Below are 144179 nucleotides of genomic sequence, written 5' to 3'. Positions count from 1 at the left end.
TTGTTTGAGCAAGAAATACATTGAATATGTACCTTTTCATTAGGACATTCACCTGGAATATAGCAGATCTGTGTTCATGTTTCATGTCATACATGTTTTATACTGGAAGCCTGTTTTCCTGTGCCTCAGGACTATGGGACATCGGCCAGGCTCTTGATCTCTGCAGTTTTTGTCTAACTGTAATAAAGCCTGAAATCTCTTCTTGACTCTGTGAAGCTTTCCAAAAGTAATTCCTTCCAAACCTCCCCTTTTCTATAAAAAGTTAGTTTTTGAACATTAGTATTTTCAAATGAAAATCCATGTAGTCAAAAATTCCTGATCAGTTCTACTGCAGTTAATTTTTTTCCCTCCAATTCTCATAAAAAGCACTTCTTGGAGAATTATAAAATATAGCTAGCCAGTTTTTAATCTAATCTGGCTTGGCTTTCAGTATCTAAATAGTACAAAGTCTGACATTGTGTGTTTCTGAAAGAATTATGAACTGCGGTTTTCCCTAACTAAGTGAAAGGATGTCTTCCTCAATTTAGATTTCCCTGGCATACCCAGCAAACAATGATTCATGAAAACCCTATTTTAAATTCTTCTTTACAGAAACCTTTTTCTTTGGTCTGTACACAGGGATAAAATTGACCACAAGCTTGTCTGCTGCAGAAGTGGTTTCCTCATCACATAACTCTTCCAGCAGAGGACAATGCCTTTTTCATCCCAGTAAGAGGTAGGTTAACCAGAGAGGAAAGTGTGTCCAAAACTGATTAAAAAAAAAAAAAGAAAAAGAAAAAAAGAAAGCTTCTGAAACGATCAGGAAACAACCTTGCACATAACACATTTAGTAATTTGGTGAGAACTGTTGTAGATTTTTCATCTTCTTAATATGGGCCAGCTTCCTAGCTACTATAAGCTGGGTATCAGGACGGATATCAGAAGAGTTACAAAAGAATTTTAACACTTTAAAAGTAATTTCTAGTTTCAGAAAAAAAAAGGTTTTATAGAGAAGGGTCTAAAATAATTCATCGTATGTCACACCATTCATGTCAATGAACATAATTACAAAAAATGAGGCATACAGGCTGCACCTATCCAGTCATTGCTTCATGTTAGTTCTTCCAAGAATGGTGCAGAATAAAATGCTAATCTAAAACAGTGCATGAAGAGGCAGGAAAAAAGTAGAAATTACAAGTGCAATGTAGATTTTAAAGTGGTGTCCCCTTATGTACCTTGTGATGTTTGGACTAGATGACCTTTAAAGGTCCCTTCCAACCCAAACCATTCTGTGTAAACTCTCCAGGTGTGAAGAGGTATCTTCTGTTTACCTTTCTGTTCACAACATTTCTTACAGTTTTAAAAAGTCAGATATGTGGCACTTGGATAGTGAGTTTTGGTGAATTCAGGCACCCAGAAACCTAGCTCAAGCCTAATTAAAAAGGAATCTTAACCATTTAAAAATTCTTATTCCCAAAATGGATTCATTTTGGGGATCTCTGAATGTGAGATTTTTTAGGTTGTCTATGAAACAACTATAGCTTTCTATCCATATTCATAAGAATTATATATACATGCACCAATATAATGGAGTTTTTATAACCAGACTTTGCCTTCAAATTCATCCCCATACATTCAATTGAATCTAAAGGGAGCTGCAAAGAAAAATTTGACCCCCTAATTTGAATTATTTCCTGGTGATTTGGATGAGCTTCCAAAGAGAGGTCATAAACATGAAATAACACCCACAGCATATGTGAATTAATTCTGCAATATTTTTTATTGTGTTTGCTGACCTTAACTCTGCATTTTCATTCCGTACTTCAAAAATGATTGTAAAACTGTAATATCTGTCGGGAGCTGGATTTCCTGATTTCAAGGTGCACAGCCGATTTAGAGGAAGTAAATTCCACATACATTTCCACCTTCTCTCTTGTCTATGTCTTTTCTTCATGTCCAGTTTATGGTGTTCACGTCCCCTGCTCCAGCTTTCATTTGGAGATGACTGCAAAATCTCTTTGCCTTAGCATTTGAAAGCACTTTTTCGGTGTATTTGGGAGAACAATTAAAAAGCATAATCTGCTGGGGTGTATTAATGCTGAAATCAGTCGAGGTCTCAGATTAGCCATAGAGATTGACACAGAGGCCTTGGCATATAAGATCTATGTCCTATAAATTTGCATAAGTCTAAAGCTACTATATGCTAGAGCAGGAGCAACGTCAGGTTTGCATCAGAAAGTATTCACCAAGCCAAATCATGGGGTTTTCAGCTATTGGTTGAAGAATAAATCTGAACAGGGGAAAAAAAAAAAAAAGTCTTTTCGAAACCAAACAAATATTTTGAGGTTTTTATGCAAACAAATATAGTTCATGTGACCCAAAACTAAACATTTCATTTAATTTTAGGGTTATTTAGCCCAATTGTTCAACATGAGCTCTCTTTAATTTAGGTCACTTCTTCTAAAGAGTAATCCTTAATATTATTTTTAAAATCCCTCTTACCTCTCCCTTTTGTTTCCATGATTATTCCCTGAATTTTACTCCGATTCTTAAGTAGATTTGATACTCCTTAAACTCAGTTTTGGGGGGGAACTTGGTATTTTTTTAATTTTCTCTGATGAAGTTCTGGATTTAACTGACTCCTGAAGCTAAACTGATCCTGTGAGTAGTTTCCCTGAGTAAGTGTAACAGTCTGTTATCTTTCACTACTGCCAGCTTTCACTAAAGAAGCAGCAGGACATTTCAATTATATATATAAAGTGTCCAATTTTCCTCTTGTTTACAAAAGCTTTTTATTGAATTTTGTGAAATTCTACATTCTACATGGAAAAATCATGTTGTTTAATATAACAGTTACTATGCATGGATACTAATGTTCCTACAAATTTTGGTATTGTTGTTATACCGATTCAGATTCAGCTATAGAAAGCACGTTATAATATGTTCACTATTCACAATTTTTTAAAAAAAGAAGCTTAATGCTGTTTGAAGCAGCTTAAGAAATACTAGTAATCTTTACACCAAATCACTCATGATCTACAGACAACTCTTATCTGTGGAAGAAAAATCTTATTCTCCTCAAGGATGAGGATAAGTCCGAGTCATCTGGTCTAGTTGGCACCAAAGAAGAGGCATTGAAAAGATTATCAGCCTATAATTAGGGATTTATAATTACCTAATTAAAAGACAAATCCTCTCAGGCCCAGTCCAAGAGTTTCCATTCAAACAAGTAACAGCTCTGAGTAACGTGCACTAATTGGAGGGTCCGGCTGATGATGGCTGTAATCTGGAATGGCTTCTTCTGGTCACTCTTAATGAGGTTCTGCGCAATGTGAGGTTACTTTGCCCATTGCTTCAGTGTCATGGCAGCTACTAAGAGTGACAGAGTAGTCCTTGTCTTACCGTACTGCTCTTGGAGGTCTAAATCACTTGATATTGTACCTGCTAAATTGGACAGGTTACATTTGAGATGGGGTAGAAGAGAGTTCCATAGGTCATTGTAAGTCTACAGGGTTTGAATTCCAGCAGTGTTGAGTGGATTACACCAATCAAATCTAGGTTTAGGACTGTAGAGAAAGCCATCTGTTGTTTGTGTTTTGAATCTGAATGCATAAAATGTAGGGCAAATCAATCATCTGCCTAAAACATTGACTTTCTAGCTAAGAGTGAATAGCTTCCTCAGCGAAAAGGAGGCTTTTTGGTGGGAGGAAAATCCAGCTATTGATTTATGTGGCAAAATGTCAACTGATTAATCCTATCAGAGAACTTTAATTAGATACATGTTCATTTGCTATCCTTGTCCCAGGGCTACTACTGTGTATAGTGTTGGCTGGCATTTGGACTTGCTGGTGTCAGCACTGCACAGACAGTTTGAAACAATGCAATGTCATCACTTACAGAAATACTGCAATTGTGCCAAAAAAGCTATTTAAGCCTAAATAAATTGATTTCTACTAAAGCTTAAAATTAAAAAAAAAATTAAAAATGAATAATTATAGTTGTACTCTGCGGTCTTTAAAAGCATTTTGCTACACAAACCCACAAATAAAGGACAGACAGGTATAATACATAGACATTCAAGGCCTGTATTAGAAAATCCAATCATGGTTCTCAGTGGAATTTCTCTGAATGAAACGTAGATTTGCTGGAGTGATAGCTAAGGTAGCTGAAATCTATCCATACAGTTTGAAACAGAGCTGTACACCTCTTTCCTTTCAAAATGCAACCCCCTCAGAGCCAAAACCCAAACAGTTGTCAAATATGGAAATCAGGTCAGTCGAGCAGATGTGAAATTCATATACAAAAGAAAAGTATTTCCTCTCAAAAAGAAGAGGTGCCCTTTCCATCTCTGCTTTACAGAGGAGTTTGACCTATTGCATGTAGGAATTCCACTGGATTTTCAAATGCCTCAAAAGAAACTCAAATATTGATAAATGAAGTCTGATCACCTCACTGCCTCACACTGCTTTTTAATATCCCGCCTACTGGTCCTCTTCCTTGACTTTTATAAATAAGTTTAAACAGTGTCTTTCTCTACTTATTCAAACAATGATGAGAGACAAGTTTGCAAACTCAGCATCACATCAGATGTAGCTTAAAGGGTATTATTTGCTGAAATGCTGATCATAGAAGTGTTTCTTTCAATTGAAGTTTTGAACAAGAATCGGTTAATATGTATATCAGTTGCTATTAAGGCTTATATTCTGACAGACTTATCTAGGGATGTCCTAGGTGGAGTAAGCTTTTCATAGCAGCAAGAACACCACTAGTGTGGTTTTGCCCTACTCTGGATCAGAGGTAGGAAAGCAGTTCATTCTCAGAGGACGCCAAGTCTTTTTTGTTCCTCTCTTGAGCTTGCCAGTAAAGGCAGTCTAAAATATTGAAAGACGAGGTTGTCAATAAATGAACGGAGAGGTGAAGCCTGAGGCATAAACGTGGACAAGTTGCTTCAAAAGGGAAAAAAAAAAATTAGACTTTGCATTTTAAAGCAGAGAAGATGGAAAGCTTTTGCTTTGAAAGGTGAGCACTGAAAATCCAGGGATAGATTTGACTCTTGGAGATGATGCAAAATCATTTAGTAGCAAGCCAAATAGACTTTTTTCAGACTAACCCATTCATGTGTCTGTGGTGTTTGAGCACGTTCAAACAAAGGGACCTCGAAAACACTTCACAGACAGAGAAACTGAAGGGGCTGCAGTAGTTCAGGCCATAAAGAAGGCAAATAAATTAGAGGGGGAATAATAAAATAATATGAAAATTAAGAAAGGAATTACAAAAGCTTTATTAATATTTCAGATTCCCTGCCTTTCTCCCAAAGAGTGGTTGTCTCTTCCTTGTCCGTTCATTACAGATGCTGTCCCAGTCCTCTCAACCCCCTCACTCCTTCACCATCCTTCTTGGTCCCCTGTCATGTATCCAGCCTCTTCACATCCTGGCTTTGGGATGCACCTGCATGTGTCAGTTACATTCCAGGTCTGGCAGCTGCTCCCAGATCTGGGAGCATTTACATTGGATGTGTGCCAGCTCATTTCTCCTGTCTTTTGCCGAAATGACCCAACCAGCTTTCTCCAGAGGAAACCCAGGTACAAGTGACAGAGCAGTGCACAGCAAAGCATGTTCCAGCCAGATAATATGAACATTAATTATGCCAGGTTTAGCTTCCTCTGCACAAGACAATCCTCATCTCTGCAGGCCTTGCCCTCTCTAATGCCACCCAGTGCCATGTCTTAGCATACGAAACACACATTCTCACAGGGATGCTATAAAAACATCGTTCTGGCAAACTCTCACATTATTTCATGCTCTCACCCAAAACTAATTACTAGGACTTAAAGCCACCTGGAGTCCAGAGAAGAATCATGCCAAGTGTTATGCATAGTGAGTACATAGTCTTGAGGCCAAGTCTAAGAACATGAATGCAAGCCACCTTGCTCCTTAGGCTTGAAGGCCACAGATGATAGCCTACTGGGCCAAAAGTCTTCTTAGCAGTGCATAGGCAGAAGTACAGTAACTAAAGTTCTGTAGCGCATTTCCCAGTTTAATCTGAAAGGAATCTACGATGTGTGTTGTAACATGAACCAGAACACAGTAGCAGGGACCACCAGGAGATTTCTTTCAAAAGTACACTCTTGATCCAGTGCTAAATTAGTTGCCAGTGCTAATATCCAAACTAAAATACTCAGATGCATCCTTTTCCTCCCACAACAACCTTCAGCCCCAGGCCTCTTGCTTAGCCATTAGCAGACTCCTCCAAAACAGTCATTATTCCTAGCCCTGTCAAGCTACTTTTGCCGCTTGTTATCCTAGCACCGGTCTTGGCGCCCCATCTGATTTGCTTCTCTCTTCCCTCAACCACTGATACCCAGTCACATTCTCCAGTCTCCATCTTCCATGTTTATATTGAGTTCACCTATCTCATTCTTTCAGTTTTTGTCCAACATATCACATGATACCCTACGATTATTGCTAGCACTCACATCTGACCCAGCTCAGGGATCCCAAAACGCAGGATTATGAGCATTGCAGAGGAAGGACTGCCAGAATGTTGCATGAGACCAAGAGAATACATTTGCCTGGCCAAAGTTTGGACCATGTTAGGTGAAATTTTCCAGAAATAAAAGAGTGGTTGTATAAAGAGAGCTAACATGGGACATCCCACACCAAATGAAGTTTGGTCAAATGATAAAGCAAAGCAGGGTCTAAAAGACAATGTCAGACAACTTTATCAATTAGGGGTGTCACTGAAGTCCTGCTGTATATTAAGAATGGTTTGAGGACGTAAGATTGAAGGACTTTGTTCTCAGTAATAGCAAACAAACAAAGATGCATTTTGTGAAATAAAGCATAATACTCATCAATTGTAGGAATTATTTTCAGAAAATACTATTCAGACATAGTGTGGTGGGTTCACCTTGGTGCTGCCAGATGCCCACCAAGCTGCTCTGTCACTCCTCTCCTCAACAGGACAGGAGGAAAAAATACAGTGGAAAAGCTCATGGGTCAAGATAAGGACAGGCAGATCATTTAGCAATTACCATCACGGGCAAAACAGACTCGACTTAGGGAAATTTATTTAATTTATTGCCAATTAATAACAGAGTAGGATAATGAGAAATAAGAACAAAACTAAAAACACCTTCTCTCCACCCCTCCCTTCTTCCCAGACTCAACTTCCCTCCTAACCCTTCTACCTCCTCCCCCCGAGCAGCCATAATGCTTCATCTCAGCTGCTCCTTCCTCCTCACACTCTTCCCGAGCATGGGGTCCCTCCCATGGGGTACAGTCCTTCATGAACTTCTCCAACGTGAGTCCTTCCCATGGGCTGCAGTTCTTAAAGAACTGCTCCAGCATGGGTCCTTTCCACAGGGTACAGTCTTTCAGAAACAGATAACTCCAGCCCCATGGGCCACAGGTCCTGCCAGAAAACCTGCTCTTTCGTGGGCTTCTCTCCATGGGCTGCAGCTCCTACCAGGAGCCTGCTCCAGCATGGGGTCCTCCACGGGCTGCAGTGTGGATATCTGCTCTGGCATGGCCCTACACGGGCTGCAGAGGGACAACCTGCTTCACCACAGTCTTCTCCAAGGGCTGCAGGGGAATCTCTGCACCTGGAGCACCTCCTCCCCCTCCTTCTTCACTGACCTTGGTGTCTGCACAGTTGTTTCTCTCACATTTTCTCACTCCTCTTACAACTGCTGTGCAGCTTTTTTTACCCTTTCTTAAATATGTTAGCACAGAGGCGCTACCAAAATCACTGATGGGCTCAGCTTTGGGCAGCAGCCGGTCCGTCTTGGAGCTGGCTGGAACTGGTTCCGTCTGACATGCGGTAGCTTCTGGTGTCTTCTTTGAGAAGACATCACTGCAGCCATCCCCCCACTACCAAAACCTTAGCACCTAGACCCAATACAAATAGTATATGTTGATATGTGAAAAAAACAACGTTAATCCAGCTGGCTAACCAGCATCAGATGTTCACAAAAAAAGCATGACAATTTTAAAGCAGTTTTAATATTTTCACAGCTAATTTTAAAATTTCCAATTTTAAATGGGAAAAAACAGATTTTTTTTTGTTTTGTAAATTGTTGCTAGTACATGTAAAAATAATTTTTAACACCATTACCATATAAATTAAATAAGAGGATTCTTTCTATACAGCTCAGATTTTTCTTCCTGATTCTTAGGAGTGGTAATCAGTTAACAGAGATTAGAATTCAGTTTGAGATTATGTATTTTCCCACTAAATATAATGATCCTTCAGTTCTTCATATACTTTTAAATTTTGTTTAAATGTTCTGGTTTGTTTTTCCATTATGTCTTGACTGTTGGGTTTTAGTTAATTTCCTTTTGTTTAATAATAATTAATGATAATTAATTTTTAAAATGATCTCATTTCTATTTGCTTTTCTAGTTCAGATAGTTCTAATAACTGACAATGCTGTGATGTATGCAATATATCAGTACTGAGTAATTGCAAAATCTCTAGCTTAATTACAGTTGTAGAAATAATCCAAATAAATGTTCCATTTTGCAAACATTCAAATAAAAAATTAATCAGATAAATCTGTTTGAAAACACAGTTTCATTTGAATTTCTGATTGATCTTACTGGATCTAGAACCTAACATTAATAAAAACCTGATGTATACAGAAATAGATCTTTTGAACTAATCTGTTATGAAAACTTTACTTGAAAACATTACCTCACAAAAATTCTGACAATGGGGGAAAGGCAGACCCTCTGTGCATAAAAGTATTTGTTGTTGTGTTCATAGTAGTGACTGATAATTAAATTGGGTTTGCAACAGATGGGAGGAATGTAAGTCACTTTGTGGCAGAAGGCAGACATGCTAGCTAATGAGAAATCACAAAAGTATATGGCAAACAGTTGACTGAGGTGGGTTAGTGAGCTGCATCTGTTATACAAACTGTATTTCAGTTGAAGCTGTGAATATTTTAACAGGAGAATTAACAGTACCCTTCAGTTATTCAGGCATAATGGTATGTATAACTATTATGCACATTTCTAATGTCCTCCAATATATCTCAAAGGAACCAAAGGAATCTGCTCAAGAAAAGTGATTAAAAAGAAAAAAAACTATACTCTGGCCAGGTAGTAACTAACAAAAAAATGTGATATCTGGTCTGCAAGAACTGACTTAAAAACTAAGTATATATAAATAAACTTTGTAATATTTTTGCCAGAATGTGAACTGATGATGGAATTAGTCACTGATATTTGAACAATTTCTATCAGGACTATATTTGACTGTAAAAAGTAATGCTTGTTCTATGGAAACAATGAGCCCATTTCCTGAAATGCTGATTAAATTGTATGTATTTGACCAGTGGTAGACAGTTCTATAGTTCATAAATAACCGGATAATGTAAATATCAAGGAAGTGAAGAGCTATTTCTATATCTACATGGAGATAAAACTGGAGCAATTCAAGAGGGTGGTATCAAGAAAAACTCCTTGACAATGAGACGTATTTGATGAATTCCCTGATTATGTGGCAATTGTCCTACTTTCATAGCAAGTTTTTGTGGAACAATGCATGGAAGAAGTCTGAGAATGAAAGTTAAAGCACTTGAAAGTCAGAGCCATCTTCAGCTCAAGACTGGGACACATCAGTCTGCAGCCTGATTTATTGTAGGGACTAATGGTATGTTAGCCTCTTACCACTCCTGCTAGATGAAATATATTTGTTCAAGATAAATACTTGATGCACCACTCAAAATAATGGCTCTGATTAGATTGTCTGACATTCAGAAACCACAGAGGTAGTCATCGCACACATTCTGGTGGCAGTTGCCAGGCCTGTTGAAAGCACAAAATGTAGTCACCCTGTGGATCACTGGTCAATGATGTGCTGTGTTTTGTGAAGTCAAGCTTGCCGAGCTCAAATGTACAACAGATGTTGCAAATGCTCAACAAGGTGGGCTCATCACGTCTGTGATGTACACAGATGTCCTGTGTACAGTCTGTCTGAGGTTGTCTCCAAATGAGGTCCCTCATCATGTTACAAGTTTACAACTGTTTTCAGATCCCATTTTTGAATCAGGTTCGCTTCTGATCTACACTTCAGCTGTAAAGAAATCTTTTAAAAACTAGAGATTCAGAAGGTCTACTAGATCCACATCTTTCTAACTGTCTTTTACAGTGTGAAGCCCTCTGGTCAATTCTGCTATTGATTCTTCTATTTTATCATAAGATCTGAATAAAAAGAAAATATCCACATAGAGAATGACAGTACGATAGCGCAGCTCTCACCTGGGGCCTGGCACAGATTGAATTGATAGTTCTTCATTTTTGCTGTTTCCTATGTGTATGTGGGTTGTTCACTGAAGTGTCTCATATGTATCCTTTTGAATTTCTACAATAATGTAATTTCCACAATCATACAGTTCTGTATGATTCTAACAAAATATAAAAAGGGTTGGGAAAATCATTTTTCCAAATGAAAAGGACAGTGATTGTGATAAGTTTGATACATTTTAAGTTGGAAAATTCAAAAGAGAACAAAGATCAAAACAACTGCATTTTGGTATCTGGGTTGTTCAAAGAGAGGACAAGAATATAGAACAAATGACAGTAGAAAACATTTTGATTCTGCACCTCCAATTTCCTTAGGAGATTTGCTGCTAAAACTACCTAAACTTTACTATCACTCACAGAGTAAAAACATACATATTTTAAAGATAACTTATTATTCAGTTGCTTTATCAGACATATTCATCAGCTATGTGGATGTGAAACGTCTTTTTTCCATACGAGTTTTCTCTTGGCAAAGAACAATCTATGAACTTGCCAATGTAAATTTAACTGCAGGGTTCTAAGAAAATTAGTAATAACTAGGAAAATTTTAAACTATTTAGGTTAACAAAGGTCTCCTATACCTAGATCTAATACAACTTGAAATAGCAGTTGACTTTATATTTATGAGACAGACTGTAGACAAAGGGACCATTGCTTACCAATACCATAAAGAAAAATATATAAGCATTTGATTATAAAATTCAACTACATGTTTAAAATACAAGTTGAGTGGAGGCAGAAGCATACATGAATCATCTAGTGTGGCTGATTTCCCCCACTCCATTTTATTTAAGCAGCTTTACTGTGCCATTGAGATGGGAAAATACCAGGAATGTGCATAAATTCCAGACTTAGACTCATGTCTCTCAAAATCTATGGAACTATTGAACCATTATCCAAGCCATTATCTTTCAGGCTTGTCTTCATAGAGCCTTTTTTAATACAGAACTGGTTTAAGAATACAGGATTTAAAGGCAGCATTGTTAAACCAGATGACCAAAGTTCTACTGATCAGCTTTACTGCTTTTCACATTACCATCGGGCGGTCATCTGATTTGTGCGGGGAAGGTGGCCAGCAGTGGTTGTGTATGGCACAGAGACTACCATCATACTGTGTGAGTCCAGCTCCAGGAACTTCTCTCCCTCCTAAAGTGCAAGATAGTTTATACAAGGCAATGAAGGATGTGGAAAAGAAAGTAACCATCTGAAAGTCAAGTCCTTCATTTACTAAAGTCTTATAAATAAGTACACATAGCACTACTCTCAGTCCTCCTTCAAATGAGTTAAAAACATTTTTCAGACATGTATTTTTCCAATTAGTCTTCCTGAATGTTTTTAATGTTTGTATTTAAATAATATAAGAAACAGGAGAAGATGTTGCATGTATTACAATAACAGATTCAGAACAGAACAGCAGACTCTGAAGCAGAGATTTTTTTTGATGCTTCACCCAAAGAATATTAATACATACACATTTTGGATGTTTTATAAAGACTAAATGGTTAGTATTAAAGAATCTTAAAAAAAACCCAGCAAGGAATCTGTCTAGACTTTGTCTGATCCCCATCTCAAGTGTGTGCCTTGGCCTTGCTGAAACGTGATTGCTCTTCCCTCCCGTCCTTGGTTTCCACACAAAGAAAACACAGATATGCCGCTCCAGACAGGTTTGAATGACCTGAGCATCATATGGATGAACATAGGACCACGATGAGGGGGTAAGGGTGCAATATAAATTCTGACAAGGTGCTGCAAAGACATGTGAGCTGCTTTTCTTAGTAAGGGGGATTTTACTTGGTTTGGTTTGGGTTTTTTTTTAGTATAAAGACTTGTAGTAGTTACATTCCCTCAGAAATGTCTATCTGCCCCTCTTGTGCTGAGTTCCACTTTCTTTAGCTGTGTGCTGGTAGAAAAAGGCAGTTTTAGAGAACTGCTTTTTATGCTTTTATCTAGTAACAGGAATGCAATAAAGCAGATGAGAGTGAGTCCTTTACATCACAGAGCATGTTCTTCATTCTGGGGGAATAAGTAAAAAAAGGGCTATACCAGTTTTTCTTTCTTTCTGGGGATACTCTGGGAAATGGGTTCACAGCACACTTACCAGCTTTGACCTTTCAAGCAGTATGGACATCTGGAGGGTGTCAAAACCCAGGGGGTGTGTTGCCTTCCAGGGTAGCAGGTGTTGGGATGTTTTGGGTGAAGCAGGTGAGCATCTAGGTCCCCCTTACGACTATAGTCCTCAAGGCCCTTATGTACATTCATTCAATTCAATGGGTCTCCATCTGAGATGAGAGCTATCTGTCTCTTGAAGATCAGAGGACTGATAAGATTCTAGGTCTAAATACAATTATCTTCTTTTACACCCTAGTCCACATTTTTCCAAGAGATACAAACAAAATATATGCCTTTATGCTCCCAGGTAGCACTATCAGGAAAAGAGCTCTCAGACTTACTCAGGCAGGATAATTTTGATTACTCTGTCAAGAAAAGTGTTTTTGTCAGGTCAGCTCTGTATTTCTTTGTGAAGAATAAAAGGCTTGAGAAAAGACATATAAGAAAGAAATGGGGACATATCTCTTTTGAAGTACAAAACCAGTGTGTTTTGAAAGTTATGTTTGAGGCTGTTATTATGGCTGCTTGTGTACCTCCACAAATGAAGCTAGAATGCAGAGGAGTCAGCATTAAAAATTGTTTTCAGAACCCATTGTACTGAAGTGTTTCATTGTAGAAGAAAATGAAAGGAATCTGCTGTACCTAAAGCAGCAACATATAATTTTTTTTTAATTTCAGAATCAGATCACAAGTTTTTAATGTAAAACACTGCAATAATTAATCCAATTTGAAGGCAATGTGTTGCTATAAAAATTAAGCATGTTCACAGCTATGCAAATGCTCTTTTTAAAATCAGACCCCGGGACCAATCTGCTGGCAAATAATGTTCTGTGTCGCAGGTAGCTCTCTAACAGTTTGTAATCTTCCTTCTAGACTTGACTGTAGCACTGTTCAACACTACTTTGAAATAACAATACTAGCAGTGAGCAAAGCCAGCATGTTAACCATTCAAGCATCTCTTTTGTTCAAATTCTGTAGCTTGTAATTATATTTTATTTTTTATGAGCTTTTATCACAATTGTTGTACTTTTCAAATGTTGAATGTTCTTCTATTTTTAAGTACCCTTTTTTTCAATGTGTTTCTTCCATTATGATGAATATCCCCTATATATTTAGGTTTTCTGCATTGTTTTCTTTCCTTCTCCCTGCTTTCCCACTGTGAAATATTTTTATATTCCTCTGCATTTAATGTCTTTGGATGGTTAGTTTACAACAATTGTAAAACTCCAAGTGGTGCTTTCTGAGAACATCATCTCTATTAACGAGGTAGAAAACAGCAGTACTTCGGAGGGGCTGCTTTCAGTACAGTGCGGTATTAAATAAAAACATTTCCACTGATGCAACTGGAAGGATTTAAGTTTACTTTAAAAGTGAGAAGTGCAAAATTAAGCAAGACCTCATTTTCTGTGAAGGAGGAAAAAGTAAAAGCAAAGCAAGCTCACTGGTAGCATCCTGAGAGGAAAGCACACGTAAAACCGGCACATTAACATTTTCCCAGCCAGAGCAGCTGCTTTGGTAAAACATTTGTAAGTGTGTCAGTGCAAGAGATAGAGTTCCCTCGGAATTGACCCAAAGTGGGAAATAAATTCCCACGGGAACAGAGAGTTACAACAAACCTCACCACCTCCTGCTGCAAAAGCAATCTGCACATCTTTGACCTTACCTTGACTGGTGTAAGTATATAGGGTGTATTCTAAATACTCCATTGGTCATTGCACATGATTATTGCCTGGGAAGGAGAGGAATAAACAAATATATAATAGATGTTAGTCATGTCCTAGTGCGTCCTGGCAGAGATTTAGATGCGGCAGGGGTAAGTCTGATTACTGAACGTACAGTAGAAAAGGGGTTGTGACTGCTTCGTTTTTACAAGCTTAATCACAAATAGCGTTTCCCATACAATATGAAACGGTCTGGCCAAATTCTTTATTAGCTTACAGCAGTTTGACATGAAGGTAGTTCCTTTGATGTCAGGGGAATTGTTATGATTTTGGATGGGCTTGACCAAAATGAGAGTCAGTCCCTGTTTTTTACAAATACAGAAGTAGAATAATGATGCTATTTATTCATTTATTTTTAGTAAATGCCATTATCTTGAGGGTTGTGTGAAACTGAATTAATTCCATAAAGAAAGAGCTGCCATAAGGAGTCATGAAATGCCTTTGTGAAACTGGTAGCTGAAAAGCAGCTGTTGCATGTGAGACTCCAGGCGTGAATTAGAATGTACAGTTTGGAGTTTAACAAAGGTTTGCATCTAAGTGCTCTTTGTTGCTTGATATAGTTGTGCGAATGTGTGTGCACACATGTGCCCTCATGAGAGGGAAGAGAGGAAGAAATCCAAACAGCAAAACATTATATATAGCAGAACATTGAGAAAGTAAGATGGAAGTCAAAATTCCACCAGGCCTTGCAGCATGATCCCAAAGAAAAAATAAGAATAGTGCTTTGGGGAATGTTTTGGAAATGTGAACAAAGAAAACTCCTCACTCCATCCTCCATTTCTCCCTCAAATCCTCCCTGCAAGAACCCAAATATTAGCTAACTGCCTTAAACAAAAATCAAGTGCAATGGTATAAATGTGGTCTATGTGGTGGCTACTGTATTTCCCTTATCAAAAATCAGACAGGATAATAAGAATCTGTTCAAAACTCATTGCTGAACACTAGGTTATTCACCTTCTTGTTCTGTGTGGAAACATTTGCAAAAGAATATTTAAGACAGGAACAACCCTAGTCCATTAATAAAAATGCTGGCAAGATATGAAAAGGCTTAAAGATTATGTGACTGCTCTGGTTAGGTGAGCTAAACAAGCACTGGTTTAAGTAATTGCTTTGTATATAGAAAAACTCTTCTGAAAGAACAAGCATTAGTCCATTAAAAAATTAAATATGCTACACCTAAGTGAATGCTCATAAGGTCTATAGCATTGCAAATAAAGACAAGCTGTACGGGTCCAATAGTTCTTACAGAGATGCATGTTAAATATACATTACCCTGAAATTTACAGATCATTCAAATGTAATTAAACTGATGAAATTGAGGCTATAGATTTTGAAGTTAATCTTTTGGTGAACAAATCCAATAGGTGCATAGCTCCCCATATGACTGATATTCTTACGAGCTCTCTGGGTAGAACACTAACTCACTGGCACTGCTGGTAGTGTTAAAGTTCCTGCATGGTTTCCATTATAGACTCCTTTTCATCCAAGCACTATTTTCAACTCGACCATCAAAATTCACTACAGAGTTGCAATCAGCCAAGAATAAGTTATTCATTCTGTATGTCTGTGTTTCTTAAACTGTCTGTTATTTTTAGAAAGAAACAGAATAATTTTCTGAACTGGGTGTTTTCCCTCAACAGTAATAGTGAAATCTACCCCCAAGCAAAGGGTGTGTATCTGAGTCTCACTTCAGCCCCACTTGGAAACAGATCCTACAAATGAATATTTAAGACATATATTTTCTAAATGTAAGTAATGTCAATGAGGTGGATAGGTTTACTGATGCAGATAAATTGTGTTTTCAGGGTCAGGCCATTGGTTTGAGCCATTTTTATAGTCTTGAATTTTAATACCAAAATAAAACTAGCTATCCTCAGTTATCTGAGGAAAAAAAATCCTGAAAATAAAACAATATGAAATTTCCATTTTTAATTTTTTGAAATTTTCCATTGCTATCTAAATAATGTGTCAGGTTTTGCATTTTTTTTGTTATTTTTCAACCTGGGAGAAAACTTTTCTCAGCTCCTCTGTCATTTGAAGAGGAGAGGATGAGCTGATGTAAGGCCGGAGGTCTGAAACAATTTTAGAGACCTTTTTTTTCTGTTTTATTAAGAAAATGGAATTAAACAAAACAGCGGCTCATTCAGACCCTGCCTTTGACAGAAGAGTACATGCAGTCAATGAATAATCATGTGCTTTCATCCATCACAATCACACAAGGTTCAAGCAGTGTTCAGCCCATTGAAGAGCACCAACAGCAGCAAGACACTGCAAATGTACATTCAGTTCTCTTGCCCCTCTTCATTTCAGTGCTCATGCCTCTTTTCCCTCCTGTCCTGTATAGAAAAGGCACGACGGAATCCTGGAAAGAAAATGCTCTTTACATGTTATGTGAATGAAAATATTTTGATGGTTTGGGTGCAGTCACAGGTTTGTATCAGATTATTTTTCTTCTGAATTCAGTTTTTCATCTCTCATCATAATAACCAATATTTTTAACCTCAATTAATTGGATACTTTGTTCGCCAGCCTGGAAAGCGTATGTTGTTGGGGAGACGCAGGAATGTATAGAGGCATTCAGTTAGGACGTTAGGCTCCATATGCTTCCTCTACAGTCCGAGGAGAGCAATAAACACCTCAGGAAGGCAATTCAAAGCATCAAAGTTAAAGTAGACCCTTTAGTCAGCTGAATCACTCTCTAGACCTACAGGCTTTATGGACCGTATCTTCACTGACTACAGGAAGAGTTTAAACGCTTAGCTCATATATAGGCACACATATATACACCCACAAGCATAAGTGTCTCAGTGAACCTCCTGCTGAATGAGTGAGGTTAAGAGGCATACCTCTTAGATCCCTCAAAACTCTCAGTGTATTGACATTAGGAAGGATTTTTCCCAGTTTTAGGAAAAAATTAATCTACATTCTGTCAATTCTGTAATCTACTGCATTTATTGTAATTCTTCATTACATATAGATTGCAGATTTAGGGCTCAAGCAAATCTTTCAAAGCAAAAAAAATTAAAAAGTGGGGAGAGAGATCAGTATACGAGCTCATTTTCTCTTGACTACAAACCTGACTGAGAGGCAAAGATGCCCTTATTCATTAATCTGCAGTGTAAATGAATGAAAAGTTTTATGATGTGACGCGTGCAGGAAAAGCTTTTATCGGGGGAGATTAACCTTTCTTCTTTATTTCTCATCTAATACATCACAAGGCATTTTCTTTGGAAAACAACTTTTCTTGTTATTGTTCAAAATCTGCTTGTCAACGTTTCTTAGGTGTAATCCCTTTGGCTTCTCTGTGGAAGACAGCGATGCAACTCCTCATTGTATACTTGGTGCTTAAACGATGGGGCTGTGAACTGACTGGAAATCCTCAGGGCTTGTATACAGACACACGGAGTGAAGCCGTTCTGCCATGTATTTAAATGTGGATAACCTCCAGCCCAGATGCCATATAACCAATATTAGGGCAACCTGGTGTTTGAAATATTAAATCTTGCTGAGAGCTATGGTATGTTAGAATGAGCACAGCATGGCACAAACATGGCTATATGATTTCTGCAGGGGTTATTAACTCAAATGTAGCATTTCACTAAAGCAGCTACTTGCTTCCCAACAGGAGCTTGCCCTCAGATTAATAAATAGGTATAATCTGTATGTGTCACTGGTTTCACTGGACAGTCTGCCTGTGCAGACTACAAGATAAACTCTGCTGTGGACAAAGAATCTTTAGTGAGTGTTAAATGTGCTCAAAAGATTCTTTTTTTTCTATCTATAATTTATTCAAAATAGAAAATTACACTACTGCGTGCTTGATGTACAAAGAACAATAAAGAGAATTTTTAATGATCTTCAGGAGCTTTCCAAACTTGTCCACAATCCTTCAGATCGGAGATAAAAGACAGTCTGTACCTGCTGGTTCCACTAATAAATGATCTTCCATGTTGTAAACTCAGATTGTTTTGAGGCATTCTACCCTTACACAGAAAATGTTAAATCTCGTACTTAATGACATTGGCCTTGTTTTCAGTGTCAGATTCTTAGCTAGTATCAGCTGATGCTGGGTTCATTAGCTTCTTTGAATGGCTTAAATTTACACCAGCTGAGGATCTGGCTCCTATTCTTGAAAATACAAGCCAACGCAAAAGGACTTTCCTCTCTGCTTCTTATAGGTCTTTCCAGTATTACAGCTACTAATCCCAGATGTAGCTTGTGCTGCTGACAGATGTCCTCAATAATTATATTGTTGGGTCTTCTGCTTACTATGTTTAGCATGATACTGACATATGGCAATGCTGCGACGATACTGGGGCACTGAGCCAATGTTGTCATTTCCTATTTACTAAGTAATATGTTTGGGAACCAACATGAATTCAAATAGGAAGGAGCTTTCTGATGAGGGCCCTGCAGTCAGTGCTGGTTAGTGGGAGGCATAATATGTAAATGGAGAGATTAAGTGCTTTATTTTAATTAATCAATTACTTAATTAAAGGGGCAGGGCTGACAGCTGCATAATCAGGGTTGGATCTTTGGAGGTTGAAACATTTTCTTTCTCTTTTCAGGCTCTCAACCTTCATGTCACCTTTCATTTCTTTCACCCCTTTTTCCACCCTAATGTCCTGCTGCTTCTTTCTCTACAATACTTAAAAAATTAGTCTCTTCCTCATCATCCCTGCTGCCCAGGCATATTGCCTGTTTGGCATAAGTTCTCTTCTAGACTACCACAAACCTCCCTTATTCCCTTATTTTCCACATAATTTCATATACAGCTGCAGACATTTTCTGCCTGTCCTCCCACTGCCTCAGTGGCTTTCCTGCTCTTTCATTGTTCTGTTTCCCAGTGCTAGAATTTTCCACAGGGATAATTCTGATATATCCTTTTCTGTTTAATGCTCAAAGATTTTGTGTCTCTTCTCAATTCACTTCCATAATGGACTTTCTACAGTGCCTCCTTTAACCTTCCTGGTTAGCAAAACAAATGAGCCTTGAAGCTTGTTTCAGTTTGGAGGAGATATGAGTGCTAAAATCAGGTGTTTCAGCAGTCTCTTTTATTTACAAAGACTATACAAAGCCCTGTTTAACTGAACTTAGGAGGAGGCAAACAAGAGGAGACTTCTTCCTGTTAGAACAGTTTCATGCCTCTTTCAGCCAGCACTTTACCCCAAAAAATCATTCTTGATAAACTCTGTTTGTTTCTTTGTTTTAAGGGTCAGGCTCTCAATACTTGTTTGGAGAGTGACTAGTGTTTCTTTCCTCAGTGTTGTTTTTCCCACCTCGGTGCCCTATGCACACATACATCTCTCCTAAGGCAGAATTCCCCCAAATCCTTTGTCAACATGAACATCACAAGAGCATTGGTTTTGATGCACGTACTTTGCAGGAGGTTTTCTACAGATTTGGCCACATGGTTGCGAAGTGTTTAACTTCATATTATCTAACAGATCTTATAGGCTGCTGGTTTTAAGTGAGGTTCAACTCAGACCATAATTCTGAAACAAAATGGTCAAAGGCAAAGACTCAAGTAAGAGAAGTCTTAGAGAAGGACCCCTTATAATCAGTTACCCATTATAACGGGTTGGTCACTCACAACTACTAAGAGTATAGACATTTTTGTGGAACAGAAAATTCTTTCCTAGTATCATATATGCGGTTTTATCTCCAACTCAGGTTTAAAGACAGAGACAGTACAGAAGGTTGTAGGCCTTCTGGACCTCGTCTGATATTATCTTGAGAAAGCAACACAGAACTTCACACCAGCTGTTCATAAAAATGGAGCTGCTCAGATTGAGACAGATGCATGGTTTGATTCAGAGGTTCTGCAGCCCACGAGCCACTTGCAACCTGTGTTTTGTCTGCAGAGAGACAGATTAATTCAACCACTTTTGACAGAATAAACCAACTATGAAGGCTGTAACCAATACATATCTTTTCCAGTTGTGCTGGGCCCAGTATGAATAACAGAGCACTTAGGGCCTGAAGTTGTCAGCCAATTAGATGATGGAGCAGTCCGTCTTGCTGAGTTATTAACTAAGCTCCCTGGCTTTAGTCCAGAAAATCCTACATACCAGACTCCAGCTGCTTCTCTGGAATCCTGTCTCATTCCAGCAGCAGATCTGCTCCAAGAGTACCATGCCTAGATCAAAGAGTCTGTGTTTCATCCATTTATTTTTCAGGTCAAGCAACCATACCAGTTGAAACTGGACCATTAGAAGTCTGAGTCTACCCTGGAGAGCACAGGTAGGATAGATCCTTCAGTGACAACCACAGAGCAAGAGAGGATTCCCCATGTGCCATTCAGATTTGGGTCCAGGCAGGTTGGGCAAGCCTAGCTGTGTTACTGGGACTAGGGAAAGTCGGTGTTTTTGCAGCTAGCAAGAGAGAGAACACCTACATTGAGATAAATTTACAGACCTGAAGATGTGAAAAGAGATGCTTTCTGTCACATCCACAGAGTCAAAAATACAGTGAGTAAAGGACTTGGCACAGGAAGGAGAGATGGAGGGGCAGTGAGAAACACCACATGGTTTGGGCTGCAACAAGCAGCTGCATCAGACTGAACTGTAGCAAATCTGAGGACCGAGTGCTGCTCACAGAACTGGGGGCATGTAGAGAGCAAACCAACATGCGTGAATGAAATATGGCTCATTTCGGCAAAGATTCACCACTGTCAGTCTACTGAATTGCCAGTCCTCCCAAAAATTAACAGTTCTCTTCTGGAGTTCATACATTTGTGAAGAAACGTACCCCTTGAATACTGTGTGTGTGTTCAGGCTGAGAACACAGCTGAAAATGGTGCTTTGACTCCATTTTTCAAAATGAAACAACTTTGGAATCAAAACAGTCTCAAAACTTTGGCAGTGAAAGTCAGGTGTTCCCTTCCCACTCAAACATGAATTCAGCAATGACAGTGATCTTTACCTTATTTGAAATTTTGTATTATGGCAGGTATTTCCAACTGCATCTGTTGAACACACAATACTGATTTCAACACACAGTATCTACATTGCTATAGATACTACTCTCGTTACACCAATGTCCTACCAGCCATTGTCCATGGATTAAAGACTGAAGATTTAAGTGAACAAAAAACTATAATTGGATGAATCATTGAGGTGAAAGCCCCAGTCTGAGGTGCATTCAATGTTAGGCAGAAAATCAAGAATATCTCAATGAGTACTTTGACGTCAGCTCATTACTTAAGTTCGTAATTGTGAAGAAACCACATGCTATGAATAAGAAACTTTGTTAGCTTGTTCTTCATGAAAGTGTATTATAAACTGAACTGTGAGGAATAAATTTTTGTTTTGGGACCTTCTTTTCTCCTTGCTCAAGAGAGCAGCGAAGATCTTTCTGATCATAGTTCCCAATTTTGTGATCCTGGCTCCCCCCATGCCCTTCATTCTTATGCCCTCTTACTTTGTGGATCTAAAGTCTACAGTGTCTTTAAAGTTCCTCTTTGACAGAAAGAGCATGTTGCCTGGTGAAACTTCTGCTCTCTGATGGAGGCAAACTCCCCTCTGTAGGCTGCACAAGGACAAACTGCTTAGGAAGAGCTAGAATCCTCTTCTCCAATGGTGTAACTCCCTTGACTTCAGTGAGAGCAAAGAATTTGGGCTACAGAATCATTTTGTGTAGTGTAGTTGTTAAAATCCTTGTTGCAGTTATTATCATAAAGAAATCAGTTAAAAGCACTTTGATTCTTTGGCAAAGCCCTGAGCACTCTGGATCTGATATTTCTAGGGCTTAGTATGTGGGCTGGTTACCATACAAGTGGAATTTTTTGTTTGTTTTGGAAATACAAGATTTCTTTTTTCAGTGCATGGATTGGATGAAATTGCCAAATGCAATAAAGAAAATCTGAAACAATAAACAAAAAATTATCCCTGCATATAATTTCCTTTTATGAGCTTGAAATTACTGATCTATTTCTCTTTATCTAACTGTTAAGGGATGTGCATGTTTTAAAAAAAGGAAGCTATTCAAAGAAAAAAAAAAAAAAACAAACCCAAAATAAAACAACAACCCTACACCATAATATAAAATAGAAAATGAAAAGAAAGGTGAAATAAAGGTATAAAATGGAAAACATCTGTGCACACTGCTGCCCTAGGAGAATCTCCCTACTTTTACCTCCTCTCCAGAAAGCATGAATTAATAGAATAAGTTTCCTGTTATTCTAACATCTTAAATATCTTTGCTTTCAGAAACTGGTATGTTCATAAAAAGTCCAATGTTACTGTCTAACAAAACATTGACAGTGAGCTGTTACTTCTTCACCTAGAATATATTATTAAGGCAATCATTGAAATGTTAACACATCATACACATGAAATAAATATGGTAGGTAATACATCTTGATGACCTCTGTGTAGAACCCCATTCAAAGAAAGACATATGTCGCAACAGACAGTAATGTGCCACCTAAAATCTAGACTCCTTGGAGTAGGGGTGGAAAACACATCAGCAGCTCACACATGGGAGAGAAGGGCGCCAACAGCAGCCGGCTCGTTCTTCCAGCTGGAGACAGAAATGTATCTGAAACTGTGTCTCTCTCTCTGTCTTGAGCTTTGACATCCAATGTATATGTAGTTGATGTTTGCTCCTCAGTTAAGCCAGAATGCAGACCCTTGCTATCGCTGTTGATTTGTGAGCAGGTACAAAATGAGGTGCTTTGCTGCCGATAACTGGAACAGAAGAAAGCCCTTAGCTTAAGGGAGCTAAACTCAGATCTCCTCTACTCTAAGAGGATAACCATAAGCTTATAGGTACATTCACCACTCCTCAAGCAGTTCGCATAGTAACCACGGTCCAGCTAACAAGTGTGGGACCAAAAATACAGAAAGTAGGACACGGTGTAACAACATTTTCTGTTCTGCTGCTGTGGATTACTTCTGTATTTCAATTTAAACAGACAAACACACATAAAAGAAAATTATGTACAGAACCATTTCTGCCATCTCCCAACTGTGGTTAAATCACTGGGCTACAAAATTATGCTTTCTCTTACCTGTTCTTTCTCTGGTCTCATGGCTCTTAAATCCTCTGCTGCAGAGTTGCCCATTTTCAACACTAAGGGGAAAAAATAGAATTGCATTTTCAGTATGAAATTTTAAGTTATATTTAAATATAATATTTATATGCATATTCTATTTCCTGTGCAAAATCTTTAATGAATAAACTTCTCTGGCACCTCTTGTTGTTGTGTTTCATTGTGACATATTTTATTCTGAACTCTGTGCTCTCAGAATATGTTAAGTCTGACTTAAGGGGTACAACATACTGAAGAGACTTTCAATGTCTAAGCAGATTCAGGGCTTTAGATTAGACTGCTGTCCTGAATTTAGAGGTCTATATTCTATTTCAGAAACATAAGTTGTATTTTGGATCTTTCCCTCATTTTCAAACTGTGACTTATACGTATGAAACTACATGTTATTTATGGCCTTAAATATACTATCCTGGTTTTGGCAGAGCTGCGGATCTTCTCTTCTCCTGGGTGTCATTAGAATTTTCAGTCACATTGCACCTCAGAAAAATACTTTTTTTTTCATTTAGTTCTTAATTGAAAATTTAGGATTTTTAATGATTGGAATACAAAATGGACATTTTGGCCTCAAAACCCTTCATGCCCAAATGCTTAGCTAGTGTAAATGATGATTTACACCAGCTGACATTCTGGTTCCAGATAGCCAGCCCATCACTTTGGGAATTTAAAGTGACCATTTAAGCATTTAACCTTAGATATACAACTTTGCAATTCAGGTCTTAACTGCTTGGTACTCATCTCCATAAGAGAAACACCTCCCTTAGGAAGATTTCACATGTTATCAGGTCTGTTTTTCATTTAATCAACAAGTAGCATAGCAACTGCCTTGTCTCTTATTAGCTGTGAGAGCCTAAGTAGATACTTCAAAGCCCCTCTTGAAATTATAATGAAAAACAATTTCTAGCTGAGAACAGTAGAATCATTTGCTTTATGTTCCCACGGCACGAGAGAAGAGAGAAAAGCACAATGAAGCTGAAAAGTAATGTGTTGACAGAGAGGCTGAAGGCTATAAAGGCATGTAAAACAATGAACATTGTATGTCATGCCATCAAAATATTTCAGAGGGCAAAGCAGTTCAGGAAAACAGTCTGCTTTTGCAGCCTTACGGGTTTTTTTTCTGTTTCAGATTCTACTTATTACAGTAAAATTACACTGGATGCCCCTTAACTTTCCATTGTAGGGAACAGCCAGCAATCAAGCTGTATTGTTACCCCAAAGGCTACCAGAAATGGTTATTTAAATATTGAAAAGTACTTTTGCAAAAGAGCCTTTGTCACTGCAGGTGTTTGAGTTCTTTCACTTTACTTACTCATTCATTTTTTATGCATCCTGCAAGAATTGCTTTGTTTCTGGATGTGCTCAAAATTTTCATATTTCCTTCTCCTTTTTCCTGTCTACTTCTATTGTGGTATTGCAGAAACCCAGAGGGAGAAGACTGCCTAAAGCCAAGCTAGTGAGTCCCTCTCTCTAAAGCTGAGTCTACTCTAAATGCAGGGAGGAGAGGAGAATATGGTCCCAAATAGGTAATCCAACTTCTTCCTCTGCTGCCCTGGATACGTGGCTTTGCCTGTTGTGTCATTACAGATGAAGCAGGTTTATGCTCAGTCCTCTAACTAGGACTCACTGGGTACCAGACCAGGCCATGGCAGAGGTGACTGCAGCACTTAAGGCAGAAAATGCTGTCATAACTTCAGGAGAAGCTGGGGTGACAGAAAAGAAGGCCTGAAGACACTAATGTGGCCCCCAAAAGGCTGGGGAAAGCATCATCCAGGATCCATTTACTGAGCACATCAATGCTGCAGGTTACTACTGAATGAAGCCCTGAAGATGTAGTAATGGCCAACCCACATTCATGAGACATCTACTGCAGCACCTTCCACTCACTGAGGAAACTGAGGTTTAGTCCTTCCTGTGCCAACAGAACTGGCATATTCTACCTTTCATATATTCCTGGCATATTCTGCCTTTCAGCTTTACTCATTCATGAGTCTACACTCCACTTTTCTCCTGGGTTCTTCACTTCTCAAAATAGCAGGGAAACTTTCTGCATTATTGTACTTCTCAAAATTTTATTTTTCAGTGACTCAGGCAATGGAGGAGAACAAGAGCTTCCACACATTTTTACATAACTTATAAGGATTTACATACTGTGTGTAGAAATAAGCAAGACTATATGCCTTTTCTGTCAGTCTTTGAGCACACAATCCATGGGCTGATGCTCCACCTCTATTCACTGGCTAATTACTCCTCCCCTGAGGAACTAATTTGCTTAGACACATCACAAACTGATGCAATTATACAGCTGCAAACTGAGGCAACCCCTCTGCATGGGCTGCACAGTCCCCAAGTGGATATGCCACCTTATTCAGATTTAGAATGAGACTCTGCATTTCCCAAATAAACAGATCCAAACAGGCCACCAATTAATCAGCAAGTATATTTAATAATGACTAACACTCATTTTAGTATCCTTGATGATGTAAGTCTGGAAAGTTTATTAATTTTTCATCTCTAGGACGATGAATTTATGTGGGCCTTATTATTTATTTATTTAATGACTGCTACTTTCTAAATTCTTAACTTTAGCACTTTCCAAATCCAGCCAAAATTTTTTCTCCCCTCCCAGGTCCTACCACTTTTGATGCATTATTTCATTATTTCTATATTCCACTCACAAAATTCTATATAAAACCTCATTAGCACATTTTTTTCTTCCTTCTCTATTTCACATGCTCAGTTGCTGAAGCATTCATTTCTGGGCTGATAACCGGGCAAGCTGTTCCCACGTCTGGAGCCAATCTGTAGGTCAGTCAGTTGGAGCAGTGACAGAAACACTGAACTGTGTATCATCCCCCAGAGGCCAGCAGCTCTCCTCTCAAAATGTGTTAATTCTTTTCTCATGTTCTGCTGGCCAATGGCCTCCTACTTGATGTCCAGTCCTTCTTCTTCTGAGCTGGCAGTTATCTTTTGGCTTCGCAATGGTTGTGCCCGAGTACCAAAGCCCTAAGCCTATACTAAAAATACAGATGTTCTATGACAAGATCTTACTACTGTGCTTACATTTATGCTTAATAAATATTAAGTGAATCAACAACATAACTTTTAGTAAAGTTTAAACATTCAGGACTGTTGAAGTCTGCAGATGTAAGAAAACTCACAGCTGAAGCCTCTTATCTTTTTACTTGAGCATTACACCAAAGGGACCTCATAAGTTCAAAGACTTCTATAAAGCTAAGTGCGATACAGACAGTTGGAGCAATAGAGGAGAAGCTGTCATTCTGCAGTTTCAACACCTTTGGCTTTTAATGGTTCAAGTTAAAAATTCAGGGTTAATTCTTGCCTCAGGCAAGAAAGACAGCAGCATAGCATACAGTGTTGTATTCAGCACAGTATGGCTACAATTCAAGGCAATGAAGAAGTGTCAGTATAGAGATGTTTAGATGAGGTTTGCTAGTGTAGACACAAGAATATGCTGACATTGTGCACTCGTGTAACTGAATCTGTATGTGAGTTTTTGCTAGAATAACTCCTCAGAAAGTTATAGCAACATAAACTTGTGCTTATAGTAAAACATGAGCAGTGTTCCAACAGAATTATTAAGGAATGTATTTTGGGCAACCTCTGTGAAGAGGAGCAGAGCGCTAAATTCAATCCACACTGCAGAGGACTGAGAAATACATTTACTGAACACATCCTGAGTCAGCTTAAAGGCTTCCCTTCAGGGCCTGCCATTGATGAGCCAACAGAGTTTTCTTAAAGCAAAGAGTAATTTAATCTCCACGTAAGTAACACAGTGTAACAAGGGAAAGGGTTAATATAACATAAGTCTACAAGAATGCTTCTATCTTCTACACGAGATCTTTTGCATATTCCTCTTTTGATATATTAGGCTCGAGGTTTTGCTTTACTTGAGCAAAAGCAATGCATCTCTCCCTTCAGAGAGACTATTTAAATTCCTCTCCTCCATCTTTATTAATTTGATCTCCTCCACCTGTGTTTATTATCCTGGGGAAGACAGTCTGGTGAGCCCACAGTTGCTGGGGAGTGGCTATTTCGGCTGTTGTCCATCCTCCTGATCATCCAGCTATGGAATTTGGATAGCAAATGCATAACCTTCTTAACATTTCTCATCAAGCAGTGCCCATAGATTATTACAAACTGCTTCCAGCTTGTCACCACAGAGTTGTTTATTGAACACCATTAGTGTGGTTGGCACTGCAAAGCAAACGATAGGACATGTGGACATTATCCCAAAGGGAGAATGCTTGTGATGTCCATTAGAGAAAGCACGATGGAGACACAAGCTGCTGCTGTACTGCTCTTGGTCTTGGGAGAAAATGATGCCATCTACATGAGCTGAGTTTGAACAGTGATTTGCATGCTGTATGTTAACTGTTAAAGCTAGATTCTCACCTTATGTATAAATAGCTAATGGAAAGACAAGTGATCCAGCATTCCCGTGGCAATTCCCACGCATCTCATTGTTTGTGCTGCATCTGTTGGTTTCTGCTACCTCCTGTCTTTCACTTTAGACTTGTCTTCTAAGATCCTTAAAACTGGGTCAGGCACAATCTTCTCATTGTGATGTGTTTGCATCACACACAGCCCAAGGAGAGTGTCCACAAAGCACCGTGATGTCTGCACCACTTGATGGAGCAGTTCAAGATCAAGCCTGGGCCTGAGCCAACCGTGCCTATACCAGATGTATGGTTAGAGCTCCTAAAGCCAGGGCCCCTGCCCGGAGACCTGCTCCATTTGCTCAGGACAAGAGCCAGGCCATCACGGAGTTTGGGCTCCAGTGCAGACTAACCTGACAAGAGAGACTTCAGGTGAGGTTTCACAGCTGCTTTGAGCTAATCTACACTTGTGCTGATGGGCTAATCCTGCTCTCCCTCTCTACAACGACTTCTTCTTCCCACCGAATCCCTCATGCCAGTGCAAGTGCCCTTATGATAATAAATGTAAAATGTAAAAAAGTCATTTCAATTTCTTAATCTTTGCCAATTCAAACCCATGGAGCCAAATACATTATTCTCAGCTGACACCGCTATGGTTCATAGCGAGTGGAAGCAGAAAGGACCTATGGTATTACTATTTTTAGGTCAGGTCTTGCTTATTGAAATTGATCTAATGTGGTCAAATTTTACATTTCTTTAGCTTGTGTAATTTCAGAGTCTTTGGCTGGGATTTGTAAGATATAATTTGAGTAGACTGTGTAAATCATTGTCTTACACAAGTAACAGTTCAGACATTTCCCAAAGCAGCTGTATCAGAACTCTTTTAATTCTTACATTATTTTATCTAGAAAGATGGAGGATATCTCTTCCAATATTTCTTGTATTCAACTTTGAAAATCATTAATGGGAGAGCATTAGTCTACATCCCAAAATAATTCATAATGGAAAATGAACACTGCCTGTGGCATGCTCCCCTAGTTAGCCCAATTTAAGGCAATATTCCCTAAATGAAATTGTACTGAAGATGTATAGACTACAAACATACACCAACTAAAAAATACTGAAACAGGTGGGATTTTTAACGTCATTTTACCAAGAAAATATTTCAATATCACTCTTTAATTGCAAACTACTGTGGTTTTCCAAATCAATAACCTTTAAATTAAAGAGCCTTAAGTATACTATCACCAGATAGGATAAGTGATTCTACGGAACTGGAGTTCTAAAGGTTTATTGTTTCAGCAGTGGACAGAAGGAGGGTTATAGGCAGGTTAGGGTACTGACTACAGAATCCTCCTATAAATCCAAATTTAAAAGAGCATATTCCCAAATAAGGAGCCTTGTCTATGCTGAGAAGTTCAGTCACTTGTAATTGATCTCATTGTTCTGCTGCTCTTGAAATACAACCTGTTCAGCACTTCCACACTAGCCGGGCTGAATCAGGGTCAGAACGCTCTTTAATCCTTGACCCAGACTAGCTTACAAGCACACAGATTTAGTTGCAACGCCTTCTGGTTTTGTAGTCTGCAGTCTCTGAGAAAACAGCACATTTGGGGAATTTTAAGGATTCTTCTGGAAAGGTCATGCATTCACAAGCTGTATGAGAAGCTGCTGTTACTTCTCTGAGATGCCTGGGTTAGGAGGGAGTTCAGTTGGATTAGAAGCCATTTACGTTGTTGTAGCAAGGACATTTTTTATACCTGTGAGCTTAACATTACTGGCATTTCATTTTTCTCTTAATCAGCTTTCAGTGGAGTTGATCTTAACTTAAGATAGGGGATGACCTCTCAAGGTCATACCCTTTCTGTCATCTGAAAAGCATTAACTGTGGGCCATTCTAGGACTTTTTTTTTCAACCGGGAGGCTTGTTGCCTGAGAGTACAGTTTCAGATTTGACTTGTTAGTACTTTCTATTATGAACTTTCTTTTGCTTTACAAATTCTTCTGTACCAATTATTTTCTTCTGTCCATGAGTATGAGATTTCAACTTCTTTAGTCTAAAATCAGTGTTAGCAAGCTTATAATTCTGAGCAACAAACAAAAATTGCTACCAGGTCACTGTTCTTAAAAGCAATAATGAGAAAGTTATACAGTGTTTTTCACCCAGGTCTCATGGAAATTGCCACCCCCTTTCACAAAATTATATGCTTCCAAAGGCACAGTCATGACCAAAGCTGGTCATGATAATTTCTTCCAGTGATGTGCATATACTAACTATAATACATTTTAACTCAAATGTGCATGTCTTTAACTTCCAGCCATTGGTTCTTTTTACTTCCTTCCTCCTAGATTGAAGGGTTATTTAATACCCATTACATTCTCCCTGTGAAAGTACTGTGATTGTGATCAAGGGCAAAACTACATCATGCTGGCAGAGGCATCCAAGGAATCTGAGCTGTCTCAGTTTATACTAACCAGCAGAAGAGGAAGCATAGAGAGGTGCAGTACAGAGACACCAGAGCTGATTGCATGCTGAAGAGGCTGAATCCAGAAAACAGTGTCGTTGCATTTGCAGGCAGGCTACAATTAGAGCTAATTATCAGCACTTTTACCATGCTGAGACCTCACATCAGGTTGCTCCTTCACTTTGATCCCTAGGTCTTTTTCAGAGTCCTGTTTATGAAAAGATCCAGATCATCCTGCCTCATTGCCTTATCCTTATTTACTATTTTACCAAGGCCTTTCTCCCCCCCCCCCCCCTTTTAATTACAAATGTTATCATAAGTGCTTTATTATTTACTTTCAAAAATAATCAGTGAAGTCGTTGAATGGTATCAGGTCTGCTACTGATCCCCATGAAACTCCATTATAAGTATATTCAGCTGTTGATAATTTCCTGGAGACAATCTCTTTTTAAGATCTATCACTTAACCAGTTCTTAATTCATAAAACATTTGCTTTATTAATAGTATAGGATGCCAATGTTTAAATCAGAACATCCTGTGCTGCTAAATTCAAATATTTTACAAAAATCAGATTACTCAAACAAGCTTGCAATTTCATCAAAGAATAAAGTGAGATTTCTTTGACATGATCTGCTTTTCATAAAACCACGTTGTCTGGAATTAATCTTATTTCTATCCTTTAATTATTTCTCAGCTGATTCTCTTCCCAGCTTTTCTGTTATAGTTTCTGGAACAGATGTCAGACTAATTGACCTACACTTACTCCAGTCGTCTTGTCATACCTTTTGGAATATTGGCATCCCATAAGTTCACTTTCAGTCTTCTGGAATTTTCCTGGTATTCCAGAATTTGTTAAAAATGAGGATTAAAGATTTCCTAGAGCAATTTGTGTGCAAACCATCTGTGTCCACTGAATTAAAAGTGTTTCATTCTACTTAAAGTTGCTTTATATTTCCCTCAAACCATGACGAGACATAAGGAAATTTGCTGTTCTTATATGGTAGTAGTACATCATCTGCATTTTGTTTCTAGGAATCCAGCTATTTTATGAATTTTAACTATTCTATGTCTCCTAATAAGAATTTGATGGTTTATTTCCAACATCAGGACAATTCTATGTTAAGGCATACTTTTCTTCCAATATACATTAAAAAAACTACGTTTTATCATGCTAACATTTTACCTCAATATTTTTAGCTTCTCATATCCTCTTATTGTTTTTTTTTTTAACCTCCGAAGTACATGCATAGGTATTTCTACATATTGTATATAATTGTGTGGTTTTTTCCTAACTGTCGCCTTACTTCTTAATGTAACCAGACTTTTTTTTTATAAACAATTTAGAGACGTGGAGGTATTGTAGCGAATATACATTAAAGCAAAACCCATTATCAGCCTAAATTTCCTGTCCAATCCCTCTCTCCAAAATGTTTTTGCTTTAGTAAATTGAACCCTTTTGAAGACACTTTGAAGTAATTAATAAATAAAAAATAATTAATATTTGAGTTATACCTTCTGTTTTCCCACCTTAAATATAGACAAATTGCAATCAATGGTCTTTAAGCAGCATGTTTCCAGTCTAACACCACTCTTACCTTTATCCATCACTTAACCCATCCTGTTACACTGCTGTAGAAGCTTGAAAGCATGGAAAGGAGCTCCACTTGTTCCTGAAGAAATTTATCAGCAAAGCTGACTTTTATGATCACAGCATTCTCTGTCCTGAAGAATAAAATGAAGTTGTCCCCACTTCAGTGGAAGTGTCCCTCCTAGTTTCTCTACTAACTGTTGTAAAAATGAAATCGCTTTGCAAACATGTTTGCCATGACTGACTATACAGCAAAAAAAGGGCCAATTTGGAAAAGGTATAGCAACTTCACATGTAAAGAACCATTGAACGAGTGACACCAGGGAAAGAAAAACCTGATTCCTCATCGAAAACACCAGCTTGCATGCAAAGGCAGGCTTTCCACTGAGCATCCTTCCGGTTTCAGCCGAAGCCAATTAGTAGGGTAATTTGCAAAATATTACAGTGGTTCATAAGATGTTTAAATGAACTCATCACCTCTTATCGGAGCATGTCTTTGCATAAGCTTTGCAACACTCCTGCAAGACAGAATTGTTTCTGTATTTTACTGTAGTTTTTAGCTAATGGGAAACTGAGGTTCATACACAAAATGTGCAGCAGAGCAGGGATTTGAACACTGTTCTCCAAAAGCTTAGTGACATTAACTTGTGGACTGAGCTCCCTTTTTGTAACAGCTACAGCTGTTCTTTGACTGAACAAGGAATTTACTTCCTGTGCAGTCAATTCACCCCCCAGCAGCTCTCAGATTTACTTTCTTCCAGTTCTGTTATACAGTTTATCTGTTTCTAAATCTGAACAGCAGACAGAGAAATGGGCAGCTCTGGAATGAAGCTTGTGAAAAAATGAATTAGAATAGTGCCAGATAGCCCACTAAAACGTTATCAGTCTACAATGACAATAAGCTTACAAGAATCTATATTCCCGTCTTCATCTTTCATTGTTCCAGTTAGGTTGTTTGTTTAAGTCTTTTAACCTAATTACTGAAATCCATTGTTCTCATTAGTGCCATTTGTTACCAAAAAAGAAAAAAAAAGGTTTTCCTGCCAGAGTTGGAAAACTCCCAAAGTATGCGGTTGGCTCCAGCACTTCTCTCATTCTCGCAAGCTTAGGCCAGCACAGAACATCTTTGTTTTGCAGTTGTCAAGGCTCTAAGCAGTTGTTGGGGTCTCTGCACACTGCACATTTGCCATCAGTTATGGACAATATAAAATATATTGACAGCAACATCAGTATAATTCCCAGATGAGATTACTAAAGGTAATTTTTCAGGAAATGGAAGTGCTGCGAATTGATGCTAGCATAAGGATTTACAGGAAGAGAACACAAAAAAACCAGACTTACCTGTGGCAAATATCATTATTTTCTTGTGATAAACTTATAAGTAGATACTGCTAAAGGAGTTTGCAGGAGTTACAGTTTGCATTCCTGGCCATCTCATTCCAGTTCATTGGCCAGACTCCTTTTCCCACAGTGCATCTATATTCATGACTGCCTTTTGTACAAAATTAAGTTCATCCGAGAAGCTCATCCTCTACTTAATTGAAAATATGGAAAAAGTGAGGATCTGTGTTAGCATTTCTTCAATACCATCCTCAGGCCCTAGTGTTTGACTTTTCAGCAGCAAGCCAACTTTTGCTACAGAATGTGGACATGGTCAGATAAAATTTCAGTTGGAAGTGCAATTTTTATTTGCATAACAGGTGCACTGAAAATATGTGGTGTAAACCCTTGCAAATGAGATTGGAGTGTGCGTCATTTTTTGTGTGTGACGACTGAAAAAATGTGTACTTGTATACACTTTGAGAACTTCCTTGTAAAAAAAATCTGATCTTTCAGGACTATATCAAAGTTTTCTAACCTTGCTGAATTTCAAGAGCTTTAAGACACATGCATTTAGGCATCCAAACCATATGTGAAAACCTGTTTCTAAAATACAGAGTTGCTATGTCCCCTGTGTTTGTGTACGCAAATGACCTGGCATCTCCATTTAACAAGTCTGTATTCTTTAAGTTATTTTTCTGAAGCTACGCTTTGTCCTCTTAGCTTTGTCCATATATTAATGAACACATTGCATCTTATACACAAGCAGAAATAACTACTTAAAATAAATTATCTACATAAAAGCATATCATGGTTGATTCAAAGCTTATTTTATTAGGTTTAGGGAATCAGTTTTGATAGGAAGTAATTTTCTAAGTAAAAACTTCACCTTAAGCCAATAGGGAGGCAAGAAATGGGAAAGAGGAGGGCAAAGAGAGATACAGAAGTTTGTTACAATTTCTGTTTCATTTTACACTTCTGCCTGTTATCACTGAACAAGCAGGGCATGGGATTAAGAGTCAGAAAACCAGGTTTAATCCCTAGTCCTGCCAACCTGCTATTGTCTGCCCATAGGCAAGTTACTTCAGCTTCAGCTGTTTCTTCTTTTGTTATTTTTCCACTTAAGTTACGGACACTACTCTCTTCGGCAGTGTTTGACACAGAATTAGTGCTGAGTCGCACTCAATAGCATCATGACATCCAGTGGGTCATCTACATGTTGTTTAATGTTCAGTATGTAAAATTACACCATGACCCTGCCCGAAAAAGGAAAGGTGCTTGTGCCAGTTATTCCACACTGATAGATTGTACCTAAAATACAATTTCTCATGAGATGTCCCCATCAAACCATCTAGCAATGTAAATATGCACTAAAAACATGCAGCAAATGACCCTCCTCTTCCTCCCTTCCCTCCACTTCACCTTGAGCTTAGTAGTGGAAACAGTCTCTTACTTTCTACTCCTCAAACCTTTCCACTTTTCTTCAGATCATAGGTCATAAACACACATTTCATTCCTGACGTTTTTTTCTTCTGTTATAGTGAATAACCCGACCAGTTCTAACAGGGGCATTCCCTCCTGACACCACGATGACTCACAAGTCGCTTAGATACAAATGAGACTGAGTCAATTTAGGAGGCAGAATCCAGAGAACCTAATAGTTTATTTAATTTTGTAAAGAAGGTCAGCCCTTTTAACATTTTAATAAAATATATTAGAAAAATCAATTAGTAACCAGTTTTGATTAAGTGTAGCTGTAGAATGTGCTTTTATTTCCTTTGTGGGGAAAAAGAAGTATTGAGTACATTGCCACTGAAGTATGTTGCTGAACTACTGTTATTTCAAAGAGTTAAAGTTGAGACATATGAAGGTAGATCTCTTCAATATTGTGGACTGAAATCCTAACTTCATTAGATCAAGGGGATGGTGGCAGTTATTTCAATGGCACCGAGATTTCACCTTCTGTAGCAAACTCAGCAATTCTCTTTGCTTGCAAAGTGCTTGGATCAGGCCCCTAGGACATTGCAAAGACCAAAGAATTTTCCTCTTCAGAAGCTTTTCAGAAGGCCCTAGAAATAAAAGCTACCTTTTGATTTGGATGTGTCTGTAGGGTGGATTCCACCAGGGCAGGAAGGTCACCCCTTCCTTCCCGGAGCTCAGGGGGAATGCAAAAAAGAGGATCCCCTGAGCACATGCAAGCCTCCTTCAGTAATGAACCACATGCTTTTTGCTAAGTAAGCGTAATAATTATATTATATCCATGTGCAGCTTTTTATATCTGAATTAACTGAATAGTATTAACACATTATTCGATTAATTTTGCAGTGTGTGTATATATATATGAAATTTCAATTTCTTGGGCTAGACTTCCTGAGTTCCAGTATTTTGTGTTGAAGAGTTATTTGTTGCAACACGGAAACAATGTCTGCACCAGTAAATTAAATGTGGCCCCTATTGCTCCCTGTCACTGAGGTCAAATGGCACAGTAAAACCTGCCTTGAAAACATTGCACTCAGTGTGAATGCTCAAATGGAGGACATTCACCCAAAGTGCCTACTGGAAATGGTATTTACCCCGTGATAGCTTCTGAACCATTTCTGAGGCATTTGGGATAGGGAGGCTGGCCCCAGCTAAAGATGTGTCAGGGATCTTCCTAACAATTTAACAGCACAAATGATGAAGCTCCGGTCCCCAGGGATGTTCAGTGGAGCTATTCAATGTACAGTAATATACGACACAGTTGAACAGCTGCAGGATGGACCCAGAGCACACCCCCAGTGAGGCCATCCAGCAATACCCTTACCTATGTTCTCTGCCATCACCTGCAGGATTTGAAGGTGCTAGCACATGTGGAGGAGGATAGTAGAGTACTTATGATAGATGCACCACTAAAGCCAGTCAAATGACTAATTTAAGTGGTTCTATGAATGAATAAGAAGTTGACAGCTGATATCTGACTGTAGGATGGGATGCGTGTATTTAGCACTTGGAGCTAATTTCATAGTTGAATGAAGCAGGTGCAAATCCTCTGCAGTTCTCTCTTCTGAGCTAATTCCCTGACACTTGGTTAGCAGTAGTTGGTGGCAATTAGACAAGCTTAGAGCATCAACACAAACTGAAAATGTATTCTATCTCAAATCATGTGAATCATCATCTTCTCTACAACATTTCCTGCCTTTTATGAGTACCGGTATTTAGCTTACCATAGTGACTTCAGAGTGTCAGTATATTTCACAATTCAATTAGTCATTCCCAAGTGAAGTATTGTAATTGATTCTTTTTTGGTCTCCACTGGTGATAAAGGTAATGGATGTTTTTGTCAAGCAAATGGACTTCCTTTAAATATCTGCTTCTCCATGTCACTGCCTCTGAAGTAAATGGTGAGGTGTATTTCTATAAATAGACAAGTAGCTGGCAAGATGGAAAAAAAAAAAGACAGGGAAAAAAGAGGGGAGAACCATATATTTCCTGACATGGCAACTTTCATGATGGTTTAATTACCACAAATGCACATTCTTGAACCACTCATCTTAGGGAGCATTGCAGGAAGCAGAGAATAATTTGGATGTTAACAGATACTTCTTAAAATACAAAAGGAAAATGAACCAAATGCCCCCATACAGTGTCAGTGGTTTCAGTTTGGGGGAACTGATGTTCTCAGAAAAGGCTGAAGTAGCACCTCGGTACTAAAAGCTGTGACTTACAGCAAGAATTGATATACCAATTTCCAGCAGCTGGTCTGCACTTGAAAAACAGAGCAAGCAAAGCCTGAGAAAAGCAATCAGCTGCATTTGTCAAAACTCTATGAAGTCCCCAGTTATGGATATCATTAACTGAATACAGTTTCCCTGCATGCAGTGAGGGGCAACACGCCAAAAGCAGGGGTAGAGTTGCCTTGAAAAACACCCTGAATGCCAGGTTTTAGGGCCTTCCTCTTTGTAATGCTTCCTTTCACCACCTAGAAAAGACTCACTGACCTAAGAAACATCCTGGATCACATTAAAATCCCATAACATCCAAACTCTCTGGGAAGAATTTTTTCCTCACAGAAACCAAAACTGCTGATTCCTTGGCTTTTTGCCAGTGCTGAGATGTAACAGAACAGAAACACCTGGCATTTTGCCAAGACCGTGCACATGATTTTGGGAGGTACTGGAGTAGCCATTGGAGGTAGAAAAATATTATCATTTATCTGTCAGTAGTGGTCCTTTCCTTCTTGACATTCACATGAAGATGTTAAAAGGAGAAATTCTGGTATTCTGAGATTTTCTGAAAATTAAAAGATAAGAGGTTGTGCTGGTTTTGGCTGGGATAGAGTTAATTTTCTTCATAGTAGCTAGTATGGGGCTATGTTTTGGATTTGTGCTGAGAACAGTGTTGATAACACAGGGATGTTTTAGTTGCTGCTGAGCAGGGCTGACACAGAGTCAAGGCCTTTTCTGCTTCTCACCCCACCCCACCAGCGAGTAGGCTGGGGGTGCACAAGAAGTTGGGAGGGGACACAGCTGGGACAGCTGACCCCAACTGACCAAAGGGATATTCCATAGCATATGACGTCATGCTCAGCAATATAAAGCTGGGGGAAGAAGAAGGAAGGGGGGGACATTCAGAGTTATGGTGTTTGTCTTCCCAAGTCACCGTTACGCCTGATGGAGCCCTGCTTTCCTGGGGATGGCTGAACACCTGCCTGCTGATGGGAAGGAGTGAATGAATTCCTTGGTTTGCTTTGCTTGTGTGCACGGCTTTTGCTTTACCTGTTAAACTGTCTTCATCTCAACCCACGAGTTTTCTCACTTTTCCCCTTCCGATTCTCTCCCCCATCCCACCGTGGGGGAGTGAGCGAGCGGCCGTGTGGTGCTTAATTGCCTGCCAGGTTAAACCATAACAGATGTATATCCCTGGATAGCTCATGAAGGATTCCTGGTAGGCTACTGTGGTAGCTCTTGTTCCACCTTTCCATTTAGCTGAATTTATGAAAGAAGAGCATGCATCACACATGATAGAATATGTTCCACCATATTCACCAATTCTTTCAGATCCATAAATTAAATCAAGGACTTCTAGAACTGTACCTAGAGGAGAAATCTTTCAGAAAAGTCTGATGATGCTTTCCCTAAATTGTGTGAAAGCCCTCCATGCTCTTACCCTTGGGTGATCGTATAAAAATGTGACTGAGGCCTTTGCACATCCCAAGGCACATTTTCAAAAGCAAAAGGATATTAGTCTGCAGCCAGAATTGTTTGGGAATAGACAGTCTGAAATTTATTGGCAATCTCAGTATGTTATAGTTTTTCTCCTATAGTCTGTCTCCCAATCTAGAGTGGTACTGTCATGCACTTGTAAAATACTGCAGAATTTTATATTGAAGATGGATAAGGAGGTCCTAACATAGAATTTTTGTAATGATTACGAAAGTAATCTGAATCAAAAGCCTTATATGCTATTATAAAATAGGATTTATTATAATTAGAGATGTAAAGGATTGATTAGATTAAGTTGTCCCATGATCCCATAAGGGTAAGATATAACTTCCAGAAAACATTAACTCTTGTGTTTCCCTTTCCTTGTAACTTACGTTAAGTGCCTGAGCATTCAGAGGCTTTTAAAAACCTTCTAGTTAAAGTAGCAGATCTGATTTGAACCTAAGGATGACAGCTTACAGGCTTCCCTTCTTCCACAGGTAGAGAGCACTACAAATTAAATGTGAAGAGCCAGCTAACATCTCTGTGAGCCACGGTCATCATGTGGGACTGTATCTTATTGCCCACTCTTGGCACAGTGAATGCAGAGTTCCCATCCGAGGTGGAAACAGGCTGACTTCACTGGCCTCTTGCCCATTTGAGTTGGTGTTAGAACCGCCCTTAATTGACAAAATAGATTTTCTCTTTAGAATTTTTTTTTTCTTCTCTAGTATGCTAAGCTTCACAAGACTTTTGTGTGTCAGCATTCCTTCCCCCGCTGGTAGAGGAGATTGGCATAGAGAAAGTATGGCAGCTTGCTTGGCTCTTCTCAAGAGCACAACTGCCTCCCTAGCATTTTCTATTTAGTGAAAATAAAATAATGTTATTTTAAGTCCACATCCTTAGCTGGTGTTTCATTAACATGATCTTATTGATGTTGACGGCTGCTGATGCCATTTTATTCCAAATGAGGATTGGGCTGTCATCAAAAAATCACTTAACTTCCAAATCTCCTTTCTCAGTTGGATATTATGTTCTGCTTTATGTTATGTTCATGATAGGCTATAGACCATATATTTTGTATAAGATTTTGTAACATGTTTTCAACCATGTTCAAGTTTAGATATCTTATCTAATCTAATCTACTTATCTAGACCCCCCCTGTATCAGTAAAACATATAGGCACTGCCAAAGAGTGCCTATAAAATGTCCTAAAAAATAGCTGGCATGAACGTCTCTCTTCAGAGATGCCTGCCTTTCTCTGTAGAGGGTGACCCTCTAGGCAATTCACAAAGACAGGAAAAATCTGGGTTTTATAAAGGCAGGAAAGCCACTTTACTGATAAAAGGAGGTTGTACCAAGCTTGTTCAGATGACTGGAGTTAATTTAGGGATGAAATGCATTTGTTCCAAAACCAACTCACTGGCTCCATTAGCCAACATCATTGGGAAACTGGAGGTGGTCTTTTTGGAAAAAGGTGATAAATACAGGAGTTGCAGACATTTTTTTCCCCTCATAAATGTAACAGGGCTCTCTGTGAAGCCTTCACTGATCCACAGCTGCATTGTGATAGCTCAAGACACTCAGAGATTGGAAAGGGAGTGGATGTGGAGGAATGGCGCAGCACAGCACTAGCACTGAAATGGCACAAGATGAGTTCACCAAGCAGCAGTCAGGGACCTCATACATCTGTTTCTCAGAGCTCAGCAGGCCAGCTGCGATGGAGAGAGATTAGCTCAAATGAAATGGAAGATTAAAAGTCTGGTGAAATTGCCACAAATAAGGTAAAGAGTGGTTCCTGAAGAGACAAGCAGCTCCATGTGCAGCAGAGCTAATGAAGCTTGGTTTTTTTTATGGATTTGTGTCCTGTGGTTGGATTCTCTAGTGTGAGTACCAATTAAAACTTTTCCTGTGATTGGGGTAGCCATAATAGCTGTCTTCTGTGTAAATTGTCCAGTGGGTGGAGAGCATGCTGCAACCTTGTGCTCAGAGAAGGTCTGACTCGATTAGACCACTAATGATATCTTTCTTTCCTGCTCAGCCACCTATTCCTACACAACTGGATATTTAATTCCTGCTAAATTCTGTTATACTGGGTTGAAAGTTAAGTGATTCAGAAGTTATTGGGATGTAGATGGAAATGATGGGCAGACCTATGTGCACAGATTCCTGCATGTGCACAAATGCAGTGTAATCTCATAGACCTCACTCTGCAGGGAGCATCATATGCTGCGAGGGCGCTCACAAGGCATCATACACGAGGACCTATGATATTATCTCTTGGGTAATGTTGGCTTGTGAGTTAAATAATAAAAGCTGAAACGTGCCTTCTGTCAAGGTGATGATGTTTACTAAGATGACAGTGAGTACAGAAGTGTTCTTGAAGACACATGCCTTCTGGTTTAATAAGACTCCATACAGGCTAGTGGGAAGATCACTCTGTGGGACAAAGGCAATGTGAAATCTAACTTTATGAGGTAATTTTGAGAAAGCAACTTCCCCTACAACTTTTCCTGTTTGTAAGAGGAAAATAGTGATCCCTTCCATCCACATTGTTATCCTCTTCATTAATTTCACATCACATTTTCATGGACTGATACCCCTTAAGCTGGGGAATGCGCACCTTTTACAATGATGATGGCGATGACTGCCGATTGTTGGGTATCCCACTTGTGTGACCAGGGAGCAGCTATTTCAGGTGACAGCACTTTCATTTTTGGGAAGCAGAAGTCACCTTCAAGAAGGCTCTCCAATGTGACGCCCATCTCCAAGAAGGGCCGGAAGGAGGATCCGGGGAACTACAGGCCTGTCAGCCTGACCTCGGTGCCGGGGAAGATTATGGAGCGGTTCATCTTAAGGGTGCTCACAAGGCATGTGCGGGACAACCAGGGGATCAGGCCCAGCCAGCACGGGTTCATGAGAGGCAGGTCCTGCTTGACCAACCTGATCTCCTTCTACGACCAGGTGACCCGCCTAGTGGAAAGGCTGTGGATGTGGTCTACCTGGACTTCAGTAAGGCCTTTGACACTGTCTCCCACAGCATTCTCCTCGAGAAGCTGGCGGCTCACGGCTTAGACAGGTGTACTCTGCACTGGGTCAAAAACTGGCTGGTCGGCCAGGCCCAGAGAGTTGTGGTGAATGGAGATACATCCAGTTGGCGGCTGGTCATGAGCGGTGTTCCCCAGGGCTCAGTTTTGGGGCCGGTCTTGTTCTTTATCGATGATCTGGACGAGGGGATCGAGTGCACCCTCAGTAAGTTTGCAGACGACACCAAGTTGGGCGGGAGTGTTGATCTGCTCGAGGGTAGGAAGGCTCTGCAGAGGGACCTGGACAGGCTGGATCGATGGGCCGAGGCCAACTGTATGAGGTTCAACAAGGCCAAGTGCTGGGTCCTGCACTTCGGCCACAACAACCCCATGCAACGCCACAGGCTTGGGGAAGAGTGGCTGGAAAGCTGCCTGGCAGAAAAGGACCTGGGGGTGCTGGTTGACAGCTGGCTGAACATGAGCCAGCAGTGTGCCCAGGCGGCCAAGAAGGCCCATGGCATCCTGGCCTGTACCAGAAATAGTGTGGCCAGCAGGAGTAGGGAAGTGATCGTGCCCCTGTACTCGGCCCTGGTGAGGCCGCACCTCGAATCCTGTGTTCAGTTTTGGGCCCCTCACTACAAGAAGGACGTTGAGGTGTTAGAGCGTGTCCAGAGAAGGGCAATGAGGCTGGTGAGGGGTCTGGAGAACAAGTCTTCTGAGGAGTGACTGAGGGAACTGGGGTTGTTTAGCCTGCAGAAAAGGAGGCTGAGGGGAGACCTCATCGCTCTCTACAACTACCTGAAAGGAGGTTGTAGCGAGGTGGGTGTGGGCCTCTTCTCCCAAGGAACTAGCGATAGGACGAGAGGAAATGGCCTCAAGTTGCGGCAGGGGAGGTTTAGATTGGATGTGAGGAAAAATGTCTTTACTGAAAGAGTGGTTAAACATTGGAAGAAGCTGCCCAGGGAAGTGGTGGAGTCCCCATCCCTGGAAGTATTTAAAAGACGTGTAGATGAGGCACTTAGGGACATGGTTTAGTGGGTGGTGGTGTTGGGTTTATGGTTGGACTCAATGATCTTAGAGGTCTCTTCCAACCTTAATGATTCTATGATTCTAAGAAAAAGTCCACAGCTCTGAAGTGAAGATCTGTGAAATTTGAATGAATTTTCTTGACAGTTCTTCTTGGCACTGGAACAAGTGGACCAATTCTCTGAGCTTCTTACTTAACTCCTATTTTTAGAATCATAGAATCATTAAGGTTGGAAGAGACCTCTAAGATCATCGAGTCCAACCATTTTAGTATACTTTAAGAGTGACAATAAAATAGGAAAGATGGTCTTATATTTGGAACTACCCTGGCTTCATTTCCTGGCTTGGTCACAGCCTTTCTGTGTGACTTGAAATCTTGTACCATTTTTCACACTGTAAAATTCTTCACTAACAGATTCATTGTAAACTACTACTCCTTTCTCTTTTTAGGTATAAAGGTGCTAAAGCATAAAAGTCTATATATATCCATATAAATGTTACGTTAAGATTAATACAGTTCTGGAGCTACTTAGTAACTCACAGGGATAGGATAAACAACTGAATTCAGAAAAAAGGCTAACGCTTTATAGACTACAGAAAACTATTTGCAGAATTCTTATTTTGTTCCATAATTTTAACAAAAAAACCCCCCAAACTTCTTTTTTTTTCCAAAATCTTCCCCCAGCTAGAGATTTAAACACTAAACAGAACACTTTTGTTAAGGCAATTATTCCACATTGTGTCCAATGATTATATTAATTATAATGCATTGCTCCAGAACTGTTGGCCCAGACTCATTGCTGTGAATTTTGGTGTAATAGAACTCTCAGAATAAGACCATTTCTATAATCCAGTCAAAATGGTGATCCCATCTGCTTGTTGTCAGAGCTGGAACATAGACTAAAACCAACTCTTCCCAGATGTCAGCAGAAAATTGCCATATATTTGTGGATGTTATTCTTGAGAAATGTTATGCCAAGAACACCCCCACCTGGTCAAGGAAAGAAATGGAGTCAGAGAAAGATTACCACATCTGAAATATATTGCACAAAACCCTACTACTCTGTGTTTATTTTTGGAAAACTGCTGTCCATGAATGTCAGTATGAATGAAAGTCTACAGGTCATGGAGGGAGAAAAAAAAGTTATAAATGACAATTTTTAATGTTTTGGTATTGTTCATTGAAAATTTGTCACACAATCCATGTATTTCAGTTTGTAGTGTAAACACCCAAGCTAGCTTGCCTGGCATCAGGCCTCTGCACCACCAGCCTAAGCACAAACTAATTTCATTTGTTAGTACTGAAATGCACCAGTTTTCTTAAATAATAATCCCATTCTAGATATGGAATTCCTGTGCTTACAGGAACTATACCATATTGTACACATTTATTATTGAATTCTGTACATATGGCTGTTTTTGTTGCCATTTTAAAATTCACAATGAAATCTTATTTTCCAGAATCTAACGAAACCCACAATATACATAAACTGTTTCAATCCTCACTGAAATTCCCTATGAGTTTTTCAGTGTTACTTTGGTGATGCTTGGACTGTGGCTTGGTCGGATCCCACTGGGAACTTAAAGCCAACAGCCTGTTATAGAATTCATAGAACTGAAAAAGTAATGGGAATGAAGCGTAAGACCAAACTTGCAATCTCATGCAGGATTCATATAATAATTTTTCTATCACTCCTTTCAAAAGAATTTTGAAGTTACAGCTGGGTAAAGCACTGGTGTTTCTACCCTGTCTCCTGAGAAATGAGCCCAGGCACATTCACTGAAAGAATTTTGTGAATTTTAGCACATGGGTATCTTTTTATTTGTTTCTTTTTTTTTCTTTTTATCAAGAAGATTTGTACAGTGTTGAACACTCACAAAGGTGGCACTCAAAGAGCAGCCACCTACATACAGCAGTGCACAAAACACAATATCAACACAAAGGTTTTTTCTGCAGTCACTCTCAACTTTCCAAGAAGAGCAGAAAAGAAAATGCAGAAGGCCTATTTTTTTTACTGTAGACATCAACTTATAATCATCCCTAATTAGGCTTCCAACAAGATGTTTGGTTCCAGTCCAGAAGTTCTTAATTAGTCTATATGGCCATCGATTTCAAGGGGAGTTTTATCTGAGTCAGGATTTTGAATGAGGTCATGAGGAGCGAGCCTCGAGGAAGCAAATGGAGCCTCACCCTTGTGCAGGTGTGTGGGTGAAGTTGCAAGGAGCTTCTCCAGTCTCTGTGATCTTTTTGGTCCCCTGTAGGGAAAAGGCTGTATTTTCAGTGTGGTACTACAGGAATTTAGAAGCATCTAGACAGGGTTAAACATGCTTAAAAAGGAAAAGATCCCAGTAAAAGCAAGAAAATAATGCAGGGAAAAGGAATTCACAGTGAAGTTCAGAACAGCAAAGCTTTAGAAATATGAAATGAGGGGTTGAACTTGACATGGGGTTTTTTGGAGCAGGGGGAGGCATATAGCAGGACACTGGGAGGAATATGTAAGCAGGATGTGAAGAGCAGTGCCTGCGAGGAGCTGAGGCTGGATGGAGAATCAGAGGTCAAACCAGCCGCCTGGGAGGGGGCTTTGAGAGGTCTCTGGCCAGACCTCCTGCTCAGGCACAAAAAAGAAACTTGGCCTGAGAACTGGTGGGTCTGTAAAAGTGCAGACAATGAAATGAGAAAAAGGAATTACTTTACAGAGAGAATGGGGTGACATGTTGTTCCGCTGTGGGAAGATGAGGGCTGAGATGCTGTAAAAGGCACAATCCCTCCCTGCCAAATTTAAAGCCCCATGGCATGTGGGTAATTGGATTATTTAAAGTAAATCACCTCTGTAACATGAACAAAATCATATATTTTTCTAAAAAGTGATGTATTAGTTTTCTGAAACAGCTGAAGAATCTTCGACAAAATTTTCTACGCATATGCACAGAATTGCACACAAAGCAGATGCTTGGCTTAAAAAATAATAGCCCAGAAAATAAGGGAAATTCTAAACAACTGAAAATAGATTCCTGTACGCAGCAATGCCTTTAACCTTAATAAGATACAGGTCCCTCTCTAAGATTTTAAATTATGAATTGAAAGATTTAGCAGACTGTGTGCGTGTAACAGTAGGTAGATGATGAAGTCCAGTAAATGTAATTGTAGCAATCAATAGGTATGTATTGGCTTTGTAATTACTTTCCTATTAAAGATAAATTAGCTAAGGTATATTTCAGGCATTTGTTATAATTTAAAGGATTGCCGATAATTCTTATCTTATTGAAAAAAAGATTACTCCTTATTGGGAAGGCCATAAAGCAAACCTGAAAATCTTTATCCATGGAGTTTTTCTCACAGCCCATGGTGTCATCAATAAAACACCTCATGGACTGCTCACTGCTGCTGCGCAGAACTGAGGACTATTAAAAGTAGTAGGTATTGATCATTTTCTGTCCTGACACATCCTAACACATGTTTTAATGTTGGCATTGCCCTTGGATCATGTCTCACTCCTTCAGGACATGTCAGTCCAGCATCCAGCTGACCTATCCAGCATTTCTGGCATACTTTCAGTCAAGCCTCACGAGCTGATATCCATAAAAAGCCACTTTAGCTGACAGAAAGGGTACAATACCCTGGTTTTAAATGCCTACTTTTTAGAATCTGCTTCGTAAAACTTATTTTTGCCTGGGCCACCCAGCTCTGTTGCTCTTTTATGCTGCAAGGAGCAGCTTGCATCTTCCCCCCCCCGCCATTTCCAAACAGTCTGAGGGGCGAGAAGGCAGTGGTTAAATCTCTCACAAACCAAATGTTAACTCTCATAAATCACCTATGGGGGGAAGAGTCTGCCTTTGCACATGTCCCTCTTATGTATTCTGTGCATGTTACAGTTCCTCTCCTATGCAGCCCAGGCAGTTTTCTCAGGATTATGTGATTTACATTCTCCATAGGTCTATGTGGATCCATACCTCTCAGCTGGAGTAATTTTTACAGATTTACTGTACCAGACAGAGGCCAGGGTAGGATTTGAATTTTTTTCTTACTTAGATGTGATTCACAACAGAGTCTCAAGGGCAGAACATCCCCCAGCTGCTACAGGCTTAAACTCCTGGGAGAATCATACCTGTCCAAGGTGGAAGGTCCTTCCCAAGGCATAATCCCTGCCTAAGAATTTTTAAAGGAGCTAAAGAAAACTGAGGGCTCTGACACATGATCAAGTTAATGAATATTAATAAGTTACCATGCATCAGCTGAACCACAGCACCTTACCGCATGCTTAATCGTAGCCCATTGCTACCGCCAAGGATAACATAAAAGTATTACCTTTTTCACTGAGGTCTGGTGTGACTCATTTTATCTACATTTGCTACAAACTAAAAGCACACACACGGAGCCAGCTACTGCCACTCAGCTGACATGCGGTAACTCATGAAACTACAGTCACAGGGGATAGAGGGAAATCAGTAGTCAGGTTCATCAAAGTTGCTCATGCACTTCTGAAATGCCATGTCAAATGTCAGTACGGTAGGAAAAGCACTAGCAAATATCTCCTGACTTAAAAAAGACATCCGTCAACTGTCAGAACAGCCGCAGTGATATGCTGAGCACTACCTTGACTTTGCCTATACAGTGGCTCTGTTCCTAAACTCTCCCTCCACCCTAGGAGCTTGTACCTCACCCCAAAAGAGCTTGTTTCTTGCCAGAACTCCTTTGCATGGCCACCATGCTCTTGACGAGAGGATGAAGAGATCATTTGCAGACCAGCGCAGCCCCATCTCAGTAAGATGTCTCAATCTGGTTCTCTCCTATTCAGTATGCAGCACAGCTTAGCTTTTAAATAATATTTTTTTAAGTTTATGCACGCAAACAAGGCTTTGTAGGTTGTTGAGAAAAGTGGCCTTTCTGGATTTTGGAGGTGGTTTTGTTTTGTTGGAGTTTTTTTTTTGCTACTGCAGAAAATGGCACATGGGGTCTATCCACAAGAAATGTTTTGCTTTTAGATAATACCAGCCAGTTGGGGCGGGGCGTAAGAACACTAGTAGGCAGTTGGTATTTTGGGTGATGTCAGGGGGAGAAGCCACTGAACACTCTTAAAATAGTACTCCTAAGGAAATCAGGTAAATACTCTATGCTACAGTGATCATTGAAATCTTATGAACACAAATGCTAGGCCAGGAGAAGTTTCTATGGGCCACCACGTGTTGCAGTGTAAGACACGCTGGATCATTGCTTTTAAAATTCCTTTCCTGAAATATATGCTTCAAGTGTGGCACTTCAACATGACTTAGAGTTGTTTATATTTGTTCCTATTGGATATTGTGCAGCTTATTTAATGCAATTCAGCCTCAGTATTCTACGGGAATTGAGTATTCTTATGGGCCTGCACCCAAGAGAGGTAAAATCTCATCTTGAGCTTAATTCAAGCTAGCAGCATGCAAATACAACAGTACAGTGCATGTATGTCTGTGACGTCTGTGCATCTAGACCTCCTGTGCACTAATCCCAAAAAACTCCTTTGGTAGGGTTAGTTTGCGCTGAGATAACTCGCAGTGTAGAAATCTCTTTGCAAGTCCATTCTTTCCTACTTTGTGTAAAAACTGATTAAAAAATAATCATATTCCCTTATTATATATGCATTACTAACATTGTCAACCTTATTGATGGTTTCCCATTAAAATCTGAATTTTCCAAGAGCTTCTAAATGGACATTCTATGGTGGGATTTCAAAAAGCATGTCATTAAGTGAATTTTGCACAAACCAAAGTCACTGGAAAAACTTCAGAAAGAGTAGAGTTATGGCAAAGCTAGCAGATTTTCAGAACAAAACAAATCAAAAAAAATCAACCCAAAGAATCACTAAGCAAGAGCTCCTTTGCCATTGTTACTGCAAAATGACTTCACTAAGTGAGACAGGACCACTCTGTTTTGACTGGTGAAGAAATAATATTGAAAAGCTATCGTCAATATGAAAAATACATTTGCTTCTTTTCATACTATTTAAATTCCAGTTCTGTTACCATACCATACTGATGTTATGCAGGAGTAATATCTATTGAAAACATGATTTGATTTGATTTGATTTGATTTCCAGAACTCTTAGCCCTCTGAGAATTTTATGGCTTTCCATTTCAGATAGTTCAAGACCTTATATGAAGGCATGATTTTTGCAAATAGCCTTCACTTTTTGTACATTGCTATATCAAAGGACTTTTTGCAGCCTCACTTTCTGTCCCCTGCTCATGCACGTTTCTTGGAGCCATGGATCCCAGGAGCACAAAGGAGCCCCGCAATGGTCGTGCCATGGTCACGCCTGACAGACAGTTTTGAGGACCTGTCTCTAGTGGCTGCTTCCAGGCAGAAACACCGGCCGTCCCCACAGCACATGGTGTCATGCCCACCGCCCTTACATCTCGTCAGGGATGTCTAGCTCCCTCCGGGAACTACATATGGAATAGAAATGCATGGTTTTCTTTAGACCAAAGGGCCTAAAATCCTGTTGCCCTCCCCCCCTTTTTTTTTCTCTTTTGCACTAGAGGGTGTCTATACTTAGAAATTAAACCACGCCAAAGCCTGTTCCTTGGGATCCCAGGTCAACTGGCATGAGCTGATGATGTCCACATTACTAAGCTCTTAGAATCATAGAATCATAGAATAGTTTGGGTTGGAAGGGACCTCTAAAGGTCATTGTCCTGGTTTCAGCAGGGATAGAGTTAATTTCCTTCCTAGTAGCTGGTACAGTGCTGTGGTTTGGATTTAGGGTGAGAACAAAGTTGATAACACACTGATGTTTTAGTTGTTGCTAAGTAGTGCTTACACTAGTCAGGGACTTTTCAGCTTCCCATGCTCTACCGACTGAGAAGGCTGGAGGTGCACAAGAAGCTGGGAGGGGACACAGCCAGGACAGCTGACCCCAACTGACCAAAGGGACATTCCATACCATATGATGTCATGCTCAGCATATAAAGCTGGGGGAAGAAGAAGGAAGGGGGGACGTTCGGAGTTTGTCTTCCCAAGCAACCGTTAAGCGTGATGGAGCCCTGCTTTCCTGGAGATGGCTGAACACCTGCCTGCCGATGGGAAGTAGTGAATGAATTCCTTGTTTTGCTTTGCTTGCGTGCGTGGCTTTTGCTTTACCTATTAAACTGTCTTTATCTCAACCCATGAGTTTTCTCACTTTTACCCTTCTGATTCTCTCCCCCATCCCACCGGGGGCGGGGTGGGGGGGAGGAAGGAGTGAGCGAGCGGCTGTGTGGTACTCAGTTGCCAACTGAGGTTAAACCACAACAGTCATCTAGTCCAACCTTCCTGCCGTGGGCAGGGACATCTTCAACTAGATCAGGTTGCTCAGAGCCCCCTCCAACCTGACCTTGAAGGTTTCCAGGGATGGGGCATCCACCACCTCTCAGGGCAACCTGTGCCAGTGTTTCACCACCCTCAGCATAAAAAATGTCTTCCTTAGATCTAGTCTGAATCTACCCCCCTTCAGTTTAAAACCATTCCCCCTTGTCCTGTCGCAACAGGCCCTACTAAAAAGTCTGTCCCCATCTTTCTTATAAGCCCCCTTGAAGTACTGAGAGGCTGCAATAAGGTCTCTTCAGAGCCTTCTCTTCTCCAGGTTGAACAACCCCAACACTCTCAGCCTTTCTTCAGAGGAGAGGTGTTCCATCCCCCTGGTCATTTTTGTGACCCTCCTCTGGACCCGCTCCAACAGGTCCGTGTCTTTCCTGTGCTGAGGGCTCCAGAGCTGGACGCAGGACTCCAGGTGGGGTCTCACCAGAGCAGAGAAGAAGGGCAGAATCACCTCCCTCGACCTGCTGGCCACGCTGCTTTGGATGCAGCCCAGGATACGGTTGGCCTTCTGGGCTGTGAGCGCACATTGCTGGCTCATGTCCAGCTTTTCATCCACCAGTACCCCCAGGTCCTTCTCGGCAGGGCTGCTCTCAATCCCTTCATCCCCCAGCCTGTATTGATACCGGGGGTTGCCCTGACCCAGGTGCAGGACCTTGCACTTGGCCTTGTTAAACCTCATGAGGTTCACACGGGCCCACTTCTCCAGCTTGTCCAGGTCCCTCTGGATGGCATCCCGTCCCTCTGGCGTGTCAACTTTACCACTCAGCTTGGTGTCGTTTTTTTGCCAAGGGTGCACTCGATCCCACTGTCTATGTCATTGATATATGTCATTGAAGATATTAAATAGTATCGGTCCCAGTACGGACCCCTGAGGGACACCACTCGTCACCACTCTTGGTGCTTCCAAAACAGGTTGCCTGTTCAAATTGCAACTGAGGCAAGATGTTCCTGCAGAATCAAAGATGCCTCTGACAGACTCAGGTCTAATTGAACTTCAGTGTTCAGATACAACTCCTGACACTTTACTAGTATATGCCAAATAGATCATTTTTCAAGTTTATTATCTGCTTGACAGGTAACAAAAATCTGGCATATTGGTATTTATCTGTAATGTAGCTATGGTAAATGTCTTCATCTGCTAAGAAGTTAAGAGACAAGAAAAAGCCGTAAACTGGTTACCAAGACAGAGGTTAGCATTCATGTAACTACAGCTTCTCCATAACACTGAGCTTTGATTCTCCAAGGTTGAGAGATTATTTCTATTTTTTAATTAAGATTCGCAAGATAAAGATAAAGTTGCCAAGCTTTTAGTGTTAAACATCAGGTAAGGAGGGAAATTGCATGCCCTAGGAAAAAAAGATGCTGTAAGGCAGAGTGGGTTTTTCGTTTTTTAAGTAAGCATGATAAAAGTGTTTAGTAAGAGTTGTAAATGTAAAGAGGAAAATAAGAAATGTAAAGAGGGAAACGACATGGGTCATGTAGCGAGGACATGACATTCATTTCTCAGCTATGCCTGCTCAGAGAGGGACCATTTGCTGTACGTTTAGAGACTTAAAAGTTGCCCCCTCTTAACCTTGCAGGAAGTTATGCGTAGCTTTTCACAGTCCATAATTTCAACGATCCCAGAGGGGGGTGAAGGGCTGCGGGCGCTTGTGAGCGAGTCCCCGGAGCCCCGTCGCTGATGGGAAAAAGATTAGCGCGGCTTGCAAAGACACTGAGCAACACGATAGGGATGATAACTCAGCGGAGCGTCTACCCCAAAATGATTTTTTACTGAATTGCCGGCGTGTTGGCCTGACAGCCCCCCCGGTTCACTGGGATTAACATCAAGGCTCCGGCGCGGGAACGGTTCCAGAGTGACCGGCGAGAGAGACAATAGACAAAGCTGGGCTCTTTCATCTCGGGGCTGCTGGAGCACAGCCCTGACAGGTGATGGATGAGCAGAAACCGACGCGACTTCCCCACGTCCTCCCCAACACTGCGCGGTTTATGGCCCGACACACTGCGCCCATTATCCCGCCCCTCGCCCCCGGCTCTCCCCGGCCCTCCTCTCCCCCGGGGCCGCCGCGCCCTCCGCCCGCCCCCCGGGCCCCCGCCGCCCCCTCGCCAGCGATGGGGCGGGGGAGCCGGGAGGCGCCGGGCGGGGGCTGCGCGCTGCCCTGCGCGGCGCCGCTGCGCGCCCGCGGCCGCCGGTGCTGCGGCAGCACCCGCAGCCGGGAGCGGAGGGACGCGCCCGCGTAAGGCAGCGCCCGGCGCCGGCTGGACCGCGTGGAGGGGACAGACAGACACCCACCGAGTGCTGCAGCCTGAGCTGTGACGCGGCCGGGCGGGGAGCGGGCAGGCGGTGGGTGTATGTGGGTGGGTGGCACTGCTGTGTGGGTGTTGCACCGCTGCGTGCGTATTGCATTGCTGCTTACCACGTTGCTGCTGTGCGTGCGTGGCACTGCTGTGTGGGTGTGACATTGCTGTCTGGCTGTCACACTGCTCTCTGGGTGTGTGTGGCGAGGGCACCCGCGCCTGCGGACCTTTCCCTGATCCGTGTTCCTGGGTGTCGGCTGCCATCACCCCCATCACGCTTTTAGCCACCGAAGGCACTGAACGCCCTGTTCAGTCCTCTGTCATTTTAGGTACTCTGTGCTTTGTGGTCATAATTGCCATCGGATGTGACCGTGGCACAAATGTTACGGAATATATCCCTCAAGGTTCCCGGAGGGAGACATTTAGAGAGGAACAGGAGCACAAGAGGTGGATTCCTCCTGCTCCATCCTTCACTGGACAGCTGAATTCAGCCCTTCACAAGTCTCAGCCCAGGAGGATTTTAGCCTGTGCATGTGGTGTTTGTCCAAAAAGATAAAAACTATCATCTAACCCGCTTGGCAGGTCAAGACTTTTCAGTCTAGTTGCTTCTGTATGAGGAACTATCCATTAAGCACCTTTACAAACATGTAACACTCTGATTCAATCACTTCCCTCAAAATTGTCTAAAGTCTAAGATGCTCTAAAGTATCTAAAGTCCTCTTGAATATGTGCTTCAAACACATACTTACTAATGAAGGAAAAAAAGCTTTAAAACTTCTGGTAGCACAGCAGTAGTGCCACTTTGTAAGCTAAAAGAAGATCTCTGATTAGAAAGCAGGAAATTCCCTGCAGTTTAAGCTGGATTTTTTCACTTACTTTCTATTATATTTCAGATAATGAGACAAGAAGGATCATGAAGGATTAAGTACAAATATTATAGAAGAGATAATAGTGTAATTAATTGGGCTTGGGAGGGGGTAAGAACTGAATGAAGAATGAGTGATCTTTAAAAAGAACTGAATTTAATGGAGCATTATGTGTACAAAATTTAGAATATTTATATCTGTCATTGTTAAGACAGGTATAGAAATATCACATCCATGGCCTTTTTTATGCATCAGCATAAGGGTGTGCTTTCCCTGCAAACACAGTTACTGAGCATAGGTAATTTTGGGGTTTTTTTTGTGCTTCAGGGATAAATCACAGAGAGAATGAAATGTTTGTCTTTGATGTGCGCGTATGGTGGAGTCGTTGCACCTGTAGATGGTGATTCAGAGCCATAAAAAGAAGCTTGGGGAAGCAATGAGAAACCGTCTGAGTTTGCTCCTGGTAGACCTTGATTGATGTGCCCAGTATTCCCTATGTTACTAGTCAATACACAAAAACTAACACTTCAGCGAAACACAGCAAAACTGATTAATATAGAGGCCTTTGAGTCCACAGTGTTATACAGCTGACAGCTTTATAAATTCAGACTTCAGGTGAGCAATGAAGAATGCATGCCATTAAGCTGAATAATAATACTATGAGGCTGAACAAGAAAGCATTAATATAAATGATAGCTAGATGGACTGGAAAAGCAACAAGACAGAAAGTTGAGGTGAACTGCTGTGGCTTTTAAAGGTAAAAAGGTAAACCTGATTATCAGCTTTCAGATTGTTTTGCTTCTTAAGACTGGCAATTTCCTGACTTCACAAAACACACAGAGCTGTTCTTACTAATTTCATGAAGCACTTCGTATTGCTGATGAACAGATTTTATTTAGATTTTGTCAGCACATAAACAGGTCATTTAAAAAGCAGTGCAGTAAAGCCATTTTAGGCAGTGATGCTACTATTTTAAATTACAAAACTTTGGATTTGATGCAATGTTAGACCTTAAAAAAATTCAAGCTCTGGTTGGCATTGCATACCAAATGTTACCCTTCTCATTGAATAATCCAGCTGCAAGCCATATGGATTTATCTAAAAAACAAAACAAAACAAAAACCAATTCCTTTATTTCTATAACTTGCAATAGATGACTTCAGATTGCCAGTAAGGTTTTTGCCCGTTCTCAAACCATTGCTGGCATTTCCACCATGCTGTTAGATGAATTTGGTTGATGCAAACACTCTCTTCTGCTCAGTTTAAGGCATGAACTGGTGGTGTTTATGCAAATTTTTCTGTGATACTTTGCAGAAAGCAGAAGTAGTTCTAATTAATCAATAAATGTTTTAAACATTTTGTATTTTACTGCGACTAGCGAATAGGGATTGTTTTGAGACCCAGGTGAAGTTCTCTAACTGTTACCTTACAGGTTCCTTCCCGCACCCCCCTTTAACTTGCTCATTTTCTGGTGCTGTGATTTCTGCATTCCTGAGACCAGCTTTAATAAGGCTGTAGGGGTGGTGGAGCACAATTGTTTGCAAGCACATAAGTTTTGCTTTGAAATCACAGGTGATCTTGACATTTCTAGCAGGCGGAACTTCCACTTGTGTAAAGCTGCTGGATTCAGTCCAGACAATTTGGCTTGGATGAGTGAATAAAGCTGAACAGAAATCTTGGGAATACCTCTCTTCACTATGACTCAGAGAGGCACTGCTGGGCATAGTCAAAACCTTAAATTAAAATTAAAAACCTGCTTGCTTTGTCATACATGTGTTTCTGATTATTTTAATGAAACTATTCACATAGGGGAATTGTGCAACATTTATCCCATTTTCCGAGGAACGCTACCATATTATATAACATCATGCCATTAATGTTCAGCTATCTGCACTGATAAAAGTTAGCTGTGTCACAATATTTATTTTAAATTGCCCTGATAATATGTTTCCATAAATTACAGTACCTGATCTTTCCATATACAGTCCCTGTCCGTGTGTTGAAACTTCAACTCACTTGTTCCCTACTGTTCTTACTAATGAAAAACATTCCTATGAGCAATTTCCTATACACATATATTAATTTTGGATTACTGAGGTTGCCTAATGAGATTATAATTCTCTGTTAAATATTTCTGACAGAGAAGATCCAGAACAGAATTTGGAAAACATCTTTATCTCATGATGAAACCAATTTCCAGCAGGTTTTGTCAGAAATATTCCCAAGAAAGCCTTCACAGTTCTGCAAGAAATTATCCTGCATAATGCTAATAAAGCAGAATTAGTTCAGGTTGCTGCTGACAGCAAAAAACTTCTCAATTATTTCACCCTATCAGGCTCCCATGCTTGGAAATTATTACAAGTAACTGCTAGGAACAAGAAGATGAACACGGGAAAAAGTGGAGAGAGAATTTTCTTTCCTCCAATTACTCTTGGCACCTTGGGATGATCATCCTAAACTGGATCCCAAATCCCAACTCACTTATATGGGTGAAATTGCCTGCAAAGGAAGCACCTCTCAACACAAAAATTTGTTCAGTTTTCTATGAATTCTAATTTTTACGGGACTTCTGGATTATGTTTTATTATGCAACACTGGAACAGTAGGGTTTTAAAAGGGAGGATTATTTTTCTCAAATTATTTTTGAAGATGCTGCACACCAGTGTGCTTTACTAACTGAGGCTCGCAGGCAGAAGTTCAGTTGGTTGGAGGGAAGGTGGTCCTTGCTAGTTTTTGGTTTAGTTTTCTGGGAGGCTTTTTTTTTTGCTGGTTCCTGTTTGAGATGCTGCAGCTCTGGCCAGCTTGATACAAATGTTTTCTTAAGGTGAATATTGATGCAAGTTACATCTTCCTATGATTGCTGGGAAATCAGGGAAGATGCTGAGCCTTTTACCACCATGTCCTGCTGATTGTGGTAAATAGCATTGCAATAAAGAAGTGTATACTAAAGCTCTGCCTAGCATTAAATAACAATGAATTTGGCCCTTTCCTAGTTATAATGTCTGTACTAAACAGCCAAAGCATGAAGTAAAAAAATGTTAACTGGTCATCCTTGGGTTATGTAAAATTTAAGAAGTTGTGTGGCCCAAGAGAAATGGATCTGTAGAGCAAAACTCTTGGTGCTGAGGACATGATGCCCGCTGTATACATATTTTGGAGGTTTTACCTAAGTCCAGATCTATTCCGGTGTTGTGGACTGAACGTTCATGAGAGCTGTGAAGTGAACTCCTGGAGCACATCTCCTGGTTTGGTATCGGGGGAGAGGAGTTGCTTCGTGTGCTCCAAGACAGCTCCACCACATGGGCGAGAGAGTTGCTTCAAAAACTCCATTCCCCTGATCTAAATTAAAAAATTAATGCAGACACACCCAAATACATTGCTTAATCATTACCATGGGACTTGCTGTATATGGATCCAAACTCTGCCATGTCACTCGCCCTCATCTTAGATCCAGCCACGGGCTATTGTGTTTGCAAAAAGCCACAATCGTCCAGCCCCCACCACACACACGTCTCATTTGCAAGAGGTGGTAAATGCAACTCACATTTCCTCAACTTAACCTGCAGACTGGATATTAAGGAAGTAGGAAATATGTGTCTGATGACCTCAGGCTATGTCTATGCTTGAAAATAAAACATGCCAGCCAAAGATCATAGCTTGGCTCACATCCATACACGTAAGCTCTCTTCCCTCCAAAACCAGGGTCTCCTCAGGTAAAAGCCTTGCTTTCTTGTAGTGAAGTTGCACATCTCTCTCATCCACTTCCTGCTTTTTTTTGTTTACTCTAATGTTTTTCATTTGAGAATTGAATAAAAAATTCCATTGGAGCCAGATAAATCCTCTCTCTTCAGAAGAGTGGCACTATCGTGCTACTAAAGCTCTTTTTCATGGGAATGACAAGACTTCCCGAATTTGTTGTACACCCTGGCAAAGACTGGTGGAATAGGACATGATGATGAAATGATATTCCTGTTTGGGAACTTGGTGCAGTGTACCCATCCCTTACTTTGCCATTCTTACTCTGAGGATCAGACCACAGAGCGTGCGAGCACACCTTAAGTCTGTAGCAGCTAACACTTAACCTCAGAGACCAACACATCTAAAACCCTCCACGCTTTGCACAAAACTAGTACAACTAAAACCCATCCTGCAGATTCTGTATAATTTGCAAATTGCTTTGCTTTCCTGGCACTGATGAAGATGCTGCTGATGCCCAGGGGTCCCAGTCATCATTGCTTCTAGTGTTGGCAGTTCTGTAGGTGCTGTGGCCTCTCTGTTAGGTAAAAATTGCCTTTTATCCTCAGCTCACACTGAAATCTTCCCTGTCTTCTACTGTTTTTGCCTTTTTTTTTTAGTTTTATAACTGAACATCAAAAATAGGAGCCTATATTTCTACAGACAATGTAGTTAAATAGGGTTCAAGTGTAAATAGCCAGTATTTTGCCTCAGAATGCAGTGCTTGGTAAGGCTGCATTCTCTACTTGGATAAATTAGAGTTGCTCATTAAATAGAGCTATTCTGATTTGTGCCAATTCAGGAGATGGTTTGATATGATGTGAAGAAAAAGTTCCTAAAAATTAGACACAGCATCCTTGAAAACTGATGAAGGAATATTTTCCTCTTCTTTGGTACAGAGAATTTCTTGATTTAAAATCTCTGCATCTATAAAACTCCTGTCCATGGACACTCTAAAACTGCACATCCTATACTTGTCCATGTCAGGAGCATTAACTCTAGATAGGAGTGAAGGCTTAAGAATTACCTCTCTACTCTAACGTCTGGATATTCAAGGGGAAGTATTTATTTGAAATTCATTCATCTAGTAGAGGTGTCACAGACTACCAATTTAGGATGAACATGGTTGTATAGACAAACCTGTCTATAAAAATGAAAGGAAAAAAAAAAACAAAACCAAACAGGTTAATCCAAAATAATTCACTTAAATGAACCTTATACCGGAGAAACATACTTAGAGTCATCAGTAGTTCATTGCGAGAAGGAAGGTATGTATCAAAAGAAGATTTGCGAAGGCCTGTCCTAATGCCCAGTGTTCTTCAATATACTTACAAAAGTCAAGGACAATGGGCTAGATAATACCTTCATTACATTTGTAGATAATACCAATGTGGGAAGGACTGAGAGTGCAACAAAAAGACTCAGCTACAGCTTGCTACTGAAAAATGGTCCCATTTTCTTCAGGCCACTCTTTTCCTCAGACACAATCATTCATGTAGTGGTTGGAACTAATCAGACCAAACCCCCCCAAAACAATTAGTTTTCAACTGCATATTGTAGACTGCAAAGTGACATGGCACCTGGCTCAGAACAAGGAATAGGGTGGGAATGCATGAACAGAGCTGGGGGCAGGTGGGGGAGATGCCCTTTTCAGCCACAGACATTGAAAAGGGACCCTGCAATTGAACCCCAATAATACACTGAAGGCCAGAAATAAGAGTTCAAAATAATCTTGACAAATGGGAAATTCACCGAAAATAGGATTAAATAGGATAGGAGCAAAGTACTGTACTTAAGTAATATAAATGGCCATTGTAGGTGGATTACAAGATTGCAGTTCTCCGTTTGAAGTTTATTTTATTTCCACGCTGACTTCTGAGTGCACCATCTTGATCCTGTGCCTCTGTGCTACCTATGCAAATTTTGGGTTGCCTTTCCAGTTTGGTTATGATTAAGTATTAGGGCAACCCAGAGAGAAGGCAGTTCTACAAGTTGGTGAGCCAATACTCAACCTGCTGCCAATGCTTACTGCAGGTAATATCCGTAGTAATCCTTGTGTCCTACAATCATTTCACCTACAGCCTCCAGTTTCTGCCTTTTCAAACAAGGAAGGAGACAAACAAAAAATCTGCTCTCACAAGCGAAAATCACAACCTAAATAATATGGTTAGAAGGCTTCATGTCTCTCATGTTGTATATCCACAGTTAAACCCAACACTGAGGTCTTTCCTCAGTCTTCAAATAGTCCTTACTGGGGTGGAAACTTTGTGGAAGGGTTCAGCTCACCAGAGATCTCAACTGCCTTCTCTAGGTATCATTCTCTCTTATATTTAGGCTTTATATTTGCTTTTATAGACAGGCACCCCAAAGATGTACCTGTGCCCTTCTATACTTCAACAGGGTACAAGGCCTATATAGTTTCCTATATTGCCCTTGTTACCTTCCCACTATGAATGGAGCAATATTATGTATAGCTAACGTGAGATTTCTTTTCTTAGGGTTTTACCAGAAGGATAGTAATTTCCTAGCATTTAGATTAAAGGAAAGCCTTTTTTTTTTTTTTTTTTTTTAAGAATTACCTTCTGATGTTATTTAAACCAATGGAATTACACTAGAATATAAACAATATGCAAAAGAAGAGACTCGGGCTCCTAAGCCATGTTTACATAGGCATCTGAGTGAGGAAGCCCTTTTTCTGAGCTGCACACACATCATTCTCCATGGAGCGTGGTTTGTATAAAGCTGTATTGTTCCCTCTTCCAACTCACTCAGAGGGCTTTTTGTGGTTTTGCTGCCTTATTTTCCCCCCAGTCCTATACACAGCCCATTTTTCTCTTTGTATTCTTACTGCTGCTGTGTCCTGCTTCCTTCTTTGGCCTCTTTGCAGGATGTAGCAGAGCTTGGACTCCCACCTCTCAGCACACGAACAGTCTCTCTCTCTCTTAAACCAGCCTGCAGTCCGCAGGAACGCACTGTTACATCAGCCCCGGCCAGGGACCGGGAGCTTCTCTGAACAGATCCTGAGACCCTCGGCTTCTGGCAGCAAAGTGAACCACAGGGTGGGGAGGTCCATGGCTCAGCATTTAGCCTATGTCAGCAGTAACACACACCTCTGGTTTTACTCTACAGGCATGTCGTGGTTTAACCTCAGCCAGCAACTAAGCACCACGCAGCCGCTCACTCACTCCCCCACGGTGGGATGGGGGAGAGAACTGGAAGGGGAAAAGTGAGAAAACTCGTGGGTTGAGATAGACAGTTTAATAGGTAAAGCAAAAGCCGTGCACGCAAGCAAAGCAAAACAAGGAATTCATCCACCGCTTCCCATCGGCAGGCAGGTGTTCAGCCATCTCCAGGAAAACAGGGCTCCATCAGGCGTAACGGTTGCTTGCGAAGACAAACTCCGAACGTCCCCCCTTCCTTCTTCTTCCCCCAGCTTTATATGCTGAGCATGACATCCCATGGTATGGAATGTCCCTTTGGCCAGTTGGGGTCAGCTGTCCTGGCTGTGCCCCCTCCCAGCTCCTTGTGCACCTCCAGCCTTCTCAGTCGGTAGAGCATGGGAAGCTGAAAAGTCCTTGACTAGTGTAAGCACTGCCTATCAACAACTAAAACATCGGTGTGTTATCAACATTGTTCTCACCCTAAATCCAAAACACAGCACTGTACCAGCTACTAGGAAGGAAATCAAATCTATCCCTGCCGAAACCAGGACAAGGCATATAAAAAAAAAACCCAAAGAAAACACAAAACATGTAATACTGGATTTAAGTTTGCTTCCAAAACATTGTGCTCAACAGCTTATGCTGAAAAGAGAGAGGGTCTTTCCTTCCCCAGGTAAGATCAAGGAGTGATGGAACTGAGATAAAGACTGGTTCGCAAAATTCAGCTGTTGTTTGGCACCCATGGTTATTAAATCCATCATTATAACTATTAGATTTTCTTTTGTTCTTTTCTTACTTATTGTGACTATCTGCTGATAATAATTATACAGCAGGAATAAGAGAGTGAGAGTAACATTCTACCCATATTCAATTATGCTACACTTTAACTTTTTCAGATTATATTAATTAGAATTCATGGCTTTAGCAAACCACTCATAGTTAAAGGGCACTCAAATAAGGAGGAAAAACAAATGTAACCTCTGACTCCAGTGTACTCATGCAAGCCCTGTTAACTCACTGATTAAATGATCTAGCCTTGCATAATTACCTGTTATATGAACTGGTAAACAAAGGCAAAAAGGTGGCTTTCCTAGTGAGAGCCAGCGCAAGGATATCTTACCCATTAATTTCCATTGAAGCTTTAAAAATACTATTGTTAGAATGTTAGTATTTTGCTTTAATGTTCACAAACTTCAATCAGGATAAATTCTTACATTTGAAATCAATTACGGTGTTTCAGCAGGGGATGAGAGATGACATGTAAGTCCTTCATATTTTAGACTGCATGGCAGAGTTTGTATTTCATCAGTTGGCTATAGTTTTATACAATACCACTTAATAAAATTCAACGTTTTCCTTAACACAAATGAACATACTTTAGTGTTTGTTTAAAGGAATAACTACACAAAAGGTATAATGTAATACAAAACATGTCTGATGAACCATTTTTTTTCCCCACCCAACATCTCTGTCTTCTTGAACCACAGTTATCTGGAGTAAGATTCAACGTGCCTACCTACATAAAAAGGCTACATCGCTACTTGTAAATTGAACAGGTCTAGTCTCTGGCCGGTGGCATGACTGGCATGATCTGGCTACAACCATACCCTTATTCCTTCTCTGCCTCCAAAATAGCATTGTCACAACTGATGGAGTAAAGCCTCGAGCTGTAGGTGGACCTTCTCGGGTGCTGGGGTATGAGGGGGGACTGAAGCATGCCAGGTACCCAGAGACTCTCAGTGCTCACACCCGTGCCCTGGCCCCATACGGTTGTACAGCTGAAGTGTCTGCGTTCAAGAAAGGGCTTTTATTTACCCTGCAACAGATTTATCTAGACCACGTTTCTTTAGCTATTTACAGGCAATCAGCGTGGGGTAGTATCAAAAGCCTCACAGAGGGAAATGACTCGATATTGCTGCTTCTCCTCTGCTACTTCTTCCTCTCTGTTAAGGAAACTATACTGCTTTGACATGGTCTGACATGGCCCGTTAACTAACTCGGCTCTTATTTTCACGCCTCTTCCTGATTTTTAAGGGTAGGCAGTTGCCTCACCTCCCCTTTAGAAGTAACCACATATAACTACAGTCTGTGCTAAGCCAGTTCACCAAATACCTTATGATGAAGTTCATCAGGCCCAACCTACTCCAAAATATTGAATTTAGCTAAGGCTGGGGCACTGAAGCATAAACTCAATATTTAAGGATATTACTTGCAGCATATCTACTACTTGCTATGGGATAATGGTGAAAAAACACTAGCTCACAGACTGATCAGCAAGTAACACTGCAAAGCTTTTCCGTTACTAGGGTTGTGTTTTCTCGTATCGGTGTTGTCAGTGCTATCTGCCATTGGAAGCATCATTCCTTTCTTTTTCAGTCCATTTTAATGCTTCCACATCTTTACTATTTTATGCTGAGAAAGATTCTTTCCCTGCAAATATCTCCACTAATAGCAGTCTAGAGTAGAGTAACTCCACTAAGTCGGTGCAGCAGTACCTATAAAAGACAATTTCTGTTTTTAAGTATTCCGAAGAGCTGAATTGCTTTGCAATACCTCTTGATTTCAGTGCCTAGTTCCAGAGGCTTTTTGTGGATCCTAAACATTTCCAGGTCCCCCTGTCCCTAGTTGTTTGTATTCGCCTCTCACGTTCTGATTTCACTGTTTAAAGGGCAAGGAAAGTTTACTGAATGGAAAGACCTTGGAGTCTACAATATCAAACAGCAGAGTGACCTCAAAGGAAAACATATTTCATTAAAAAGAAAAAAGAGTTTCCTTGCAAATCCAGCTTGTTTTACCCACCCAGATCTGTCTTATTGCTGCCTCTGTGGTAACACATGTTTTATATGAATCTATATTAAGATGAATTTTAACCTACAAATAACTAGATACAGCTATGCAGTAGGAGGGAATTCCTACAAGATGATGTAAAGTTTTTTAAGCAGTAAAATTAAAAATAGCACATAAAACCTGACCAGTAGATTTGGATCTGAACCAAGGCAACACATTTGGGAAACATTATCAAGTTTATCAGGGGTAACATATCACAGAAAATCTGCTTCTGTTTATACGCCATTTATTATTCATTTTTGACATTTCCCTTTTTTCTTCAACCTTTTTTACCCCTAAGCAAATATATGTTAGACTTAACTGAAATGTGAGATAACAGACTGGCCTTTTTATTTTCTTTCCCTGTAAGACAAAAGCAGATCTGACTAGAAGTAAAAAAAAAATGCTATGAAATGTAAGTACAGGAAAAAAAAGTTACCAGAGTAGCACTAGTAATAAAGGAGAAATCTGCCTTGCAATGAAAACCAAGAAAAATTAAAATGCCTAACAAGATTAAACTAAGGGCCAAATTCTGTCCTTCCCTATGCTGTCTTGCATTTGGTGATGTATAAATAGCACATTACAGACTGCTGCCATATCTGTGATAAAAAGCTATTTTTTATGTCTAGGACACCTATATTAATAGGGTTATGCTGGCAGAGACTTTTTTGCCCATGGTATTGAGAATGTTTGCAGGTCAAAACAGTTTATAGTAACCAAGTCTAACTCAGGGAAAAGTACAAACCATGAAAGCAAATTCAATCTTGGTAAATGACCCAGTCCCTCAACTTTACTTGGAAAAATTCTCTCGTATCATCGCAATAAACTTTAAATGAGAAAAAGCTATAATTTTACTTGCTTTTGATCTGTCTTCGAAATAAAGGTAATCATTAAAAGTCAGTTTAAACCTGATCCCAAGTCAGCCAAGATTCATGCAGTCTTTCTACTGAATGCAGTTCAAGTTGGAGCTCAACTTAAATTTGAATTCTTTTGTTAGTTGTTTGCCCATCAGTAGGTTGTAATTTTCTTCAATGGATTCAAATGCAAAATATCAACGTCTTTGAAAGCTGTTTTTGAACAGTGGTTTGTTCTGATGCTGAGATCTCCGGCTGAGGTGAATGTTTATTATTCTTTGTTTGGATGAGCAAAGTTTTTGGAGTGGTTTCAGGAGCAGATCTTTCCTTTGTGTGCTCTAGAATACACACACCCTATCAGCAAACACTCCTCGTATCTCAAAGAAAAAAACATTAATGGGTGTAAAATGGTGGAGACATTTATTTTAAAATGCAAGCAAACCCCCAGAATATGATAATATAAATATATGTTATTTAGGGTTTATTTATTCTTAGATTTTATTTTAGCAAATGCTGCAGTTTTGAAAGTAGAGACTTTTTTAGAACGTATGTGATAAAACAGCTCTGTGATTTTATTAGTTGTTGCATACTGTTGCTGAAGTAAATGTTTTCTTTAAGTATCTATTGAATATTTCCAACTGAACAGTTATTTATGGTAATAAAAGGTAACTGTGAAGATTTTTGTAATTACAATGTACAATGAGTTTGCAGATTCACACCCAGACGTTACTAAAGAAATTTTGGGTAACTCCACTACTGTGGCAGAGCATGAAACACAAATTTTTGGCAAATGTAAGGTAACATGTCTTAAAACATGGTATTTAGAGGACGTTTATTCAAAGTGGATACAGATGGAAGAGACCAGAGAGAGTGAGTCAAAAGGAGTTCCTAGTAACCCAGTAAGGTTGAACTGCTGAACCCTGTTGTGGAAATTAGCATCGCTGGTGATGCTGTCAGGTAGCTGAGTGCTGCTAGACAGAAAAGATGATTTATTAGCGCACATGAAGAAAAAGTTACAACTTGTAAGAATGAAGGTTTTGTTTGGGGTTATTTTTGGTTTGTTTTCAGCTTGGCAATTTGAAGGCTAATGTCTTGAACAGGCTTTGAATCAGATCCTCAAAGATAAACTAAATGAGAATGAACCTCAAGTCATTTATTTTATATTGCTGCTTCTGTTGCCTCTCTTTTGCTGTTGCAGAAATCCCAGCACAGGATAGCAGTAGACACTGCTCAAAGCAAAAAAAAACAACCACAAAACTAAACCAACTTTCAGATACTGGGAACACTTAGATGTGCAGTTGCCTCTCCCGAGGATCAGTGTAAGAGTTGGCATTTCATCCAAGGTAATAATCCATGATGTCCACAGTGGAGAGACAGAGGCATTTCTGGGGGTGATTCAGTCCACCCTAACATAGGAGTTGAAGAAAGAATGGGGGTCTTTAGTGGTCTGTCTTTCCGTAGTCTTTGGATGACTGCACATAGGAGGACATAATTTGCTACCTCAGGCAAAGCCCGTGGCTGTTGCAAGTGGTGTCCCTTGAAATGCCAAATGAAAATTAAGGTTATAACACCTGCCACCTGTATTTTCAAGAAGTCTGTGGCAGGCAGGATTCAAAAGTCTATATTTCAAACAGCATTATCAGTTCAAGATGAACAAAGCTGTGGAAGAATTCATCTGCTTCAAATGGAAGCAAAAATGTATTTTCTAACTTTGAAGAGATGATAAAAAAAATTTTAAAATAACGCCATTAAAAAGAAGGTGAGAGGATGTCCTTTTAGCAGCTCTGATGCCGGTACTCTGACTATGAATTATTTTCATTCTGCTTTCAAGATCAGGGAGGTAAATGTCCGGTCACTGTGAAGTCTAGAATGCTATCTTTCATTTTTATGCTTCTTGACCCATGAAGTCAATAAAAGATGTCTCAGAGAATTCTTCCAGCAGAAGTTTCTAATACAATTGTGATACAATTGAATGAACACCCCAGGAGAAACGAACTTTGCAAATACACACAAAATCCCAGACTGACTTTCCACGAGGCCAAACCCCTGCTATTTCATGGGCCTTTTGTTTTACACAGAAATGGCCCCACTACTACTTGGCATGAAAATAATCTGAATTAAATTGAAAGCCTGTACCTCTCAGAGCTAAAACCAACAAATGTTTGCTTGTTGTCTTTATTTGGCTGATTTTTATTAAGTATGGCATTTCAAATTGTTCTTGGGGGCAGAAAGGATAGACTTTTTTTTTTTTTAGATTTCAGAAGTCTGAAAGAACTGAGGAATCTCAAACTTTCCAACACGAACAGTGATCAGTGGCTTTGGCACCTGTGTCAAACTCTACCAAAATTGTTCTGTCTTTTCTCAGCTTGGTTACACCGTGCCTCTTGATTCAAACTACTTGCATACTCAGGTAGTATCTGTAACAGCACCCCAGTTTCTATTTGGAAAATACATATAATAAGGAGGACTACTGATACTGTTTGAAAAATAATCTTGTCTCAGAAGTAGTATTTTTCAACAAAATAATTTAAACTAATTTTCAGATAGCACGTGTTTGAGTATTTTTGCTGACTTCATTTAACCTACACTGGATTCTCTTATTTAAAAATCTGGCCAATTATATAATGAATGACGAAAATAAAGAAAAAAAAAGGGTCTTATTTGCATATCTCAAAGTAATTGCAGTTGTACAACATATAATCAGAATAGTGGGTTTCAATGTGAATGTGAAACTGCTGAACAAAAGGAATCTTCATTAGCTTTTTAAGCTTCCAAATTTAATAAAGCAAATGTCACTTTGACAGGCTTTATAAAACAAATGTGGCATTCACCCTATAGTTTTAAAACACAGCTGCAAAGAATTGGCTAAGTCAGTGGTTACAAATAATCTTTTGTTGTATAAATATCATAGATATTATTATGAATGTACACCTGAGTATGAGTAATCCAAAATTAATCTGAAGAACAAATATGTACATTTCATCTGATACACATAACAAAAATCGCCACAAAATCCTTTAATTAGGTTGGCTAGATAACACAACTTTTCTTTCTCCAAATTAAAAATTTTCATAGACATAATACCTGGTTCAGTCTTATATTGATATATTCAGTATCTCAGTAAGTAGGACCATGTATACCTGTTCAGTGAAGTTCATCTAAGAATCCTAGTTCAAGTCCACTGTGAGGAATCTTGTTAGGGAAGGTTTCTATTAAAGAGCCTTTGAGCTCTGATGCTGCATGATATTTAAGTCTGAGTTTAATAGTTAAAGTGCCTATAATTAATCACAGCTTTGTGTGCAATACAAAAAAAAAAAAGACATTAAATGGATTTTAACTTTTTTTTTTCCCAGCCACCCTAATGTAAATCAAACACAAAAGATCATGGAACTGTCATATTTCACTGTCAGACATTTCTTTATTATGAGTTTATAAAGACACAAACAGGAACTGTGTAGAAAATGCTAGTGGAAAAAAATGAAAATCTCATAAAACCACAGCATTCGGTTTAGAAATATATCTGAAATTGTCAAATATTAATACTGTTGAAAAAACAGTATAAGATCACTTTTTTCAACAACTTTCTCAGAAACGTTACCAAAACGAGGTTCAGTACCCATCTGTCTGAATTCACTGGGAAGACTCCGTTTACAAGAGCAGAAGGCAGATGGAGGCTGCATACAGGTGAGCTAAGGTGAGCCACCTCGCATTCCCTCACACGCTGCTTTACATTACAGGATAAAACCAAGCATCAAAGAGCAGAGGTTACAGCCTGAGGTGGGCCCTCAGACAGCAACTGGAGTGGAAACTGAGGCTCTGCCCAGTGCTGTGCTGCTGCTACAGAAAGGGAGGTAAGGTTAGTTAGAGCCCTTAAGCTTCCTCCTACCATGGCATCCTAAAATCGTGTCTGTAAAGAGACAAGTTTCTTCATTTTGGGTAGAGTCCTTTCCTGGTCAAAGCCCTTCAGAAGTTCCCTGTCCGTCTAACATGATCTGACCTTCAGACATTACCATGTAACACAACCCACAGGACAGAGTAATTTCTGAACTGCACGGTGACTGCATCCATGTCAAGTCCCATAATGAAAAGAGGACAAAGCATGAAAGATCTAAACCAGCTGAAGTTGATCATCTTCCACTGTCCTCTTCCAACTTCTTTTGTGTGTCTAGAGAAGATTGACACACTCTACCACAATTTTCAAGGCAGTAAGAGAGTAGCTGTTTGACACATCACTAAAATCCATGGAAAATGTCTTGAAACCCTAGGATTTCACTGAAGTGAATGCAGAATCAGAATGAGAACAATCACGAGCTGTAATAGCAATTTTGATCCAAGCCACATACAAATATTCTAACCTTTAAGTTCTGTTAGCAATTTTAAAATGTCGAGAGGTATGTCAAGTTCTTAATAACCAAGTCTACATATTTAATTGTCACCGCCCAGATATCCAAGAGAAGAGAGTTATATTAATTCCAGCTGGACCCCAAATTAAGATCTGTTGAAAAATCATGATCTATCTTCCTCTTAAACTAGGGATTAGCACTTGGTTGGTCTACTTTTTAGCTATATACTTACTGATTTTTTAGAACACCTACTGCACTGTTCATTTTAGTTTAATTTCAAAGCAGTCAAGCGCAATAGAGCTCTGCAAGATTATCATGTTACGTCATTGATCTGCACTAGCAGAAGACTCAATTTGCTCAGTAATAAGCAACTTAGGTCAAAGGCCATGACTGAGAATAGACAAAGGGTATCATTTACACCCGTGTCAATCAGAAACAGCTCTATTAAAATCAATTGAGTTATATTTGTGTCAAATCGGTGTGAAAGAGAATTCTGTTTGCAGAATTTGGATTATGTGGCAGTCAGGAATTCACCTTTATTAGTCTGTAGCAGGAAGCATTACAGACTACTAAGTTAAAATACTCGATCTGCTATATTAGCTTTTTGACCAAAATGGGTTTTATTCTCTTACTGGTGAATCAAATTCATGTCACTCTTTCAGCTTACTGGCTTCCATTGCATTACCTAATCTGCTTCACTGTGTGAATTCATAGATTCCACAATTTTGCATTAGAGAATTAATCTGAGGCAAGAGATTAGTAATTTATGTCCTAATTTAAAGAAAAAAAAAAAAACAACCCCAAAAAGCCACCTCTTCCAACTATTTGCAACTATTAACAAACGTTTGGGTATGCAAGACTTTGTATTTCTTGACTTTTGATGTTCATAGAGTCATGCACTTCTAATAGTCCTAGAACACATGCAATTTTAAAAGCATATTCCTGACTATACAGTCACAAGATGATTTACAGGAAAGATTTAATTTGTGAATTTTAATTTGGTCTGTTCAGGGATCTGGTTGAAAGAATTGGGGATCTGGTTGAAAGAATTGCATGGGATACAGTTCTGGAGAGAAGAGGAGCCCAGGAGAGCTGGTTTATTCTCAAGGATCACCTCCTCCAAGCTCAACAATGGTCCTTCCTGATAAGCATGAAACCAAGCAAAGATGGCAGGAGGCCTGCATGGATGAACACAGAGCTCCTGACTAAAACATAAAGAGGCAGCATGCAGGAAGTGGGAGCAGGGACGAGAGACCCACGAAGAATATAAAGACGTTGTCTGAGCATGCATGGTTGGGGTTAGGAAAGCCAAAGCCCTTCTGAAGTTAAATCTGGGGAAGGATGTGAAGGCCAATAAAAAGGGTTTCTACAGGTATATCAGCAGCAACAGGAAAGCTCTGGAAAATGTGTGCCTGCTGCTAAATGGGGTATGGGACCTGGTGACAAAGAACACAAAAAAGGTCAAGGAACTCAGTGCCTTCTTTGCCTCAGTCTTTAACAGTAGGATTTGCCTTCAGGAATCCTAGGCCCCTGAGACCAGAGAGAAAGTCTGGAGCAAGGAAGATTTACTCCTGGCAGAGAAGGATCAGGTTAGGGAAGATTTAAACAAACTGGACATACACAAGTCTATGGGACCTGATCGGATGCACCACAAATGCTTAAGAGAGCTGGCCGATGTCACTGAAGGCTTGTTTATCTTGACTTCAGCAAGGCTTTTGACACTCCCTCCCATAACATCCTCATAGACAAACTGATGAAATACGGAGGACATAAACAGACAGTGAGGTATACTGAGAACTGGCTGAACTGCCAGGCTCAAAGGGGTTGTGATTAGCAGCACAAAATCCATCTAGAGGCCAGCCACTAGTGGCGTACCCCAGTGGTTGATACTGGCACCAATACTGTTTAACTTCTTCATTAATGACCTGGAGGGTGGGACAGAATGCACCCACGGGAATTTTGCAGATGATACACAACTGGGAGGAGTTGTTGATACACCAGATGGTTGTGCTGCCATTCAGAGGGACCTTGACAGACTGAGAATTGGACAGACAAGAATTTGTACTGCTTTTGGCCAAAACCAGATGTGGCATGAAGAAATGATGCAGTATTTCCCAAATGTGCATCCACCTAACTGGCACTGTGTTTTTGTGATTGATTCCATTAAACTTCCCAAGAAGTAAATGGGGAAGGGGGAAGAGGGATCATTTCATATGAAGAATTTATGTCCTACTTTGTTTAATTCAGAGTAAATGTAAGAACGCAAGTCATCTTATATACTACTTACATCTTACTTCTAGTTTAAATTTAGCTGAAATACAACACAGAAAGCAAGACAGAGAAGACTTTTTGTTGCTTTGTAAATTTTAGTAGACATGGAAAACATTAGATAATTTATCTGAGTGATGTGGTCTATCACATACCAGTAAATATAATCTTACTAACTGTCCTTCGTGACAGCCACTTAATAGCAGCAGAAAGCGTAGAAGTCATAAATTGTGTTTCAAACCCATTCATTTGTTTACAGCAGCAAGTTCTAGTCTTTCAAATCCATACCACCCTAAAATAATGTTTTCTTCCACCACACAACAAGCCCTTTTTTTAGGGCTGTTCTGACCCAAACTAGTACACTGATTTATGCACATTCTGAAATGCTGTCATTATGAGGTTTAACTATTTATCATACTACAAACATGTGTTCTTACACAGTGATGAGCCAAAATAAGATGAAACACTGACAAAATGGAGATCAATAACTTTGACTATTAGTCTATATAGCTCTTCTTCCTAAAGCAATTCATTTGCACTTATCTTAAGATTAAATGAATCACCCTCTGGTGACCTTATTGATTATAAATGCAACCCGAGATGTCCACCATAGCCTAGGATGACTAATGTGAAGATATAAAAGTCATAGAAGGGAATTATGCCCTCTACTCTGTAAAGCAGTATCAACAATTTCCCCTGGTCGAGATGACAGACAAGTACCAAGAATCGTCAGAAAACCCCAGGAATTGTTTAAGTGACGTGAGGTTATATTGTTATGGCATACAAGTGAAACATTTTAAATGCTTTTTAAATGAACTATAAACTGGATACATAAAGGTGAGCCTACCATATCTCAGATCCAAAACTTTAAATGCGATACTTCTCAACCTGTTTATGTTGTCTCTAAATACAGACAGTCCCAATGCTTACTGTACCAAACTTTTTATTATTTCAAACAAACTTCTGTACAAAAACATCATAGCAGGCAAAGAAATTCAGTGACTTCAGCAAACAGCACATGACAACTCACGGAATGCTTTAAGGTTTACATTTTTATTATACAAGTGACAAATAGCTTTCCTCTGGGCTACTTAAAGATAAGACTTCATTGTTTGACAAATAATCGCAGGTAAAGCATGTATTAACTTCAGTTACCAAAGCTCAACAGAATGACCTGTCATCCACCTAGACTTACCTAACTGGAAGTGACTATGAACAAAGCAGGATTTCCCCTAATATACATTTGTAAATGTCCCCCCATTAAAAATGGAGTTTGTAAACAGTGGATTTACTACTGTGAAAAAGCAGTGTGATCATTGCTTCCAGAAAAAGAAAAAAAGACTAGCGTGATTTCTGATTCTGTTCCTGACAACATAGCGATCTGCTGCTACAACTGCAGATGTGTGACATGAACACTGGAGTTCCAGTGCTGTCCAGAATCACGACACATGTAACGTTGGTGCCTATGGGTTCTGATCAGGCTTGAGAAACCTCATAGTGGTCGTTCTGCTCAGAAATAAACCCTAAGGCAATTCCTACTCCAAAGAACTCATGATATTAATACTGTTTAAGGACTGAGTTCAACAACTGAATTTGTCACAGTGCAGCTGAGTTTCAGCAGACCAAATGCACTTTCAAAGTCTTAAGGTAATGTTTTTAGAAGTGACATGCATGAAAAATCCAGTGAGAGCACACAAACCCTGATTTACATACACAGGAATAAGCAAATTCAAATCTGAATCTGTGCACAAGCACTGGAGTTTTCACACATACATGCAAGCAAAGTACACAAAATAGAACACATTTTCAGAACGTGACCTCTGCAAGAATATGTACAGCAACTGCAGACCACCCAGAGGACACACTTAACAGAGCATGAGCACTTTGCTGCTTTTGGCAAAGTATTTCTATTCCATTTACTGGAAAAATTACTAGAAAGTAGGAACAAACAACTCGGCAAGGAACTCAACTCCTTGAAGCATCAATCACATCTCAAAAACCAATGAAGAGCAGTCAGCTGATATATATTTCTGTGTTGAGACTGAATCATCTAATGAGTAATACTATCAAGGAACTTGACGGAGTGCCTAAGAACAGCTCAGCTCTTAAAACTTGTTTATATCATCCCTAGTCTGATGAGGTCAATTTGACACTAGGGAAGTTTGCTGCTACGGAAGAGTGTTCTGCTTTACACCAGTTTATATCAGTAAAAAAATTATTTACCGGGTAGAGCTGTCTAAGAGATAATGTTCATCATGATATATTTACACTGACAAACCCTTTCTAGTTAAGTCAAAGCATTAGTATTTTCCCTTTCCTTTCTAAATCTAATAAAATTATACAGAATTTTCAAAATCTAGCAATGGTCTTAAAACACATTTTCTGTTTGTTTATACTGAACCTGAAAAAGGATGTTCATTTCCTCAATGGTTGAAAGGTACAGCTTATACTTAGTAAAAGAGATAAAATGACCTCTTTGCAATACGTTTTTGGATGTCAGCCAGCACGTAATCCTTAAAATTAGGTGGATCTTCACTTATTACAGGAAAGACAATGTATTTTATGAGAGTGATGAACATTCAGGTATTCTCCATATGAGTTTGATGAGATCCTAAAACTAACGGAGTAAAAAACTGCACGTTCTTAAAACATATCCAATGAATTTTACTTTCTCTTATATTAACTTTCTCCTTCTTTGAAGTTCCTTTTCTGTGGTATCTTTGACATTTCAGTTTATGTGATTTCCGTTTTGTCTTCACTACTACTTACTTCTCTGATAGAGAAGGTGTTTAAGGATTAAAATGCACAGATAAACTGTCGTAGCTGAAGTATCTAAGTAAAAAAGTATTTTAAAAGTCAAAAGAGAAAGGCTAGCATAAAAACTTAGGCTGCACTATATAAAGTCAGTCAGGTTATGAACAGATTCATATATTTTAGCAATGTGAAGAAAATGGTTATGTAAATACACACAAGTATTAACATCAAACTGTATTAAATTATGTAAACATACACATCTTCTGTGATCAATACAAACATCTACTTGTCTCAGGATACTACTGCAGCATAGCTCGAATTTGTTTTGAAGTAGATTCATCATTCAGGTGTTTTGTAGTGAACCTAGAAATTACAAATTAAAACAATATTTTATAAAATGAACAGGGATTAGAAAAGTTTGAAAACTTCAGTGCCTATTTTTGAAATCAGTGCAGTTCAATTACACAAAGGAGGAATTTACATGTTCCTCTCGTCACTGATCACTGGCATTTAACTGCTAATAGTTTGGTGCTCTTTATCTTCTAAATACACCTTGCAATAAATTAGTCCCTGTTAATAGGTGGAGAATTGTGGCTAAATCCTGGCTAAATACTGTTTGCCATCTGTCTATTACATTGTCATAATTTTGAGTCGAAATTATCTCTTTTTTTTTCAGTTAAAAGCCTCAAAAGAAGTAAAAAACATGCAAAGACATAAAAAAATTGGGTAAATACTAAAAGGATTTAGGAATCTAGATTGAATTTTGGTATAATCTATAAGCCTAATTTTAAGCAGCTTTCTTAAACGTCCTGTACCTTTACATCTTACAATGTACTATCACATAGAGGGTTTTCTATTTTTTTGGATTTTGTAACTAGCAGAGTTTGTTTGGTGCTGAGTTACACTTTGGGAATATCTTGGAAGGATTGAAGAGCTTTAGTGTGTTTTTTTCCATTTAAGCCCAAACATTCTCCACTGCTTATGTTCGCAGGGAGATCAATCATCACATAAACTCAAAACCCACCTGATACCTGTAGGATTTAACTCTACATAAATTTTAATTCAAAAGACATGATAAGCAAATATGGAGGTGGTTATGGCTGCAGTTTTCACTCTATCCAAGCATTCAACAACTACAGAATTCAATACGGCTCTGAAAAACTCGGTACTAAGACTCCTTTCTCAGCTTCAGAGAAGTGTCAGACCATTGTGTCTTGCTTCCCAAGACAGCACCTTAAACACTTTGCTACAGGGTTGGGATTTAGGCTGCTGTTTTCTTGAAGCTGTATCATTTAGCAAAATTAAAAAAAAAAAAAAAAAAAAAAAGTCTTATCAAATCACAGGGAAAGAGAGAAGGGAAGTATCAAGGGTTTGAGAAGTAGAAATTCTACTCTTCACTTCTAAAATGTTCTAGTTGCCGGGGTATTTTATGTAACAAATCTTGGCTTAGATATATTGTTTACCTTTGAGGTATTGTTTACCTTTTAGATGGCTAAGTTTTAGGCGATAACATGAACCTTAAGTATCTCTGAAAAAGGACATTATGACTTCCAATATTAATAGCCATTGCTTATCAAAGTGAAATGGAATTGAAAGAAGTTAATATTACTTAAGAAAATCCCAAGTGATGAAGGCAAACCTGAAAGGACAATTTTCGTAATAAATCAAGGTGAAGTCTTAAATATAAAGAGATTGGGAGAAAAATAAGAGGAATTTGTTAAGGCTGAATCAAACAATTATTCCACACATACCTGAGAGCATTCAGAAGTCCTTCCACAGTGTCAGGTGGTTGTTCCTTTAAAACTTTTATGCATCCCTTCATCTGGGAACAGAAGCATGCCACTATTGAACAATAATATATGAATTGCACTAGCTGAAAACAAGGAAAAGTTTCACCAAAGACAGGCAGGTTTTTTTCCCTACTGAGTGTTAATGCTGCTTTATAGGACACAATAAAAGCATTATAACTTATTAAAAATTATCTTAAGTTAAAAACCTAACTTTTGAGAAAACAACATCTACTTTAATAAGCGTTTGTAGATAATAAATTATAAATCAAGTGAATGTATTTTAACTTGCACATGCTTTCTCCAACTGCAACTTAAAAAAATATCAAAAACAGCTGATACAAGCTAAAAAAAGAGATTTTGGAAGAGAATTCCATGTCATTGGTGTTAGCAACTATCAGAAGAGATGTTTCAACTTTGACTTTTATTTTTATGCTTGCACACAAGGAAGTAATTTTCAGTATTTAGTTTTTAGTTGTAAACCTAACTGGTGATAACTTATGATTTGTTTTATAACTAGTGGTTACAAATTTAATCTAAGAAGTCCATGATGTTGATTTTAAACACCACACTGAATGAACATCTTCATGGAGACTGTAAAAAACAGGCTGAAACTCTGTCCAAATTTACAAAAGGGGAAATGAAGCAGAGAAAGCGGAGGTAGAACTCATCCGACCCTGCTATACAGACTCCCTGTCTAGTCAATAGAGAGAAATAGGAAATTCCTCTAACCTATTCAGAATATACTTTCATATGTAGTGAATCGTGCTGCGGAAGTACCTATTTCTTCCCATTGCTATGAAGACATCTAAAAGCTGTCCAGAAATTAGTCTAGATGAATTCCATCTTATTTAAAATGACAGATAAAGACATGGCAGAGTCAAGATTTGAACCTTCTAATTTTCCAAGTCACATTACAGTGCTAAATCTATATGCCAGTAGTTTCTTTGCAGCTAAAGCACAACTCTGCCTTGTTATGGAAGTGGATGATGAAATACTTAACTGAAGTCAGGGTCCATGTATTTGCCAATAAAAATGATTTGGAAAACGTAACTTGGCCTCCTGCACAATGACCAGCCTAACAATCACTGATCACTGCTCAGTTGGCTCATTTCTACCTGGAAGACAAAACTAGCTTTGCAAATAGCAGATGAAATTCTCAGGGTAGCAGCACATGTTTTGAAGTGACACAGTTACTTTTCCCGAGCTGGAGAAACTCAAGACTATATTCACATCATTCAGTACAGGTTTACGTGCCCCGTCATATCAGATCAGACAAACTCAAAGGGGATAAAAATTCAAACCATTTTTTTCTGTTTTTGTTAGAATCAGAATCCCTAAAACAGTCAAAAAAGAGAAGCTGTTAGGACGTCTAAGCTAGGAGCCTGTAATTAACAGCTTGAAATACAGTCTCCAGTCTTGAAAGAGTAAGGAAAGAGTAATTTGTTCCACTGTCCCTGAAATTCTCGTGACATAGCTCCCAAGAAGTGACTAGTTTGGAGAAAAGAATGTTTTTTCACAGTAAAACAAACTTATAATCTGAAATATTATAAGATTTTTTTTTTTATTATTAGAGAAGAATCACTAAACTAATTAGGCAAATTAAGATTTGGGACCATGTACTCATTTTTAAAAACTGAGCCATACATCTCCTGCCTCCCATTTACATCTAGCTAACTATCCTGTAAGATTACAGGGCTTTAGGATAAATATGAGAAACAAAAGTACACACATTATATAATTGATCCTATCAAAATTTTACTTGTGTTGTCTCTGTAGGCAAGAGAATTAGAAGTCAGGAAGTCTGCATTCAGTTCCCGGGCTCTATCTGCTGCATGACCTTGAGCAAATCAATTCACCTCTTTGTGACCTATCTTTCACTCCGTAAAACAGAGTCGAAGAGGAGATGTGATAAAATACTGATATCTGCAGATGAAAAATGCTAACGAAGACTCACTGTCATGGAGGGCAATAATATATGTATTTTTTTCCTTTTCTTTTGAAGTAGGCTCTCTTGTAAAGGGAAATCCTTAGCATCTTTTTTCATGAATTACAGCTTATTTCTGCTGAAAGACATGGTGCAGGAGATTTAGGTTTGTAAAAACATGTGGCAAAAATAAGAGTACTTTTTTGTGTGTGCTTACAATATCTCAGATGAAAAAATAAGCTTGATTTCCCTGTGACTGGTCATGCCAAAGCTAAAACTGAAGGCTCATTATCAACATTACGACAATAACATTTCAGTTCTGCTACTTTAGATCTCAGACGAAGCAGAGAGAATGTCGAATATCTGCTTATCTACAACAGAACTACTGCCAAAGATGAGCATTTCAGCATAAATAAATTACATGATTAATAAAAAATTATGACCATAGAACTTATTCCAGGGTAGGTGTAATACAAAATTGTTTTAGTGTAACCATACAGTTGGCAGGAAAGCAGAGCTAACAAAGACAAATGAGGATCTGTGTCTGGAAGAAAATACAAAGAAAAAGACTGATCCTTATTTTTTTTCAAACAAGCTGATATATTAAAGTACATTGGTGAAGATAAATTCTAAATTTTGTCATTCAAAAGTAATTAAAATGATTTATACAAAGTCATAAGCTTGGGCCAAAAAAAAAGCTGCAGACTAGTATTCTCAAACCTAGAGTATTAAAGAAAAGTCACTCTTACATCAATCTTTGATGTCTTTGAGAAAGCTCCCACAGGATGAACGTGATCGTACAGAATAATAACTCCCACCATTACGCGCATGCAGAACATAAGGGTCTCTTCACTGGTGAATCTACTCCTGTACTCGCTGGAAAACAGAACAAAAGAAACAGTCTTGACTTTTTACTGGACAATTTTGCAAACTAGACTATGAGTGCATGAAACCTGAACATTGTATTTTGAAGTTGCAGATGAATCTTAGTAAGATTTTAAAGCTCTTTGAATTGCATAAGTCCTTGTCAATTTAGAAGGAAGTTTAGAAAGCAAGTAAATATAGGTAAACTCCTTCTAACACCCCTTCACAATTCAGATCCTCACTTCAGCAAAATGTCTAAGATGATGGCTTCACAGACGACTTCCATAGTTCATGAAAAATGATGAAGACTGATCGTAGTTCTGTTTAATCTTAGAAACCCACCATATCAGGAACTCAAAGGAAAGCTACTCTTTTTGCTTAAATTCCTACTTTGAAACAGTTAACATTTAAGTGGCATCTAATTTCAGCAGCTAGTAAGTTTAAGGCTTCACCTAGGCGGATCATCGTCATTGCTCTCTCTCTCTCCTAAGTCCATAGGCAACTTCAACAACCCAGGTTCACTGAGCATCTAAAATGTGGAAGCCCACTAGATAGGACTGGTCTGAACTCATTCCAGAGAGTTTTTCTTTGACTTTTCAATTCCAAAATAAGAATATGGATGGCACAGTTAAGACAGCCCCTATCAGCTCTAATCCCTGCAACCATCATCAGGAAGTGAAAAATGAACTACAGTAGAGAAAAACAGAAATCCTGAAAAATTTATGTTATCGCAATTTTTCTAACAAATATTATTTTGAGTAGACAATACATAGAGTTGTCTACTGTCATTCAATGGTATAAAACCATTCACTGGTTTTATACTATCTGGTTTTATACTATCAAGTTTTATACTAAACTTGATTTTTTCACTTAAACATATCATTAAAAATACTAAAATCTGTACTATGCTACCTCTCAGTTTACAATAACTTCAACTTTTATTCTTCTGTTTAAATAACACAGCATCATAACATGAACAGATTTAAGGGCTACAGACATTTTGATGTGAAAATGCTTGATTATCCCACAATTAGAACTAAATATCAGATAATCTTCTGGTAGATGACTCACAACTTCCTGTTTCTCCACTTTTGCCAAAAAATGAGCTGACATGTAAGGTTACTTTTCAATGATTACTTCTATGATGTCCCAGGATTGAGAGATGAGTCCCACCACCTACATACACTTCTCCAGAATTTTCATAAACAAACACAATAACCTCAGGAATTCTACCCTTTCCATGGCACCATGAACAAACAATTCAAAGACAGGAAGACAACCTTGACTCTATCTTGTATGTGTTTTCCACTCAGAGAGACATCTAACCTAAAAAATACTTGACTAAATGCATAGCTAAACAATAGTAACCCCACTGACTATACCTATGTTAGCAGCTAAGAAAACAACTGTACAGTTTCCATACAGCTGAAGTTTCTCATATCTAGGGTAAGATGGTTAAATCCAAAAAAGATCTACTCAAATGATCCTCAGAATAGTCTGTGTATCATTTGTGAAAGCGCTACTTGGAAAAGCCAAAATCTTGCCCCTATGTGTGCTAATAACTGAGCAGCATGGACAATCAAGAGACAGTAGCTGGCCTATGGCCCTGATTAAACAAGAGACAGACACTGAAGCCTATGAGTGCATAAGATTACACTTGTATTTTAACCTTTTGTTGAAATACAGGCTGACCATGTAAGCTCTCCCTAACAAAACTCAACGCTGATTCATGAAGAATATCATAAGGTGGTTAAAATAGGAGGCAAGGCTATCTAATACCAGGTCATGCTTTGTATACAAATGTGATAACAACTTATGGCAAACATACAGGAATTAACTTGGAAAAAAATGTGTTTATCCCAGGTGGCTACTTAAAATACAATACAAATTCTCTCATACAATAAAAACAAGATTTAAGGTAAAACTTACGGTGTTTCCAACATGACTTTACATACGCTAGCCATAGTACTTAGACAGTCCGTTGTATTTTCAATTGGTAACGTTTTGTTCTAGAAGGGTTAAAAACAGCCATTGTTCAGTAAACCATCTTGCAAAATTAAAATCAAGAATGTCTGTATTAGACCTTTTCTCCCCCATTACCTACTTCTGATACAAAATGTGTAGTTGCATTACTGAGTGTTTTCAGCATTGGTGTAGCTTCTGCATAAAACAGGGACATCCTATTGGCCATTTCATTGTTTACTTCATTCTCAATGTCTAGCTGATGAAAACATGAGGAAAAAAACAGTCAGTAAAACTCTTTAAAATCTTGCCGGCAGCAAGAAAAAGATGCAGTACATGCTCATGTCAGCAAGCAGACTGTTGCATGAATAGTTCCACTCTAATCACTTCATCCAGACTGCTGATTAACTCCTGGTGGGAAGGAGAGAACATGACAGCCACCAAATCAAAAGAAAAAACTTTACCACAAATGGTATAAATGCACACTGATAAATACCTTAGTGTGAACAGCAGATCAGATTTCATTACTTACATGCATGTTGTTTATTCTGTTGCGACTTATTGTCCGCCTATAATAACTGAAGTCATTCTGAATTGCTGGGTTTCTCATCTTAGAGGAAGGCAAATAGGAAATAATCAGTTTCAGTTCAAAATACATGGAAAAAATCAGCACGTATTAAGAGATTTTATTAACCTTAAGTTCATCAAAACGAAGAGTAAAATGTAAGATTTCTGCAAACTCTTTCGCTAGAGCCTGTTCCCGTTCCAGGTGCTGAGTTGGAGTATAAGGTGGGCACGTCAAGGACTCCAATAAGCTCTGCAGGGCTTTCTCTGAATAAAAATCAGATGCACAAATTCTATTCAGTCCACATTATGACAAAGTTTTAAGTAAGTATCTAAATATACTTTGCTTGAACGGAAGGAACCTTCTGAACATGCAAAGCCCTAACAGAAATGCTTTTTCTTACTATTCTAAGGTGAGAAACATTAGTCAAAGACACCTGCCTCTTCAGGCTCTCTGCCATTTTCTCTCCATTTTGTATCACTGAGCTCTTTTCCCTTTTTATCACCCTTTATCTGGGTTCCCTATCAAAAATTCTAGAGAAAGCATTTTTCTTGCATTCAGATATTCAACTCTTTCATCTTCCTCAATTAGCCATCAGCTCATAATAATAGAGATTTTTCTGGCATCTCTGTTACTAAAAGCGTACTGTTAGGCACTGAAGCAATGTAATTCAGCTCCTGTGGCTATAATTACTAGCATAACTCAAAAAGTGAAAGACTTAGTAAGCAGGATTGTGTAGAAGAATTCCCTTGCATTGGGAGCTCTCCCAGTTTATACATAAATTTTTGCACACTGGTTGTCTTCCGGAGTCCTAACTGAAGGAATAATTACATGATTTTTTGGGGTTTGTAGGGATGACAAAGCCAGTGTAAAACTTGCCCAACTTTGGATTTTCACCCTGTGAGTGAGTTTATTGATACCCTTCTCCCCCGTTATCCTGTTTTTAAAAAGTCTCAAAATATTATTGGCCTACATTCCTTTTAAAACTCTGAAGGATCCAAATTACAAAAAATAAATTGCATTAGTACAGTATGGGCCAATGAAGTGCAGAAGAGTGGCAGGCACAAGAGAAAAACTTTATACAGTTTTTTCACGTTCTTTGCTTGTACTCTATTTAGATAATGCAGATTTATTCTAACAAGCTAACAAACTATGATAATTTTGAAATTAAATGAAGATTAAAAATATGCCTCGACAAATGTAATTGCAGTTAAATGTCTGTTGATATCAAACAGAAAGAGTAATAACCCTTTAAAAGCTCACGGAAAAAGAAACTTCCTATTTCTTTATATATAACGTAGCCTAATAAACAGACATACTAAAACAGGACTCACCTAATCTGAGTGAAAACTCATAAAAGCGTTTCAGCCTTACAACCAGAGGACATACTGAATTCCATGCTTTTTCTTGCAACTGGATATCATTGGGGTTTTGTATTGCCTGAAATGAAAATATTACTGTAAAGAACTGTGATCCATGAATAACAAGCAAAAGATCATTTGGAATTTTTCTAGTTCACTATTTTAGAAAGTGTTGTAAAACATAGAACAATTATGACAAATTACATTGCACAGGAATAGGAAATTATCGAGTCCAAAAAATACCTTTTTTTCCACCTTCCCTCTCCTCCTGTAACATAGTTATTTAAAATTATTCATTCAAATGCACCACTGACATACAGGAATATGTTTTATCACATTATTTGGGGAAAAAATATGGCAGAAACATCAGGGAAGACCTTTTGTATGATTACTGGTTACAAAAATAGCCCTTTTTTTTTTTTTTTAAGATTCTGATGCTTTTGAAATCTTCAACATACTCAGGTTCTTAAGTAACCAACAGCTCACACTAACAGTAACTGCAAAGCTGATGCAGGGAAAGGTTTGCTCAGTTGAGCCAAATTCTAGGTTATAGTTCAGAACTGTACTTCGGGACCAGTTTTATAGAATAAGATGCCTGCAAAGTGGATGTAAGGTTATAATTTACTGTGTTTTATTATTACACTTACACAGAAGAACAACTATTTTCAACTTTTTTTTTTATAGTGTATTTTTGACACCTGAGTATTTCTTTTATGTCCTCAACTTTTACTTCTATACATGAAATGAGGTATATGAAATGGTGCTTCTCAAGGTGAAAAAAAATTACTAATTACTAATAGTAAACCTAAAAGAAGTTCCAAAAGCCATCATTTAATGATCTGACATTAGGGCTTTATATTCAACATTACACCTAATCTGTAATATATTTCCTAACTACAATTTTAATGAAGATTTTCATATTGTTTTATAGAATGTGCTTGGATACAGAACAGAGACAAGGATCACATTGAGTTTTGCTTGATTTTGCTTCCAAAGAACTGTCGTTAACAAACATACATCTCTAATTTCTTGACCAGCTCCTTTGTAAGCCTGAAGGTCTGCAAGCATACTTTCCGAGTCCTGTAAAACTGCACTGATCTGATTCCATACCTCCCTTTCTCCATCTGTGGGCTGTGCATCTAAGAAACAGAAAAGCAAATGCACAAAGTCAAAAGGCAACTGCAATACAAACGGCAAGATTACTCAGTTCTACTTAACCACATTATATCCAGCTTGACTATGTGTAACTCCATTCTGATGTGTTTTTTTAAAATACACAATTATACTGCACTGCCATTCTGCTAACATCCAAGTTTTTGCTTTCTGTAGCAAGGAAGGAAAAACAGTACATTTTTTGTACGCTCTGGCTCATAATGCCTCTTCTCAAAACTCAGCATTTTAAAGTGAAGCAGTATCATAAGGCAATGTTAGAAAATAGGGTAATGCATCAGTCCTTTAGTAAAAACGTCCCTCTCTTTCATGAGCTCCACAGCTCAATTACAAAGGATTGTTTGCTTTTCTTGCAGCTTGGGGATAAAATCAGGCTTTTCAGTGGATGGACCAGTGGGATATTACACCACTTTGACTTTCCTCCAGGCTTCCTTAACCAGGGTAATTTATTTCTCCTTTTGTAAAACACAGATACAGTACTGTTAAAAATAAACGTTTTTCTTATGTGTGTCAGAGATCATTCCTGCTACCAAAATAAATCCAGTTCTGTCAATGATCAGTGTGCTTTCAGGGTGGGAGTGACCTGTAGACCTTTATTGTTCAGAAAAGTGGCATTTGGAAGTAGATCAATTTTCCCATTCAAATCCCATCCGATGGGATTTTCACAGCAGTGTGATACCAGGGAGTGATGTTATCCCTAGAACATCGACACATTAGACAAGTTAGAGATCTTCTGCCTTCTATATATATACCTATATATAGAATTGTAGTCAGTACTTGTAGAAACCATCACATTGTCCCAGCAGATTTCTACAGAGACACAACTTTTTCCCCCCCCCCTTAAATTTGTATTAACTTGTAAAGATAGAATGTTAATTTTTATGGAAGAAAAAAATACTTTGAAGGTGAATCCTAGGACTTAAGGACTACTTGCTTGAATTAAAAGCAGTGAGGTATCTTCAGTTCAAAACTCACCGATTAGGAAGGGTTAATGTACACATCACTACATTAATAGACAAGAAATATTAAAAATACTTTTTCTATTTAGTCTTCTCACTCTCTTTAAGAAATGAGACACAGTTCTCCACCTATATATCAGTACGGGATTCATTTACCCACCCCCCATTAGAAACAAACAAACCGGTTGGAAAGAGCAGGCGTTCTCAAAGCCTTTCTCCATGATGTTTCAGGTTGGGATAATTTGTTTAAATGTGTCAGGTTATCTATGGACCTTGCACCAACCAGACACAAATGGCTGAGCCTTGTGTGTCCGCAGCTATGAAGCAACTAATACTTAAAATCTTTTCTATATTCATATGTCACCATGAGTCCCATGAGACTGGGCACATGAAACAACACTGATTTGACTCTTTCCTTTTACTCTGGAAGTTTTCCCTAATCTTGTTTAAAAGAGAGAATGAGTGAAAGTAAAAATAAACTGGGCTTACTCAGCTGGGTTTTATATCCAAAATACTTCACGTAACTAAAAAATTCCACTACCCTCCAAAAAGCGAGGGAAAGTAGCACCAAAGGGAAAAACTATCCCACAGAGGAAAATCCCAGCTGGGACACGGCCGTTGAACCGACCTATTAGTCACATTAAGTTTACAGAGTTACTGACTGGTTCTTTCCCCAAGCTGCAAGAAATCTCAGGTATACACCATAAGGGGTCTGTCACCTTGTGATAAAGAAACAAAACAGTAAACGCTTCTGAGTTTAACAAAGAAAGTGGTAATCTTGCTAAACAGTTACATACCATAGAACAACAGAGTAGGGGGAAGGTAGGAGTCACCTATAAATCAATATCTATATTGTAATAGTTAAATAAAAGTTAATTAAAATGAGATTTTCAGTAAATATTAAGACACAAAAGAGAATAAGTAATTTATTAGTACAGTTCACAAGTGTAAAATTTGCACGTTCAGGTCACCTGAAGCATGGATTGGTTAACGAGGTACTTCTGTGTTACTTTTTACAATTTATTTGCTTTAAAAAATATTAGCCCCTAGTAGAAGTGTAAACACTATAGACTGCTCAGCACTTCGGGACTTAAAAATGGCCTTTAGTAACATCCTTTATTGTTAGTCTTTTTCAAATTTTCCCAATTCATCTTTTGGAAGTTGGAGGAAGGTTGAATCTTTGAAACCCATTGAGCTTTCTGTAGTATCCCAGCACCTGGGGGAGTAGGAGTAGGAGGAAGGTACGTGGGTGGAAGAGGGAAAGAAAGGGAAGGGAGAGGAAGAGGACTGCAAAGGCTACAGAGCAACAGGCTTAGCTTGCATTTGCAGAAGCGGTTTACATTTATGCTGAAAAGTGTTTAGCTTAAAAATAAAAGTAGGGAGGATGATTCAGGCTTTTAGAAAAAAACATGCATCTTACTTATGAAATATATGTTATGCAAACAGATGTTCTGATAAGACCATGGCCATGTTTCAAAAGAGATTTTACATTAAGATCTTGCCAAAAATGGTCAATTAAAATACCTGTAATCGATCACTTTGAAAAAGATTTCATCTTGCTGTCAAGAACAACAATAATAATAGCAACAACAACCACTAAAAGGAATACAGACTTCTTCATGCCAGATTTTGGCTTTTTAAATTGGTTTTCTATTCCAGCAATACCAAAGCTCGTTTCTCTGTTCTGAATAAAAAAAAAAAAAAAGCCATTCCTGAATCAGTGTGGAATCACTGCTTGGCAGTGCTCACCTCTTATCCCCGTACTGCCAGAGAACCAGCATGTGCTTAAGCAATTTGAGCCCATTTATAAATAAAATCATAGCCACTGACTAATCCACATTAAATGCAAGCCCTCTCAATAATAAGTTACCATAATCACCAGACTTACTGCATTTCAAGTCTGAGTTTTTAGAGTACTCATGATTAGCATTCAGAGTACGCTGTCTTTGATAAGACAAAATTGGAAACCCTTCTACCACCCTTTGCCCAAGTCTTTCCAATGCAAACCCTAAACCTGACAACTAAATGAGTCCTCTATCAAATTATTTTAAGAGTCAGACCAGGTTTGACTCTTCCATATACAGATTCTACCAGCAAATTTTAATTTAGAAAGCAAAAATTTTAGCTCTGGAGAGAAATGCAATTCCATTGGCTCCATCAGAAATAACCAGGATATGATAATTCATCCATTCCATGAACAAATGCTCTTTCATCTTTATACATGGTCTATTCCATGTTTTGGATGGGGCTTCAGATTTCATAAAAAAAAGGGGGGGGGGGAAGCTGGACCAACTGCAATCAATTTGTGGATGCATTAAATATTTCAGATGCATGGTGGGGTGGGAGGGTAGAATCATAATTTTTTTCTTAGGAAAAAAGCTTGTTTGTTGTTTGTTTCAAAAAAACCCTAACAGCACAACATATCTACCTTCTTCTTCACCAAGTGTGCATTAGAAAAAGCATAGAAACTGCTATGTAGGTAAGACATTAGTAGTCATAGGACGAGATTAAATATAAGAAGAACAGATATGAAGCCTTTACTAATACAAAATCAAGTATAACAATATCTCAGTAATTAATTTTAATTAAGAGATAACAAGATAGTACTAAAATAAGCGCTTCCAACCCATACACCCTTTCTGTATCTGAAATGCAGACCAAAATCACCGCACTTTATTCCACCCTCAGTTAAACTGATGGCAAGTTAAGTCGATTCCCACTGAAGCTGGTTAGTGCTTGCATTTCATTACACGTGGAATCATATTTGTCAAAAACATCATAGTCACCTGGCCACAACAGCCTAGCAAAAGAATAGTGAGTAAACCAAGATGTCTTACGGGCTCTGCTTTCAGCTTTTCTTGTCCTATCCACTGCTGAACATGGCCAATAATTCCACCAGCCACTGACAGCAAGTTAGAGAGCAGTGTGCGTGTATATATATATTACAGTTTCATGCTAAAGTCCTCTTTCAGGTTTGTCACCAAGACAATGTTTTTCCTATTCCAATCTGGGACACAATTAGATGAAAAGCTAGTTTATGCCCTTGGAAAAGATAAAAGGCATTACAACTACAGCGAATAAAGCATTTCAGAGAGTATCAGAACCTGCTATACTCCATACGTTAAAAAGAATGGTATTAGGTAGAAACAGTACTCTATCCACGATATAAGCCAAAATTCAAGTCTACACTGGATTTTTGAATTTTGTCCCTTCTAAACTAGCCAGAACAAAGTAAAGCTCCCTAAATTGTTAATACTTGCTACGGGCATGGTGCTGTGCCAGGGATATCAGTGCCGGGCTTCATCTCCGTGGCGGATGCAAAGTGGACAGCCTCTCTCCGACTCAGCCGTAGCTTCTTGCTTAGGGCACACTCTACAGCACGGGAGACAAGAGTTTAATCTCCCGCAGGCTGGATACAGACTACATCTCCAGCCTTGCCACCTGTGGAGCAAGGGTATTAATTAATATCCTATTACACAAAAAGTGGGCAGTTGCTCTGCTGCCAGATATGTACTAGTAATAGACACTTTTAATCATACATGAACATTGATAGCTGAAAATTTCATGAATCTTTCTGGGGATGGGGGGAGGAAATCCTAGAAAATAAGTGTCCTTGATTCTTGGGGGGATGAGGGGGATTAAATTAGGATCAGGTAACGAGGCCACCTAGCTAACATTTAGGAAAAAAGAGTTAAGGTTAAGGTTAGAGAGTTTGGTCTTATAAAAGGTATTTGTATCTGAGGAGAGGATGGGACTGAAAGTGTCACTTAAGGACACCTCCTCCCAACAATCTATAAGCTTTAGTCTTTTAGGTTCAAACCAAACTGTTGTTACCTCAAGCTTCAAATTACTTCCAAGAGTTCATGTGGAATTATTTGTTTACTTTGCCTGAAAAAGGCCCTCTATGGGCAGCAGTAATTTGACAATAGATTTTCTGCAAAAAAGAGCACTCGTAAGCTGCTATGGAAAGAGCCTCAAATACCCAGAATTCATTTACCTGTGACTAATTTAAACAAGGTCAACATCTAAAGAACAAAACAGCTCTTGAACTGACAAAATCCATTTCAAGAGAATTCGCCGTATGGGCTCGTGAAATCCTGAAATCCACAGACTCTCAAGACTTGCTATGCACTCAACTCTTCCTAACGTTATTTTCAAGTTGAGAGCTAAGAAGGAATTAAGGTAAAGTAAGTGGTATATATAAAATCCAATGCATAGCAGTTTGATTAAGAATACCCACACTGAGATACAAGTGTAAAACAGCAATGCAGTTCACTTTCTGGGAATGAAGAGATTCTTTTTCTTTACGTAAACCTTTCAGTAGACCTTAAAAAAGAGTAATTTGGCTGAATGCATATAGTTTGCATTTCACCTCAAAGAAAAGGTTTTTTCACCTGCACAGGAGAACACTATTCTCCATATCACTCGCTGAAGTTACCACAGTTCCCATTTCTCCCTGTTTGCTTTCAAGGCTGGACTGAATGGATCTTCAAATTACTTCTCCTTGCACAGATCCAGAGTAACTACCTAACTCCAAAATGATTACTGGAAAGCATACAGAACTGCTTTTGCTATACAACATTAACTGAAATTAATGCTGGATTCAAGCTTTTTCAAGTATGACCATGGAGTTACGAAACCTGGATCCCAGTTTGGAATGAAGAATAATTCCAGTAAAAGGGGTCATAAGAATTATAACTGATGATATAGACAGCTGCAGGAAAGGGCGGAAAAAGAGATGATTTTAAACAATTTTTTTGTAGCCTAAACTTTTCTAGGGAAAAGTTAAAATGGCTATAAAAAAAAAAAAACAACTGGAAGGTGAAATTTTGAAACTTCTTTTTCTTTCATGATTCTTTCCCATTTTCAAATATAGCACAAGGCAGGATTTGAAAAAATCCACAGCTTTGAATTAGGTGAGAAAACTTAATTTTTCTAAGTGTTCCTGTTTCTACCTGCCCATTTTTCAAGACCTCAAGAATTGCATAGAAGACATGTACTGGAGGGACTAAGGCTAAATATGTGATCTACCTGGACTTCAGCAAGGCCTTTGACACCGTCTCCCACAGCATTCTCCTAGAGAAGCTGGCGGCTCACGGCTTAGACAGGTGGACTCTGCGCTGGGTCAAAAACTGGCTGGTCAGCCAGGCCCAGAGAGTTGTGGTGAATGGAGTTCAATCCAGTTGGCGGCCGGTCACGAGCGGTGTTCCCCAGGGCTCAGCTTTGGGGCCGGTCTTGTTCAATATCTTTATCAATGATCTGGATGAGGGGATCGAGTGCACCCTCAGTAAGTTTGCAGATGACACCAAGTTGGGCGGGAGTGTTGATCTGCTCGAGGGTAGGAAGGCTCTGCAGAGGGACCTGGACAGGCTGGATCGATGGGCCGAGGCCAACTGTATGAGGTTCAACAAGGCCAAGTGCCGGGTCCTGCACTTCGGCCACAACAACCCCATGCAGCGCTACAGGCTTGGGGAAGAGTGGCTGGAAAGCTGCCTGGCAGAAAAGGACCTGGGGGTGCTGGTCGACAGCCGGCTGAACATGAGCCGGCAGTGTGCCCAGGCGGCCAAGAAGGCCAATGGCATCCTGGCCTGTATCAGAAATAGTGTGGCCAGCAGGAGTAGGGAAGTGATCGTGCCCCTGTCCTCGGCACTGGTGAGGCCGCACCTCGAATCCTGTGTTCAGTTTTGGGCCCCTCACTACAAGAAGGACGTCGAGGTGCTGGAGCGTGTCCAGAGAAGGGCAACGAGGCTGGTGAGGGGTCTGGAGAACAAGTCTTATGAGGAGTGACTGAGGGAACTGGGGTTGTTCAGCCTGGAGAAAAGGAGGCTGAGGGGAGACCTCATCGCTCTCTACAACTACCTGAAAGGAGGTTGTAGCGAGGTGGGTGTGGGTCTCTTCTCCCAAGGAACTAGTGATAGGACGAGAGGAAATGGCCTCAAGTTGCGCCAGGGGAGGTTTAGATTGGACGTGAGGAAAAATGTCTTTACTAAAAGAGTGGTTAAACATTGGAACAGGCTGCCCAGGGAAGTGGTGGAGTCCCTATCCCTGTAAGTATTTAAAAGACGTGTAGATGAGGCGCTTAGGGACATGGTTTAGTGGGCATGGTGGTGTTGGGTCGACGGTTGGACTCGATGATCTTAGAGGTCTTTTCCAACCTCAATGATTCTATGATTCTATATGAAAAAATCAGGTTGGTGAAAAATATGTAAGAGAAAAGTAAGCATGCAACTGATGAAAAGCAACTTGTAATTAAGTGTATTTTAAAACAAACAAACAAAAACCCATAATGGAATTTTTCAAAAGCTACAGTACAAGATTGTCCTCCTCAAATTTTTCATCAAAACAGAATTCTGCCCTGGGGAACAGTAAGCCACAAGAAAATAAGTCCATTTTTGTTGCACAGAACAACTCAACCTTACAACACATTGCCTGTAAAATGTGTATTAAGGATAATAAACAATAAAATAAAAACCTACCACGCTGACCTTACTGTGTAGCTTCATGACCGACCTAAGATACCTAAATCTGTACAACTGCTTGCCATCCTCTCCTGCATTTCTGTTGCCGTTCATGTGCCACTGCTGGGGCTCTTCCAACTATGCCATCATCCACATCCCCCTGACCTGACTGGAAGAGTACTTAGTAGGTGGGGGAGAGAGGTAAGGTGGTAGTTTGGTGGGGTTTTTTTGAACAGCTAGTTCTTAGGAAGTTCATTTTCCCACATAGCTATCATTCATGATGGGTGCAATCATGTGTTTGTACATTTCAATTCTAGCATAAGGATATGAGAGTATGTGGCAAAGCATCACCCATGGGATGACCCCTTTGGAGCAGCACAGATTAAATCGACTGTCAAAAGAAGTTAACACCTTCATGTTCTTTTCCCACTTTCTTTATATAAGCACTTGTGTTACTTTTGACCAACATCAGCCCATAAAGCCTCCAATTTTTTGAGGCATGGAGCCAGACTGTATCTGTTCTACTCCCGCATACGAGGAAAAAGGCTGTTTCTGTTTTTTTAAGCAATATTTGTGTGGCACATTGTACACATAGCAGGAAGCAGTATGTCACACACCCTCCTTTCAGGTACAATACATACCAAATGAAGAGCAGCAAAAAAAAAGTACCAGGGCAGGAGTATCCAAAAACTGTGTAAACATTTCAGAAGTAGTGCTGACAGATTTACTTTGCAATTTCAGCTTACGGCTAATGAAAAAGTGCACAAAAACTAGAAAGCAATATGCTGACGTAAATAATGAAATACAGTAAACACATCAACTCAACATACCCCTCATCCTCTGAATGGCCAACTGTAGTGACCATTTTCATCCATGAACTCGAACTGAGAACTCAGGCCACAGAAAGTCACACGTCCAGCGAGCACATAAGCAGGCTCTTATCTATGTCCACTAACTAAGAGTGTCCTTTTACACCATACGATGGCTAATTAAAGGAGAAGAAAGCACACAACTACAGGCGTCTTCAGTCACATCCCTTCAACACAATACAGATTTCATGCCATAAAAACCTCCAGGACTTTATTTCACAAGTAAAACATTTTAACCTTTTGCTCAGGAGTGTCAAACTCACTGAAATTTGGAGATGATAGTTTTGTTCCTCTGTAGGTAGAAGTGCCTGACTAGCGTGCCTGTGTGCTTGCATTAACTACTGGTCACCTCCCGTGGGAGAGGGTGCTTCACCCCGTTCAGTTCTTGGCAATGCGCTTTTGGAAAAAAAAAAACAACCAACCTTCGCTGCCAAGGCAATAAAACAGGTTTTTTCCCCTCTCACCACCACGTCCGCTCCACCAAGGCTTCCCACTGCCAGACCACCTGTTTCCTGCCAAGTCTGCAGCCTGGGTCAGGAGTACTTTCTTACCATCCAGGACACGATGGGGCTGATTAAACTTGGAAGCTCAGAGCAGCTGAAAACCTTCGTAATAGCTTGGCAAAGCCAGAGAGCGCTGCCGAAGCCTTCAAAAGTTTGATAGAAAAAAATTACGTGGTGGTTTGGATACAGGTTTGACATCCCGGGTTTACAGTAAAACTCTCAAATGATATAGACAGATGAGAAAAAGGGATACACAGCCCACAGTACCTTCTCCTAAACCCAAACTCACCAATTAACTTTTTTTCATCATCTAAAACAGATTCTTCATAATGAGATAAATAAGATCTAGATGAGAAGATTAAGATACGTGCAAAGTTATAGTCATACACTCTAGCTCTCACCCAAGAAAGCATGTTTGAACGATTTCATGAGATTTAAGTATATGTTTAAATGACTTTTTGAACCAGTGCTTGAGTGCATACACACATACAGTCTCATATCATGTCAGTAACTTTTTTTCAGAAAAATAATTCAGGAATAAATGATTCAAGAAAACTATTTCAAGGTCATAAAATGTGTCTAATCACCTGAAATTCTCTCTTAAACTATGCTTCAAAACAAAGTTATTTTAAAAACACTGGCTTCTCTCAAAACTTTTTTTTTTTTTTTTAAGAATAAAGGTATTAAGAGACGAAACATCACACACTGTTAGCATTTTAAATAAAAAGCATTTCACGTAAGTAGTGGAGTAAGATTAAACCCATATTTAAAGATTTGATGACCAGTTTTCAAGACAATGTCTAGAAATACATGCAAGGAAACTGTAACCAGCAAAAGTGAAATAGCTTTGAATCAGATATAGATGTGAAAAGGAAATTAGAATGCGAAACACTGTTTTGCAAACTGATAACCATGCAATTAAGAGAGATGCAATCAAGCACATACACTTTGACCACTTCACTACTTTTTAGAAACTATAATAATCCCAGTTAAATCATCACTGAACCAGGCAAAAATAGTGCCACCTCCACTGCTTATATTTTTTCAGCTTTTTATTTCCAATGTATATTTCCATTCAAGGAAGCAACATAAAGAAGTTTTTTTTAACCCTGATTTGTTAAAGAAAGCTGAGGTCAAGTTCATCCATATGTAAATTTAACAATGGCTCATAAATGTTTTGAAACTAATTCAAGGTAAGCTTTTACTTGCATATCTACCATTCTGCCCCCTTCTCTGCTCAGAATGAATTTAAGTAGTTTTGTATGGTTTTACAAGTATCAAAAAGCAATGTTCAACTGAAGTGTAATTTGATTTGTTTGCAAATCCCTTTTGAATTGCTTTATGATGCATAAGCGCATGCAGTTTATTAGGAAATAATAAGCAAAGAAGGCAAGCCAGGCAAGAAGCTTTGCTCACTTTCAAAGTCAAGGAAAAAATTTGGCCCCTGATCAAGCTCTGTGCAAGTGAGAACTTTTAAAAGATTTCCCATTTGGTTCCTGAAAAATAGAAAAGGAAGAGAAAAGGAGTCCTGAGTGAACAAATGATTTTAGAGACAAGGACTTGGACAGATTGGTTGTGCTGGAAAATACACACTGCAAGCAATCAGGTTTTAAAAGTTTTTCCTCAGTTCACTGTTAAGTCAGGGAAAAGATTCTCTCATTGACTTGTAATTGTTTGAACTTACTTTCAAAATCCAGGAAAAAATGTGGATAGTTTTCAATTTCCCTGGTAAGGACCTTAAGAAGATTACCCATCCCAGCAAACCTAGTAAATGCAACAAAATCGTAAACAGTTATATACGTAAACTTACAATACTACAACTAAGGGCTTGACACAGTCTGCATCATATATTAAACATTATGGCAAGTTCTGGACCATGAGAAACATTTTGGTGGTCAATTCTGTGATATTTATGCATGGGGACAGAGATAAGACCTTGGATAAATACAGAAACAATTCAACAAATTGGAATTTAAACATCAGTATAACATCACAAAGTACAGACAAATATTTATGAGTTTATTTACTTAGCAAGAGAAACAAACTCAGAACTATATCTGTATTTGTAAATCCTCTGAATTGCTGGACTCAAGATTACTGAATACCATTCCAGAGGAAAAAATGAGATCTTAATCCTTGTCTTGGATTCTTTAGCATAAATCTGTTGTTATTTCATGAAAATAACTCAATTTAAGGAAAAAAAAAAATCTACTTGTTTCTAATCAATAAGGTTTTATAAAATATTACTATAAAAATCTATCAGAAAGAAAAGCTAAAAAGCTTGCTACTTTTAAAAATGTATGTATGCATTTTTTAAAAAAAAAAAAGAAAAAGGAGAAACGGGAAATGGGAAAAACGGGGGGAAAACGGGGGGAAAACAGAGAGGAGTGGTCCAAACTCTATCTTTTTATCTGTTATTCCTATCTTTTATCATCTTGGAAACCTTTGCATTTCAAGTTATGAAAAACTCCCAAAAGAAAAAGTGACCAATTCTCAAGAAAGCAAGTCTCTGTGGAAGAGAAGGAAGGAGATTTGAAGGAAAGGTTTTTACCAGTACGGTCCTTAGGAAGACACATTCTAAAACTATGTAAAAGTATAGCTTTCTTGGGCAAACAGACTTTTTCTCAGAAGACAGAAAAATTAAACCATGAAAAGCACATACGAAGATAAAGAGGTCTGCCTGGAGGGATGTAGAAAAATGTAATTTTAGATTTAAAACTCAGACTGAAAACTGATTTTTCTTCAAAGATAAATATTCTCAGTACTCTAAACCACGGCTCTTGGGGCTCACATCTGATGCTCATCTATTTTTCAGTTTAACTCTTTTCCCACTTAAGAAATCAGACCACAAAAAAATTATTCTAAGCATGTACACGGCTGATACTTCATACGAGGAGACAAAGTTTTTTTCAAATTTTTCCCCAAGCATTACAGAAGAAAAAGTATCATCAACCCTAATTTCTATATGCATGTAAGGGATATATTTCTATAGCAGGAAAACCTAGGAAGGTAATGTAAGGCTTGGAGATTTCAAAGCAGTCATAGTCATTCTATAAAATGATATAAATTTAATCAATACTCTGTTCAGAGCATGCAGCTTCATGTAAACCAGGCTTTTGTTAGACAAATGGTTTTGTTTTGCATTAAATACTCCTTCAAAATTTTCTCTCCAGAACAAATCCAGTGAGCAGACTGTCAAGCCCTTTACAATTAGCAACATCTTGCATATACAATATTGAAACACGAAGAAACATTCTCCATTATTCATAAAGTTACATCCATTTATATGCGGGGGGCGGGGGGGGGGGATCACAATTTTACTTTCAGAACAAGATCTGCACTGTATGAACCGAGTCTGACTTTCTGATTAGCCTACAAAGGGGAAAAACATGCAAACAAAGCAAAATACATTTTATACAGCATTAAAACTTGTATCTTCAATAATATAACATTTTCATCACACTGGTATCATACATTTTATCAGCATCATGTAAGAGGGACAAGATAATGTGCATATACTTATTTTCCTTTTCATAACCTTGAAAGAAACAATTTATATTATTATGAAATACTATCACAATCTAAATTACTGACTCAGTTTGGATTCTTCACTTTCAACTCGTTTTAAGCCGTATCTTACCTCATTGCCTTCAATCTTCAGAGAGTATCCAACCATTTCTTCCACTGCCAAAGTTAGCACTGCAGTCAGAGGCTGGTTTAGTTGACAGCACACTTCCAACCGCGAGAAAGCTGCTCCCTTTGCCAAAAACCTGAGGATATGCTCCCTCATTTGCATTGAGTAGCTTGAGGTCATGTGCCCAAGCTCTCGTTTCTGATCCTTCTTACAGAAGTACAGCACATCACAGCTCTAGAGATTTCTAAGGACGAGTATTTTTCCTGAACTTTTACTGTATTTCTTAGCTTGTTTTTTAATTATTCCCCTCTCCTTCAATCCCTGTGTAGAAACTGATTCAGCTATTTTGGTCACAAGTATGAAACAAGAACCCTGCCACAAACTTTATACCCATTTTCATGGTCAGCCTGTATTTTCCAGTGATCTCCAAGACACTGGTTTGACACTATTTCCAATGTACATCAACCCAAAAAATAGTGATATTCAACATCAACATCTAGAAGATATGGTCCAGGCAGCTGCTAAACATGCTTTACTTCTTTATGATTTGAAATAATTTCTTTATGGTTTCCTAAAAAACAAAACTAAAAGCAAGACCTAGTTCCAAGAAACTTTTACTGTAAACTATAAGTCATCATTCAACACTAAGTTTTTAACTCTGTATTAAAAGGCCAACCTTCACCTTAATGGAAGTGCTAATAAATATATTTGCTTGCCCCAAAGTGAATTTTTTTTTTTCTTTATAGCTTGCTGCTTCCCAGTACTTGGATCTTCCAAACTGTCTTTCCCTGGAAACTCTAATAATGTATTCCAAACCCCAGGAACTGCAAGTCACTTCCAGGATAATTTCTAATGATATCTCAAAGTAACTAATGACAAATTCTGAGCAGGTCAATATATACCCTGCAGTTGCAAGAGATATGCAAATAAACAGCTGATGCACAGGAGCAAATCAGAAAGGTTTCACTTAAGAGCATAAAATTCCATTTCATTAAACTGGAATGCATTTTATTTTACTTAGTGTTAAATCAGTTTAAATGTTGAAATGAGAGCCAATGCATATATAAAAATATTGCTGTTGCAGCACTCCTAAATGATAGCAGCTTCTCTTTAGTGTCCAAATCCCTTAAAATTACAACTTTTAACAGTATGCTTTAAAAATGACATATTGACATGACAATGATGTTTGCAATTTCATGTTTTCTACTGTTTTCCAAATCATTAAAGTTTACTCTAAGACATTACATAAGCATACAGAAAATACTTTCTAAGCTACTGTTAACAGTTTAAAGCTCATTAGTCTATTTTTGATGCTCAACATTTAATTAGTGGCACACAGACATAAGTAAACCGTAAAAACAGTAATGAACAAGAAGGTACCATTTAGCATTTTGCATTTTATATACCATTATCCAGTCACATATTTAAAAATGTTGAGCTTTGAACAAAATAACACAGGTTGGTCTTCTAACACATCACTTTGTTCCTAAAATTTAATTAATTTTGACATTCTAGAGGCATTATCTAGGACAGGAAAATAAATTCCTTCTCCTCCACTAGAACAATCAGTTTATTTTTGAATTGTGATAAATAAAATACTACCCCTCCAAAAAAAAATCAAAATGCAACCCTTCAAATCTGACATGGATTTTATATACATATACTGAAAATATACTCAAATACAGTTTTGAAAATTTAGTAAATGTTCACAAACAGGGTATTATCAACTAAATATTGCATGCCCAAAGCTAAATATCCTGTTATTCAACTCTTCTTTAAAAATCTTTGTTTACATACTGTTTTAAGCAATTACACAATTTTGAAGTGTGGAGTTTTGTATTATTTTTAAATGATAGCTATAGTACTATATAAATTGCTAGAGAAGTACTAATTTATTTCTTCCTCCTTTACAGGACTAATTTAATCAGTACCAACTCAAAACCATCAGCATCGCTGTAGCTACACTGAAGGTATAGAGACAGACAAAGCATTTAAACCTCGTGTTAGTGAAAAAGGAGACATTCACCAGCGCAACCCTTTGCTGCTCACCAGTGCTCCTTTGCCAGATACTATTTCCTAAATCTGCCTGCTTACATAAACATAGTCTAAAAGGCTTTTGTCAAAATGAGCTGGATCAGCAAATACCTACTGCTTAAACTCATTTAGATCATCCTAACGAAGTGGGGCTGGGAGTGTTCTCATGAGCAGCTCCATTGGGAGTTTCAGGAGAAACAGAGACTCCCAAGTTCAGGAGTGGCAATGAATGATTAGGAAAGATAACTTCTAATGGCACACCTATACGGGCAGAGACAGGCATCCAGTCCGCAGTCTGAAGGAACTGTACTGTGCTAAGCGTATTAGCATCATTAAAGTAGTGGAACTGACCTTACTGCATGAATAGTTAACCATGGTTTCAAAAAAACACCAGCACCTGAACCCAAGAAGATCTCCAAGATCAAAAGCATGAATCCAAATCGTTGTGATATTCACCTAGAAAGTTTGTTGAGGTGCTTGTAAGGAAATAGAAGTGCGAGACTCAGAAAACGGGTTTATTCTATTAAGGAATAAAATAAAAATGAACAAAGATTAAAAAATGCAGATGTTTCCTAACAATGATAATCTACTTTGTTTTCTGAAGGAAACCCTGTATCACTCACCGTTTTTTGTTTGGGAGAGGAAGGAAGATATAAAAGATCATTTTTAATTGCATTTGCCAACTCTACTACCAATATTTTTGCTTTTTTCTATGCCATAAACATATTAAAACCACCTAATATCTTAGAGTATTTGTGTGGGACTAGCTCCAAGTAAACTGGAATGCTGCAGTGCTTGGAGCCATCCGTGGAGTGAAGGTACAGGCAGAGAGTGGAACACTTTCACAGGGGCGCCCCACACACACGTCCCCTACTTCTCCCTTTCACCATCAGCACCTGAATGGAGTTCCGCAAGGCTCACGCAACAGAACAGACGTTACCATAGATAAGAAACTGGGAATATTATTGCTGTGAAAAGTGCAGTGCTGGAGTCAGGAACAGCCAAGGAAGCATTCTGATTCATGTTGACAGCAATGCCATAAAATCGTTGGAGTTAGGGGTGGGGTTATCTAGACCCCAAAACAGAACAGCAGCAGCTCTGCCATTCTGCACAGATGTTTGTCTAAACTATTCTTAAAGCTCTTTAAGCTCAGTCATGACTGTTCACGTTTTATTATACCTGACCAGTCTCACTGACCTTCTCTGCGATCTCTCCAAGGGGTCCAAATTCCAGTGGGTCACTCAACTCTAGGTACAGTGCTCCAAATGCATCCAAGTATGGTGCCAAATATAATGAAGGAATTGTGTCTTGCAGAAAACTCTGCTTTACACATCCCTCAAAAATGATTTGCATAGTTTTATTTTACCCATTGATTTCCTTTCTGTATTTTGGCAATTCATTAGTCCTGCTTCTGTACAGTACCTTGTATTTATCCCCATCAAGCTCCATAGTAGGGGTTTTTTTTAATCATCTCTCCCATTTTCTTACAGTTAAGAATATTTTCATGGATATGGTAGTATCATTATCTTCAGTTTTTTTACTGGTAAATGTTTAAATTTTATAAACTGTAGTTGCATTGATGAAGAGAAATATAACAACTAATGTTTAATAGTCTCAGCTGTGCAAATAGATATTAGTTTTGAAAAGTGGTATCATTCCTCTATGGACTTCAGTTTAGAAATAAGCATAAGACTATATTTTTATATTAAGAAAAAAAAATGTAAAAATAGTCATACATTTGTGTTTGAGATTGCAAAAAACCCACCAAAGATATTTCACAGTGAAATACCTACAGTATTCTTTACAAGGCAGAGATAAGGGAAAAACACATCTAAGTTCTTTCAGAGGGCAAGCTATATTCATTTTTCAGAAAAAAATCAAATTATCCCTAATGTTGGCCTCTAAATACTATATTTATAAGATTCTCATAACATGAGTAACATACTCATATGAGAAGATGCACCAAGAAGCAACCTTCACACACAAGCAAAGAAAAACAGTGCCACACATTCCTTACGCAGGTGAAGCATAAACAGACAAAGTAACACCCCAACAAAACTCAAACCCAAAAAACAGATGTAAAGAAGTGAAAAGTAGAATAAGAGAAGAAAGTTGGTCAAGGTGAAAGTAACCCAGGATAAAGGAATCATTTCTGCTTTGAACAATTATTTTATTACAATTCCTAGATAAGCAACACTTCAAGCCAAGAGCTTTTGCTGTTAACTGATACGCAGATTGCAGGACACAGTTAAAACCTACAAAAAAGGTGAGGCAAGTCAAAGGGAGTTAATAAATGGTTTGTAATGACAAATACATTTTTCGCTAATCATAAAATATTAAAAGAGCTGGCCAACAATGTTAATACCCGTAGCCCCAAGGATTAAAGAGCTTGGCTCGTGGTTTCACTAAAATCAAAAGGTTAAAAAAAAAAAGGATTACCTCAGATGAACTTATAACTTATTCAAGGCGGGGATTTTTCTATATGCCAACCCTCACACCTGAACATAGTTTGAACGGAACTCTTACATATTTTTAAAGTGCATAATGTCAGAAGAGCCATCATGACAGGATGAAAACCAGGCAACCAAAATATCTGGATTCCGATTCATAGGTCATAATAAAAGAGAAAAAAAAAACAACAACAAAACAACCAAAAAACCCAACCACACCAAACTAACAAAAAATGTAGAATGGAAGCCAATTAGGTAATTAGAATAAAATCATATTTGAAATTAAGCAAACACTGTTGCACTTTGATCCTTCCACCTGAGTGGACAGTAACTACAGTAACCTAGTTTGAATATGGCATCACATGCACAGATGCTTACACACAAAACAGGGACACAATTATTAATGGATTTCCATTAAATATCCATTTAATGGATAAATTATTATCCATCCTGTACACAATAAATGAAGCCTCTATCAATTGATGCTGTTAGGTAAGCAAGGCAGGATACTGATGTTTACCAAACTGATATGCAGGAGAGAGATACCTTTAACAGAAACAGAACAGGTTTGGCTAGTTTAAGTGTTTCTTCCTTCAAAACAAAACCAGTTCATTTTTTTCCAGGTGGAGTTTGACTTAGTTCTTCCAAACTCTTGTAAGAGAAGAGCAGCCACACCATCATCTTCCTCTTAAAGTTTCCTCATTCTTGTCTTTTCTCACCAAAATCATAGTGAAAAAGGAAATAAACCGTCTTAGAACACACTCAATTTTGGAAATCTAATGATTTGGGCATTTGAAAAGGTATCTGGTTTCAACGTTTGTGAATATAATGAGTGAAAAATCTATTCTAGATCATATACATTCTTAGATACAGAATCAGAAACAGGACTCAGGTGAAAAATCAGAAACAGAAATAAATGTTGCTGGTCCTTTCTGCCTGTTAATGACGGCAAATTATTCAGCCTTCTGACTATGCCACACAGAGTATTTTGTACTATACTCACAGAAAATCCAATGCAAGTGTCTGAAAAAACAAGATGAAAACCATCATATTCTAGTTCTTCATGCAACTATGGTAAAGACTTTCCTCAGAGTGGTTTTATTTTCAAGTTATTTCTTGTGCCAGTTGATAATGGGAATAAGTCTTTGCATGTTAACTTTGTTCTTTTACTTCTCTTTTTAATACATAAATGCCCAAACAGTACATCTAATCTCAGTCCAGCCAGACATAAATCCTACAGTGACTGGATTTCCTATTGCATATTTGCTAGTGATCTGCTCTGAATGTGTCAGTATGTAGCACATAATGCGTTTTGCCAGCTAAGTTTGTATTTTTGGATTGGAGGGTAATAATCTGCAAGATACAGATCTGAAGCAGTCTTTAGAAGTATTCTTTTCTGGAAAAGGGGAGAGAAGTCAAACAATATCTTAAACTGCTAAGCAGACAATTAATTCTGATCAAAGAAACATACTGACATCACTGGAATTAAGGTAGCTGTGGCTGACTATATGTATCAATAGCTCAAGATTTGAGGAATTAAAGATGAAATGTGGATCTTTGTGGGGATTAGTTGCTATTAGTTTAAAACACTTCAATTTCTGTAATAGTGGTCTTATATAATATCTCATCACACAAAATAAGAAAACTTGCTGACCAATTTGCATTACGATGCTGTTGATGAAAATAGCAAGAGTTCCACTAGGAAAAAAAATTGTTCCAAAAACCACTGTAAATAGAGTGGAGGATAATATATACTTTTTTTAAATTTAAAATTTCAGAAAAAGGTAAAAGAAAAACTTCCTATGGGTCTCTGGGTGAGGGTGAAAGAGGAAAGAACAGGTATCATCTCAAGACAGCAATTTGAGAGACCACCTAATCCCAAGAAAGTGGTAAAGAAGGTTTTGCTGAACTACGGAGGCATCTGAGTAACAGAATTGGGCAAGAAGCTTCAGGAGGGTTAATTAACCATGCACCTGTACAAGCTCCTGGAGTGATAAATGTTCTTTCTAGAACACAGAGGAGTTTGCCAGAGGCATGGCTATTTTAGACTTGTTTGATACTTACGGGGACAATTAACTGAATATAAGGGTGGAAATACAGGAGAAGTTAATTAAAAACAGCACAGGCTACAAAACAAGGAGAAAACAGCAAACTAAAGATCATGATTTCAAAAAAGCAGTTTCAGTAATCTCAGATATCTGGAAGAATAGGTCTCTTGGAAAGCTGATTTACGGCATAAGGGAGTGCAGGAAACTCAACAGTTAAGAAAATACACAACAGGTTATTCCAATGGACAAAATAGACAAAATGGAGACTTAGAAATCAATATGCCCGTATAAGCATACAGAAGAATTGAAGGAAGTAAAGAAATATATAAAGGAGGGAGCTTTGACAAATGACTGGAGATGAGAAGAGAGAAAATGCTATTTAGTACCATAAATTTGCTGCAACGCTGAAAATCTGAAAAAGTAGTTGTTGGTGGTTTACTGGCAAAAAAGAGGGTGGTATTTTTTAACAGTATCTGCTGTCTGTTGTAGAGATCTGTTTTGTTCAATACTTTTAATTAGTGACAGAGAGGAAAATACCCTTTTAAAATATGCACTAAGCTAGAAGGGAATTAAAATATTCTGGAAAATAGGATCATCATTCAAAATCACTTTGATAAACCGGAGATACCATCCAAAAGAAATTCAGTAAATACAAATGTAAAATACTCCACTCAAGGAAAAAAAAACAATTCAATCCCACAAATGCGGATGGACTGCTAAGCAGAAAGACTGAGGAAAAAAATATTTAATCATTATACTGGACTATAAATTAAACATAAAGCAAGTTAGAAAGTTGCTAAACTCCAGAATTTTTCAAAGATCGCTCTCACAGTCAAGTTAAGGGACGAAGGGACTGAGTATTGCACAAGAACAGATCTTCTCCAAAACACTAGTCTAATCTGTAATTATGCAGGAGTTACAGAAAAGTATAAATTCCAGTAAAACTCCTCCCTTTTTCTTAATTAGCTTTGTGTCACTTTTTAATCCCTTCTGATATTATTTTATTAATTATTCTCTCACATTAAACAGTCAATTCATTAACACATATAGGGGCAGGTTGGGTCCATGGCATTTTTCTGCAAAATAGCCTGCCTTGAAAATTGCATTTAGTTAACAGACAAGCATATTAGCCCTCTTAATGATGTTATCACAAAGAGATTCTTCATTTTGCATTGTGCCTAATACTTTAAGAAGCGCATTCCCTAGTAAATCGATTTTCAAATAATGCGTTTTACTTACACAGAACACCAAACAAGCTTTTGTGCCCCAGCATGAGCTGCTAAAAACTTGCATTGCAACTTTTTTTGGTACACTAACAAGTCTGCTATTTGCCCGAGATGACAAATAAGGAAGGAGTACTGTGGGTGGTGCCGAATTAAAACCATCCCTTTAATTAAAAATTAGATTTCTCGTAAGTGTGAATGAAAATTAAAATAACATACTGACCCCGACAGGCTCCGCAGTAATTAATTCACATCACTACTGGAAGCTATTCCTAATTTAGCAATGAAATTTGCACAGTAACTTTTTATTAAGACGATAAAACTGATGCACAGTAGCGACTTTATATCCGACTCCTACCTTGCTCTGAAATCTGTTTTTAGCTAACTGACAAGTCTGGCCGGCGATTAGTCACAAGCCCGTTTATGACACCGGGTGCTCCCTCCCCGCCCCAAGGTGCACAAGCCCCCAGAGGCCCGCTGCACGAAGGACACGAGAGCATCGTCCCACCGCGTGAGGGAAGCTAAACCCGCGCACGGCAGCGGACCTCGTACAGCTGTTTCGACGACCCTACGACGCCGCTGGCTGGATTTCCCCTGGAGGAGACGGGGAAAGCCCGCGGAGCGGCTGGTTCAGCGCGGCCGGGGGGGGGGGGGAGCCGGGGCCCGCGGCCGCCGCCGGGCGGCCCCTCGGCGGGGCGGGGGTGCCCTCTGCTGCCGCCCGGCCGCCTCCGCCGCGGGCACCACCCCGGGCCCTGGCATTCGCCCCCCCGGGCCTGGCACAGCAGCGGGCGGCCGAAGGGCGAGCCGGAGGCTTTGACGCCAAGCACGGGAGCGTTTATGCTCTAAACAAAAACGGGTCAACTCATCCGACGTGCGTCTTAGCTTTGCGCCTAAGCAAAATGCCACGACCAGGCTAATGGTTAGTTTATCCAGTATGCGCTGAACCGTCAGTGCTAACTTACTTCTGCGGGAGATGCACGCTTCAGGCCGAACTTCTGCAGGGACTACAGCTCCAGTATCAGCCGGCAAGTTTCTCCTTTACCCTTGCTTTTCTAACTAAAGCCAAACTAATCTAGATAATATTTTAATAACCGCATTTCAGAACAAGTAACAATATTAAAAAAATTATACTGCTTTCCCTTTCCTCCCACTGAAACTCGGAATTTAGTTTAAAAGCAGCTGTGACTGCATCTAAAATTCTGAAAAGCATCATTTCTACGGGAACGTTAAACAGTGCACGGGTAACCAGGCTTCGCAGAGAGTGAGGTCCCGAGGCTGGTGAGCGTTCTCGGCAGGGCATCCCGGCTCAGCACCTAACACATGCTACATCAGCCCTCGGCAGCACTCCCGTTTTCTCCATGTGAACAGAAATACCATTTTTATTTGCCCTTATTCAAGAAGTTTCGATTAGTGTTATTTCTTTTCACGTTAGGAAGCAGACTACAAGTTGAGAGAGAAGAAATCTGGTTTTCCTTTTGTAGTCTCTGACTAAAACCCAGATACACGGGATGAGATACGCTAGCTTTAAAACGCCAATTGCCTGCAATGAAAAATGGAGCAAGGTAGGTACATCCAATATTTTCTTTCTTATTGCCTCTGTTGAATACTCCAGTTTGAAAGGCAAATTAAGCCTGTAGGAACTAGAAACTATAGAAAAGACATTTTAAAATGTTTTTAGAAACCGCCATGTAATTTCTTAAAAAACTTAAATTGTGTAAAAATTACACATGCACACACACAAATGTACATAATGTATGTACATATGCACATGTACACAGAGAGTTGCAAATCGGCATGTTTAACCAAGAACTGAGAAACAGTTGCTTGTTACAGGAGGGAAAAAAAGATAAATCAAGATTAAAACTGTAACACAATAATAGAAATCAAGATTAAAATCATCGACTTAACTAAACTTTCTGTTTGCTGACTCAAAAGCATCTACTCTAGCTATCCGGAGACACCAGCAGCTGTACAACAGCACAGTGGACAGAGTTACGGGGAGGACAAATGCCTGTGTGATTTCAGCACTAATGGGGTCTTAAAGCTTGGATTCCTCTTCGCTCATGACTTAGATGATGTGAGTTCTCTGAAGGATGGAATGGGGCAGAAAAAAACCCTCAAATTATTCCCAATTTCATGATGAACAAATGGAAGACAGAAATTTTCTGAAAAAAATGTGTTAATATTCATCATTAATAAAACCATTTTGTAATACAGCACTGACATATGGCTGAAAATTGAATTATGTTTTCTCCCTTCTCCTCTGAGCCAGTCATTATTTTAGTTGCAGTTTATTCAATTGACTTACTAATAAAAACAGCATAACTGAAAACTTCAGAAAAGCCTGAGAGGTTAAGTAAAAAAATGCTCAGTGATTGAACATTATCGGGGTTGATGGGAAGTAATGGAAATTTACTTAGGGGAAAAAAGGTTCAAAGAACACAGTCTAAAGACTGAAAAGGAATGGAAAGACCTAAATCAATATATGTTCCAACAATGCAAAAAACCTTTCCATAAAAAAGCCATTAAATTGCAGAGGATAGGATTCTTTTATTATAGAACAGAGGTTTTTTTTTTTTTATACACTGATATTAGAAAAAAGTATACATATATACACAATATAAACCATATATATGCATATATACATTGGTCTCAGATAAAGTTTGAGTTTTTATATATTTAAATTTTATATCAAATACACTGAGTTACTAATACTACCATCCAAACTACTTTGCAAAGAAGAGTCTTTATGAAAATAATATACTAAAGAAGTAATAATTGTAAATTACAGTGGTGGAATAGACATTTGGCGCCTATCTCACCTTTCTGATATCCCAAAGCAGACTTATTTGAAGTCTACAGAAGTCCAACTAAAACAGGACCCAGCCCACTGCTATACTCCCCTTTTGTGTATGCCCTCCAGAATGTCATCCAAGAAAATGCACTAACTACTTTCAGTCAGGTCCTCTTCAATTCAGTTCTTGAAGAATCGGCTTGTTCTAGTTCAGAGTTTGCCCAGCCACCAATCTTCCAACCAGAAGTGCTAAAACCAAGCATTACCTAAAACACCTAACTTATCACCATACTACCACTTACATTTCATTAACCTAAAGAACCAGTGCAAGAAGACCAAGATTGTTGTTTCATTTTTCCATCAAATTAAATATGCAAATAAGAAGATCCTTATTTTCCTAGAAAAATTTTAAAATTCTATAATAAATGATTTCTACATTTTCACAGAATCATAGAATACCAGGTTGGAAGGGACCTCAAGGATCATCTGGTCCAATGTTTCTTGGCAAAAGCACGTATTTTAACATGTATTTTAAGAAGCATATTTTAATACGCTTCATCCAGAAACCAAATTGGCTATCATAAACTTCCTAAAATGGGGTTGATAATAAAAGGTTCTTTCAAAACATGCTACGACCAGCATATTCTAGCCAGGAGGAAAACTGATGTAAATCAAGATAGCTGTCTGCTACCTGATTTGGTTTTGAAAAAAGGCTGCAGTTAAGGCTGTTATCCACTAAGTGGCATTATCAACTCAAAAACCTAAATTTGACAAAAAAATAACCATAGTACAGTGCATTTTACCTCCTATAAACAAATTGATGGAAAATGTTTTCTTTGGATGATTCATTTTATTCAAGTTTGTCAGAAATTTAGGCATTTCAAACAGTCAAATGTACTCGTAAAGCAGCATTACCAATTTACTTTTCACATCAAGACATCTGTAAATATTTACCAGAACGGTCAGGTTAGAAATAAAACTATAATGACAGACATCTTAAACAAAGCAACCAAAATATCAGAGTAATATGAGCTCAAATTAGACACATAAAAGGTACAATAAGATATTTTAAAAGTAGCTGGGGTTTCAGAAGTGCTGTACATCAACAACTCTAGTATTTCCTGTTGTGAAGTGTGAAAGTACTAAAAGTACACCAAAGTGTGAAAGTACCATCACACCAGATGTTTACTTTACTTTAGATAAAACACTTTAAAAAAAAGTAAATCTAATAGATTAGATAAACTGGTGCTACGTGATGCTAGAAGGCATTTAAAAAATTACAGTAATTGGGAAGTAAGAAAAGTATTACGTTTCACTAATTAATTAAGGATTAGTTTTCAAAATGTTACTTAAGGATTAATGACTGTAAATATTTTTTTTTTGATAAATGTTTACTGGAACAAAGCACTTCGGAACAGTATAAATACAAGGAAAAAAAATTAGAACAGAACTCTCGTTTTAAAATAGCTTCCCCCCGTCCATCCCTATTGTTTGTCCCTGGTCTTTTATCACTGTCAATTTGTACATACATAAACAGCTACTGAAAATAAAGGGGGGGGAACAGTATTACTGTATACAAGAGTATAGGAAAATGAAATGAGCAACTACTTCTGTCTCTCTGCCTCTTCTAAGCATATATTTTAAGCTTGTGAAATGTCCTATACACGCACACAAAATTCTGAGCATACTTCAATGCTAGAAGGATCAAGACTTTTTTTTTTTTTTTTTTTAAAGTGATTTCTTTTCCCTTGCTGGCCACAGAGGAATTGCATTAGGACATAGTCCTTTTTCCCTACATCCGCCTACGACAAACATTTGCTGCAAGTCAGCGACTCCAAACCCAAATTGTTTACAATTAACTCAAAAAGCCATAAAAAAATTGTTTCTTTGTTCCAGTTGGAAAGAGAGACAGCCAGATGTGTGGCTTGTTGATCTTGCTCTTTTCTGACCTCTGAGTGTAGGAAGAACTGCAGCTGAGGAAGGAAGTCAGCAAGTTGTGTTAATGAAGGTGAACATTAAAAAAAAAAGTTTGCAATTTGTTTTATGACAGAAAAATCTCTTTGAAAGAGTTTTTTATTAAAAAAAAGATAATACAAAGCCTTACTTTTTGCTATTGGTGAAAAATTAGAGCCTTTGTTTCAGGAGAAGTCAACAGAGTCTGTGTCTTTTGCTACTTTTGAAAAATTCTACCCTTAATTTCAAGAACTTCAAGAAGTTTCACTGCTGTAAATTATCAAACACCTCATCATTAACACCTGCCGGGAAACCATCCTCCTTTGAGGATGCAAAATTCAGGAAAAGCATTTTCATTTTAGGCTCTGACTAAGTCACAGTCTACCACTACAGACCAAAACCAGGCCTAAAGCTGAATTCCAGATTGAGAGTGTGCCCACTTCTTTGGAAAACACATCTGGCCAACAATGCAAGGCAACACACTGCAGTTACCACAGTACCTTTCTTCACACTTCTCCCTGAAACACATTTATGCGTTATATCTGTAAAACACCTGGCAATGAATTAACTAGCAATCTGTGTCAAAAACTTCATTACATGGTACTCCTTGCGACGGTACAGAACGCGCCTGTACAAGATATTCTGCGACCATAAAAAAGAACAATCTCTCAAAGACTGCACAGTAACAGACATGAAACATTATCATCTTGTTTCTGAACTTCGAATTATTTTCTAAAAAATGTCTAAAATGCATTCTGAATTTCTATGACCACACTGCTCCTCATTTTATCACGGTAGCTGAAAAGTTAGTAGAAGTTACCATGCCTGAGGTGATACCTAAGGACACATTTGCGTGTGAAGTACAAATTCACTCCAGAGATCCAGCTTTAGATATTAATTCTGGCAACTAAGCATCAATCCAGACTCCTTATGCAGTTAGTGAAGCTTCCCAAACGTACTCTAGGCATCGAACTTAATTGTTGGAATTAGGTTAAGTGTTTGATGTTGCTCTCCCTGCATTGCTATCTTCACCTTAACAGCTCACGCTAGTTTTGGTAGAAAATGATGCCTAATTCTTGTCAACCAGTTACTATTTTAAGAATATACTTACCATCTGAAGACCTGAATAATATCATCATAGTTCATCTTTCAACTTATGTTTATTATGATATTAGTTAATTAAGAAACTTTCCTATGTATTCTTAGAAAATAGGAAATTGAAAATGAAAACTAGTTTACTCTCTTCCCACCCCGCATTCTCCTGCCCCCTAAGGTCATTTAAAAAACAACATTAATAGATCACCATACACATGCATATGTACACACAAAACCATTTCTGCAAACAGCTATACAAATATTTAATCTGATAAGAAAATTCAAATTCTGGAGAATTAAAACAATATTTCATGTCATACTGTTTGAAACAGTTGTAAGGGATACTGGTCATTTTAAAAACAGCCTAAGAGATTCAATCTTTCTCTTTGCACTAAGAGAAATGAAAAACCTTATCATGTAAGACTCTCAGACAGCTGGCTGTCTGAGCACAAAGAATTGCTTCTGCTGCATTAGTATTTAGAAATTGTTATTGGCTTGTCGTCATCTTAAGATTGGATTTTCAGAATGTTTTCTTTTAGAAAAAATTGTTTAGATGCTTCTATGGTCCGTATTTTGTCATAGTCTTCTGAAAGAGTCAATCTTTAAGGTCATTAAAGGCACATTTAAGGGCTTCATTTTGAAAAAATAATTTGTCTTAACATCTGTAAAAGGTCTCTAATAGCAAACAGTTAGGACTTTAGAAATTTATCAGGTAAAAAAAAAATACTAAATAATTTTCCTACCAGTTGTAGTTCCTACCAGTTTATTAGTTCCTACCAATGGAATTAATAAAAGCAGTGAACTACACTGTAGTAATATTAACTTTCTGCAGACTAACTTTAAAAGAATCCATAATTTAGCAAATCTCTATTTCCTCATTTCACACTCCTTGTTTCTCATCACTTCCTGTTTCTTCTGACATGTTAGAGTGTTCACCTCCATTCCTATCATTTTTCCCTTTAATTCTTCCTTTCACTCAACTTGTCCCATCTCTAAGATCTCCCTTCAGCTCATCTCGGTCCCCCCCACTAGGGTGGATAAGCCTATGCAGAGCACTCGTTTTTGAGATCCTCTTCAGCTCAGAAAGATCCTTCTTCACTTAAAAAGTAGAACAGGCCCTAAGTTTTAATTGAAATGCTATTTTTAGAAAATTTGTTGAATTATCATATACATAATTCCTATTTTAAATTCCATACAACTGTAACAAAATAGAAGGTTGGAAGACCTTTTAAGGGAGAAAATAAAGTGTAAAAATAAAATAGACAAAGCAGCTTCACTGGTTAAGTATACAGTCCTTACAAGTATCACATCATTAGTTTACAAGGTAGAGGAGAATAATTTCCTACACTGCAGAAATTGTCAAAGCTATGATTATAGCCTTTAATCTTAGTAAGTCTTTCCTTCCACCCCTCACACCCACCACCTCCCTTGGACCTGGGTTTGTTCGCCCGTCCAGTGAAATCAAACAGGAATATTGCTGGCTTTCAACAACGCCAGTTCCATGTTCACCAGAATCCTTTGTGGCCTTAAATTAATGAATCTCTACACCTTCCAAACTCCTCTGCAGTTGGCTTTATTTCTTTTGAACAAACATCCACATGATTAGCAAACACCTTTACTTTGAGACTGCCACTGAGATCCCTGGGTTCACTTGGGTACCACAAACCTGCTTTGATAGAAAGCCAGGCAGGCTGCTGCCACGTGGGGCTTGGTTTTACCTGCAACAAACTGAAGTTTTTGTGGTCATCTGCCCATAGCATCACTTGTTGGATGCCTCTCACAGCAGCTGAATTAATGACAGCATTCACTGTTACTAACATAGGGTTAGCTTAAAGAGTCCTCTCCATACTCGATGGCTTCCATCTCTCTGAGAAACCACCAGATGAAAGCTACTATCTCGCATGGCCTTACTTCCCACAATAAAGATATTATTCCCTTTCAGATTTTAAGTGTTACATGCTGCAACCGCCCAGCTCAAACGTCATGTCTGCTTCACGTTTCCCAGCAGTCCAGAAAGGGCTGGCAAACAGCAGCGTGTTTGGGTCAGAACCACCAGAACCGTCATCTGTGACTCGTAGCCTTGGAGCTCTGGTGCAATGCTGACCACAGCTTGGCCGTGCATGAAGTGTGACACTGAGATCTCCCTTCTGTTCCCTATAACCTATGTGGTAAACATGAGTAGCCAAATTGGCACAACCTCCAGTATTTCACTATGAGGAAGAAGGTAATCTTCAGTGACAAATACTATTGTAATTACATCTACAGATCAAAAGCATCTAGCTCTTCTCCATTGCCCCTCTGCTTCCCCCTCAGATATAAGTCTGCAGCTGTTCACAATCCCTTCGTAGTCTTCCTCATGTATCAAACCTTTCCTTGGAGCAGAGAGAAGCGACATGTTTAAAGCCAGTACCACAGTTTGTTGCTGCCAAGTACTGGCACCGATTTCCTTGCGTCGACACCAGTACTTTTTTGAGTCCACAGTGAGCTGATGCAGAGGTCTAAACAGACAGAAAATTAATCCTGCAAGAAGTCTTTGCAATCCTGTAGATTTTCAGTAGCAAATTCCCTAAACCAGCACATTCCAGGTGAGTACAGGTGTTGATGCAAGAGAAGGGGCAGACAGAACTGACCTACCACTTGGAATGGCAATAAGCTAATCAAACAACTACATACTCAATCATAAAATTAAATCCCATACGTAGATAGACCATGCAGAGTTGCTGATGCGGTTTCTCTCAGGGAATATAAAAATTTAGGACAACTGAACTGTTATTATTTAAAATCTCAAATAACATTGGACACATTCAACAAAGACATAAACAGTCTGTACAAAGTAAAGTCCAGCATATTGCACTCGTTAGCTTTCTCACAATTCATGTATAAAAGAAAGAGGGTACTTAACACAAACACTTGGTTATATCTTACCTAGAAATACAGTGGCTCCAATTCACATTCAAAAATCCAAAGAGGTGATGCTAAACATTCAACGTCCGTCTGTCATGAAAAACATTCAAGATTACACTTGGGATCACTGTGCTTTTCCCCTCTCTCAATTTTCAGATGAAACTTTCTATCTTAAAAAGGAAATATACCAGATTATATCCATGGAAAACTGAAATTATTATTTCAAAAGTGAAATTTGGAACTTCCAAAAACTTTTAACTTAATACCATTCAAAAATGCTGCCAGATTGCAATGATCAGGTTCTTAAACTGAATTTTCATCCCATATAATTCTGCAGAACAGATTCAATTTAATTTGTATTTTATAATGAGCTGTTGCCAAGACTGGTACAGCCAAAGGAGAATAATGTTCACTGGTACTGGTATTCATTATATTAAGAATTAAAAGAAACAATAATGAAATAATGAAAATGCAAACCCATTTCAAAAATATTTAGCCATTTATTATAATGGCTATGTTTATTTAAAACAATATTTACGTTGAAAGAGGTCTGGTTAAAGCAGTTCTAGGTTCAGAAATGAATTTTCCAATCTTTTGAAATTACCAAAAAGAATGTAATTTAAATGCCTAACAGTGATCATTTCATTCTGCAAGTGTTTGGGGGGGAGGCTGAGAGAAAAACAAGGGGACCAGGTCCTTCATAAGGATTTTTAGGGACGGCTGTTCTTAAGGTCTGGCTCTTATGTCACTTTCTCAACTCTCTAAATAAAAGAACTTACAGCAATGCAAGTTTGCTCCCAGAACAAAGGTGAAGTCAACTTAAGAAAAAGAAATCCGCTACAGAAAAGCTTGGAAGTGAACTTGCGTTCCAATCATAACCTCAACAATGCTAACAGAACTCCACAAGTACTCTTCTTCCCAAATATTCTGGTTCACTAGCCTCACAACTACGGAAAAACAGAGGTCAAGTCATCAGGTCCATAAATCAGCTGAATTAAGTTTTGGCTTTGAAAAATGCGTGGTTGTATTTCTGCAGCTATATTTATAAAGGTGTGACTAAAAACTGGTTCTAATCTAACAATGGATTTTTATTCATTTAAATTCAAAATAATAAGAGTGCTTGATCGCTGCCTAAAGAGGAATTATCTTTTGAAACTTGGGGGTGGTGCGGTGCAGATTTTTTTTTTTTTCCTTCTAAAAACACATTCCTTACTGCAAATTATAACAATTCATTATAAAAGCAGATTAAATTAAATCAGAATGTAACACTAATTTCTCAAGTAGAGCACCCACATAGGGAACTAATTAGGAATAGCTCCTCTGTGTAAACAAACCTTTGTACCAATTAGTAGCTGGTCAAGTCAGGGAACTCCCTTTCTCTAGGGGAAAAAAGTCTATTTTCAGCATTGCTTTATTTTGCTGCTGGCTGCAAATTCTCTCCAGTTCTGTAGCAACAGAGTGTGTTTAGAACTTATATTTCAGAGACTGATGGGAACCTGGTCAAGATTTGGAAAAAAAAAAGGCAGTAGAAGGCCTTAAAAAAAAAAAAAAAAAAAAAAATCACAGAATTAGGACTTCAAAAGGGATGAGAACAAATCCCATTCTCTGCCTAGGCCAATTCTGTCCCAAGGGTTTACAGAGAACAGAACAATAACAGTGAAATTATTCAAAACAAACAGTGGAGTAAATGAAAAAAGTACATGGGAAGAAGAATTCTCAGTTGTTGTTCTATAATAAGAAAAGCAAACAAATAAAAACTCTCAAGGCGAGAATAGAATATTATGCCCAGATAGCATTTTGAAAGCATCAGCTAGGTGCAACAGTAAAACTACATAATAGGATGCAATTCAAGGGAGGCTGAGTATTCATTTATCATTTATGACGTTTGAATCTGCTAGACAGCTGTTGTGTGCAAGACAGCAAGTACCAGAGTTGACTCTTACCTTGTTGAAGATGATCCAGAGCCTTCCCGATAATTAGATAGAGGCTGCAATCTGTGGATTTTAAAATTTGTTTAAAAGAACTGTTATTAATGAAACTGTTTTAATTACTAAGTAAAAATCAGAAAAGTTACTTAAATGCCTTCAAAACATAGTAATTGCCCTTTTTTTTTTTAAGCAATGAGTACTGCTGCAAGGTATCTTCTACTGAGCGTTACGCCCAGAGCAAAAGGTCAATCCCATAGTACAGTGCATCAGGACAGTGAAATACTGTTACCGTGTTTAGGACGCTTAGTTGACTCCGGAGTGATGCAGCTTACGCGGGAAAGAAGCTGGGAAGGGCACATCAGAGAACATGCAAAGCAGGAACACCTCAGGACAGGGAAAAGACTGGAAGGACCTCACAGAACCCAGAAAACCACCATTTCCTACGCAGTGATGTAGTTAAGACACAACTTCTGACCCTCCAGCCCTACTGGGTTGCAAAAACCAGCTCTAGATACCGTCACTTTCTACAGCATTTACTGGCTGAAGTTATATGAAAACACGACCCCTCCCCTCTTGACCCAACAACAAAAAAAATGGGAAGTCTGAAGGACTCAGGAACCCCAGCACTAATTAAATGAGCATCCGTGAATAAGTTTTGAAGGGGTATCCCACTTATTGGACCATGTTAACTCCCAAGCTACTAAGCGTTTAGGTATTTTCCAAGCTTCATGTAATTAAGGTTAACTGGAAAGAGTGGTTAAGCAACAACGTGGCAAGATTCATGTGAAACAGAAACCAAAGCAGATTTACTACCAGTATGAGAGAAAGTGAAGGTGGTAGAACGGACTGGATGAAAATGATGAGCAGGGATCACAAGTTGGAAGAAGAGACTGGAAAGAACAGACACGGAAACAGTGCAGATAAAGAAAGAGGACTGTGAAATTTAGATGATCATCAGAAATAAAAATGGTGGAATTTAGCTTTGAAAGGGCAAGTCTAGCCCAGACTATGCTGACATAATATCAACTGGCTTTGGAGGAATGTCACGACATGAAAAAAGACCCTAAGTCAGTTTGAGAAAGAGGAGGAAAGTATGTTAGCTAAACACCTTAAATAAAGTAATTAATCAATTAAAAATCTCATACCAAAGCAGGTACCTGCAGAACTGAATTTATATGAGCCATGATTTGATCCATTTATTTGATCCCACTCCAGAAGGAGTTCATCAATGTGAAAAGATCAGAAGTTTTTAGTCACTGAAGCCACAGGCAACACAGTTTAATTGAATTCACAACCCACTATCATAAGAAAGGAAACAGAAGTAAAAAGGTCTTAATAAACGAAAAAAGGTACTAAATTTCCGCTTCTTTCTGGAAGTATTAAATGGAAATATGACTACAAAGAACATAATTTGAGAGTGAACAACTACTACATTCCCTTCAAATGCACAGGACATATCTCACCAAATTCTACAGAAGTATTTGAACAGAAATTTTTTTCAGGAAAATTAACTAATTACAGAACAAGACTTACAAGGTTTAACTATGGTAAAAATTGCCAGAAACCTGTAAACCGATTGCAAGTGGAACAGAAAAAAATCCAGGCTAATATTCTACGGAATAAAAAATAAAAGATTGCTGTAAGAAATGAAATAGCATAAAAGTTGTGAAGTAGATGCAAGAACAGAAGATAAAATATATTTCATAGAAACTTTAGAATTTGTATACTGCAAAACAAGACAATTGGATTGTTTAAAAAACTGTATGTTCATCAGAGCACATAAGCCTAGTGAGGCTAATTAAAAGTGTTGACACCTAACATAGACCAAAAGAAAGGTAAATGAGAATTTTCTTGAATTATATTCATAATTTCCGTATTTTTATGTTAGACCAGTTTGTTCTGTTACATAACTTGGCTTATTTGGAGAACATTAACACTGCTGGCAACAATAAGCGCTCATGTAACAGGTGCAAAATATACTCACAAAAAGCTGGGAAGCACACTATAACACAGTTACTGCGGAAGTTGAAACACATTTTCATATAGGAAAAACTAAATTTTGGAAACAAAACCCCAGCAACTATCAATGAGTATCTCCTGCTCAGCTGAATCATGAAATTACAAAAACTTTGCAACTTACACAGAATAGCTATGCTAAGCACAACTTCAGTAGTAGCTAGCACTGAATTAGATTTTTAACAAAATACTCATTATGTTCTGAAAGTCTGCTTTTTAACTTTTTTAAAAACTTGTCCCGTATATCCAAATTTCTTTCAGTCTAAAACAGAATCAAACTAAAACAATCTGAAATGGGATGTAAAAACGTCAGTCCAATTCATAGAGCTAATATGACAAAGGGGCATGAAATGGGCATTAAACAAGGACTACAAACAGATGCCAGGAAGCACTTTTGTTCCGCAAGCAGTAACTGTGTGGAACGGGCTGCAAGGCAAGTTCATTGAGGTAAGACATTTGGACTGAGAAAGATGCCATCGAGTGGGAAAGCAAGTGCCATGGGAGAGAAAGAAGATAAACTACTCTGACTGGAAGAGCATCGTATTTCCAGTTTTTGGTCTTTAAACTAGAATATTTCTTTAAAGGTGGAGAGAAACAGTCGAAGATTGATATCAGAGTCTTCAATAGGAAAGCCAGCGGGAATCAAAAGGGACAACATTTTAACATGTTTATAAAATAACTAAATATCAGGATACTCCTTACAACGCTCTGACCTAATCACGGGGTGAAGAACATGTTTATAAGCAACCGCTCTTCTCAGGAGAATTGACGAGTCGGGAAGAAAGTGATGATTTCTTAAACATCGGCACGATAAAACCGGACAGAAACAAATGACACTCTGGAAACCTTAGCAAAAACCTTAATGCTGCTTTAAGGGAAGGATGTCAACAAGGAAGCAAACTATCACATATTAATGCAGAAGAGAAAATTCTCTTTTACTGTTTTGGTAACATCCAGTGATTCAATTTATCCCCAGTTAAAATGCATTTACACAATGGAACACAGAAGTCAGTTCAGTACCGTTAAGCAGAGTAGTCTGGGGGGACCTGCTGGGAGTAAAGCTTATTATCCACTCAGGGATTTGAGCAGTCGTAGTCTACAACCAATTTGACTTAAGGCAAAACACAGCTGCTACTTTGAAAGTTTCCTGCTGTGTAAGAAATAATTAAGGCTGTATGATCAGTATTCAACAAAGCATAAATAGCAAAGATGCCAAATTAATTCTACTTGCAAATAAAGAGTTAAGTGAAGTTGCATTACAGAATGGACTACATAATGTAGTTCAAAGGTGAAACAGAAGAGTTAAATAAGATGAAGTGTGTGTCAGAGGCCAGACTCTGAATCCTAACTATGCAACTGCAATGTTACTTCATGTTTTAGAAGTCCTTTACTCAAAAAGTAGAAGCTGTATGTTCCAAAATGAAGTTACAAATCTATATTTTGATTTAAGATATAGGAAAAAAAAAAAAGGAGCAGCAGCAGAACACACTTATCAATGTATGTACTGAAAAAGCACAGGCTCATTAAAGTTTTTACTACCAAGCTGGTACTACTAAAAAAATTATGGAGAAAGATGCGAGAGATGTCAATGGTAATACAGGTAATTCAGGGCAGTTCATCCTTAGAGCATCCTGACCTGAGCTTTGATTCTCTCCCCATGCAACCCCCCAAACCACAAATCATGCCAGGAATTCCCAGCCCAGGAATGGCACTTGGCCTGTCACTGTCCATGTGGGGACCAGGAGCTCAGTTTCTGATCACTGGACCACTTCCAGGTGGAAGGATATGTGGCCAGTTCACCAGGCAGCCTACATCGGCCCCACAGCTATTCCTCATCTCCTATAGAAGAGATGTTGTGAGACAGATGGAAGTGCTCCATGGACTAGAATCAACCCGTAAGTTGTCTGTTGGACCAGACTCTGTTAAGTCATTAGGAAGCTAATAATTTTAACACTGCTTAAAAACATCCCCCTGCCACACACCCACCCCCCTACAGTTTTTGCCAAATATAAAGTTAGACTTGCATATTCTTGACAGAAGGCAGTCAGACAATTAGAAGAGGGCTGAAATATCTGCTTGAAACAGGGATTCCCCAGGGAAAACTTAAAGATCATGCAAACTCAGGTTTGCGCTAGCAGGTTGCTACTGCTCCTTTAGTTAACAGAAGGCAAAGCTTAGGACAGGGATAAATTTTATACTTCCAGGATATACATCCTCTGGTTGAGGACACTGTAGATGCCATCCGCTTACATTTAATTTATTCATTTTGATTAAAAATGCCAGGCCATAATTCCTCATAATTTTTTTTTTAAACTAGCACTTTCAAAATGGCTAATTACACCTGTGTATTCTCTGGGGCTTTTCTTATGAAAACAATATGAAATTCAATTATTCTATGATTTTTAATTGCTCTGGATTATTTTTCCAGCTTTCCAGACACAGCTTCTCACTTTCAGATTTGATAGAATTTTTTCTCTTACCCTTCTAAGCACACAAAGACAATCCTGCCGTTGCCTTCCCAAAGAAGCTGCTGAACCCCAGCTTCCTGGAAAGCAGGATCTGTGGCCACATATATGTCAGAAGATAAAACAGACCAGGGCACGTAGCCACGCTCTGGGCTTGGAACCAGTGAGCATGGTACAGCTCGTGGCTGTACAACTGAAATCCTATCCCTCCAAAACAGCCTGGCCAGATCCAAACAGCCTTTTGGAAATGGTCCACCGTCTCCACTGACCCCAGAGCTATGCTTAGGCATTATCTGGGAGAGTGTTAGTTGGCACAGGACAAAACTGTGTCACGAACAGTACTAAAAATGTAACAGTACAGTCTCATGCCATATCCATTCCTTATTTAGTTCCTACTATGAACATGCCACACAATTATAGTACCCAGTTGCTGCTGGAGAACATCGTTTTTAGAAGTTAATTCCATAAGTAGCCAATGCATTTCAGAGTTAACAGGTCACCTTTTCCAGGCATTATAGTTTCTGGCTTTAATATCACATCCTCACCTAGGTGGTTGTTGCTTTCAAATCACGAGAACAGAACCAAATAAACATGTAACAGTTGAGCATTTGTGTTTCTACATGTATCATATGCAGCACGTGAAAATCTGCACTCTCTAGGTTTTGGACTTTTTTAATGTGTTCAGACAGACTGAAGATGAGCATCTGACTTCTTAATTTCAGCAAGCCTGGATTGCTGCCAGTATAACATTGGTCCAGACTGTCAGCTGGTATAAAGCAGGCATAGCTCTACTGACAGCATCCCAATGCACAGCAGCTGAGACTCTGCTTCTCCAACCTTTACCCACATTGGGGTGGTGGGCAAGGAAGAAATGCAAACGCTTTACAAGATTACTGTTTCAGGAACAAGTTTGCTGTGTTTTCTTCAATAATTCACAAACTTATCTATGTCTTCACGAATTCGTTTCTTTCTTCTAAATCAGAAATCCCAACTTACTAAAAAAAGAAAAAAAATGCAAACCTGAATCAAAAACATTTACCCTCAATTTGCACAAAAAGAGGCACAAAACGAAGCACAAGCAACAAGTCTTTGTAAACACAAGAGAGACATATAAAAATTTTCCAAAGGAAAACATGACTGCCCTGGTGCAAGTTTGGATGTAAATATTATACTTAGCAAGAATCACTGTGTTTACAACTTTGTATAGATATAAGTGATAACGCAGTGTCACAGGGTACTGAAAAATCACACTGACAGTACAAAAACATACACCCCTTTCACAGCTGCTTACCTGCAGATCATCTCACTACATGCTTCTCCATTCCCAACTCTGGTTACCTTGGAGTAGTCTTGAAAGTGTCACGGTATTGACAAAACTGCATATTATTCTGTAAAACCTTGACCAATCATTTGTAACTGTTGGAATATTGGCTGCCAATCTGGTCCAGTGAGTCCACCTAATAGTTCACCTGCTCCAACCTGATAGTTCCAGATGATGAACTCCCACACCCCGATTTACCTGGGAATACTTCAATCGTAGTGCCTTGAACTACAGATACAATTTCTGTCTTTCAAAAAGAAGAAAAGATGACACATCTACCCCAACTGTGACATCAACACTCAACTAAAGACCATCGCTCCAATTAACCAGAAAACTCACTATCAGATCTTCCAAGAAAAACAACCAAAAACCTAGAACACAACAAAAACCCTCCCACATAAGTGAAGTAACAAATGCATTAAATCTCAGTGATGATAATACTGCTGGCATGAGACAAACATCTGTTTCTCACAGATCTTGGCCTACATCCTAGTTCTGATGTGGAAAAAAAAATTAATAAACCAGCTTGAAGAAAAAGAAAATGTGACTTTAGATCCAGAATTAGTACAGTCCTTTCGCTCTGTTCTCAGGATACCTATGGTGACACTAGAAAAGGTTGATGCTAGGAAATGACTGCTCATTACTATTTCATTTTCTCCAGCTCCCTTTGGACTCCTTGACAAAATGCTTCACTTCATAAGAAAGTAAATGTTTGGGTCAAAGATCTCCACTTTTCACAGCTGTCAAAGAAAAAAAGTCTAGTTTCCACGGGTAGATCCATTCTGCTGTGATTTCTAAAACATCTTGTGTTGGACAGAGAAAGAAGAGAGACAGCTAATTTACATGCCTCCATGTCAAATCGTTTCACAGCATCAGTAAGTAAAGGGAACGTACAAGGCTGACTAAAGCCAAGCTGATCAATACTATGAATCATTGACTCAGAGATGGTTTTAAGCGCACATGGAGGACATCAGCAGGCAGCATGGTTGAAGCTGACAGCTTGAGACCATCCTGCACATTCCGATGCCGTATCAGGAGCCCATTGAACACCACCCAGTAACCCATGGCAGATGCTGTGTGGAACTTACTTAGAGCTGTTAATTGCCTTTGCTCTATGGAGAAAATGTGACCCTCACCAGTGGGAGGGCTATGCTTTTTGTCAGAATATGTCAAAGGAAGTCAGGCGACTCTTGCTTTACTGTACACTGAAAATCACTGTAAGACTGCAGAGCAAGTGGGCACAAGGACTTCTCCAGTCATGGAAAGGCAGCGACATGTCCAGATTTGATTTCTGGGCAAGTCTTCAGAGAATCACCTGAATAGTCTGTTTTCTGGAAAACTGGAGATGAAATATTTTTTAACAGTGCAAAATTAAGCAATAAACTTAGGCATGCCTTCTTACAGTCACTGGCACAAGATGGGAGAACACCACACAGTCATTCTTTAACCACCAACAGGAAAGTGTCTGCAGGTTTGGAGGACAGCCTAAACCCCGAGAACTGGGATTTTTATTCTTCTTTCCAAACTCATTTATATGTAACTTCCCTTCAGAATCTCTCATCCATACAGAGAGGGTGGAAAAAAAAAAGAAAGAAATTATTAGAGGAATGAAATGTTTTACCTCAATGTCAGCTGAAGGAAATACTACCACATGCTCTGCTAGTAATATCACATTAAACACAGAAAGCAGAATGTCTCGTACCGTGTACAGGAGACAAAGCTACCTGAATAACCTCCCCCCAATCCTCGCCTTGTGATTCTCTCTAAAGCGAGTCATATGGCAGCAGTTTTCTCCTTTTATGGGCAAAAAAAAAAAGGAGAAAGGAAGTCAGCACCCCAAGCGGGACTGCATTGCCACATGAATCAAGAAGTTCAGCGCTGTACTACTAACTCACTCATCCCTACCTCAGTGCATTAAGAATATATACTCTGAGAGATGGATACCATGAATCAACTGCCATTTACTTAATGCATATATAATTACATGTCACCAAGTGTTTCACGCTGAACTCGTCACTAGAGAATGTATTAAAAACTAAAGGATAGAGGGCATGTAATATATTTGCATTTGCTTATCTACCATCTCCTTTCTTCGTGTGAATGTCCTGTTGATAGCATGAGAACCTCTTCTTTGGGAAACAGCTGTAGTGGTAGTATGACTCAGAGCAGCAATTAAAATTATAGTACTTTCTACCGCACGTATTTCCATAGGCGTCCCACACCACCCTGCTGCCCACCACCCACACTCAGCTCAGTCCACCTCCCTTTTGCTCAGCAGCTCTCCAGGACGGAGTCAGGGAAAGTTACTAATGATCTGACATACCAAATTTGGCTTTTTTGACAGAACTGTGGAAATTTCATTAGCTCAATGCTATGGAAAGGTAAATGACATACAGAATTCCCTATGTATCAGGCAAAAAAGGAATAAAAGCCTTGTTGTTCTTTTACCAATAAAAAGAAAGAAATCATTGTTTCTGCCTCAATAACCGATATTAGAGTTAAAAGCCTAAATCATGACGACACCTACCCATAAATAGCTAAAGAATTGAGAAGTTATAAGGAAACCCATCTCCTCTCCATGCACAGAAGATGGGATCAAGAATTTGTAAGAACTCCCATCTCCTCCCCCAGCACGGGCAACAGGGCACATCAGCCAGACCACCATAGTGTACACACAGCCACCCACAGGACACCTGCACACATCTTCTGTGGAGTCAGGGAATGTATTTATCAGCCTTACAGGTACCCATCGTTGATTCAGAACCACCTTGCTTTCCCTCAGTTGCTCATGTGCAATCATTCTGAGTTTTATTTGAATATTGCAACTTAATATTTGACTGCTTTGTTTGGGAGTGATCCTGAAAACAACTGAATTCAATTACATGAGTTATGCTTGGTGGGTCACAGCCCACGCATCAAAGTTAAAATACAGATAAGCATTCCCAGGGTCAAAGTTTCTGTCCTTAAAATATATATATTTTTTCTTTTTTTACAGAAGGAAACAGTCTCCCTGGTTATCAGATCATTATCAGGTCAGATCATATAGCCAAAACAGCAGAGTTCACTAAGGAGTTTAAAAGAATCCCATCATTTTTGAAGTCTAACATTGCTCTTACAGAGAAAACTGAATTTGTTAAATATACGTATATATGTATTTCTTATTGTTAAAGATTACCATTTGCTCCTTGGAAGCTTTGAAGTGTTACCAGTGTGTATTTAATTCTCTTTTGACAAATGTTATTTCAGTACAAACATCAAATATTTCTTTAAAAAGTAGTATTTTAACCTGTAGGTGTCCCTTTGCCTTATGAATAAATTAGAAGACATGGAATAACAGCAACCACAAAAGTACAAACACTTTATTACGACTGTGGTGACTCAGACTGCCAGGATTTGGCAGCCCACAGTGTTCCTCAGCAGCAGAACAAAAGGGGACTTTTTTTTGGTGGATTTACTTTTAGTTCACTAAAGGACAACATGATACTGTCTGTGCTATAATGAATCAAAACCTCAGTAAAACAAAGGCGTAAGTAGTCAGACCCCAACCATTTTTTGTCTCACAGTATAAAAGTGGACAAGCAGATTACCTATACTTCTAAGGCCCCTAATATGTGAGCTCCCTCCCTGTCTTTTCGGAAAAAAATAAATAAAAGTAGTAATATTATCTAGTTGCAGAAATACAAATCAGTTCTACAGGCAACATATTCCCAGAATACTTCAAGATCAGGAAATATTTTCTATTTTCCTCTTGAATACAAGAGGTTGATACAAAATAGTAAGTGGATTTTTTAACACCTTCTCTAATTAAAAACATAAACCCCGTAGACCTAAGTATCGTACTCTAACAAAATCTCTCAAGTATTCAGAGCATGAAACACATTTTGAAAGACTCGTTTTCCAGCATCCCCATCATGATCTCATTCGGAACGGCAAACCATCCCTGCAGTAATTGGCATTACAGAGCTCCGCTGCAGCGTGGCCTTGTGAGAGGCTGAGGGAAGTGTTCCAGTCCTACAGGGCATTTATACTTTAGTAATAAAAACATAAGAAAAACGGTTACAGAATATCAGCTCCCATTTCCTCTGCTGCCACAATATTAGGGAGATGATTACAGACTTATTTCCAGAAGCTTCTAAAGATGCCAACATCCGTCATGAAATCTTTATTTGAAGGAGTCACCGACAGTCTACAGATGATCCTTGAAGCAAAACACTGTGCAATTACAAAGCAATACAGCACAAGGAGTCGGATCGTGTGTATGTGGGTGGGAGAAAGTATAACTGAGACAAAATGAGACTTTCCTGGAAATAAATCATAACAAATTTAACAGTCTAGCCTTCTAAAATCTAAACAGGTTTGAACAACTGTGAGGAATATTATTATAAAATTTTCCCCTCACCATTGCCTCCCTCCCCCAATTTCCACAGCATTAAACAAACCCCCTCCGAAAAATTAGGACTAGCAAATCATCTGTACCAGATAAATATCACTGCACATCTCTCATGGAAGCTATTTAAACACAATTCTGAAATCAATTTACTGGAGATAGCATCATATGGATCAGTTACCAGAAAGAATTTTCCTTATTCTCCAAAACCAATTCAGCTCCATAAGTGGCACCATCACTCAGCATTTCATACCAGCTAACAACCGACAGTAATGAATTTTTGCCCCACAGCTTCACACCGCTATTAATATGCATGAAAGAAACCAGGAGACGAACTTCCTCCCTCCCTTTCCCAGAAAGCCATTAACTCAAGCTAACCTCCCAGACTTAATCTGGGGCGGCTGCAAAATGAAAATGGGCTAGGTACCAAATACACTTGCAATAAAGAAAATAAAACAGAAAGCAGGTTTTCTTTGAAATGTCTTTGAAAAACAAGAAAACAACCCCTTCCTCCCGCTTCTCAGTCTAACCACATTCAGGCTAGAAAACCTGTGTGTCTTAGGACACTACTGGGACGTGGTTCTTCTGGCCATCTTGCATCTGCTAGCCAAGCATAGACACAGTGGATATCGTAAAGCATCTCAGCAAAGATGAGACACCTATGCTGGACAACTGTATCAAACCAGGCTCAAATTGTGTTCTAACCCCAAAATAAAGACTTTCTCCTGAAGGGAACCTCAGTCTTGCCAAATTCTGGCCTTCATTCCCCAAAAATCTACACTTTTCTTAGATTTACTAGTGCATATGAGACTAGAAGCACAAAATGGACCCACAGGAGAATTTTGAACATGGCTACAATGAATTTGGGTATATAATAGAAACTATAAAATAACTGGGATAGTAAGCAGGAAGCCATCTAACCTGACAGGAAACAAAGTTGTGAAGGCTGTACCTTAAACGTCACCTATCCTAGAAGCTCAAGAGGTACCTATGTTATTAAAAAGGGTTGTAAAACCTTCAGGCCTCCCCAGGAGCAAGATACAAAGTCACCCCTTTCACAAGCTGATGAGGAAAGGAGTCATACAATTTTGAAGTTTCGGATGAGAAGGCAGAAGCATGCCCCCAAGCACCATCGAGCAATTTAAGAGCATCAGGAAAGCAACCACAGAGGAAGTAAAAGTGGGCGGTAGGCTCTTTTCAGGCGAAGAGGCTGGCTCACAACCACATCTCTGCATGCAAGGGTAGTGCCCTAACCCACAGACTATAGTCTGTCCTAGACTATTCCTGCTGAAGCTATGAAACGGAAAAATATTTACTGGATCAAAGAATGAAACACCCATAGAAACCAGATTTCCCTCAACTCAGCTGAATGCCTTGATCACAGGGCAGGAGTCACTCTCCCTCTGGCCTAATTAATTACTTCTTTCAAAGTAACACAGTTACAGGTGAAATGAAGGACAGCTTATGACATGCTGCTTGTTGCACTCTCCTGGGAAGAGGGAGATGTGAGCTCAAGTTACTTCAAGCTGAAAAGGGTATAGAGAATCAAGCTTCATACTTCATGGGTAAGGGATGTAACTAATGCACCATCGAATACAAGGACAAGAAGGAGAGAGAAACATCATTGCAAATGCTTCTTCCTCGAGTTTGAGTAAATAGCTTACACTTACTTATTTCTTAGCAAAACAAGCTTTTCAAATCCTGAGGGAACATTCCCCGTCTCCAGATGCCAAAGGCAGTTAGGCAGGAGAGAGATGCCACTCTCCAGACTGGTCACGGTGGTAACAGCTCTGGATGGATGAAGAAATGAAGCTCTGTGCATCTGATTTTCTTTACAGTAAAAAATAAAGACAGCAGTGTGCTTTCAGACATGAGTTTTAAGAACATCCACCTTAGCTTTGAGGCATCTAATTGTAAAATAGGCCACTCAAATAATTTATGAATTCAGGCTGTGATTCAACAGGGAGAAGGATTTCCCCCCCCCAAATCTCATAAATTATATATAAAAAAAGCTTCTAACAACTACTTAAATTTTAAGTTAAACCTATGTGTATCAGAGAGCTATAGGAGAGTACAGAATGGCTGTTATCTAAAATGTGTAAGTCTACACATCCCCTTAAATACTGAACCACCTCCACAGTGTTATTAAATTGTGCAAACTGCAATGCCCAGATATGACTCAGTCATCCAGAGCTCACCACAAACAAACAGGGCACCAAACTCAAGATCCCAGTATGCTACATGCCATATTCTAGACATGCCGTATCGACACTTCATAAGGCCTGAGGGACATACATTCATGAATTACATTTATTAACTTAAGACTTTAACCAAACCAGACTAGCACTTGTGATAGGCACACCTAACACCACAAGTTCCACTGCTACTGGGACCTTCAAAATGAACTTTTCACATTTTACAAACTTCACAAATTCATTACACAGATTTACTCAAAAATAAGCCTCGGACTTACGCATTAGCTTCACCTCTTGCACTGCCATTCATCCAAACCATGATGTTAAAAAGTCAACCTGTATATTGCCACTACGAACAGCCCTACACAAGTATTATCACAGACAGGAAGAAAAGGATAAAATGCACAAAGAAGTCCCATAGAGCACTGGTTATGTAGTCTGTTGACAAGTTCATAAATTAGACAAGAATATTTCAGCCATCAGCACGCAAAAGTAGCCATTCCTGAATTAAGGTAAGACTAACTGATATTTAACTTAATGTAAACATGAAGATACCAACCACGAGATTATTTTGAAACTTTTAAAATCCACAATAATAAATAAAAATCATTCAAGCACCTGTGTTTCAGTGCTGCACTAGGTCACATCTGTCCTAAAACATATTTGTCCTATATCTATTACTGTTATTTTTCCTGTAGAAGCAACTACTGCTACCAGTTTAAATCAAGAACTTGTATATAAAGTATATAAAGACAGAAAATAAGACACGTTTTTCATTTTAATTGGAAGTGTGAATTGGAATTCTGTGAAAGTAGAAGAATGGCAAATTCAGTACTTCACAAGAATTAGGACCTGTACATCTCGCATCATTTACATTGCTCTCATCACCATTCACATGACTGCATAGCAGCTTCTATTACAATTTTAATTTAAACAACAAAATTCAAATTTATGACTGCGTTTTTTTGCAACTCTCAAGCTGCGCCATATATTAAATATTTTAATTCATGCCTCTCAAACTGTTTTCTCTGATTTAATGTTACTGTTTTGCATTCCTAGATAACATGAGTAGAAAGCACTGCTAAAAGAATGATTAACAATACTGAAACAGATCCAAATACATACTGAATTCAGTACGGACGAAACACTAGGAGGTTTTGGCTCCTTCAAATCAACATATATTATTAGTATGCATATTCCCCTGTCCACTGATGTTATAGGTCACATTGACACGCTCAGTTTGTCTCCAGGGATTTAATAGGAGACCTAATGATGTCTGGATTGCATACAGGTTTTGGATATAGAATAACATTTTTCTGGTTTTTATAAAATGTGAACTGAATGATCAAGTTCATGTGCTACTGCATGCAATATGCACCTAGTGCTAAAGAATGCCAGTGATTCTACAAAACTCTTTTACAGTTTCTCTAAAAGCTCTAATTAAAAGGGTATTTGGAAATAGATATAAATATGATTGATTAAAGGTCTTATTTATAGTATCTATACACCTATAAAATATGATTTCTGTTAAAGTATGGGAATTGTGATTAATCTAAAAAACATCTAGTATTTTTGACACACATTTTAAGCTCTCATTTTGTATAACACATAACATGTGGAAATCTGCAACATACTGCACATGCAAATCCTCCATGTCTTTGTGAGACTACCATACTGCTGAGGACAAGATATTTCAGCCTGACAAAACAGTGTCAAAAAATGATGTCATGAAGACAAGCTAAGCACACTAACAATGAATTATCTTCCCAGCACTGTAAAATTCACGAATAGACTCACTATTATGGCAAAATGACATCTGCTGACAGTAACTATGCAGTAGTATCCAAGATGATCACCATTTTTCCTTTGTGAATTAACCAAGTATTTTTTATTCTAATTACTGGCATACATTGTCTTTTTAATCATATGCGGTTTGTTTATTTTCTGTTTTTAATAAAGAACAGAAGTTCACAGAAAAAACGAAGCATCACTGCAAAAACAGCACAGGAGGGCAGTGAAAAAGTACAGAGCAGAATACAATAAAATACTGAGCAGTCATTAAGAAACCATATAAGTTACCCAGAGAGCCTCGCTTATACTTGCTGTAGTTTACATTTAAGTGAAACCTTAAGGACCAAATAAACTATACTACAGTGGTTCAAATTGAAGAATTTTATTCTTAGTTGCTACTTCATGCTTTTTATGAATTTAAGTCAAACCCTTCATGCTATTCCCATAATCTATAATTTCATTTCATTAAAACATTTTTTTAAAGTCTACCCTAGGAAAGGGTAGTGAGTAGTAGGGCTTTATCATTAGTTTTTAATGGGCTTTATCATTAGTTTTTAATTCGGGCCTGGTGAGGTGGGGGGGGTAGGGGTATTACAGGAGAGTAGAAAGGAGAATCAAACACGAGAAATTACAAAGTTTATTCCTTAAAAAAATAAAGAAGTACATTGCTAATGTATAAGTCTTCCTTACACGTTATAAAAAATATAAAAGTTAGCATAACAGAGAAAAGGGAACTATCAGCTTGGTTCTCCCCTGTGTAATATGAGTTGGGGTATTTTTGTAGAGCAGTGCTGAGCATGTGAAATTCTTTGCCCACAAGGCAACCTCATGTCACGGCAGCATTTCATTCCAGATCTCCCCACCTAAGGGTTCACAGCCAAAGCCGTTTTCATTTTTTTCTGACCTCGCAGATGGTGAGAACAGGAGAAGCAATGCAAAAACATCCCTGTCCCCCTTAACTTACCCTTTCCCCATACACATACAAACTGCCTTTAGCAGCTGGTAAACAAAAACAGAGTGCAAAGATTGGTTGTATGGCAATCAAAGACTACCAGGAACAGGCTGGAAACCAACCCACATCACCACCCTCGGGAAGTTATTAGCAACACCACTGAAAGCACGTGAAGTTAAGAGTCTTGCTGTGTTGCCAGTGAATTATGGAGCATTTGATTTTATACAGTGGCATCATGTCTCACCGAGTCCTTAGCATAACAAACCCCAGATAAATAAAATTAAAGCTAAATGGTCTTGAAATTAAGTTAGGGAAAAAAATAAAAATAGGAAGAATAGATGCAAGCGTGGTATCTGTTCACTGTAACACATCTCAACGTGGACAGAGATTCAAATGACGAGATGAATGCAGTATTACAGATCGTGTTTTTCATCTCACGTCTAAGTACGTCCCTCTGGAAACACCGCGTTTATAGCACCCCGCATCCCACAAACACTAGCAGCTGGGATAGAAAGTTTGAGGTATAATCAAAGTTGTGAATTTAATCCCCCCCTCTCCCCCCACTACAGCAGAGGCGTACTTACTCCAGGAAGGCACTACGACGTGTTGTTTGATGGATATCCTCGGCCAGTGTTAGAGTTAAGCCAGGCTTCCCGGGGCCCGGGTGCAGGCAGAGACAGGTCCCCGCACCGGCGCTGCCCTCCCCTGCAGCCGCGGCGGCTCCGGCATTCACCGGCCGGCAACGCAAACCCAGAGACCTCCACCCTGCAGGGCCTGTGCCCGGGGGAAGCGTCTCCCCCGGCTGGGGCAAGGCCAACGGGGGAATCTCCGCGGGGGCTCGCACCGCAACCGATGCCTTTCCAAACGCAGCCAGTAGCCGAGCCGAAGCGAGCCCTCCCAGCGCCCACCGCCCCGGTGCTACAGGAGCTGGCAACGGTCTAGGGCCGGCGCCTTCCCAGGCAACAGTTGGCTGTGTCCCCCGACGTCCCCCCCGCCACCGCCTGTCCGCCCCGGCCCCGCCGCCAGGCCGCCCCCGCGGCGGCGGTGCGAGGGGCAGGGGCAGCCGCGCCGCCTGCGGCCAGGGCCGGCCGGGGAGGGGTGACCCTGGACCGCGGAGCGGGCACAAAGGCGGCTGCGAGGGCTCAGCGGAGATGGCAGGGGGGCGAGGGGAGCCCTCCGGGAAGAGAAAGCCCAGGGGCTGCAGAGCCCCGCCCCGCTGCGGCGGGGTTGATGCGGGGGGCGCTGCGGGAACGAACGGCAGAGGCAGCTCAGCCCGCCCGCCCCCACGCAGCCCCCGGGCGGGCGGCGGCAGCCGGCCCCGCCGTGCCTCCCCCCGGCTTACCTGAGCCGCCCGTCGCCGCTCGCCGCTGCAGGGACCCTCGTCCATTCCCCGCGCCTCGGAGACAGCCGGCGGCGCTGCGCTGCGCGGCGCGGCCCAGCCCAGCCCGGCCCGGCCCAGCGCGACGCTCGCAGGCCCGCCCCGCGGTGGCTGCGTGCGGCTCCCGCCGGCGGCCGGCCCCGGGCGGGCGGGCGGGCGCGGCTCCCTCGGACCCGCCTCCCGCCGCCGCGGGCTGAGGGGGGGCGAGGCGCCCTCCGCTGCTCCCGAGGGAAGGAGGTGTCCCCGGGACGGTGGCAGATGGGGAAGGGGAGACGCGGCGGCGCGGCTCTGAACAAGGGGAACGGGGAGAAGAGGCGGCGGGGAGGGGGGTCCCCCACCTCCGCACAGACCTTACGCGGGGACCGTCAGGCTCTCCAGCCCGGCGGGTGGGGGGGGCTGGGGTGTCTGCTTAGAAATAAGGGCAGGGAAACGTGCCGCTGTCACCCGTGCTGCACCCCAGCCGGGGGCCATCGGCCCTGACCCAAATCCGCCCCGTTTCGCAGAGATCCCATCCACTCTCTTCCCTGCATGTGGGCTCTTTTTTTTTTTTTTTTTTTTTTTTGGGGGGGGGAGTCGGGAGTGTGTGTGTGTGTGTGTGTAAATGAGTTCAGCGGGACTGCGAATACATTTTTTGCATTTCGGGCTTAGCAGGAGGCAGTACTTCCTCAAGATGTCAAAACCAGATCTGAGCCCATTCACAGCTCGTGAAAATACTTTGTACTTCCTCTTGCTGTTTTGAGGGTTAAATAAGGTTAAAGTTGCAAGAGTGGCGCTTGGTTTCCCCCTTCCCCAAAAGCCCGCCTACGAGTCATTTACAGGAAGAAAGAAAGAAAGAAAGAAAAAAAAAGAAAAAAGCCTACAAATAACAATATTGGAAGTACAGCATAGAAATATCTAGTTATTTGTTCGTACCAGGGTTTTGCTTGCCGAGCTCTTTAAATGTGAGAAGCCATGATGCTGACCACAAAGCCATTACAGCACTGTGCCAGTGAACCTGAGAGTTCACAGCTGCGTTCTGCCTGGGGCAGATGCGTCAAAGGAAGGGTCTGTGCGCACTGAGAGGTGTGATTCTCATGAATAAGGCGAGTTTTGAAGCTCTGTGAAGCCGAGCAGTTTGGTAGAGCTGCGAGCACGTAGGGTCTGCTGCTGACTTGACTCTCTGGCCTGTCACTCACGCTGAGCAAGCGTCCCAGAGCAGCATCACTTACATGCTTTAACTTCTTGCCTTTACCCAGGCTGTATCCAGATGTCCTTGAATTGTTCTTCTTTGGTCTGAAAATTCCAAATTTTCTAGTTAGAAAATAATTCAAGTGACATACTTAGTCTATTAAAAGGCTTGGTGTCTGTTACTGTAGCACATATTTAATATAGCTACCCTTACAGCACCCAGCTTAGTAGAACACTAAGCTGCTGGCTTGCATTTTTTATCCACAAGTCTCAAAGTACCTTTTAAAAGAAGTAAAGAGCATTGCTCCACTTTCAAGTGGGAAGAACAGTCACATGGAAAACTTGAACCAGGAAAGAGAACTGAACCTCAGATTCCCAGCTAGCAGCTTAATGTCCCCTTTTACTTATTTTTCTGGGGCATGCCTTCTGACCGCTGTATAATGGACATGTCTTTAACTGGATGCTTTTACAAAAGAAGAGGCAGCTGTCACCCATCATTTGGAAATATTCTGACTCTGTTAGTGCATGTTATGTATGCTCTCAGATTGTCTGCACTGAATGCATCAGGGACTTACCCAGAAGAATATTTTGATTCTGGATATGGATAGTATTTAGGAGTTAGAAAAGTCCAACTTTTAAATCCTGCCAAAACAAAGGGACCATTATATATTGATGAAGTGAACTGTAGAACATATACATAGCTTTAGCGTCACATACTGCCATAAAACTGAAGTTGAACAGCCTGTAGGGGGAATGGCAGGCAAGTGATAGATTTCAGATTCTCAGCTTTGGACAATGACGTTAGAGACTGGGAAATAATTGTTTAACCGGCTACTTGCGTATTAGCCAAGCTACAGTAGCTGTCTGTGTGAAACTGTTATCCCAGTGCTGGTGTGAGACACATTCAGCTTGAGGCACGCGGGGTAGGGTTCAGATTCCTCAATAAAGTCATCTCTAATCACTTGGACTCCATGAGGGATCTCACATAGCGCCCAGTTTTTGCTTTGAAGAGGTGCAGGATTCCCATAAAGTACTGTCTGATCTCTACCAGGCCCATCCCAGTACCTCAAACACCCTAAACTTTCTCAGGTGAAAGCATTTGCTTGCATATACGCAGGTGAATTGTGCCTCTAAATTTAGATATACAGACACCTGCATGTTCTTAGACATTAATTAGGTGTCTAATCTCCCATTACAGTCAGTAGTAGGGTCCAGGTCTGGTGCTTTCATATGAGTGTCTCACGCATCACAAGAAGCAGGTAGGTGCCTATAATCAATTGTCTGGAGGGCAACGCAATGGACCAGCTGCTAAGAGGCTGTGTTACCACAGCTCAAAGCTACCCAGGCTCCGTCGACCCGGGTCCTGATCCACAGGTGGGGTAAGCAGGAACATTCAGGGCATTTTAAGATGCCCTTGGGTATCTTGCCTTGTTTTGTACTGCTTTTCCAGAAGCATCAGATCTCCTGTAGGTCCTGTGACCTGTACAGTAGCTCAGGTAGCTCAGAGTGCCCATTGCTACAAAGTGAATCTGTCTTCACTACAGTGGAAACTTAGACACCTAGCTGAAGATACCTGCATACAGACATCTAAAATTTAGGAGTCTGAATCTCACACTGAATCCCATCCAAATCGATTTGCAATCTCCAGTCTCAGGGGAATTTAACACATTTTATTTCACAGTTATGACAATGTATACACAACCAGTTGCCATGGCTCAACTGGGACATAGCAGCATAGCAGCAATCTCCCAAATTTTTTAGGTGCTGGCCTTATAACATCTGCTGTAATTTAAATGGTGACATAGAGATCTTTTTTAAACAGGAATGATTCATAAAGTCATCTACAATGTTGGCAAATTAGAATTTTTATCTACCTGGAACAGTGTTGTCTAGTCTTCTGTAGAGAGTATGGTGCCTTGCAAGTCTTGAAACTCATGGCTTTGTGCAGAATTGCGCTAACAATCATCTGGATGCAACCAGCAGCCTCAGAACAGATGGGAACATGAGTTTTCAGTCTTTGATGTTTAACTTGCTAAGCAGAACTAATGTATTTATCTAGCAGTTTTCTCAAGTATTACATGTAGGAGTTGATTCGTGGAATAAAAGGACATCTTTCTTAATGCTCATTTTAGCTCTGTGCAGACTGAAATAAAGAAGGTTAGTACAAAGAGCATTCTCAGAAAAGAAAGGTTTAGAGCCCAGTTCAGAGATTACCAAATTCAAAGGAAAGTGTCTTCAATTTCAGTGGCCATTGAATCAGCCCCTTAATCATCTCCTCAGTCTGGAAGTACTTTATTTTTGTGGTTAACACAGAAAAAAAGGATAATGCTAATGTATTCTATGAAGTAAATTATATGAATATTCAGGATGATCCTGTCATCACTCGCATAATTCACAGTACCACTGATAGTGTTTGGAATTGTAGCTGCTCATCACTTGTGAAGATGAACCTTAGTGCTACTTTGGAATTTTGGGACACAATTTTCTTCTCAGTTATACCACTGACAATTGGGAGTAAAGCCAGTAACTTTTGAGACATAATAAACCAAAAGAGGAGAGGAGGGAGTTAATCTATCATTTTACAACTCTGAATTCTGTCTGAAATTGTTTCCTATGAGAGAATTGTGCTGCTGTGGTTTTGTTAGTATTTTTCTCTCCTCTCAAAGAACCAACCATTGGTAAGGGGGCAGAGAAAACTTCTGCATCTCAATTGTTGCAGATATCTTCAACTTGAAGAGCTTTCTTTCTCAGCATGCATTGAGCCTTTATTGCGGTAAACCCCCAGTTTATTTCTTGTATTAACTGATGCGTGACGTTGGAAGAAGCATGGGCAGCCAGCCCTTTGCTGGCAAGGGACCATATATAGGAAATATAATCCCCTTTAAAATACATGTACACACCTTCAATGGCATACAATAAAAATGTATTTATTTTATATGTTAATTATCTTCATTAGGCATTCAATGCAGACTCATTTTCATTGTCAATCTTACACAAATTAAACAACTTTACTCAGGAAAGTGATATGATTAAGCTTCTGGTATAGGCTTTTAAATATATTTATAGGCATGCATGCAGCTTAAAAATAGTTGAGATTTATAAAATATATTGCTTAAAATAAAAACAAACAAAATATTTTTGTCATTTTTTAGCAAGTCAGAATAATATACATTAAATAATGGGACTTTGGCTATGTAATTGTATAGAAATGTGCTTAGACCCTAGGACTTTCTTGGGGTATGGTTCTCAACTGTAACTACCTTATCCACATATACATGGACAAAGCATAATAATAGTGTTCCTATACACTGATAGATGCTTGTTGTTAATGCTGTCGTACTGAAAATCATAAAAGCAATTAACAGGAAACTTACATTTTAAATTCAAAAGTTTATCAAGAAGCAAACATGGAATATTTATTCATTCTGTATGCTGCTTCTACAATGAAACTGCAGGGTATTTTAGTGGAATTACATTGTACAAAAATTAGTTCAGATTTGCTTGAAATAATATTCCTATTGCAAAGCAAATAGTAATAATTTCAATAGCTCACTGGATATGTAATGTTTCATTTATCACTATTAATGTTAATAAGAAAATGTCTAAGTACTAAACTATTTTAAGCTGGTCGGCATAAACCCACTTTCATTTGCATCTAGCAAGATGTATCCTGGCAACCGTATATTTTTGGATTCGTAACAATTTATTCTATTCATTTTATGCAAATGAGGTAACCAATACTGCAAGAATAATGAGAATTCAAGATGGATAACTTCCATCGTTCAGAGCTATAGATAGATGACTAGGAATCTATGTGAGTCATATTTTTTTAAAATAATCTATTAAACATTTCCTTCAATATATGTACCCAGCTAAAATGTTTATCTGACATGATTCGCACACTTTTACTCCAAAATGGAAAGCAGTAGCAACCCAAGCTGTGTCCTCTGAAGTAATGATTATCCCACACCACAGCCTTGCTTCTGCTTTGTTATTTTCGGAGTTGAAAATGCTGCATTTTTCCCCAAACTCACATAGAACTTATGGAGGGAAGAGGAAGAGCAGAGGTTCCAAACATTGACCACTTCTACGCATGCTGACTTGATAACTTGATAAGCTAACACAGTATCTACAGCAAACACTAAGTTTAAGTGATATGTATGGGGTTTCTATCATATTTTGTGCAAATGTCATTGAAAGGACATTTTTCAGAAAGCTGTCTTCTGGTTTTGGTGGGTATGTGTGAAGGATTTGTTTGCATTTTCTATAGAAGGTGGTTTACAGAAACCTGTGTATCTTAAGTATATCCTATTATTATCAAAACCTTTTTTGTTTGTTTTGAGAAGATTAAGGAGTTCAGCTGGGCCAAAGCTCTGTTTATAGAAATGTACTGTGTAGAATACCCTCATAAGTGCAGAACATTTATAAAAATAATTCATTCCTTTTTTCTACTTGTGTTCTTCAAGGGCTTTCAGCCTGGATCAAAATCACTGAACCTGAATACTCTAATAGCCAGGCCTATATAGTTCCTTCTAAAGCAACAACAATAAATGAAATTTTCTGCAGCAGCGTAGCTGGTAGGCTGAACCAGAACCCTACCAGCTAGTCCTCAGAGAACATGGTAGCTATTGTTGTTCCACTCTAAGACAATAATCTTCCACTGCTGACCAGTAGGACACAGTTATACCCAGAATAAATTCAAATTGGACAACTGAAATGGTCCTCAGTCACATGTCCTGTCCTGGTACCAGAGTTAAGTGTACATATCGCAGAAGTGGTTGGTCAGTTTCTGAAGCAACTCCTGAGCCACTGAAGTTTTCAGGTGGCCTAGGACCCCTTTTTCAATTTGCCTTCATACCTGGTATTGACCAATACAATATTCAGAACGTGCTTCATGAGGTAACCAGTAGAGCCTTCCTTGAGTACAACAGACTGTCAAAGGAGAGGAAAACATAGCTGATGAAAATGGAAATTTCAGCCATCTAGTTTTGCCCCATTGCTACATGGCAGTCAGCAAACTTAAGTTTGATTGAAATCTTTGTTAGAGAGTTAAAAGGTCAGGGCTCCAATTCGATGATGTATGAAGTGATGAGCAGTTGTTACAGGAAATTACACCAGTGTGGTAAAGTAATGGTTGGGTTGCTAAATTAGATTATTAGCTTTGTAATAGGAAAAGCCAGGATTTGAATTGCCCATACAATCTCACTGTGGATCACAATACATATACATTATGATATTTTTGCAAACTCCATATACATGAATGCCTGATGTTTATAAACCAACACACATAGCCTCTGACGCAGCCAGGAAGCAGGGTAGGTGCCCAGCTGGACTACATGAAAGTTATATTAAAATCTTGATTCTGATATTTCCTAACTCTTGAAATCTTAACTTTGCAACTTTAAATACTGTATTTAATATATGTTTTATGTATGCGGCACAATTATTTAAGGAATACATCAAATAAGATCTAATACCCTGTCTTGCATGGAGTATTTGGAAAGGATTTGCAGGATCCAGGCTCTCCTTTGTAGAAGCATTATGTTGCGAATGTTGTGGATGTTGCCTTCTCGGTTCTACTGTGTTGGTAAAGGACATTACCACTCCCAGCTGTTTGTCAACTTCTTGCCTGTGTTTATTGTTCCCTAAGATTTGCTGGGATGATTTGCTAATATAGTCAAAATGAGACAGGTTAGATTAAACAGTTTAAGTAGTAGGTCTTTCCTGGGACACCTCATTTTGACTGAACCATACTATGATACACTCACCCTGTCAACTCTGCAAGAAGACATGAGTAAATGTGACAGCTTCCAGCACAATGTGGAGAGAGATGGGCAGGTTGTTCCTGGAGTGCACATCTGCTTAGCGCCCAGCAGACTTAAAGAATTCAAAACTGGGTCCCCTCCTCTACAATTATTTGGTTCTTCTGGTATAGCGAAAAACTTAAAACACATGCTATAAGTCTTATTAAAGTCACTTGGATTTATCTGTTGTTTGCTCTGTCAAAACAAATCTCAGGGTAGATATAAATCACTAGGTGTAAATCTAATGATTTTTCCTGCAGGATTCTTTTTTCTCTTCACACGTTTCACAAATTGTAGAGGACTTGTGCTACATGCAAGGCAGTAGAAGACTGGCTCCTCTCTGTTTTCTTTTCCATTTTTATTTGAGAACAAGGAGGATAAATAAGCTTAAAATTGTCTTACATATTTTAGTCATCTGACAAAAACTCCCACATTCCATTAGTTATTTTTTTCCACCTAAAATCTGAAAAAAATAAAAAATGGTGCCTCTTTAAAAAGGAGTGCTTCTCTCTCTTAGTCAAAAGTTCAAAGAAAATTTAAGTGTAACAGCACTGTTAAAGACTCCATTTGAGATGGTGCCAACATGAAAACAATTTGAGTTCTCTACAAACTAGGCATTCCAAGCTTAGACTCTCATTTGTCTAGTTTGTAATACAAACAGCACAGCAATAGAAGTGTTAGGAACTTTGAAATAATGCTTTCTTCACTTTCCAAAAATGCATTACTCTTCTTCTGTCTTATTAGTGTTGGAATAATCGTAGCCCATATACCATCCTCCTGCTAGATGATGTTAAAACTACTTAAAAAAAGGTAAATGTCCTTATTATTAGTAAACTAGCTGGTCTTTTTCTGGCATCTACACTAGGAAAGCTAAACACATTCTCCCGAGTTCTCTAAATAACCATTACATCTCTTCTTGCAAGCATTGAGTCTATATGTAAATGAAATAAAATATTACTAATCTGAAAGATAAATAGAGCGGTAATTGTGAAAAGTCAACAGTCAGCAGTCAAGCAGATGTTTATAATGAACAGTAATTAATGCTGAGTCAATTATAAGGATAAATGGAAAGTTCATTTATGTGGGTGGAAAAAGACCTGCTTCCACAATAAACTGAATAATCATAGGATCACAGGATCATAAAATAATTCATTTCAGAAGGGACCTCAGGCAGATTCTAGTCCAACCTCCTGCTCAAAGCATGGTCAGCTGTGAGATCAGACCAAGTTACTTGGGCGTTTATCCAGTTGGGTCTTGAAAACCCCCAAGAATGGGAACTGCACAACCTCTCTAGGCAGGTTGTTCTACTGCTGACGGTCCTCGTGTTGAAAAGGCTTGTCCTTACATCTACTCTGAACCTCCCTTTTTTCAACTTATGTGCATGGTATCTCCTCCTCCTGCCATACATCACTCTGAAGAGCCTGGTCCCGTCTTCTTGATAACCTTCTCATGGGCATTAGAAAGCTGCTGTTAGTTCCCCCTAATAGCGATATACAATAGACAGTAAGTCTTTGCTTCATTTTTCTCATCAACTGCTATGAATAGGAAATAAATACCTTACTCCATCTCACTTTTTTCTGTTTACCCAACAATGCCACCCCTCCTAATCCCCTGTACCCCTTCCTATTATGTCTTTTGGGATTCATTCATCCCAAAGCCCTCAAAGCTGTCTTACATCATGATGTTGCCTTGAGCTTTTATTCTAGGGAGAGGAGCTCCTCACTTACCAGTAGTGACAACTAGGAGTCAGAAAGAGTGTCTCATTGCATTGGCATTGCTTCTTGTAACAGTCCTAGTTAGACATCCTGCAGTTCTACCTTGTACAATTATTTCAGCTTTGTCACTGTGGTGCAAAACGAAGAATTTCTCTGACAGCATGATATGCAAACAGTCTTTTCTAGCTCATTAATAGGTGGCGACAAAAAGCTATTTCTCCTATGACAAAAAATATGATCATTCAGTTGTTAGAAGGAACAACTGAGCATTGAATTGTAGAACAATTAATTTTACATAAGACAAATGGAACTCATAAAAAGCTTTTTGTTGGCTCCTTATAGATCTCGTAACAGGAGTGAAGCATATTCTCTGCTTTAAGACTTTCTGTGCATTTTCTACATTTCTTTGCTTACGAGAGATGGCTTACTGCTGCAGGTATCATTTTTAAGAGGAACTCTAGGACTGAACTGAGAGCTGTATCTCAGTGCAGCCTTAACAAGAAAATGTCTAACTGCACCACAGCTTCCATCAGGATGAAGACAGAAGAAAACCATGCATGAAGATCGAAAAAGCATTAAAAAAATTCCTGGATAAGACAGCCTCTATGTCTCAAAGATGGCAGGGGATAAAACAAATAGGATACCTTTCCTTGCCATCATTACTAGATCAAATCATAAGCAGATCTATCTTCATCACAGAGTTTGAAATTCGGTTAAAATCTGAAAAAAAATTGAGACTTAGGTGGGTGCTGGTCTTCCTAGTACTGCATGCAGAGCAGAAAGGAGCTCTGCCTTTTGCTGAGGTTCAAGATGAGGGAATGAATTTCCTTACCGTGTGTTTTATTTGTGTGACCAATGATTACAGATGATATTTTCTTTATCCCGAAAGTTCAGCAGTAATAGGGAAAGCCATGCAATGAACAACACATAATGTGCCATTAGAGCTTTTCCTTCCCAACCATTAGCTTGTACCACATTTTGTACTGAAATTTACTGACTCCTTCCCACCAAGTAAAGCACAGTATAAAGAGGAGGCTTAATGCAAAAGAGTCAATGAGGTAATTAGTGTTTTATTCAAACAAGCAGGTTCAATTCATGCAGTACCAAATAAGCATTTCCAGCTCTGCCTCCCTGACAATCTTCGCTATTAATGGAGCACATCTAGCTTTCAATTTGCTGAATAGCACAAAGATGACGACATGGGCCATGTTGCTGCACATGGCTTGCAGTCCATTGATTACCCTACAGCAAATCGAGAAAAAAGAGGGAAGGTTAAAAGTTGTTTTTTAACCTCTTAACAGCTATGAAACCTACTGACTTTAGGGTCTGGTTCAAGATTTCGGTGTCTGGTAGTTAGCAACTTTCAGACCTCTACAGAGTTCCTCTCTCTCCAAGGGTAACTGCCGTGTGAAGCTCAGTGAGAAGAAGCACAGATATGCATATTCAGTTCTGGGTACAATAGCTCCATTCTCACTGTCAGGTCGCAGTCAAGTTCAGTGTAACTCCTCCTTCTGTTTCTGAATCAGGACTTTATGGAAATGCTGAGGATTTTTAATAAAGCAACTCTGCTGTGAAACAAATCTGCCCTTCGTGACAGCTCTTCGCTAAGCAGCACCAGTGCAGAGCTTATTAAGTCAAAATTTTAAAGTTCAAAGGCAGCATCAGGTTTCAGTAGGCGTCTCTCCTCATCTGCTTTTCACAGCAATATAATTTGTTACCACCCATATTTTTATTACACAAGTAACGTCTACATGCTCTTGCTGTTGTAACACTCGGTGTATTTTAGTAACTAGTGAACCATTCACACATTTTTTTCTCAAAAACTAAAACTTCAGATCTTTCAACTGATTTTTTGTACCTAAATTCAGTTGCACTCTATGATTTCTAATCAGTGGCAAACTCTTCCATAACCCTGGAAGTGATCATTTTCAGTGATCCATATCACTGTGCAAAATTAAATTCATGCACCACAGAGCAGAGAAGAATATTATTCCATGACTCTCAATTCAGTCATTCATATGAGCTGACTTATGGTCAAATCTTGCTTCACAGAATATAATGTCTCATGTGGGTAGATTCCATCCTTTTAAACTTTAGCGTTATAGCCTTTGCAAAAGAACTGTTGCAGCTGATTATAATGTTGAGTGAAATCAGCATCCAAAATATTTAATTTTTAAAACAAAAACGCAAAGCATGCCATTTCTGGCAACACTCAAATAAAGTTTTTTCCCCATTATTGTTATAGAAACCCTAAAAAAAACTTAAAAAAAAAAAAAATCTTTGCACCAATTCATGGGAATTTCTCCCATTTTTATACTAATTTCAGTGCTTTGAGTTCCAATCACGTGGAGCCCAGTTTTTAAGTGCAGAAGGCTTGTAGTCATGTTAAGTGCATGGAAAATGATTTCCTTTAAATAAGGCGTTCTTGCGGTGCCCACCTGTAGACAGACTATCAGTCAGCCTGCAGTTCCCCCATCGCTGCGAATCCAGCCACTGGCTTGAATGTGGTATTTCTAACTCGGTGACTGGGTCCCTGGGTCCATTTTTCGAGGATTTATGAATACAAACTTACTCCTTTCCTTCTTCATCCCACAGTAATCCTATAGATAGCTGCTGAGGATCATTGTCCAATCTCCCTGGATGTTTTTCTGCTGACCGGGAATCCTTCCTCAGCCACTGCTGGAAGAATTAAGCTTCACCCATAATTAAAACGTTTTGGAAGACACTTTTGAAGACAGTGAGGCCTCTCAGTGAGTGGGATGCATTGGTTAAAAAAATAAAAGTTCTTTTTTTCAACAATTTGTTATTAAACCAAATAATTCAGTATCATCTTCTGGGATCAATTTCATATGTGACCAGTGGACTCAATGGGAGCTGAATGGGTGTATCGGAGGAAAGGATCTAACTGATATATTTTTTCCAGGGTAAACTCAGCCATATCTTTTTTGTTATTGTTGTTTTTTGTCAAAGTTTCCATTTTCTGTGCAGGAAGTTTTCACTGAAAGTACTTTGGTGTCTGAAATGGTATGCGGCATATCATGCGAGTTGACAGTAGAGTAAATAGGATGCCTGTTAACGAAAGTGAATTTCCTTCTACACAGTCATTACTTTTGTCATGCTAACTTTCCATATCCTGTAAATATGAACCTCACCTTGAGCAGGAAACACATGTGCGCACATTCTTGTCATTGAAAAAAATGATAGAAGGCAAAGTTAGCGGGCACTGAACTTTTAGACTGCAATGTTTGTGAAGAGTCACAAACATACCAAGAGGAGATTTATATAGAAAACATGAAGCATGAAGTTGTAAGAGCTGAAAATGAACAGTGATATTTATTAGATTTTCTTAAATAAACCTGAGCATTCTGATTTCCTTTCCTTCAGGCTGACGCCTTTTCTTGTGCATATAATAGAACCTAAAAATCTCTAGTAATGAGAATTCATCTTTGAAGTCTTACAAGGTTTATAATACTGTACATAGTCCTGTAGCTGTCGAGGGCCAGTTTATGTTAGCATAAGCTGATATAGCTCAAACAAAATTAAAGAAACTGCCTGTGAAGTACTTGCATGTGTAAAGCAACCTGTGTTCGTGTATATACAGAAATATTAGGACTATTTTACAGAGCAACAAAACCCCATCACTTCACAAACAATTGTTCTCAAGGGAGACTTTTTATACTTTGCACAGAAAAACATTGCACAGATTGAGTTTTAATGAAGTTTGGGAGTGGAACTTCAGGGAGCCAAGGGAGAATCTGATGAAGAAAATCTCTGATAGCTTTAATTACAGACAGACTACCTGCATGCAGTAAGGAAAAATGTGACTCTTCATCCCTCTTTTCCCATTCACAGCTGGACGCGTTAGGACTGTGCTGCACTATGTGCACTTCAGTAAGGCATAATGGCTGTGGTGGCCTGGATAAGTTGCTAAGAACAGCAGTAATGGGCCGGGAATATTGACATAGCTATAGCAATGATACGTGTTATGAAGGAAAGAAAAAGAAGAAATCTTACAATGTATTTGACAAAAATGTAACATGATTATAGAAATTTACCTTTCTATAGCAGCTGTCATCTCAAAACATAAAGGTGATGCCTGTAGTGATGAGTGCAAGTTGTGGTAATTGGGGCTGAGGCTGAAACTTGATGGCTTAATCTGGAAAGCAGTTCTCAAAATCCCCACTTTATGTCACAGATACCTCAATATTTCATCAGCAGTGTTTCCTACAGCTTTGATTTGAGCCTTTGCTTAAAATTGCTGCCATTTTAGAGCAAGCATCTACACCCTTATTTCACAAATTAAGCCCATGCTAGGAAGCAGAAATAGTTACTCTGCTTCAATCATGTGAGGGGCACAAACTGTCAACGCATTCCTGATGCACGCCAAGGGCAAGGCACAAGAGCAGAGGTCTACCTGCCAGCCTGGCCGCTCCTTGAAACTGCCCTTGGAGGTCCCATGCAAAGGATGTGGACTGTTGAGCTTGTGCCATTCATTTTCTGCAGAAGGTGCCTGGGAAGGGCTGGGAATTTCTGCGCTTCAAATGATGCTCACGGAGCAGCAGGAGCAGGGGCTGGGCAAGGGTGTGGAGAGCCGAGGGTGCCCTCACTCCTCCAGCACAGCCCCCCAGTGCCAGAGCCTGGGGTGGGGGACCAGGGTCAGCCATGGCCCCGCAAAGGCCAGAACCCCCTACCACGATGTTTTAAGTATTTTGCAACTCTACCCCTGTAAGAAATTTTCATTTTAATGGAAACTAGGATATACTAGGCTCGAGCAAAAAGTTTTCTATGAAAAGCAAAGCTCTTAAATTCTGCCTTCTCACTGGTTATGTCAGAAAATAGTAATTATTTTTCTTAACAGTTATTTAAAATTCCAGTGACCCTTTTTAGTACAGGTCTGTTCTGAATCTTCATCAGAGGCTGGTGTTTCTGGCAGTCCAGCAATGTCTGTTGGGGCATTTCATTGCTTTTTGCCTCAGAGATCCATATGTGGCACTACGGACATTCAGACGTAACATGGGATCTATCACAAGTCAAATGTTTGTAGACATTTGTAAACATACAGGTTGGTTCTTGATCAAGCCTTGTATGGCTTTTCTTCTTTATAGGTATACACTTTCAGTTAGCTTTTGTTTATAAGCATGCTAAAAGAAAAGTGACAAAGTGTAGGGCTGGTGTCCCAACTGCGACCAGAGAGGTCACTTGAGAGAAGGCTTAGCTGTTCAAAGAACTGGCAAATACGGGTCTTGGCAGCTGCTATGTAACCAGTTCTAAAAAGCTCTTACAAAAGATCTAGTGAAATAGCATCTTTAAAAAAAAATAAAATTACTGCACATACTAAAGTGCTGATTGTAGGAAGCGACACTAGGAACATTAGATGTTTGTGTCATAGTCAATGACTATAGCCCTTAAGAGTCATCGCACATCTTTAACATGTCGCTACATTTTTTTTCTTTTTTTTTTTTTTTTTGCTGTTGGGATGCCTTGTAGCAAAGTCAGACCTGTTATGGTAGCAGGCTTAGGCTGCAGGAGGTGTTCATTCCAACTGCGACAATATTTGTAAAAGAACATTCCTGGGAGGTCTACTGGCTTATTTCAAGATGATCTTTTTTATAGAGACCATCTTTCATTTGAATAGTTGTTTAGTGTTTTTTTTCTTTGTTCCCTTGGGTTTTCATGGAAAATCTAGGGTGCAAATTTCAAGACAGTTTAAAAAATTGCAATATTTATAACTTTCCCAGAGATACAATAGTTATAGATGATACAGAATGTATGGAAGTACAACAAAAAAGCCATATGACAATAATCACTAATGTGCTTTAAAAATAAAGCCAAAAAAAAGTCCTAAGCCACATAAATTCATTTTTAATAAAGATTCACACCTCCCTGAC

The 144179-nt window shown here is 39.1% G+C and overlaps 1 protein-coding gene across 10 annotated transcripts; it reads right to left on the bottom strand.

Moving 5' to 3' along the window:
* Nucleotides 1-70784: 70784 nt before the first annotated feature.
* Nucleotides 70785-129660, bottom strand: CYRIA (CYFIP related Rac1 interactor A). Of its 10 annotated transcripts, none has more exons than XM_076332743.1 (13): nt 129570-129590; nt 113116-113166; nt 111194-111262; nt 92722-92801; nt 82096-82217; nt 81052-81157; nt 79847-79983; nt 79685-79762; nt 79295-79411; nt 79120-79199; nt 77076-77202; nt 74364-74434; nt 70785-72975 (listed from the first exon to the last, which is right to left on the bottom strand). In XM_076332743.1, the coding sequence occupies exons 4-13, from the start codon at nt 92789-92791 to the stop codon at nt 72912-72914; spliced, it is 972 nt and encodes a 323-aa protein (XP_076188858.1). In that variant the 5' UTR covers nt 92792-92801; nt 111194-111262; nt 113116-113166; nt 129570-129590; the 3' UTR covers nt 70785-72911. The 10 variants fall into 10 exon arrangements, with proteins under 10 accessions (XP_076188858.1, XP_076188855.1, XP_076188856.1 ...); XM_076332740.1 differs by lacking the exon at nt 92722-92801 and adding an exon at nt 92454-92533; XM_076332741.1 differs by lacking the exons at nt 92722-92801; nt 129570-129590 and adding exons at nt 92454-92533; nt 128812-128830.
* Nucleotides 129661-144179: the final 14519 nt, after the last annotated feature.

This window comes from Aptenodytes patagonicus, chromosome 3 (assembly GCF_965638725.1).
Source record: "Aptenodytes patagonicus chromosome 3, bAptPat1.pri.cur, whole genome shotgun sequence".
Classification (NCBI taxonomy): domain Eukaryota; kingdom Metazoa; phylum Chordata; class Aves; order Sphenisciformes; family Spheniscidae; genus Aptenodytes; species Aptenodytes patagonicus.
The sequence above is the reverse complement of the archived record's forward strand: the minus strand, read 5'-3'. Positions and strand labels throughout refer to the sequence as shown.

Excerpts from the sequence above, each read along its gene's own strand:
- CYRIA (XM_076332740.1), bottom strand. The coding sequence starts at position 92,526 with ATGGGAAATCTTTTAAAAGTTCTCACTTGCACAGAGCTTGATCAGGGG. Across the intron at positions 82,218-92,453 it reads TTTTTTCCTTGACTTTGAAA|ATGCACAGCCCACAGATGGA; the intron begins GTGAGCAAAGCT and ends TCTGTTTCTTAG. Across the intron at positions 79,763-79,846 it reads TTCGTTTTGATGAACTTAAG|ATGAGAAACCCAGCAATTCA; the intron begins GTTAATAAAATC and ends CCTTCCTCTAAG.